Consider the following 140763-nt stretch of genomic DNA (forward strand, 5'->3'; position numbering starts at 1 on the left):
TAAAATCGTTGATGAAATCGCTGTTAATGTTGTTACTATGGGGACTGTTGCTTGTAATTAGCTTAATGATTGGTTGTACCTGTTTGCGCGCTTTAAGGTCACGTTTGTTAACTGCTTTTTCACGCAATCTGAATCTGACACCTCAAGGCTGGCTTGCTTCCCGGGGTCACCTAATCTAAAGAAAAAGGGGGAATTGTAGAGGAATGGTTAGAGAGCCGCGGACATGGCTGCCTAGCAGGCCTGCTCAATTCCAGCCTTCAGGTTTCAGTGAAAGAACAAAGGGACTGCTAACTAGGAGATAAGGAAGTAGACCAAGGTCAGAGGGAATAAAAGAGCTGTTGAACTAAAAGGATGAGCTAAACAAGTAAGGGGGGCTGTAAGGGTCTTAGTTAGATCATTGTCTACCAATTAGGAGCCTGTGTAATTACATCACTAACTGTTAGAATCATATAAATGTACTGCATGTAAGCTAATATACGAAGTCAGTTCCAGCTTCTATGAAGTTGATGTCTGGCATTCCTGACCCGCTCCAAGCTGCAACAGAAGAGCAAGGAGACGCCACCTTAGAGCTTGAGGGCTTCTTGTTGCTGAGTTTCCCTGTAGCGAGTCTCTTAGGAGCACAACAGCTACAGGATCACTTGGACTAGTGTCAGCCTCCACTCAAATGCAAAGCTTTGTTTCACACACGCGCTCACCTTCAGTCTCATCGTTCATTTAAATCGCTCACGGAGCACATTAACCACATGCCAACACAACACCGTGGACTGACCCAGGAGGGCCACTGAAGTGGCTTTTAGCAGCACTCGTAACACCTCACGTCTACTGCTGCCAGCCCTCCTGGGCCTCAAGGGCATCACGCCGCAAGATCGAAAGCAGAACTTCCCAGTGCATCTTGGTTTAATGGTCGCTGACTAGGTCCTTGTATTGGCATTCCTGTGTTTGAGTGCAATGTTTTTGCTCTACTCTTGCTGTAAAAATTACCATAATGAACTGTAAAAATTCAAGATACATTGATATTTATTTCAGGGATTCACAAAACTGTGATTTTCCTTTTTCTTTATATGTCATCCATCACCGGTATCTAAAGCCTTTTCAAAATACAAAGTATTTCACAGAGGCATAATTATAAAATATTCCTGTGTTCTCTCATATGTAAATGAAACTTAAATTCAAGGTCCTAAATTTTATGACACCACACACTGCATGGAGGGTTTCACAGCAGTCTATTTTTAAATTCATAAATGGAACTTTTAAATTAATGAAAAACGAAAGCGAGTAATAACATCAGCACAGATCCCCCTGCTGTTTACTTTGATAACAAATTCAATTTGCTTTATGGTATCTCCAAGCCTTTGCACGCATATTGGTTGCACTTAACTATATTATAGAAGCTGCAGGACAGAGCCCAAGTTGGAGATGTTGGTGGGAGCACTGGAAGATATAAGAGCTTTTAGTGCTTGGAGAGACAGTGGCAGTAAGACCACCATCAGCAAATACACATCTGTAAAAATCACCAGCTCATTTCAATGCACGCTTGCTCAAGTACTTTTGCATTCACATACACTGACCATTTGCAAAGAGAAAATTTGTTCGATATTTTTTTTTTCCAAATACAAGTTTTAAGTTTATACAACCTTGAGTGTGAAAGTCCATTTTCTGCTGTCAGTGAAGGGGAAAGCACATCCCATCTGATTAGAAGGCTCCATGGATTTAGATACACCACTGTTAAGGTCAGCTGAATGGTATGCGCATCGCCCACTTATAGGAACAGAGGTCATAATGCTACTAGTTGGCCATCGCTGTCATACTGAAAGAGTTGGGCTCTTCACTGTTGTCTGTGTTACAGGTCATGGTACATGGGAGAAAAGGGCAGCCCTGTAAATCATCTGTTACCGCGGGAGTGCCAGGAAACTCAGAAGCTTCTTATCGGTTTGAACTTGGAGAGAGATTTAAACATCGTAAACACATGCCTTTTAAGTCCTTTAGGAACAAATGCGAATACATTCACGCTTTGAAAAACATAATTAAAGCAACCTCTTAAAGTAAATATTCTTCCTCTAGCATCTGAAATCCAAATATTACCATTTTGGACAGCTGTTGAGAAAAACAAAAGCCCTGTTGTTTTACTGCAGAAAAAAAAATCAAAGAGAGAATAAATAATAATGGCATGTCTTTCTTCATTTAGGCAAAGACGTTAGCACTAAGTCAGGGTCTCTTCTGTAGTCTGACTGAAGTCAACAGTTAACATTGCCTTCAAAAGGCCCGGTGACATGACAGATAAACAGAGCTCACCCACTTTTAATTTGACTGCTACAGAATAGATGGGATTTGCTCATCGCTCTTGTGCACTGTACTCAAGAATTACCTGCTTCCCGATTTGCCCTCGTACCACTGAAGAGAGCTACGATTTCACCATTCCTCCACTCAAGGGTCTCAAACCTCTCCAGAAAGACAAGCGAGAGCAATTTAAATAGGAATTATGTAGGCAGGTGAGGTGTAAGGAGACTTTGAGCATCCTGGGCAACAGTCCCATGCTTCAGCAAGAACAGCTTGGAAAGCTGCCACCACCAGCTGTGCCGGGAGAGGCAACAGCAAGGTGAGACTGAGCTTTTTGCTGATGGACTTTTGGTATGGCAAATGTGTTTTGTTGTTGTTTTTCGTTTTATTTTGCCAAAGAGAGGGAGCAGTGCCCTGTTCAGCTATTGCCCCAGCACTTCCAGCTCGGTGCCCAGCCATATGTGCTTGGCCATGGTGCTGTAGCCATCAACTCAACTTCAGGGCAGAAGATGCAGCCCAGATAGACCCTGATACTTGGGATTAGGCTTCTTCATGGTTGTAATGCCTTTTACTACAATATATTAGAATGACAAGGCAGCAAAGGACAATACTGCCAGGGTAACTCTGAATTTCTTTGCTTCTGTGGATTTAAATCAAGCTTTAAATTATTTTTAGTAGCTTGTTATTACAGCTTTTGCAACCTGAGGACAGACTAGTGCCTTTAATTCATTAGCAATTTCGACAGTTAATCAGAAAATGTCATTACCTAGAAAGGCTGCAGCTCACAATAAAGCACGCTGGAGTTAAATTTAAATTAAAGCATGGACAGAAATGAATGCAGCCTTTGATCCCCCTTCCATCCAGACTGCACCCTGATGGGCACAGCTGGACAGGGTAGAAATCGTGCGAAGGGAGAGGTCTCGCTTGTTTAAAAGGATACTGTCAACTCATTAAGTCTTCGAGTTGAGCAAAATGAAAAAAAAAAAAAAGATCAGTGGCTTCTTTCAGAGCTCTCCTAATGTTCCCCGCAATGGCCATTTCTTGCCAGTTTTATTTTTAAAAGAGGCTGTTTTTCATACGTTTGACTGAAAAACACACCCTGAACATCTGCTTAATTTTCACAGTGTCCAAAGCCGGGTCTCAGTGAGCCGCACGGGTGCCGCGAGCCCAAGGCCCGGCGCGTGCCCCTGTCTGAAGCCCCAAGCCGTGCGGTGAGCAAAGCACCCGGCTGCCTTTGCTTGTGACACCTTCTCGCCATGGGCGAGATCCCCCATGGCAGCCGGCCCCACCAGGAAAACGGGGGGCAAAGGCCATGCTCCATCCCGGAGCGCCATGTGGAGGCCATCGGTGCCGCCCCGGCCTTGCTTGGCTGAGCGCTTCTCCTGAGGCTTCTCTGCTGGCAAAGCGAGCGGTTCCCTTCACCCTCCATCCAAAGGCCTGGATTGCTGCTCATCAGCGCCACGAGCCCACTGGCCCACCGCTGTGCGGGCAGTGGGCTTCGGCACGAGGCAGGCGCCGAGGGAGGGCAGGCGAGTGAAGGCAGGACCGACTCCGCTCTCGGAGAAAGGGCGATGTCGAAGCGCGCCCCAGCTCGCAGGAGCACAGCTGCAGCGGGTTAGCGAGGCGTCTCACATCAGCGAGTCCCTGCAGCGTCCCGCAGGGGAGCGAGCTGCTGCCGTGAGCCAGGGCAATGCGCGAGATTTTATTTGCAGGGAGTTAGGGGGATATTTTAAAACCAAAGTTGTCAAACTATTACTGGCTTCAGTGCTTTCTCTTCTTCGGGTCCTGCCTGCTGGGATGGTATCGGATTTCTGTTTCACTTGGAATTTCACCTGAAAACATGCATTTCATTGCGTGTGGTGCCACGGAGCCGGTTCCCGGGCTCCCAGCTGCGGAGCTGCCAGGATGCATTTGGGAGGGATCCATGAGAGTGCTGGGGAGCTCTCATGAGCTGAGCTGAGCCCCAGCACTTGGTAGCGAGTCCCCTTCTCTCCCAGCTCTCCTGCCCCATCCTCTGCCTTTTGGTAAGTGCTCCTGGCCACAGCCTCTGCATGCATTTTCTGCCCATCCTGGGCACGTTTTTGTGCTCAGTTAAGCACGGCTTGGGAAGTCTGGGTTTACATGGGAGAGGCTTCCAAAGGTCGCTCATTGCAACCAGTGCAGGGAAACCATGGTGTTGCTTAGCCTTCTGGCTTGAACCAGGAAATTTTACCAGAACAGCAATGCCAACAAAAGCAGGTGTGAAAGGACGCAGCTAATCGACCCCAACACCACTAGTGATGCGCCCAGACCCCTCCAGCCAACAGCACGGGGCTGGCAGCACGTGGCACTCGTGAAGCACAGTCAGACTGAAGTGAAAGCAGCAGCAACACGGGGTAACATCGTGTGACGTTTTTAAGGAGAAAACACAGAGTTCGCGCATGCTTGGAAGAGGAGGTACGGCCGGTGCCACCGGGCTGGTTTTGCCCTCTAGCGGCACGGCCAGCGCCACATGGGAGAGCCCCCGCCTGAGAAAAGAAAACCCGGCTCTAGGTCACGGCCCTTGTGGAGCAGCTCGGGAGCGAGGCTTTAACTAAACACAGGCTTCCGAGTGACCGCGGCTCCCCGCAGCTCTCCCCGCGCCTCGCCCAGGGCCCCATTCCCACACACACACACACACACACACATATACAGACGTATGTAGACACAGAGGCGGCGGGAAGAGCCTCGCCGCGGCGGGCGCCGCTCGCCGCCTCACAGGGGCCGCCGCCGCCGCCGGGGGAGGCCCGCGGGCCGCGCGCGGAGGAGGAGCCGGCGGCGGCGCCGCTGCTGCCGGGCGGGCCGGGCTCCTCCGCGGCGCGGCGGGTTCCTCCCCCCGGCCGCCGCCCGCCCCTGCCCGCCCTCCCGCGGCGGCGGCCGGGCGCGCAGCGGCGGCGGGCGGCGGGCTCGGCAGCGGCTCGGCCGCGGCGGCGCTTGCCGCGATGCCGGCGGCGGCGGGCGACGGGCTGCTGGGGGAGGTGGCGGGCGGCGGCGAGGCGCGGCGGGCGGCGGCGGCGGGCGGCGAGGGCAGCTTCGTGGCCGCCTGGCTGGGCGCGGCGGCGGCGGCGCCGCGGGAGCGGCTCCGCGACTTCCAGCACACCAAGCGCGTGGGCAGCTACCTCATCGGCAGGAAGCTGGGCGAGGGCTCCTTCGCCAAGGTGCGCGAGGGGCTGCACGTGCTCACCGGAGAGAAGGTACCGCCGCGCCCGCGCGTGCCGTGGCTCTGCCCGCGCGCGGACGGAGTTTCGCCAACTTGGCGGCGCGTTTCGGCGCGGGGCAGCGCGCGCCCGCCGGGAGCCTGGAGCCCCGCGCAGCTTCCCTGCCTCGCTGCGCTTGCCGCGACCTGCCCCCCACCCCTTCTTTTGTTTTTGTTTTTTTTTTTTTTCTTTTCTCCCTCTCCTTTTTATTCCCCCCCTTTTTTCTCCTTTCCGCCGCTTTTTTCCCTTTTATCTTTGTTCTTTCTTCTCCCTTCTTTTTTGTTCCCCCCTCTTTTTGTCAGAAGTGCGTTGCAGACCACCAGCCTTCTCTTGCTCGGGAGCAGTCCCTGTGGCTCCGTGTCGGAGATACTTGCAGGCATTCCCCGCCAGTTGCGATGACCCAGGGTGCTGGGGAGGGGTGCGAGGTGGCCGGTTTCGGCAGGCCACGTTTGGGGTTAGGAGCCCTGGCTGCTGCTTGGCGAGGGACGTGGGACCGCGTGCTGGACGCTGCTGCAGGCAGAGTGCACCGCGTTTTGTTCGGTAGCCCTTGGGAAAAGTCTCTGCTTTTTGCTGGGTGTCCGGAATCTTTTAGCGGAGCCTTCACCCATGCGTCGGGATGTGTCGCAACGCTGCGGAGAGTAGTTGGGGTTTAGCCTGGCAGCAAACAGAGCAAGGACAAGGCACTCGGGCCCCTTGATGAAGAGTTCAGCTGGTTTTGTTTGAGCTATCGGACCCGCGTTTTATCAAAGGGCTAGCGGAGGTCCGTGTGTGGCGGGACGCCTCGCTGCCGCCGAAAGCTCCTCAGAGCAGTCGGGCTAAGCGTGGAGTAATTTCCTGGGGGTTTAACGGCACTGTAAGCGCGCCGTTGTTGTGACTGCATCTTGGTAGCGCACAGTCCCGCACTACTCCTGCGATTTTTTTTTTTCCTGGTACATTTGTTTTGAAGTGAAATTTAATGTAGGACTCTGAATTTCATTATGAGAAAAATGGTAAGGCGAGTGATTATTATCATATAGGAATGCAAAGAAATTTTTTTTTTTTTTTGTTCTCTTCTGTTACCAAGCATGCGCTTCTCGGTATCTTGGTAACAGATACATCCAATGATCCTCTAGTTGATAAAAGGCACATGCACACACGTGTCCTTCCCACCTCCATTTTTTTGGGTTGCTACATTTATCCCAGCCTGCTAAGAGGAAAAAATAAAAAAAGAGTCACCACACGCCCCTGTCTCGGCTCCCAGGCCCACTAATTTTTGAATGCAGATAATTCTGACAAAATGACAAGTAGAAACACTAGGAGAGTTGCACTTGGTTGCTACCAAGCCCTGGTGTGCTTGCTCCTGGACAAGTAGGGTGGCCTCTCATCTTGTACCAGGTTTCGAAGGAAATTCTCGCTGCTGATTTTGACAGGCACCTAGTTTCTAATTTGCTAATGAAAGATCCACCCTCCCAGAAAATGCACCTATTTCATGTTAGCACCTCACGCTGAGATGTCAGAGTTGATGAGTTGGAGGCGACAGTTGTTTCACATGGGGTCCTACCAACCCAGATCCCACCTCTCCTCAGAGGTGTTCTGTATGCACGCGACCCTGCACGGGCAGCTGGGGGACATGCTGGGCTCTTTTGGGTATATTCCCTTGCGGAGCTTCACGTGTGGCCTCTAGCCAGAAGCAGTGAGACGTGCCCAAACTGGATGTGCCTCCCTGCTGCAGGCGGCGCTGCCTGCATGAAGGCCACTGCAGGCGGCTGAGTGTAATATGAGGAAGAGAAGAAAAACATCTGCTTTCCCGGGCTCCCCTCTCGCAGAGCACAAGGCTCTGCTCGAGGGGAGGCTGGGCCAGCATGGGAGGGAGGTGGTGCAGAGGTGGGGAGCGGTAGCATCAGGTCACGCGAATAGATTTGAGGGGAAGAGAAGGACTCTTTCGCACAGTGAACAGTTTATTGCCGTGGCAGAGTCCTTCCCATAGGGGCACTGTAACACAGAGAGGGCCACCATGTCCCTTGGTACAGCCGTATTGGTGCCTCCTGAGAAGTCCTGGTGAGCGTTGGGCCACATTAACAGAGCTGCTTGAGACACACGCCAGGACTTTGAGGTGACGGTTACCTTCTACCCCCTCCCTACCCACCTCCGTCCTTCAGCCTGTCCCTTGGAGAGGGAGAACCCCCCGGAGCGACACCACGGTGCTCACGCGGAGGTTAGGCAGGCCCGGCACTGGAGTGCCTGGCGCTGCAGGACCTCATGGCTCGCGCATTGTCGGGAGCCAGAAGTGTGCCGCGTCCTCTTGGGTGCCTCCGTTTGAAGAGGAGAAGTTAATCCGGGGGAGCGTGTTCCTGACGCGCTTGCAAGTGGCGTTCAGCGGAGCAGGACGTGCAAACAAAATCTTCTCCTGTGGACAGTGCGCTGGATCACCACACTCACTGCATTTTTCTAAGCTGATGTTTTATGAGCCTATTATTCTGGGATTAGTGCCTGCGTGTATTTTGGAAAAAAAAAAAAAGACATTTGATTTCTGTCTTGCCAAAGTGGTTGTTGAGCACAGGTGCCACCTACATTTCGATGAGATAGTGTAAAGTAGGGGTCTGGCCTACTGATGTCTGGTGTGTGCATTGGCACAATCCAGACCATTATGGTCATCAAAGTCTCTGCCTTCAGCGAGCACTGCCCAAAGGGGTTCTGATGTGCATCAGGCTTCAGCAACTCTGGAGGAGTTAATACGTATTATTGTTTCAGAAAACTGTGTATTTAGAAATGAAATCTGTGGATTAATGAGTCCCCAGCTAGGCGCAGATCCATTGCACTGACACAATGAGTTGTACAGAATCGAGGCACTGCAGAGCAAATGCCAAAAATCTGCCATTACCTCACCCTGAAATTGCTAGAAGCTAAAGAGATCTTCAAGAGAGCATGAGATGCTGCTATATATTAGGGGCCAAATGCTAGTTACTTTACCAGCTGCTTCAAGGGCAATTTGGTGGATTATACATTTTGAGTAAATTGTGTGGGATTTGAACCAACAGCTCTTACAAGTACCTAAGCACAAGAGGGTGAGCTAAGGAGAGATTCTGAGACTTAACTGTAAATGTCCAATCACATCTTTTACAGTACTTCTTGTGGGTTATGTTGCCATAATGCCAGGCATGTTATTACTTTCTGAGCTTGAAAGATGTTTGGTAATGCTTGATGCAATTAAATGCATTTTAGCTGAGCATAGGAGAATGTTGAGCAGATTTTTTTTTCCTCATTGCTTTTGAATAAAAATATCACAGCCTATAATCTGACATTTTGGGGTGAAAAGCTGATTTGTAAGATCAGTTCAGGCAGTTTTTATTGCTAATCCAAAGGAAACAGTTTCTGTGCAAGGAACGAGCCAATTTAGATTTAAATTGTGGCTATGAAACCCCGCTGTGTTTGCTGTATTGTTATTCAGCTAATTTTTGGAGCCTGTGCACAATATATTCTCAGGTTGTTTCAAACCTTGTGCTTAGGGCTCCGAATGGTCAATTACTGGGTAATGGAAATCTGGCAGAAGTTGACACTGCAAGATGGTGCTCTCTGTGACTCTAGACAGATGAAATTTTGTTCCTATCAGTATATTGTGGGCATGTATCATGTTCTATCTGTAGAATATATAGCGTTATTTGCTGGGAACCCGTGATGAAATGCCTGGATAACCCCATATAGGATTACAGAAAGACAGTATATTAAGGGTGGAGGATGCTCTAAGGCCAGAGTTTGCACAGACATACTTGAACTGAGGTTACATTTAAGTTCTCCTAGGGATAAGCTTTGTCACTACAAATATAGTCATGGCAAACTGAATCATTTGATTTCTCATCCACAGAGATATGTGTTTACCCATTTCTTTAGCATTATTGTCGAGCTCAGAATAGGTGCGTTTTTAGTTACAGGTGGTCGAGTGGTTTTCTATAACAATGCTAGCTATTTAGTGGAAGCAGATGCTAAAAATACGGTTTACCAGCCTCTTTTATGAAGGTAAAATGATTAACATGAGAAGTGGCTTTTTCCCCAGAAAGGCCTGCTTTCAGAGCACCTTCCTGCAAATAAGGAGGCGTGCGCGCGCCGGGAGGGAAATGAGTATTTCCGAGCCTGGGGGAAGCGCCGGGGTGGGATACGTGGGCACAGGGAGCTGGAAGTCCCTGCGACCTGCGTGGGCCCTTCTCTCCTGCAGGCGGTTTGCCAAGCTGCACGTGCCGCTCTCTCGGCTGCTTCTTCCACCAGTGGGCTCAGGCCATGGAAACTCTCCCGGTGCCCAAGGCCCGTGTGTGCTGTGGCGGGTGACGCTTTGCCTGGGCACTTGCTCTCAGTGGCCGTGCCACCCCTGCAGCATCGCCGCTGTCCTGCCGAGAAACCGGGGGCTGGTGTGGACTCCTGCGTCGGGCTTGGCCGTTGTCAACCGCGTGCGTTCAGATCTCAAGATCGAGGCTTCCCCACATAGCACTACTGGCTTAACTGTTGAAAATTCGGTATTTACTCATACGTGGTTCTTGAATCTCCACCCTTGCCTTCTGATTCTGCACTCAGAGATCACTTTCCAACTTTCTTCCCAACCATATGAGGTAGGAGCTTACTTAGTCCAGATGCCAATGGAGTCGCTGATCTTTCAGTTACTTCCCTTTTTCCCCTACCGTGTGCTATGAGGTTCCAGATACAGTAACGAAACTTGAAACCACTTCATGGCTCTCAGTGGCTCCTCGGGTAAAGCCACAGAGTTTTGCTTTGCAGATTGGTCTGTTGGTTTATGCTCCTCTGGCAGCACTACATGGGCTGGATTCCTATAGATGTGTTTGTTTGCTCACTGGAAGTATTTAGTTAGTAGTTTTCTTGTTGAGTTTTTTTTTTTCCTCAGTATATTTTTAAATTCTAGCTATACCTGGAAAAAGCTTTTGAGAAGTCCTTACTGTAAATCTGTAGAGCGACTTTCTCCCACGGTGCTGTTGATTAACACCTGGATGGTAATGCATTATTTTGCAGCTGTCAATTATATGCACTGAGGGGTGAAATTTGGTGTTTCTGCAGCCTTAATTTTGACACTGCCTTGCTTTTCTGTATTTACTTTCACTGCTTTGATGCTATTCTTTTCAGAGAAGGCTGTATTCAGGTGCTTATTTTAAAGTGAAACTACTAAACATATGCTTGTGTGAACATAAGACATTTCAGGAAACGTTTTGAAGGACGCTGCTGCGATTCCAATGACATTAGTAAGGACTTTGCGGGAAGCTGAACTGGATTTGTTGCTTCATCAGCACAAAGTTCCCTAGTACATATTATGGTGCATTTAAGCATTTAAAAATAGGGCAGAAGAGATGCCAAAAAGCTGATATGCAATCACCTGCTCAGCTTGTTGGGCTCACCTGCTAAAAGACTTTTTTGTCTGGAGAATAACCAGTCTCGCAGCAGGCACTCGCTGTAAAGCCCCACACTTCCCTCCAACCCGTGGTCGTTCTACATTGCTTGCTTGGAGTAAGCAGAACAGCCTTTAATAGCCAAGAGAGCTTTTGCTTACTGCAGTCTGTCTTCCAAGAAGATTGTTTTAATATTTTTCAGCTGTGGCTTACAACATGCTCTGCAATGAGCTGAATTGATGCACATGTGGCAGTTGCTTATCCTCTTGAGATAATCTGCTTTCAAGTTTACATTCAGCAGTTTTAAGGACATTACTAACAGTGCATGTCAGCAATGTGCTGCTTTTCATACGGACCATTAGAATTTTAGAGGCATATGCAGGGCTGAGGGAAGCCGCGTGGTTAGGTTAAATTGACACCAGGTGTAGTTCTGATGTGGCACTCACATCTGGTCCTTTGTATTTGTTCTTTCGATTTTTTTTGTATTTTTCACGTTTTTAATGAGGTGTAAAACTGCGTGCCTGTTTTTGTAGGCATGTGTTACCTATAAGTGTCATGCTAATTAAAACATGCCTCACTTTCCAATGTCTTGGAACGCACCATATCTTTTTAAACTAATGAGCAGGAGAACGCTACTACGTCTTCATGTACTTCGACAGACATAACGCGTTCAACTGCTTTGCCCCTCTGCTATAGTGAGTTATTTGTTAGCCAGTGTGCAGGAAAATGGAGGTTGTGAATGTACAGCACTCATCCTTCACGAGGACGTAATCTCTTAAGCAAAGCAGAAGTTGTGACAAACCTTCTTGCAACAGAGTGATAATAGCTGTGGCTTAAAAACTGGGCTGTCGTCTTGTATAACCTTGTATAACCAACTTGTATAATATGTTGATGGCCTGAGGGTTTGTATATTGTTTTACGCTTCAAGGCTTTGGAGGAGTATCTAGCACTAGATACTGGTCTGAAGCCAATGATCAGGTCAATATCACATGGAAGGAGATGGATGTGGATAGCTATGTTGGTGCTTACCTGGCAGCGAGGGACACTACCGAACATCCCCGTGTGTACTGGCCTTCACTCGGATTATCCCGAGTACTCTTCAGCTTGCAAAGTAGTAGACTTCACACTATTTCCATTCCAGTTGGGCTATTTTCAGAAAAGTGAAAGAACAAAAGCACCTATAGCATGCTCAGACTTTTCCTGCTATCCCTTTCCAATGCATGACCTTTGGTGGGGCTCCAGTGAATATGAACCTAGCATGCCGGTGCTGCTCAAGTGAACCAAGCAGTTTCGTCTGGTACATTTTATTGGAGTAAGAGCGAAGGCTGCAGCTGTAAGGGAAGCTTTGGGGTCTGTGCTGGAATATGTCTCTGATTTTGGTACCTAATCAGTGCATCCTGATGTGGGTTTGAGTGGGTGCCTGCAAGGAAAGGAGTCCAACCTCCTCGTGAAAGCCAGGACCTTGTGAGGAGTTAGCATGGTCCGTAGAGGAGACCACCTACCAAAATGCATAGCAGGCTGGTGGTGTTATGACCAAAGACCCCTTTTCTGCAAATGTCGTGCTCCCGTCTCGTGCTACCCAGCTCTTAGAAGAGCTTTTGATGTTAGACCTGATTGCGCTGCTCTTGGTTGTAGTGTGAGATACTACATACTAGTGCTTATGAGGGGAAAAAGAAATTGCCACAGAGAGAACTAAAAAAAGATAAGTTATACATAATAAAGTTCCTATGCTCTCTGCCTGTTGTTGAAGATTGCCATGGAAACATTTTTTTTTTATGAATAAATTTATTTTCTGTGAGTAATGTCCACAGAGCTACAGAGCTAAGAGAGAGAATATATATAAAAATTATACTTTATTGGAAGCACTCTTTTCCTGGCTCCCAATGATTGTAAACATTTTATCTTCTGTTTTTCAAATCACTATGAAAAGAGTGTGTTACCTGGTCCTCAAAAGCAGCAGCTCTTGTTGTTTTAATAGGCATATTTTATTTTACTTCATTTTTTCTTGCAAAGCTATAAAGCTATATTGGTATTAAAGCATTTTAAATAAGGGATTCATAGTCTTCCATATGCCTAGTTAGGCAATTGATCACTAAAATGTGAAACAGGGGTTGTTTAATAAGAAACATAATACGAGCCCATGATCATGAAAATGGGAAGAGGCATAAGCAAGGTCTCTCACATAAGGGTTGGTGTTGGAGGAATGTTACTTGGTATCATTTCTCTGCTTTGGTTTCCCCACAAGTAATCCGAGATCTTCATCCATCTCGCTGTGACAGAAGAAATTTTCAGCATTAAAAAGGCAAGTTATACTTTATCAGAAACAGCTGGATAGGATATGGTTCATTTGTGACCAAGGCATAAACCATGCTTGCCTGTATTTTAGCTCTCGCTGTTTCTTGTTGTTCTTTCAGCTTAGCAAGGCCACGTCTAAGTGAAGAGGACCTCTGTTTTCTAGCAGTTGCCACCCTGGCTTCAGCTTTGACAAATTGAAAGTAGCAATCAACTCTGGTCAATGTAAAGTAAGGACTTGCTTGTCCTAACAGGTTTTCCATCTACCACTGTGCCTGCCCATCAGGCTCTCATTGCATTTGTATAACAGTGCTTGGAAAATGTCTTTCCTCTTAGCAAATCATACCTTGAGCTCTGAAGAGTTTCCATATTGAATGATGGATAGTGTTATAGCATGTAGCTCTACCTCATGCATGAGGGTCAAAAAGCCTTTTTTTTATTATTAAAAAAAAAAAGATATTCGGAAAGTGATACTTGACAAATCTTTTACATTTAAACTGCTAGGCAAATTCAGCTGTTTCAAGCATTCCAGTGTATGTTTTCTTCTTGCCCTATGTGACTCAAGCCTAAAGGCTGCTTTTGACAGGCTTGTAAAGATTTCTTCTGGAAACTTTGTTGTGTCCTCATTTGTCTCTGTGCCTGGCTTTCTGCTGCCACTACCTCCATCAGTCTCTGCCTAATCTCTCTTGACTTGTGCAGATACCTGCAGAGGCCAGGGAGGTAAAAATGTGCTGCTGTCCCTTGGGGATGCGGGTGCTGCTGCTCCATTGATTAGATGACCGAGAGCACCAAAAGGTCACCGGAGCTGGTTTCTTTTTGCCAGCAGCTAGATAGATGCCATCCGTGACCTGTCCAAGGCAAGTCATGAATTGCTTCCCGTGCATGTGCCTGCAGCAGTGCAAATTCCAGCTTCCCAGGCTGTGCTGCTCCCTCCATATGCCTGACATACATATATAGTGACCCGCTGCTGCTTCGAAGCTAGAGGACCATGTGCGAGTGTAGTTCATGGCGAGTTGTAACGTTCAGAATATCTGGGAAGGGGCAGAATTACCACCCTGGCTTCCCTCAAAGCCTTCTCTGTTAAGTCTCTTTGCCATAAAGGTTTGATCATTACAGATTAGCAGATAAGAGTATCTCTTTCAGGGGTTTGAAAATGGAGTGACATAGAAGAGACACAGAAGGAAGAAGATGGTAGGCTTTATGGAAACAGCAGAGCAGGAGAGGATGTCAGAATCACGTGCAGGAGAGGGTGTCAGAAGTTTTCCATGAAGTGCAACATGAAGTCATCCATGAATATGACACAAAGCAAAAAGCATTTTGAAGAGGAATATGACAGAGAACAGCTCTCCTCCAGTGAAGCTGAGTTGCTGTATGAAAATGGGCCGCCTCAAATCAGCAATTTCCTACACTTCCTGACTTGAATACAAAGGAAGAGGAGGAAGAATTGCAAAAATACAGGCAATAGCTGTGAGGAAGCTTGGAGGCATAGGATCATAGGATCATTAAAGTTGGAAGGAACCTCTAGAGATCATCTAGCACAACCTCCTGCACACACGGGGTCACCTAGCGTGCGTGGCACAGGGCTGCATCCAAGAGGGTTTTGAAGATCTCCAGAGAAGGAGACTCTACAACCTCTCTTGGCAACCTCTGCCAGTGCTCTGTCACCCTCTCTATCAAGAAATTTTTCCTGAAGTTCCTGTGGAACTTTTGGTGCTTCAGTTTATGGCCATTTCTTCTTGTCCTATCGTTGGCTAGAACACGGCCAAAGAGAAGGCAGGGACTGTCCTTTTGATCTTGCATAGTTAACACTTTAAAGACATTTGCATGATCTACCCTTGTCCTCGTTGGCTAGGAGCAGAGGATGTCCTTACACTAGTGTCTCAACATGCTGAAAATCTTGCTTCCCATGGAAACACTCCCTTGGCTGTGCTGGGCTATCTGCATCAACATCAATATTTGAGTGACTTCTCACGGTGCTTCACATGTTTTGTGCTGGGAAGCTCCAGCAAGAGTGTTGAGGAGAGCTTTTCTAATTTACCTCCCTTGATGTAAATGCTGATCCCGGAGTCTCTTACTTAGGTCAACCCCAGTCCTCCTCCCCCTAGACCTCCGTAATGTTCCCTTAACTGACCGAAGGTGAAAAGCTGAAGTCAAACCTCAGATGGTTTGTTCCCAGGGGCCTTTTCACAACCCTTTCCAAATTTTCAATGTCACCAAAGTACTGGAACCAAAACCGGATGCAGTAATCTAAGAATAGTCCCCTAATGCAATGGACAGGAGTAATTATAATGCCTTTTATTACTTATAACTGATCCATGCTGCTTACGCTTTTGAGGATTATGCTCTTTAAGTTATCTGTGGCATCAAGAGGGTTCATCTTCATTTGCTTATCTAAAGTATTCCTGAATCCTTTTCCGGCCTGCTAGATACTGTCGTCTCTAGTGTGTAGGTAATGGAAGTTTTTCGTCTTTTATCTCTTAATGATTTGGTTCTTTTTATTCAAGCTACCTTGAATCTGAAGGATATGAGTGAGCATACCCTGAGCTACCATGTATATTCTTCTTTAGATTCTGATTTGAAGCTTTCTTGACTGCGTAGTCTGCCGCCAAAGAGAGTGGTCCCCTGCCTGCTCAGGCAGTTAAAACCATATCCGTTCTCTACAGCAGCTGCTTTTATGCATTATGAAGCCCAAGACTTTGCTCATACTGTTAGAGATGTGTACTATAAGAGAAATGGCTCCTGCTTACCTTTTTAATTGTTTTTTTTTTTTTAATTGGAATTTTCTCTGGCATTTATAAAAAGAAACAGGAAGTCTTACAAAGGGAACACAAAAATTATCAAAGGCTGAATGTGGCTGTTTATGTTAAGCAAAGTGATGGTACTTCTTATTTCATGTCAAGGATCAGTGCATCTCTAGTTGTACAGCTCTGGAGAACCCTTTCCAGGTGCGTGCCTGTGTACTTGCATGCACACATATGTTGAAGGCTGTTTCTCCACTGCCATTTTTACTAAGCATGCAAGGCAAGTACAAAAGGTGTCCGAGGCTTAAGGCTAAATGGTAATTCTTTTCTATCCTTGCTCGTATAGAATAGGCATTGCTCTTGTAGAGAAGTTGCTGCAGGTTTGGATTATTGCTGATTTCATTGAATTGAATAGCTGAGCTGTAAACAGAAGGGATAACACCTGATTATCTTGTGATACCTTTCGGGATCTTCTGCAGTTTTCTTTGAAATCAGCTTTTGGAAGGTGACTAGAGTGCTAACAGTTGTAAAGGAAATGGGATGCCAAACAGAATAGCCTAAGGGAGTTCCACCAAAAATGCCACCCTGGGAACCCCTTGAGACACTTTCTCTGAGTTGGGCGATGTGGGCTGCAAAGTAATTTGGCAAATGCCTACCTCCAAGCATGCTATTTTTTCTTCAGTTTCATCATGCTTTCTCCCTTGGTGAAAGTCAAGTTTGTGTTCCCGTGATGATGTATTTATTCATCCATGTCTGAGTGGAAGTTGTGCAGTTGTGCTGCTCTTGGACAATCCTTTCCTTAAATCATTTGTTTCTTAAGAACTTGCTGCTTAAAAGTTATTTCTTTTCTGTACTGTAAAAATTGCTAGGTTAAGAATAAGCACTACCCAGTGAATGAGGTTTACATTTTCTAATCCTTGAATTTGGTTGCGAAGAGTGACTTTTATTTTGCATGCCTGATTTATTGGGTGCCCCAATGGAGATACCCTTAAGGGGACGACTTTCAAGAAAGGCTGAAAATTGCACATACTTCAAAGCTAGCTCTGTTTAATATGATTTGAATTGACCACCCAAAATCACTGGTCAGTTGTGAAAATAAAGCTCTGTGGTTTTTTAGATTTTTTTTTTTTTTTAGTGAGAGTGACAGTAAATACAAAGCAAGCTACAAGTGATGCCCGACTGCTGTCGTCAGAAGGAAGGAAGAAAAGAAAACAAATTCATCGCATCAGTCTTGTAGGGCACCTCAAAAAACAACTTGAGCTGGGCAGTGCACCCACTAAGCTTAAAATATATATATATATATATATAGGTCTTTAAGCGGATGGATTTTTTGTTTGTTTGTTTGTTTGATCAGGCAGTAAATGTTGGTGGGTTTAGATGTTAGGAGGCTCAGGCCAGGCTGTTGCCAACCGATCTCCCTGTGTCCCATCGTCCAGGGCTCTCTCTGCACTCTGTTTGTGGGCGGTTGGGTATGTTGGGGACGGTGCTGTGACCGGCTGCTCCCACTGGCATTGGCACCATGTCCAGCAGCTCTGTCAGAAGCAATTGCTAACAAAAAAAAAAAAAAAAAAAAAAAAAGTGTATCCATGCTGCAATCCATAGTTTCTTGTCTCACATTGTGTTTAGTCCTCCAGGCCAAGCTCCACTGTGCTTTCTGGACCCTTATTCAGACCAGTTTCCTCTCCATTCAGTGGGAGCTCTCTTTGGCAGAGACCTGCAGCAACTGAATTCCTTTTAATAAAAGTTAGGAGGGAATTTGCAGTGAGGCACAAAATGGAATGATTGGATCAGTGGGGGTATTTAATAATAATTAAAAAAAGGTCCTCAAAAAGTCAGGCTCTGATTTTGCAAGGTCACGTGCAGTCTGCATTTCCTCTGTAAGGTGCAGCTTATTAGCACATTATTTTGTAGGCCAAGGCAAAATTACTGCACAGTTTTTCTTTTCGTTCCCATTGCAAGTGCCTGACATTGGTTTTGTTCAAGACCCCTTGACCTTGGCTCAGCAAGCGTGCCGTGGAGAAAAACCTGTTTTCTGGCAAACAGGAAGGCTTGCTTCCATTGAGATGCATCCTTCTGCCAAGAGACAGCCTGTGCGGAAACACAGTGTGGCAAAGGAAAAACTCAAGCCTGAATTCAGACCTGGGGGCTCCTGAGTATTAACATGCCACGTGAGCGCAGTCACCTCGTTTCTATTTGGATGCAGTGGCAGTGCATCCTCCTCGGCTCCAGACTGAGGTTCGTCAAGGTAGAGGAATAGGTATCTTCACTTGTAAAACCAGAGGCTGAATAAAACTTTGTTGCCCAGACAAAATAAAATCTCTTGCCTTTTCTTGTATGTACTAGAAAAGCAGTTCTGCATCAGCCTTGGCTTGCCTTCCCCTTCCCTCTCCCTTCTTACTCTTTTCATGTTTAGCTTCCCCTTGGTAGCCAACATTCGGTTTCCCACAGGCAGGATGTTGCAGCAGTGCCATGACTTGAACTTCCTCTTGGAGCACAACAGTGTTGAGGTGGGAAAATGCAGGATTTTTCAGAGCACGTTTTGAGCACCAAGAAGTATTTATGGAGGGCTGGGCTGAAGAAAAATCCTACCCTAAGACTGAGCCCCTCCCTGCCAAGACCATATTGCTTTTATTTTGCTGTAGAGCAGTAAGGCAGCAATCTGAATAAACCTTTGCATGTTCACTGCATAAGGAAATGTTCTTTTTCCTTCACTAACAAAAGCACTGTGTTTCTGACCCATGGTTTTTCAAGATGTCACAGTGAAGTTATAAATAACCAGCAGGAGAAGGTGGCTTTGACTTGTGCCCACTGAGCACCTGGAAGTTCCCTCGGTCCCAGCTTCCCAGGGGCTGGGCTGACAATTGGTGGGTCTGAAGGCAGGATCCATCCTTCGGATAAGTCCTTCCTCTGGAACTAGTGTTTTTTTTCCCCCACTTCTTGTCTGGGGAAAATGAAGAGGAGGGTGGAGGAGATCTGGAGAAAACAGGCATTATGTGTCCTTGCTTACAGTCCTAGGGTAACTCAGCATTTCCTCTGAGCCAGCTTCTCTGCTTTTTCGCAGTTTTGGAGTGATTCTTCCATGCAAGAACCAAGGGCAGCAAACAGCTGTTGAACTTGGTTTATGCTTATCTGCACTTTCTTGCGTTTAATGAGGTTAATTTGAGCTTGGTTTGGCCTCTTCCTGTGCATCTCCAAACCCTCCCCAGCATGCAAGCACCCATCTTTGGCTACTCCTTTGGACTCTGGCATGGAAGAAGTCAGTATATACCTATTTCCAAAGAACATGCAAAATGTGTTTTCTCTGGACACATTCACAATCTAGCAACAGAAGCCCCAGCTTCCAGCTTTTTCCAGGCAATAATTTAGACTGTCTCTTTTTGACCCTTTTCAGGGTGTTGCTGCGGCTGCTGCTTCGCTGTTTAATGCTCATCAGTTCTTTTTTTTTTTTTTTTTCTTCTATTCTTACAGATTTACAGACCCTCTCAAAACCCTAGCTGGCCCAAATCCCCTGCCCGTATGTGTGAGACATGAGCCTTTGTTTGGGTGATGCCACATGCTGGTATTTGCTGCTGTTTTGGTTGCTTTATTCTGTAGGCAATGTAACTGTTTCCTACAACTATCTTTAGTGGTGTTTACACTTCCCCCTCACCTCCGTTCCGGTATGGTTCAGCCAAACCTGAACTATTTTAGGGCTACAATCAAGAGAAGCAGCAATTGCTCATATGATGTGTCACACCATAAACTTCAGGAAAGTAATTCATTCTAACAGTGCAATTCTAGGTCTCGGGAACCAAAAATATGGCCTATTACTCATCTTTGTATCTCATAACACAGAATAACCGAAACCGCTTATTTATTTACAGAGCAAAGATTTAGCCAAAAGCAAAGTGTTGAATGTCAAGAGCCACTGTTGTTACATATTCGGAGTAATTACTGACTTTATCATTTATTTATTATTCCTCTGACAGTATTGGCTGAGAATTTCAGAGGTGAGATAGACAAGATGCAGGCAGTGCAGAGGCAAAGAGCCCCTGCTCGAAGCCTGGGAGCAAAACAGGATAATTGGCATGTCCTGAGCAATTTTGGAAACATGGGCACATTTATTTCATGCTTAGCTAACATGTACTGTATTTTGTGCAGTGAATAGTGTTTTTTTTCCTTCTGCATGGATGAGGTTTGCAGGTGCATATTCATGTGTACGTACAGCCTCCTACATGGTGTATATTAAATGCATTGAGGCACATGCTGCATTCATGTACGTCGGGGTACTTCTACATGGATTCAGAATCAACCAAGTCGCCCCTATTGTAACTGAGTGCAGGGTTTGGCCCTTAGTTTTTCTTTTATATGCTCCAAAGAAACTGTAAATCAGAAGAAAATCCAAGAAATTCAAGCCCCACTAAAGTCTCCAGATGCCAGACCTTTTGCCCAGGACTCCATTCCATTGAGGAAAGCGAGCGATCCTCGGAGAAAGCACAGGCAAAAGGAGCAGCACAAGGGAAAGGATCTTGATAGGCAGACAGGAAAATAAGTGGAAAGGATAGGAAGCCCTCCTAGGAGGCAGAACAAAAGCTGGACGAAACTATTATGGAGAGTCTCTATGTGCAGGCTGTGCTTTTTAGTCAAAGCGTTGGTAATGACTTACTCATATGGATAACAGGATTCACAGGACGCTTCAGAAAACAGATTACTGCTCCGCATGATTAATGCTCTGTATTTTCTATCCTGCAGCTGTAGCAAAAATTACCATTTTATGTTTTTTGTTTTTGTTTTGTTTTTAAAAAAAACACCTCTTGCGGAGATTGTATTGCGCTGCCAGCAAGCAAACTGGGACACCATATTTCCGTCACCTATGAATTTGTTTGTGCTCACCAGAATAACTTCTGTGTTTTGCTGTCTAAATAATCTATGCAAGCCTCTCTCCCCAGTCTTATCTCATTAGATGGAAGAATGTACTAATTTAAGACTGTTTCCTTGGTGAATCACCTGAGGCTTTCAAAAATGGTTAAGTTAAGCTCTGATTTTCCCTGTTGTCTTAGCTTACAACCAAGTGATCTTTCTTTAATGTGACTAGTGAGGAATGCAGCTTCCAGGCATTTGTGGTTCCAGTGATGTGGTGCCGTGCCCTGTCTTTCACCCAGGTAGCTGTCGCTAGCCTTGTCTTTATATCAAGGGCATTTCATGAAAATAAACATTTAGCATCACAACATAATTAAGAAGTGCACACAGCTCATAACGTATGCAGTGTTGCCAACTTCTCATTTTTATGGCAGACTATTAAGTCCAGACTCCCGTAGTTTTCTTCTCCAGCTCCTATTTTGATAAAACTTCATGTGGATTCAAGGGATTTTTGTCGAAGGTCCAGGGTCTATTTTTGTTGTCATATTTCCAGATCATACTTTGTGTGCGTGTTTGTTTTAAAGGGAAACCGAAGCATTTGCTAATCTAACCTTTCCTTTCCTTGAAGGGAAAAAAAAAATGAGGCTGGTCAAACTGGCGCTTGATGTGTGCTTGGCACTCGCTGCGGCTAGGAAGGTGGCCTGGTGTGTTTTCAATCAGCTGGTCTCCCCGCTGCCAGAGACTTGCCAGCCCGCAATACTGTGAATTACAGCAGCGCAGGGAATTTGCTGTGCCTGGCTCGTCGGCGTAGGACATGAGCTGGGGTTGGAAGGGGGGCTCTCTTCCCGTGTGTGGTTGTCTGCATAGGCTTTTGTGAAGGCTTTCTGAGGAAATGGATGCAATAGATGTCCAGCGTTAAGGGTATGGAGTGTTCGGTTAAAGGAATTGTCCCTTCGCCTCGTTACTCGTTTCCTTGCAACAACTTTTGTCCGTCATCCTACAAGGGGGTAAAGAGAGAATTTAAGCTGGAGGAGAAGCAGCTATTTCTCTGTACTGGGTAGTTGTGCCTGAAATAATATGTCAGTTGAGACTCACACCCTTTAATTTATTTTCTGTTTTTTTTGTGTGTGTGTGTGTGCAAGGTTAAAACCCTAAACCACTGGTGGGACTGATAACAACCCCCACTCTCCTCTGTTTCTCATTAGGTGGCAGTGAAAGTAATTGACAAGAAAAGAGCCAAAAAGGACACCTATGTCACCAAGAATCTGCGACGGGAAGGGCAGATCCAGCAAATGATCCGCCACCCCAATATTGCTCAGCTGCTGGATATACTGGAAACTGAGAACAGCTACTACCTTGTCATGGAGCTGTGCCCTGGTGGCAACTTGATGCACAAGATCTATGAGAAAAAAAGGCTTGAAGAGCACGAAGCACGCAAATATATCAGGCAGCTTATTCTGGCAGTAGAGCATCTCCATCGAGCGGGAGTAGTTCACAGGTAATCTTAACCTCTCTGGTAAAATTCATCTAAGAATGTCTAAGTGGCATTTATTGTTTCTGCCTTTGTTTATGTAAGAAGCAGATGTCATTGTCAAAATAAATTCCAGCCAGCTTTTTATTTCGACTAATTTATCTGATTTTGGACAATATAAGGTACCTCCCAAAAGCACTTAAATAAATGTGGGACTTCAAGTGAGCTCATGGGAGCCTTGTTGAGTCCATGGACTTAAAGATAGTCCTGTGCTTTGCAAAGGTAGGTCTCCTTTCCTTCTGGTAATACAATTTTGCTGCTTTAGAGCTTTGTACTGTCATCTACTAATGAATAAGTTCACTGTTTCTTTGAGAAGGTGAAAATACAGCAGTACAGTGGAATGAACTGATTTGCCCAAAGCCCTCCAGTCACTTAGCTGGGACAAAGCCAGAATTGGATCAGAGAAGACCACACTCTTGCTCCTCTGCTCTTCCACTAATTATATTCTCCCCCGCAGAACTTCACAGGACTGAAAAATAGCAAAAAAAAATGCAGAGTATGGAACTGCGCAGTTCATCTCTCAGTGCTTCTCCAGAGAGATGCAAAACTGCTGCAATGGGTCCTAAAGAGAAGGGAAGAAAGATGCTTTTAAACTAAGTGTGACTGGGGTGTGTATCCACTTGGAGAAGAACAATGGGGAATTAAAAGTTAACTTGGACTCAAGGGGAAACTGGACAGGTTAATCAAAGAAATCTACTGCTGAAGGTTCCTGAATAGAGTGTCTACCTCTGTCTGAGGAAGCCTAAGCAGCAAACGGTTAGAGGCTGGGAGGGGAGTACATGGGAAGTATATCACACCACCATTGCTTATGCTTTCGCTAGCAACATGCAGGAGGGTGGGCTAGAGGGGCCTTCTGTCCAACCCACTGTTCTGCCTCCTCTATTCTTAGGTGTATTTGTAGGATGCTGACTGCAGTTCCCGCCTGGGGTCCCACGGACACGGCCTGGGGCACTGAGCGAGTTGTGTAGGCCCTGTCCTCCAAGTTATTTAGGCCCGTAGCAAGGGCTGGACACCTGAGTATTTGCAGGGTACGGGATCTTCGTTCACAGGGCTGTTCTGCTGCTGCAGAGGACGGAGGGCTGCCGTGGGCGCTCGTGCCCGGGGCCGCGGTGCCGGCAGCTGGCAGGGCGCCGGGGGCAGCGCGTAGCTGCTCGCCCGCTGGGCCCAGGTGTGCGCGGGGCTGCCCGCTGCCGCACGGCGCCCCGGGCCTTGAGCTCGGCGCGCTCCCAATATGCGTTTTTGTCTCTGCTTGCTCGCGGCGATCCGTTAGGAGCAGGTACGTAGGTATACAGGTGACCACAAGCGAGGCAAGGCCTCATCTCAAGCCAAATTTGTGGTACCACTGGGATATGTCTGAGCAGTAACCAGGTCTGTTTTGCAGATTCTCTGAAAGCAGCTGAAGTACTGTCTCCTTTGAGAATTAACCCCTTAGTTTGGCGCATAAAACGGATCTCTTTAGTGCTTTAAAGTATATATATATATATATATATATATATATATATATATATATGTGTCCCATATGTACAGAGAGGGAGGAAGGAAAAAGCAGATCAAACTTTATGGGACTGGCAGAGAAAAAACCTGTCAGGGACAGATGGACATATTTAGCTTTCAACAGTGACACTGGCCATCAGCAGTTCCTCTCACCAAAAAACTTCCTTTCTGCCTAATGGCTGAAGTGCTTACAGGGAAACTGGCAGGCCTGACTTTGATGCCTCTCTCTGCCAGAGAGGATTCAAACCCACAATTTGCATGAAAATAACTCATTCACTAGGTGCGATGGACTCCACACTCCACGGGGCTGCGGTGGCGGAGAGGAGGCAGGAATTGTGGCTCTGGCTGCAATGTGCCCGCGAGGCACCTGGGCCCGTGCACCGGAGCTGCGTGCCCGGAGCAGCCCCAGCCCTTGCCCTGTCTCTTCGGAGCACGAGGGGCTTCCCAGGAGCACAGGGAAGAAGCAGCTCTGGGAATACGGATGTGCTCTGCAGTGTCCAGTGGCTGAACTCTGACCATCTGGGTAACAGCAAAGCACCATCCAGCACCGTGGCAGTAAATTAGCCCTCACGCTGCAGGAGTGAACACCACCCACTGTATTTCTCGAAGCCATTTTCCGTGGGAGTCTTCCATTGAAACAACGAGCAGGTCCAACTCTGTTTAAACTCATAAAATTTGACAGCATCACAGGCAGTGTATTTGCAAGTATTTTCTCCAAGGGCTTAGCTATTCAGTATCTTTACTTTTTTGCTACAAAAAAAACAGCCAGCAGAGCATAGAGGCAAAAGAAAACAGTAGAGGCACAGTCTGAAGTTGTTGTATTGGCTCTGTGCATGCAAGAGGGAGGAGGAATAATAGTTACCCCAGGAGTTTTTCTTGGGCTTTTGACCATGGCAGCTCTAAAAACAGACTACTCCATGAGCAGCTGAAGAAAGGGAAAAAAAAGATAGTAGTGCAGAAGTCTGATTCATTCTCACCCTGGATGAAATGACAATGTTCTGTTGTTGTTCTTGTTGTTATTTTTAAAACGGTTAAAAAATAACAGCACTTTCATCTATATGGTGATTCGTGGGTGTTCACATTCACTGCATGCGAAACAAAACGCAGCATCGTAGGCCAGGAAGTGGACAGCTGTTTGTGTCCCCTTCCAAATACTTTCGTCATTCATTCATGTTGATTTGGACAGAATGTTTAAAGGAAATTAAAGTATTTGTTGGATATTTCATTACAACAGCCACCAAAGTGTTTTTATCTGCATTGTTCAGTGAACGATGTAGATTATTTGCTCTTCTCTATAACTCAGGATGGAAAAAAAAAAGAAGCAGATTAATAAGTCATATGAAATTTGATTACTTTAGTTAATGAATATTGCCTAGCCATTTTCATGATTTATGATCAAGTCTTGGCGTGGTAGAAAAACACTCTGATCTTTGGGCAAAAAGTGGGACCCAGAACTCAAAGGGAGTGTCGTAAGAAGCACTGAGACAGGCAAACAATCTGAAATTAAAGAAAAAACACCCAACAACTTCAAGAGCCTCGTTTTACTTTAGAGATTGAAAAAAAACTCCCTATGTGTTTGACCACATAGATGTGTTTGAAATCCTATATATCTCTCTGCTACGATGGGTGAACATGGCAAGTTTCTGAGTGCAGTAGTTACGTCTTCGGGGAGGAGTGTCAAGTTTTCAGAAGTCTGTGGCTGCCTCCTGAAATAAAAAAATGCCACTGCCATAAATATAATTTTGTGTAGTCGTTTGTGCTCCATTGCTTTTATCAGAAGAGCTGGTTGGTTGCTAAAAATATACATGCAACAAGCTCAGCTGTGAATCAGGTAGGAATATTTATCTCCCTCTGACAGAAGAAAACAAACCCAAATGGCAGTATCTATCTGGTGAAGCTTTCTCTTTTCAGAGGGTGTTTACATAGGCCTTCATGCTGTCAAAAAGCAGGATGAACAATAAGCCCCTTGGGAGCGCAAGGACAACAGAGAAAATGAAGTGAAAGCCTTGGTGCTTGCAACTGCATCCCACAGGAAATTCTCAACAACCCTTTTAAAGTAATTTTAACAAAATTCAATCCCATCCAGTGCAATTACTGTCAGAATGTCAAAGGAAAGAATTTAATAATGTGTTGGTAGCAAAGATACCTTTCTGTATTCCCCCTTTTTCTGTCTTCATGGCAGTATATTCATACCTTTCCCTGCCATTTTGTAATTAAAAGCAGCTCAGGCGTTTGAAAGACGCACACAAATCGGGGGATTGGAGCGGAATTTGTGTATTTTTCCATAAGCTCCTGCCTCCCTCAGCCTAGCCAGCTGAGAGCAGCAAGGCAGTGCCGGATGAGTCAGTTGTTCAGGACGTTACGGGATTCCGGCTTTGGTACCCGTTACTTTGACATGTTAGCTTTGATAACTTCCATCCTATTAATTTTAAGTGCCAGGAGTCTGGCTGCTGATGCAATATTTATGACAGATCCTGCGCTGTGGAGCAAAGTCTCCTTTTGAAGTGCAAAGCTGGCTCGTCTTCCTCTTTCATGACAGATTTCCAGATTACCTTTGGGCATTCGCTTGCCAAATACTCCGCCGTAAACAAACCACACGAGCTGCACGTGATTTTAGTGAAGACAATGGGCTGGATTCCTCTTTTGCAGAGATAACCACATTGAAAGGAAGCAGGCTCGGTAAATATTCCTTTGAAATGGGTATCGAAGTGATGATGAACCCCAGTCTCTGCAACCTCCCCAACTCCCCTGCAGCTCCTTAAAGGGCCTGTGGGCTGGGAGCAAAGGAGGACTTTTTGTGATTAAAAAGTAAAATGTAGGAGACAACAGCCAACTGCTACCTAGATATATTCTTCGCCTTTGGCCACCTTCTTCAAGGAGCTCAGACTGGTTTCTCTTTTTTTGTTGTTTTTTTTTGCCTGATTCATAGGACTCTTGTGTCTCTAAGACTGGTTAACACGGGATATTCTTGTTAAATGGCAGCAGGTAAATGCAAATACACCCACTTGGTTCAGCGTCACACCAAAAAAAGTGCTCAGAGATTGACATGGACTTAAAAAAAAGAAGATCATTAGATCAGTTACCACTTAGTGGCAAATCTGTTGAGAATAGACATATGAGTAAACATCTTTAATTAACCAGATCTGATTGCAGTTTATAGTGAGGCTATATTAACTTCCTATTAATTATTATTTTTTCCCCAGATACTTTTAAAATTCCCTTTAATTTTTATCCTTGTCTATTTTTATTTTTTAACCTTGCTTCCTTTAAAACATTTTCTTTTCTATTTATTTTTAGCTCTTCTATCACTCATTTATTATCCTAATTGCCTCCATGTCTCTTCTGCTCAATTTTCAGCTTTCATTCATACACTCTCCTTCCTTTATTTTTAAAATCTTACCTCTTTTTATCTAACATTTAAATTCAATGCTAAAATTTGCTCAGAACTTCCAAGCACTCTCGCTCCTCACTTTGAGCCATTATACTGAGTGTCTTGGTGTATCACTTGAAACCCCATTAGGTTCTGCTGATTTATTTCTGTTTTTTTTTTTTTAAATTGTTATTTATTTGTTTCTTAATTCCATGCTGCTCTTTGGGCACCCTTTCCTGTTAAATCCCCAGCCTTGGAGTCTTCCTAGAGGCTAACCACGTTGCCCATGGCTCTGCAGAACTTTTCGTGACAGACGTGGAGCCTTGTGCTAGGAGAGGGGTCTCGCAGCAGTAAGATTTTGGTTTTCCTAAGTTAATGCACTAAGTCATTGTCAGAGGAGGTCAGGCCTTCTGCCTCTGCACTTGTATTGACTGAATTACGCCGCTTCTCCATGAAGTGAATTTGTGCCGAAGTATTTAACTGCTGAGTACACAAGACAGTCTTCTCATTAGAAAAGTCTTGTGTTAAGCTAAAGGCACAAAGAGATGCTGAATATAGCATCGAATACCTGCAACTTGCAAAACATTCTCCTTAGAGTTGTGTATTATTTCCCCTGTTTCTTTTAACATATGAGGTGAGAAAAAATCTGCCTAATTAGAGTGTTGAAACATCTGTTCAGTTCAGAGGACGTCCTTGTGGTTGTATCTGTGAAGTGGGAGACATCCTACATGCAAAGGCTCCTCTACTTCAGGTACTTATTTGAAAGACAGCCTGGATATAAAAAGACAGTTGGTCACTGCATTTTTTTTTTTCTAGATCCATTCTTGTGAAAGGCCTTTGGTTTGGTTGGTTTGGTTGTCTTACTTTAGTACGCACTGTATCTTCATCTGTAATAAAGGCTTTCCTCAAGTGCTGCCTTCTCCTTACAAAGGCAAGATAGCACAGATGTCACTGACCTCCCGTACTTACACCTGATGGCTTTATTATCCAGAATTTTCCTAAATATATCGAGTGAAGCATCATTACTTGTCTGAGCTGTTGATATCCTGGCATGCTAATTACTAGAAACAATTTATATCTGGACTCGGGGTGGGAAAAAAGGGTAAAAAAGACACAGTCAACCACCAGTAGTCACAGACAAGTTGGGTAGCAACCTAACTAATTTTCATACTATATTTAAAGCTTAGTCCGTAGGTGTTGGGTTTTTATGGGTGGAGGGAGATAAACTCTTGAATTTTTTTCTTACCTCAAACATGACTTAGGGAAGGACTACTACACTCTTAAATGGCAGAAGTAGATAAGGTGTATAAAGAAGTATAAAGTGAAGGAGGTACTCCAGTGTGTTTCAGAAGGAGACATTATTCTTATAGAAGGCAACTGCTTTCATTTTATCCTCTCTCTCCCAAAACTGGTCTTGACCCTGATCCATGAAGTGGCTCTGTCGAAGTCAAACACCGAGAAGCAGCAGAGCAGAGCAGAGCAGTACTGTCGAAAAAGCCTTAATATGAAACTTAAAATCTGTGTGGCTTCTCTTAGCTCTATCACAACCTTGGTGGATGGCACTGGGCAAATCATTCCAATTTCTGTGCCTCAGCTTTCACCTCTGCAGTATGAAATACTAGTCCTGGCTGCCTCTTGAGAAGAGGTTGGACATCTCATGCCAGAGGGGAGGCTGATCTGGTCCCCTTGCAGGCAGTGGAAGAGAACAGACGTTTGTCTCTTCAGAGCTCTGCAGAAGAGCACTTACTCTCTGTCTGCAGCCGAAAAAAAGACTGTGGTTATGAAGAGTAATTAAAAAATTACCTCCGATACCAAGAGCATGTATTTGAAATGCTTCCTGTGTCTAAGATTTCTGTGAACTTTTAACTACATACAGAATTCGAAGAGACTGACTGATTATGGGGCTTACTCACAAATGATTGGAAATTCATTTTGTGCATGGAAAAACTAGTGTGAAGTTGTACATGAAAGCTCTGGAGAGGAGGCAGTGTATGGGGGTTTTGGCTTTGAATGGGGAACCATGTATGCTGTGTTATATATGAACCTTGTAAATAAAATGAGAGTGACAGGAAGTTGCTTCATCATTTCAGAGGCTCACTCAAAATATTTTGTTTCTTTCAGAGACTTGAAGATAGAAAATCTGTTGCTAGATGAAGACAACAATATCAAGCTCATTGGTATGAAACCAGTTTGGCAATTCCAGTAATTGAAATTGGTAGTCTTATAAAGAATTTTTGAGACTTCATAATCCTCCATGTGACAACTGCTAATGTTGCTACAGAGAGGAGCTGGGAGAGTATAGATAGCAATCAAGCTGTTCCTGACAGCATCTTGCGGAAAAAATGTTCCAAATAATTCAGCTTTCACTGGGTATGGGCATAATCCTTCATCTTTTAAGCAACAGTTCTCCTATTTAAACCAGAAAATTTGTAAAGGATTAAAGAATTGACCCCACAGAAGTAATTTGTTTCGTTACTTTGGTAATTTCAGATTTAGTGAGGGATGGATTCTGCCCCCATTATGCATATGCTTCCGTTGAAGTCAGTGGGAGTTGCACACATTTATAGCAGCTGGCAAAATTTGGTCCTCTATTTATATTCGTTACATTTGCTTCCAAAATCCAAAGAGGAATTGGTGTAGAGGTTTGTTTAAAAAAAAAAAAAAAGTACAGGAGAGTCTTGATTACAGTCAGGAATCAGTTGTATGCAGTGCTCAATTCATTCAAGTTGTGCAGATATTTTAGATTAATCATCTGTGAGTATAGTCTCTTGCTGTGTTTGTGTAGCTCCTGTTAATGTTAATGTGGGCATTGAAAAGGAAATATGTCCCTCATAAGAAAAGAAGAATCTGTTTATGTTTATTTCCATGCCTACACTTTTGCCAGCAGCAGTTTCTGTGGTTGCAGACTTAAAAAGTAGACTGACTTTCTTTCCCCAAAAGGTTTCATCATCTGAAAAGTGATGAAAAACAAGAACAAAACTCAGGTCAAGTAGACAGTCACTGTAACGTATAAAGCACACACATTTCCAGACAAGTAAGAGGGGTATGGTTGATGAAATTCAAAATATTCAAAATCTGCCTAGGGAATTTAGTCTTGAGAAAAATTGCCGTAACTTTTAGTCATTTCTCAGTAATGAATCAAATGACTCTTGGAAAATAATAGCAGAACAGAATGTTGCATTACCTCAGTTCGGGGTCAAGAGGCCACATATATGAATCATTCTTCACTAATGATGGATACCACCCATTATCTTGATTTAGCAGATAAGAGAGACCAGATGGTTTTTAACAGATAAGAACATCTGATAAATGTAAAGAATTTCTATAACTTTCTCATTTGGGGTGTTTGTTACACAACAGCACATAAACTCGACGTCCAAGCCCAAATCTAATCAGATGATGCATGTGCAATTAAAACTTTTGTGCCAAAAAAAAAAATTGCAGAAGTCTTCCTACAGCCTTGTTGGCTTCAGTTACATAGAAAGGTCTCCTCACAGTGGGTGAGGAGGGAAGAAAGGAGGAGACAGTCGCTCTTCCATAGACCAGCTAATGTGGAAACAAACTGTCCTCGGGTCTGCAGCCCGACATTTTAAGCAAAGCATTTGTACACAGTATGTGTCTCGAAACAATAATCCAACTGTCTGACTGGGTATGTGATGGGAGGAGAAAGGTAGCTTTATGAGTAATAATTTGACTGGGAGTAAAAGGAGGTGGAAGAGCGGAGTTGGCTCAAACACTTGCATTTTGTCAGCAGTTGGCATAAATCCATTGTTTCAGATCCTCCTGTCCTGTAAGGAAATCCTCCGATTTAGTTTTCCAGAGAAGCCACAATGTGATGACCCAAACCCTGTGGCTCTGGCAGCTGATCATCCCAAAGGGATGGGTGGTCTTCTCCTTTCCCCACGTGCTCTCATCTGGCTGCACGTGGGGCCAGAGCTGGAGTGGGGATGGCCCAACCTGGCTTCGGCTCCCCAGGCGCCTTCCCTTGGGCAGGGTGCCACTGCTCTGCTCCCGCCTCACCGGCACGTCTTTCCTGGGAGGGAGCAAAGGAGGGGTTTGCTGCCAGCTTTCGGCTGGCGTCAGCCTTCCCAGGACAGGGGAGGTTTCCCAGCATCTGTCTCTGGCTGCTGTGGAGACCAGATAATTCGCTCCTCTTCCTCCTCCTTTTTCATCACCTTGTTCAGATCATCTAGTACTTAGGAAAATATTTTCCTAGTTTGTCTTTCTACAAATGCACTGGGTCTGTGCAGGCCATGGTCTTGCCCCGCGTGTTTTGTGGAGTTACATGCTACATTTCAAGCTTGAGAAAAGAGCTGTAAAATCAGCTACAGAAGCATCTCATCTTAATTTTTTTGGGGTGGGAGCTTTGTCACTGTGTCTCGAGCAGCAGCAAATGCACTAGTACCTAGCGAAATGATTTTTATCTTCTAACTGTAAAAAGAGAGAACCCACAGCAGAGAAAGAGAAGGCAAAGAGTAGAAATATAACATGACCTGACATTGCAAGTCCCTGCTTGCTTGTGCATTTCAGTGAGAACTAGATTCCTCGAATGCCCTTCTTGGTGCAGCTGCTCAACGCCAGCTCGCCGTTGTCGCTCCTCTAGCCAGGTGATAACATGGTTTGCACTGCGTGCTGAGATATTGCTACTGGAAACATTCCCTTTGCCGTGTTAAGTGGACTCGTTCTTAGCAGCTTGTTAAGCCACAGGTCTGAGAATATCCGAGCTGGAAGCGATGGGAACAGGTCATTTCAGCTGCCAATCTTTGATGGTAGGTGTCAGAGGATTAAATGGACACCATGGCATGGGGCATGGAAGGCTCCTGGCCTTTCCTTGAAGGACCACCAACCAACACAAAGGCATTTGGTGTATAAGTAGCTCTGCTGGCATACCCAAAGGTCAAACTGCTCCATAAGCCCATGCTTTGCGCTAAGGGTTTTGTTATTTGACAACATTTTCCTTATTCTAGCAATCACAGTTCCATAGATAGTTTCATAGATTGCCTTACATCCGTGGCTTAGTGCAGATTTCCTGGAGGCATTAAAAAGCAGTAATGTAATGCGATCCTTTGACAGTACGAACACTGGGGGCTGTGGAGTTTCCATGTCATAATATTTACTTTGGAAAACCAAAGATGGCCTTTGGTCTGAATTCTGTAGTTAGCTGAGCTAGTTAAAAAAAAAAAAAAGAAAAATCCCGAGATAGAGACAGTAATGGCAGTAACATTATCAGTGCTACCACTACCATTCTTAGCAAGATAAAGATGCATCCTTAATAAAAATCACGCTGCAACCATGATGTGCTGGCACGATGTTAAGAAAATTTCCCTTTCTTTTGCGATAAAGTCCTTGTGTTTACACTCATCTTTAGTTTCAATGAGCACTAGTAAAAAGGAAAACAGTGTAACAGCCTAGAGTAAGTGAATAAGCTAGATATAAATGAATAAACTGTTTACAGTTGAAGCAAATGAGATAGATAGTGAAAGTTTTCTCCAGAGAAATGCAATGAAGTTTTCATTGCATTAATAATGATGCAGAGATGCTGGTTTCTGCCAGCTCAGATTATAGCCATTATGTACTTTAACTGTAAAGCGTTATATTAAAATCATGTAATTTTGAGACGATATGAAAACAGAGTGAAAACCGTGTAGATTCAGGAATTTCAAAAGGTATTTTTCCATTGAGATAACACATCTCAAACCATAGCCAATAAATAACTAAATAAAACAGGTCCTCAGAGGTTTTTGAACAAGCCCCAGGGATAAGACATACCCAGCAGAGATGATTAAGCAGCGTCCTCAACAAATTGCTTTCCATCAGAGGCAAGGAAACCGTGTTTTCCAGCCAAAGCTCTTCCAGCCTCTGCGGGTGTTTGGACGGGATGCCAGGGACGCTGGCTCTGTGCTTGTCCTCCTCCTGGAGCGCCAGGCAGCCAGGCGCAGGGCGCTGTGCAGTCATTTGGGCTCTCCAATTCACACAGCCCTCCTTCTGGTTTTGTTTTGTGTAAGCGTTACTCGTCTCTAGCCTGGCTGGGTCCTAAGGGAACATTCCTGTGCGGATGCGCTGTCTGCCTGTCAGCGTGCTCCTCGTACCTTGGGAGAGGCTTGTCTGATTTCAGCTACATTTAACATAGGAGTAAATGCCAAAAGACACACAGAGGGTGCTGCGTTAGAGGCACTCGGATGCAAGACACAAGCCTGCAGGAAGCAGGATTCGGTAGTTGGCTTCTCCTAACTGCCTTACTTATGGATAAGACAAGTTCCATTTTAAGCATACATACATTCTGGGAATTTTTAGCAAGACTGAATTTTAAAAAAAAAAAAGAGAAAACAAAGATGTGGGTCTTATTAATAACAATATTGTTGTTGCAGATGTTAGCAGTAACAAGTTATTAATAAATGAGAACATCTTTGTGATCTCTCTGGATCATCTGGATGTGTCTGAGTATCACAGATTCTCGCTGCAAAACACCATCAAAGTTTCCTATCCATTTGCATAGCTCAAGCAGTTAGTTTGCTCTTGCTATCTCATGTTTGGCCAGGAACAGGTACCTCTCTGTGGCCTTGACAAATTCATTCTGCTTCTGCGATGCACCTATAAAACATTGCTGCAGAAACAGTTTTCACTGTCTCTTAGCTTTACTCATGTCATCCCTCTCTTTGCAAATTCCCCACTTGCTTCCCCATGTCCAATCCAAGGTGTCTTCACTTGCAAGACCCTCTGCCTCCTGTCCTGCTGGTGAGACCCAGCTGGAAGCCGGCTCCACCGTTGTCCTCGCCAAAGGGCTTTTCGTGCTTGCTGGTTCAATTGCAGCGATCCTTTCTTAACCCCAGCTCCCCCTGCAGCTGTGCTGGCTCTGGAGCAGACAGGGGAGGCTGTGGGAACACCCTTCCCGGCGCCAGCCACCGCTTGGTGTGGCCAAAGGCTCTTGTGAAACGGCAGCGCCTTCTTGCCTCTGCTCGCTCTCCATGCCAGGCTTTGCTGGTCCTCTGTTGCTACTGCCAGCAAAGGCTGTTGCATACACCCGGGGCTGGGAATACAATAATTCAAGACAGAAGAAGGGAGGGGAAGCCAAATCAACGCGTTCTCTTTCTTCCCCCGAGTTTGCCCTGTGTTATTTCGAGCTGCGATGCTGACTCTGCGGCCCTGTGTTGTGCATCACCACAGTAGTCCCAGGAAGCAGACAGATTCCCTACTCCTGAATTTGATGGTTAATTTACACAATTTAGTGGAAAATGGTGAAGATGTAGCGCGTAAACTTGGCCACTTGGTAACATACTGCAACAGTATAGCATCTGAGGCAGCCTGAGGCTACTCTCTGCCCCATACACAACATCTAATGTATGAGACAAGTTCAGCTGTTGTCATCCGATTCCCAGTGAAATATAGTTGCTTCACTTAGGCAATTGGTAATCGTGCATGCTCTTAAGATTTGCTTATTGCTTGCAGATATCTCTAATTACTGAGTACCTCAAAGAAACAAATTGTATAAAGATTTGCACGTGGATGATTTCTTAGGGAGTTCACTACTTTGTTTTTGAAAAACAAAAGCTTGCTCTTTTCCTTTGTGTTTTAGTGCATTTTTACAGTGTCTGTCTGTTTCCTAACTGTGTCTCTGTGTCTTTCACAGACTTTGGCTTGAGCAACTGTGCAGGCATCTTGGGTTATTCTGATCCGTTCAGCACCCAGTGTGGGAGCCCAGCATATGCAGCGCCTGAACTTCTGGCAAGGAAAAAGTATGGGCCGAAAATAGATGTTTGGTCCATGTGAGTGATTTCTTCATAATATTCATCATCTTTACCTATTGCTCGAATCAGAAACATTATTCAAATAGTTAGCTGCCACGAGCAAAACATGCTGTTGAATTAGCATGATGCTGTGAACTGTGTTGCACAGATATTTTGATTTGAAATAGAACTTCACCGGCATGTATGTAGAGCAATAGAATATGAGGAGAGATGCTGGAGAGCAGTGTCCATCGTGCACTGTGTGTCAGACTGTGAATGCAGTAGAAGACAGGGGTTTGGCATGGGAGGGCCAACAGCTTGTTTTGTGTTCCCCAAAGGAACCTTAAACTCCTGCATGGGCTCTGGGTGTTCTCCACAGTCCTCTGACAGGAAAAGTGAGATCTAATCAGGTCATCGCTTTGAAAGCATAGTAATTAAAGGGGAAGAAAAAGTGGCCAGGAAACTTGGTCAGACCTTTGTGAGCTTCTTAGCGTGCAGACAAAAGAGCGGATAAGAGTCCCTGGTGCCAGAGGTAGAGGAAGTTGCAAACATGTTTTTGAGCCAATGCATTTGAGCAGTAGCACAGTTTTAGACTGTGCGACACCCTCCTGCTAGCCAAGACCAGGTGTCAGTTATCTTTGTCTCCCCTGGAGAGGAATGAACTGAACATGCAGAGAAATTAAATGAACTGTCCTGCATTTAGGACAGGAAATGGCTGGGTAAAAGTGCAGTAAAATCAAACAAAGGAGAATCAATGTGATCTCAAAGTCTGAGTTTTAGCTTTTGCGGTAGAATTGATAGATTTTCCGTCATGAGTGAACTGGGGTAATAAAATTTATGTGTCCGTTTGGAACTGTGATAATTTATGAGTTAAAAATTTTTATAGTGCTTTGAAAATGTAAAGTACTGTATGAGTGTTACTACTGCTAAGAAGAATTGGCCATAGATTATATATGAGACAGGGAGAAATGGTAGAATGTGTTTAACAACCTCCATCAAATTCACCTCTCAGTTTGATCTGTTGGTACCTTTTTAAACTTAAAGGCTCTTCAGAACTTGCCGTATTGAAGTTTCATTTGCAGTCTGTGCGAAGGAGAGACCCAGAGCTAAATTATCATATAGCTGCTTTATTTTTCACTGCAACAGTGGGTCTTCCGTCCACATCAAGGATGAGTTTACCAGCACTGTGGGACGCAGGCACTCTTACTGGGCCTGGAATGCAGACAAACAGCACAGCCATCCTTCTAAGCCATTCAACCTTTTCCAGCAATAATATCCTGTTCTTTCTTTTTTATCTAAGAAAAAAAATGTGGTTAACTGCTACCCTTCCTTGTAGTTGAACAAATAGTTGCTATGATCATGGTTTGTAATAGTGCGCTGCTTCAGTTTACTTTCTGTTCACATAAGTTTATTCAGCAGACTGGGGAAACAAATTCCCAAAGGGAGGAATTCCACCCGATTGAATTTGAAGCCATTTTAGGAGGGAAAACGAACAAGAGTACTCAAGCCACTTATCATGGCTAGCCTTGCTGGGTGTTTATAAGCAATATTTTTCCTGCTCTGAAAAAACATAATTCATAAATTCATACCTGATGTTTTTGCTCCTTGGAGCCCCTGCAGATCAGTGAAAATCCTTGGCTGTTGAACCGGCACCTCTGTGAGCAAACTTCTGGGAATTCCTGCCCAAATTATTGAGTGCAACAGGAGGGAAGTTTTGAGGAGCTACTTCTTCAACCTTTTGTAATAGGCATCAAACCTTAAAACAGAAAAAAGTGCAGTAACTAAATACTATGTTTTGCTTTTTGTTTTTTTCTCTGTTCTCTTGCAGTGGGGTAAACATGTATGCAATGTTGACTGGAACGTTACCTTTTACTGTGGAACCTTTCAGCTTGAGAGCTTTATACCAGAAAATGGTGGACAAAGAAATGAACCCGTTTCCCACTCAGCTCTCCACAGGTAATGGAAGGAGGGGGCTCAGGTCTGTTCGCACCCAGGCAGCAGCAACCATTGCATTGAACCCCAACCCAGAATGCTCATTGTGAGAAATGTTCTTCTTCAGTTTAGTCTCCAAAAGATTTGCAAGAGTTGCTGTATAACAACTTTTGCTTTGACTTTTGAACATAAGTCGGAGAAGTGCCAAGTAACAGTGGATATGAGAGAAGAACAAATCTGTAAAATCTCTTTCATAGAAATGGTCTGTTTTAAGATCTTTTTTGTTATTTTGATCATTTATTTTAGTATTGGGTCTGGGTGTATGAACACATTATTTTAAAATAATTTTGTCATGACCAGAAGTTGAGTGATGAGCTGCTTTGAATTAACTCACATTTATTATGGAATAATCAGTTGCACACAGAAGGTTGTTGTGGGATAGTGACCTGCAAGAACCCTTGTGTGTTCAGAAAATGTGAGGTTGTTGTTTGTGTTAATATTAGTTGTATTAATTCCTGGTTGAAAGCTATGTCACTAGGCAACAGAATCATTTTTAAGCTTATAGCAAGACTGTGTCAGTATTTGGAACAAACTCTGCTTTGTACTTAGTTTTTATTTTTGTAAGTTAAATTTTATGTTCATGGAGAGGTTCTATTCTCCTTATCTGGCAGACTGTTAACCAGGGACACTCAATGAAATTAAAACATTACAAAGACAAAAAAAGAGTAAAAGAGCGTATCTTTTTACTCGGTATCCTGATGATGGCAACCATTGTCATGAGGTTTAACAAAATGCCCATGAAAGTTGTGTCTCAAGATGAATTCTCCAAGTGCAGCTTTACCTGTATACATAAAAAGAAAATAGTTAAGGATTTTCTCGCAAAGGTTGTCTGTGGATCGAGTGTGCTGTTGTTTATTCCCTCAGCATCTGCATGAAGTCCAGTCCTTCTGCCAGCAGTTCACATTGCTGGCATGCTGTGAAGCGATAGCTTTACAAGTGAGCTGGGATGCTGCAAGTCTTGCCGTGTATTTGACAAATTACTGTTTGGTAACCCATTCTGGAGAATTGCCTTCAGGATTCAGTTACACAAAATTTAATGTTAAAAATGCCTTTTTAATGTTCTAGCATGTTCTAAAGCCCCACTGAGTAAATGAAGAGTAAGATTATGTGGACTTCTTCATGCTGTACTGGCATAAGTGCCAAACCCTGAGGCAATTACAGAGGTCCTCTTGAATTTGGGGACTTCGATGTCATAGTAAAAATGTACCAAGTTTGCCAAAAAATGTACCAAATTGGCCTGTACCAGTGAGACTTTCCCAGTAGAGATGCTACAGAAGAGCCATATACTGTATTCAAACCAATGGACTGTCTCCCTGATCACTGCTTTTTTTCAACTGCAGTAGTCTTTAAGTAGGAGATTTCACTGACTTTATTGGGATAACTGATGTGAGAAAGGTTGACTCACCCATGAAAGGCCTTTAGAAGATCAAACTTTTTGTAGCAAATAAAGGTAGTCACGGCTGCCAACAGACTTCATTCTACTCTTTCATTCATTCCAGCATTTTATTAGGGAGATTGGATTTTCTCACAGTTGCATATCTGTAGAATTCATAGCTTACTAACGTTATGCTCTCCAATGAAAACAGTATTTTGTTTCTCCTGTGAGAAGTATAGCAGTTTGAACTGTCAGAGATGGAAAATTAATGGAATAGATTTGAACATGTTAACCTTTACTCACTGTGAATAAAGGTATGCATCTGTTCTTGATTGAAGTCAACAGGCTTGCACATTCACTGGCTTGACAAACTGTGATTTAAGATGACATTTGTTCTTGCTGCTGTTAGACTTTGGGTCAGTAGATAGCAACTCTACTCCTCTGCTCTGCAAATTGTTGTACTAGTTAACCCCTTAGGTATTCAGATCTTTTACTTCAGTGTATTTTTTTTTTCAATTCACATAGGGATTTGAGAAGAGATTTTTTGCAGTAGACTGTTTGTGGTCGTTCAGTATGGTATCTTTCTCCATTTAATCTTACAGTTACCAAATGCACAGTTCCATCATAAAAGCAGCCATTGCTATCACTGAACAAGAGCGTATTTTATTTGTATTAGTTTAAATTCTAGGTAACCATGAGCACCAAAAGCAACTGTGTAGCAACAGAGAAAAATTGGGGTTAGTGTTTGATTTTCCTGCTTAGGAAACCATTTTTCATTAGTTTTTAAAAAACATAGCTATCTTAATATTGATTTTGGGTGAGCAGAGTTCAGTTGTTAAAGGAAGTTGGTGTTAACCTTGCACACATTCCTTGTTTCTCAGTTTATTGCTTCTGTATGTGTATAGTTTCCCTTTTCGGAGTGAAATGAAGCAGAGACTAGAAGAATACTTTTAAAAAGGTGGTTTTATAGATCCACAGTTTCTTTGTTTTGTAGGCTTTCTGATTTTTGACTGCTTGATGTATTTTCTAATGCTAAATAATCCCATGTCTTTCACAGCAGATAGTTTGAAAGATAAAATTAACTCACATTTGTCTTCAGTCATTACAACCTTTTGATTCTCTTTTTAAAGCATATCAAGCACTACACCTACTATCATCTACAACATGTGTGAGCATGTATTTCATGCTTTTGAAGCAGAGAAAAAAAGCATTACTCTTTATGAGAGTTAAGACATTGATCATTCGAACTCCAGGAATACACGGCTCATCTGATGGCTTGTATCCCGTCTATGAAATATAGAATATTTGCTTATAGTCAGTGAAGTCTGTCTTGAGAAGTTACTGCACCTTGGCTAGAAGTTTTCATTGCCAAGATCAAAGACGCAGTGTGGTCCAGCAGAGGAATGCCTAAATTCCTGAGAAATGTTGGCAATTGTCTATCCACGCTCGTATTATTTGGAGAAAGGATTTTGTTAGTTTACTGGTGGCTGTGTGAGGTGAAATGGCCTTACATCATTTTACCTGTCCAGTTTTTATGAGCAGCAACTGTATAGCTGACCCCAACCAGGCACGCACTTGCATGGGGCATTCTCTAAACAAGACACTAAGTTTTTCTAGCTCACGGCAAGGAAGATGAAAGCTGAAGATGGCTTGTAACCCAAACTCCGAGCTCACTCTCTGCTTCTCATCCTCACTGAGTTTAATATGCAAAAGGAATTTTAAAGAGAATTTGTGTTTCTCATGAAACTGGTCTTTTAATTGTCCAAAGAGCAAACTTTGCCCCCAAATTATACCCTGGAAACAAAAATTCCATCGCGTGCAGGTCACTGGCTAATCAGATTAGCGCTGTCCTTGAGTTGGTTGCATTCACTTACATAAGCGAGCGTTGCAGGGATAGCTCACAGGATCCTTTGTTCGTGGAGCTACTTGGTTCGGCATGAAAAATGACTTTGGATATAATGGGCCCAAAAATCAATGAGTTAGCTTCGTGTTTGCTTCCTGGGGAATTAATTTTGCACAGCTAACCAAAAAATGCCTCTCTTCCTTGTGCTGTCTAGCAGTTCAGATCAGCAAAGGTGCTGTTCCCAGTCTCAGCTGTGTTGCCCGAGTCCTGGCAGCTAGCAAACCACCCTGGAGGTCTCTCATCTCTGAATTTAGTTTCTCCCAGTCTGCATCTGTTGATCTTTGTAGTGCTTCAGAAGCTTCATTTAATTAGTCTGCCTTTTGCCAAGCTGGGAAAAAAAAAGTAAGATTTTTTAAGGAGACTTTTTGCTCTGTTGGGATCTAAGAAGGAACTTGGCTTGGTGCTGGTAGAGAGGGGTTATTTTGCACTGAGAAGGCTCTCAGAAGCTGTGGGTTGTGTGCATTTGGTAACAGAGAGGCAGGGAAGTACTGGAAAGATAGGACTAAAATAAGTGGACAGTGGATTAGTTAGTTTCTGATGTGGAGGGCTCTGCTCCCAAGAAGTGTGACGTGAGGGCTTTCAGGATACTCATAGAACAGTCATAACATCAACTCGCAGGAGATTTATGGGCCTGGATGCTGTCTCCTCCTGCTGCTTCTTCAAATCGTATGAAAATACAGAAACGTTGGGAGAGATTTAAACTGAAGTATTGCACATAAATCAGTGATCTGTGAGGACAGAAGGAAGCCAGCTCATGCCTAGCTGACCTGGTAAATACATAATCGTAACTCTCTCCTTCTCTCTCCCAATTATAAACTTCTCGACAGTAGGCCTGTGCTGAAACGGATAGTCTCTCGGCATCCTTTCCAACTGATGTTTGATTTTTGCAGGATGTTGAACACAGAGGTTACACAAGCTGTGAGGACTCAGCACCTATCGAGTCTAATCCTGATTTATTGGACAATCCCTTGCTTCCCTGTGCACCCATGTGCTCTGCAGTGGTGGTGCATCCTCACGTGGGAGGTGATTCGTGTGGGCTTCCCAAGCCAAAAGTGCTCAGGGAGACAACGCACATGCACACAGAGCACCTAGTCTTGTAAATGGGAACCTTTTGAAGGCGAGGGCCCTGTGTCTCAGTTAACATTTATGCCCTTTTCCAAAGGGCACATCATGGCCTTGTGGGCAGGCACGTTGTTCCCTGTGCATTGGGCATGGGGACGAGGGCTCGCGAGGGTTTGCGCTGTTATTTTGGTGAAATGTCGCTGCTCTGCTTCAGAATAAAGGGCAGGCTGGAGTGCTGTGCAAGTGAGACCACAGGTCTATAAAGCAGACCAGTGGGAGGACCAGTTCATAATTTCATAGTTTCGTTCTTTGTATCGCAAGCATTTAGGAGGCTTGTCTGCACTTATCAAAATCATGATGTAACTGTTGGCCTGGCTCTACCACAGCTTACCCAGAAGACGCAGCTCTACCCGCCAAAAAATCTCAGTCTTTTGTAGGTAGAGCTTAAAATGCTTTCCAGTTATATGGAATTAGATAAACTAGAAAGAGCCTTTTGGCAAACTATACCGGTCCTGAGGCTTTGTCAGTGAGAGGAGCAATTTATTTCATATACCTGATCAGCAAAGAAGTTCTAGCAAAACTTTTAAATACAGGCCAAGCTTCTGTTTAATCTAAAATACATCTTAATTGAGTCCAAACACTTCAGTTAGAAGTTTAATTAAGGTAACTTGGGAAACTATCCTGTGCCATGTGCAAAACAGAGCAGTGGCCGTGTGCTGCCAGTGCCTGATTTCTGCACTGGGTTCCTGCACAGGTTTCCTTAGTAAGTAGATGAGACATGCTCAGAAGTGTCTAGGATTGTAGCTCTGCTGCAAAAAAAGGTGGAAAAAACCCTCCAAGATCGTCATCGATCTAATTTAGAGAAAATTGTGCCGCAGCCACCACTTCTGCTTGCTGTTGGCTTAATCCTGGGTTCATTTGGCATCCCACTTGATGCCATCCATCCTTCTCTTTTGAAAAATCATTCTGCTTTAGTTTCTCCTAGAATTTAGTGTATTTGCAGAGAATTGCGAGGAGGACATAGTTCTTTGCTGTTTTCCAGTTGGTAAAGTAAATCCAGCCTTGATAATTTGGCTAATAAAGGCTAGAACTAGTTAAAACAGAGTTTGTTTTCAGCTCAGATATTGACTTCGTGTGAGCATTTAAGGGAATCACTTGACTTCTTTGTTCCTAACCATATAAGAAGCACATGACTCGCTAATGTCAGAAAAGTACTTCTTAGATTTTTTTTGCAAGAACGCCCTGAGGGATGGTTGAATGTCATTGCAAGTTGAAGGTTCACTATCTGAAAACAGAACAGAGCCCATTAAATTTGCTGTACTCTTTCGGTTTGGCTAAAGCCTCCTGCAGCTGATTGCAGTTTGGATGGAAGCCAGAAGAGAATTTGTCCTTATAATGTCAATGGGAGCAGCAAACCCGATTCTCCTTTCATTCCTCCCATCTCTGCATCCCTGCCATCCTCTCTACTCACGTCCAGTCTATCAATTTCTGCTTAAAACACAGCATGAATGACTTGCTTGTGACCTTGCCCTATTGTCCCCAGACAAACAGGAATTACATATTGGCTAACCTGCCCAGAAACTTCAAACAAGCTCTGTACCAAAAGACAGTTTTTCCTCTCTCATTTACAACTCTATATATCATTGTGTATTTTACTTACTAATCCCTTGTCAGACTTTTCTTTTTCTCAAGGACAGTAAACCAAAAGGAGAAAGTTGCCTAGTATATTCCGGATTAGCTGGCCATAGTATGGAGTTGTAACTCAACTACTGTGTTAAGTCGTAAAGCATATGACATTGCTGCTGTTTTTTTTCCTTAATGTTTTCGCAGCGGCCGTAAACTTTCTACGATCTCTACTCGAGCCAGATCCGGCAAAGAGACCGAACATCCAGCAGGCGCTTGCAAACCGCTGGCTTAATGAGAATTACCCCGGGAGAGCACCACCCAACGTCACGTATCCAAACAGGTATGGGAGGAGGAAGGGGGAAAGGCTGGCAGTGCCTAAGCGTGTTTAAGCACACAGGACTCTGGTGCTGCCTGTTTCACTGCTCGTGTGACAGGATCCCACGACGTTTCTGGATGTTGCTTTGGGGAGGCAATACAAGAGGTTGCTAGAGTTGTCTGTTGAGTATGTGTTTCCTGAAATGGTCAAGAGCATTTTTTTAAATCAGAAGATGGCATGTGATGTGTTTGCAGGGTGGCCTGGGATGCAGATCATATGAGTAATTGGCTCCAGACCCTAGAAAGGGCATGTGTGACAAATAGGTAATCAGTTTTGATCTTCTCCTTCGCTGTTGATAAAGCCATGCTATTTTTCCCATGGATACAATGTCTATTTGTGATAAACATATGAGGGGCTGTGGATTAGGTAAATATTATGCAAACAGTGATTAGGAAAGTCAAGCTTAAATGATCTTGCTTTGTTGATTCTTGAGCTTGAATACCCGTGCAGTGCTGAAGTGACTAAATGCAAACAGATAGCAAGTCTCACGGTCAGTCAAACATCCATCTGGTGAAAAAGGAAGATACTTGTGGTTCACTTTGGGCAGAATTAATCTTGCTTATCTTTAAACATTTGCAGCATAGAGTACACACATGAGCCACTCAACTGGAGCTTTATAGTTGGTGTAGAGAAATAAGGGTACCTTCTGGGGAGCCATTCATCTGACCTCTTTTTGGTTCTGCAAGAGGGTGTTTCTCTCCTGTGACTGTAAATTAAGCCTCTAGCAACTCACTTAGAAATATGTCTATATTTGGGTAGGTAAAACCACTTTCTTTTATCAGGGACCTTCAGCTATATTCAGCACAAATCTAGTACTTGTTCATTGTTGGGGTTACTAGCCTGCAGGACAAGATCCAAGACACAAGACAGTGACTTAAAGCCTAACTTTGTCTATGCAAAATTTCTGTCCTGCCTCACTAAGAGGCAAGTCCTTAAGAGGAGATCCCAACTTTCCCCTTGCAGTTTACTGAAGTGCCAGAGGTCTGATGTAGCGTAGGCCTAGGGTGTGAAGACTGAACCTTAACTGAATATTTGTACCAATGTTTTCCAGTCAGGAAGGTTTTGGTAGTCACCAGTTTGGTCATCTTTTCCCAGAAGCAGCCAGTGCTGTAGCCCTGCTCTACTTGTGCTTGCAGACAGCCTCCAGCATTCATTTGAAGACAAAACTGTACTAGTAGCCAACAGTTTTACTCACTAGCCAAATGTATAAAGCACTTTTCATAGTTGTAGGTCCAAGCTCTATGGGGCTGGAAGGACCTCCAACATGATCCCCTTACTGCTGTAGTGGCTGCTCTATAGAGGCTGCTCTGTAATAGGTCTCCAGCTCTCAAAATGTAGTTGGATGGATTTTGAGCAGCCTGGGTGCCTGTTGTCCAGAGGGAGACATCTGTGGAGCCATCCATTGAAATTAGGAGGGCAAATGTGAAGCCAGCTGCATTCAATCCTCTGACCAACGTGCAGAGAATATGAAGGTGTTCGTCAGAGCCATTGTTTTGCAAGGAGTAAGGCTGCAAACAGGCAAGCCTCATTATCACAACATCGGTGCCCTGAATTTAAGGGCAATTGAGTTAATTTGCATAATATGCTTTGCAGCAAAAGGAAATTCTGAGTTTCCATGGTGCACTGGACTGTACTAAAGTATCGTACATATGAACATTTTATGGTAAAGAAAGGGAAAACAAGTGTAAACTGAATGAGTCATTAAGCTAATGAAATCGCTGTCATAATGAGTCTAATCAATCTACTAAACATGGCATCTGTTTAGTGAATGTAAGTGTAACTGAGAGCTATATGGGTAATTTAATTCTCCTGCTGCATGTGTCTAATCTACAGAAAAGAGGGGAAAAAAGGAAGCATGGCTTGAATGTAATTTCTGATTTTTTTTTTTTTTGCATTTGTAGGTACCTTTTTATATCTATTTTTAAAATTTTCATTTGCAGTTGTCAGGTGTTTGTTGGATAGTGTTGGAAGCGTCCATAGAGTTAGCGGAGCCTGCTAGCTAGGTGACTTATAGGAGAGGGTGGTCTCTATTAAATAGAATAGCTGTGCAATGCTGTTTGTTTATGGAGTGCCCCTTAATCATTTGCTCCCAAAAGCAAGCAAGTCGAAGGTAAGAACAGATGAAAACACAATGTTGAACTAAAGGCTGTGTGTTTGCTCATGTGGATATGTTTGTGTATATGTGGTGGTAATAAGCCTTTCCTATAAAAACACTTTGAAAGGAACTATCAATGGAGAATGCTACTCTTTGCTATTAAAAAAATCAGTTCCTTTTTTTTCATTGTAATGTTTTTCTCATTACTTGATATGAAAACAAGAGAAATCTAGACACTCCTTATATCAGAACCCACTTTTTGTGATGAAGTCAGTGAAGCTGTAAAGGATAAAAGCTGTGCGGATTCTTTTCTTTCATTTTTTGGATGCTTCTTTAGTTTAATTAGCTTATGCCCCAAGCTTGACCTACCTAGAATTTGTCATAGTGGAGACTGATACGGAAAACCCCCTTCAGTTTGAAATATTTGAAGCCACAGCTTGCCTCCTTTTGAGCTTGCCTCATGAGGCATCGCTCGATTTGGCTTCAGCAGTGTTTCTCCAAGCTTTTTTTAGAGTATAAATCTGGATAAATCCCTGTAGTTCTGAAAAGCTCACCACGGAATTTGTAAGGAATCATTCTGTCTCTTAATCATGCTTTTATGACACAAATGAGAAACTCTATCCTGTTCCTTAAATCCTTTTCTGTCATTTTGGGGGTACCACCCGTTGTTCCTGAGACAGGAACAAGGTACGGAAGGGGAGAGAATGGAGATAAGGTGGAAACAAACAACAAAAAAAGCATTTTCAAGGAAATATTCTCCCAAGATTTTTATAAGCTTTCTTTTATTAAAGAAATTCCCTAAAGGCAAGTAAAGATTTCTCGCTTTTCTTAGCACTTCAGGTAGAAATTACTTGAATTTCCTTTACTGTCCAGATGCTGTAAGGTCCAATGACTAAGATAAGTTTTGCTTACGAGCTTAAGGAAAAAAAAACAAAGCACACATTCCTTTAGTGAAGAGTGTTAATAAACATGCCTAAGAAAGGAAAACATGAGCTCTTTGAGATTTCCCAGGCTTTGTTTAACTGTTACCCACATCCTTCTTGTACCAGACCCAGTCTGATCTCCAGGGGTACCTAGCACTGCAGGTGTCCAAAGCAGTGGAACGGCAGAGCAGGACTGGGAAAGGTAGCAGCAGGCTGTGAAAAAAAACACATAACCTAAGCTCCACTGAGTTGTTTTAGCCAGATATTAGACTAGATGTGAAGAGCAGGGAATATCCTGAAACAAAACAAAGCCCAGTACTTCTTTGGCAATGAATGGGAGTCGATGGGTACATGTGGGAATCTGGCCAACTCATTTGGATGGCTAAATAGGAGCTGAGTTCGTTGGGAAATCTGTTTTTAACATTATGCTTCTGCTTATAACCCACGTGTGTATAGCAGCAGTGTTACCATATTCAGAGCTGCTGTAATAACCCTCCCTTCATCTCTCTGTCCTCTGGGATGAAATTCCCTTGCTCCTTAGTGTAGGAACATTGGGTGGCAGGTAAAGGCAGAAGTTGAACACCTTGGTGTTTGCTTACAAGAAAAGGGACATTTCAGAAAGCAGAACGTAGCTGCCAGGGTTGGATTTTAGCCCTTTTCCTTCAGAACCAGCCAGAGGGTCTTGAAGGACTTTACTGGTCGCATCTAGGGTGACCCGTGGCATCCTGAGCATCCTGGTGCCATCTCCCCACGTGGCCCAACAAACAAGAGGCTGCTCATCTTGCTAGCCCAGCGTCACGCAGGGCGTGTGGTTTCCATAGATGGTGCCGACAGCGTGCTCTGCCTCTCTCCCTCGTGCAGGATTCACCTGGAGGACCTCAGCCAAAGCGTGCTGCTCCATATGACCGAGAAGCTTGGCTACAAGAACAGCGATGTCATCAACACGGTGCTCTCCAACCGCGCGAGCCACACACTCGCCATCTACTTTCTGCTGAATAAGAAGCTGGAGCGCTACTTGGCCAGCCTGAGGGTAAGCTCTGCTTTGAGACCATTCTGTGGACAGCCAGGGAATGAAGGAATAAAAAAATGTGCTTTTCCTGTGTACTCATGTTTGATCTCAAGGCTTAACCTGAGATTTTCTCATTTTGTGATAATAACTGTGAAAGGAAAGTATTCCTTGCAAACTAATAATGTTTTATTTCAGAGAGGAATTCCCCAGGCTGCAGAGATAATTGCTTATAGGCTTTAAGTCTCAGGAGTCTGCATTTGCATAGAGGATGCCCCCTGGCTCAGCATCTTGGTATTCCCATATAGAAAGCAAACAGTTGCCATGCAGAGCCTGACTGGTGGTTGCAGTGTAGTGTCAATATGTCAAGATAGTTCTGCTGCTGGAGAGAGCTATAGCACAATGTGATTTGCTTCAGAAAATTAAGAGGAAGGCTAATGACTGCTAAGATTTGGGGTTTTTTAATGAAAACTTTGATGAAAGTCGTTTGTGAGAAATAATGGGAATATGGACTCTGTTGATCTCCTGTGGGTCTCCCTGGCCACAGAGTATGGCTAATGCTACTTACTCAAGTGTTGTGGTGGGCAAAGGGTAGAAGGAGGAGCAGCACTGTCTTCCCTTGGTCTTTCCACACAGCTAACTATCTATGGCCTGGGGAGAGGTATTAAATAGCCAAGATCTGTAGGCTTCTCTATGACTGTGTAGGCAGCAACGTGGGCTATATGGAATTTTCTTTTCAACATATTTGTTTCTTAGAGAAATTATCCCCCAGAGGCATTCTTTAAGCAGCTTAGTAGCTTTTCTTTTTTTTTTCTCCTCTGAGATCTTTCAGAAAGCATGTTTTAATGATGATGCCATTAATAATATTTAAAATATAATGGACTAAATTCACCCTGTCTGTAAGTTGATGCAACTGCACTGAATGCCAGCAATGGATGTGGTCCATTAAACAGTAGTTGAACATTAGTTTTTGCTGATTATCTTACATGCTTTAGTTTCTCTGCTTCTCTCTCTACAGAAGTCTGAAGGCCAGGACAATATTTGCCACAAGAACCAACTGTACCAGATAGAAAAATACAAGGCAAATAAAGACTCCTATGAGGTAAAGCTCATTAAAGCTTGTTGAAGTACTTTGAAAACAGACTAAATTTTAGCATCCCCAATATGGTGGTTAAGAAAATCGATTTTTGGATCTGTAGAGAAACCAGAAAATGTTTCAAGGCCAGAAATATTGTGAGGCTTGCTTCACAAGAAAGCAGTCGAGTTATTTGTTCCAAAACGTGCCACATTGGCTTGGGTGCCATCATTAAAAAGAATTGGGTGATGCCTTGCCCATACAGGATAAATAATTCCCGTGATTTTCTTTTGAAGAAGAGAAAGGCAAACACCTAAAGTAGAACTTTAAAGGAGACTTTTAGCTCTTATGAAGAACATAAAAATGAGTTTTAGATGCTGTTTAGCGAAATCCATACATTTCTTCAGGTGGTGGCTTAATTTCATTTTGAGGCACAAATCGATGGTATTACAAGAAGGCCACAGCTCCATTGCCCTGCCACTGAAGACCCTGGTGGGTCAGGGCGTATCAGCACAACACTCTGTCCAGGTTAATATTTTGCTTCTCAGCAGAACTAGTATGGAATTAGCTCACTGTCTTGGGAGAGACTTCCCTGAACCAGAGCGAAGATTTTGTTTTTTCTCTGGCTGTCTCCAGTTGTTCTGCCTGCAGATAAAGAAGGTAGTCTGTTTTAAAGGCACACATCAGATTATAGGCATTTTTCAATGTCTGTGTTTTTCTCCTGTTTTTGCTCTGCTGGGCACTAAAACCAGAAGGGTAGTATGTGCCTGCAGGTCTTATCTAACAGCTGCAACACAAATGACAGGATTCCTGGAAAGTTTACCTATTTCAGAAGCTCCTCCTCAGTGCTAGATTGATGATCACAACCACCAATGGTATCCTTAAAACTGACTTCTCAAACAAAAATTGCAGGGGCAGATATGTTTTATGGCTGGTTCTGTTTATTTTAAAGACCGCTTGCAAATTTAATAACCAAGCTGAATTGCAAGCCAAATGGAAGTACCAGGGCAAAGTGCTTATCATATTTTACTTACATAAATCAAAAACACCTCACTTACTTACGTACTTAAAATGCTTCAGCAGTGGGTAGACTTGATGAATATAGTGTTTCAAAAGGCAGTTGCCTTAAAGCCATTGCAGCGCAGCCTTCCCCCCGCAACGCGTGCAGGTGCCCCCGGGTTAACGGCACGCGTGGGAGTCGCACGGCGTGTCTGGATGCTCGCTAGGTCCGATCCTTCCCGCTGCGGGTGCAACGGCGCTGTGCAGGCGCTGAGGGCCACATGGCTGTGCGGAATGGCATTTTGGCACTTCTTCTGCATATGCGCCACGTGTCGGGGAGTCTGCAGCAAGGCACTTCTGCACACCTGCACAGATCTGCCTTGCTGCAGCCAAAGGAGAAGCACATGGCTCGTTTTGGTGCTCTGCCTGAAATCCCTGCACCCCTAGGAGAGAACTGCTGTCTGGCTTTTGTACGGATAATTAAAAACTAATGACAGCACCACTGTCTGACCCCTGTTTTATTTGTATGCATACATGAGGATAAAAGTTCCTTCCAAAGCCTGCTCTGCACGCAGAATTAGTCCCAGTGTAGCTATTTAGAGCTTGAGGGGGCGTCATTTTTTTCTCAAAATAGTTGCCATGATATAATCCTGGTGCAGAGACTGTGATAATACTACAGTATATTCTCTTCCTGCATGGGCATAGCTCAGTATAAAGCATGATTATATTCCTGTAGCTGTATTTACACAAGAGAACTGTACAACATTTGCTACGTGAGGACAGTTAAGGCAGCACACCTGGGTGCGCGGACACCCTGAGAGGCTGTTGCAGTTCGCAAGACGGGTACACGCTTCTCCTAAAATATCCTCACGTGGCCGGGAGCGCAGCCTCCACGCGATGCCACAGGGATCTGCAGGAGCTGCCGGGACCGAGCTCGGGCGGACTCGTGAGCTGTAGCCTGGCTCCCCTCGTCGCCCCCAGCTCCCAGGCTGGATCCGGGGAGTGCTGGTCCCTCCAGGAGCAGCGTGAGGTCCGGGGAGCTGCGCATTGCCATGGCAACGCCATGCGGCGAGCAGGCCGGGCCCGCAGGGGCGGCCGCCCGCGGTGCCGCCGTCTCGCTCCGGCGACGCGAAGCCGGCAGCGCCGGGAGCGCTGCCGTGGGCAGGGGACACGCTGGCTGCCCATCGCCACCCGTCCGGGGAGCAGCAGGGTTGCTGCCAGTGCTCAGGTTGCTTTACAGGACCGGTCAGACCCGAGCACTTTGTAGCTTTAAGAGCTTGTGTCATGCTCCTACCCCGGTACCAGACCTGGCCAACGTCAATCCTGGCTATCTCCATCCAAACCCACGGATCGCGGGGTCGAGGTCAGGGCAGGAAATAGCAGGGGTGACGTAACGGCCGCGCTGCCGGAGCGCGGCTTCCCGGGACAAGGCGGGCATTGTGCGAGAGCGTGCGGGAGCGGGCAGCGCCGCGCGCCCAAGGGTGGCCTTCTCCATCGCTCCCCCGAGGAAACCTCCCGCTCCCTCCTAAAATGTAATCCCATTTGGCACCCTGGGAGTTCAGGGTTTTGCTCGTTTCCCCGCCCGCAACTCTCTCCAAAGAGAAACAACCTTAGTAAATCTAAAAAATAATTAAAAGGCCATTTACAACGTCCGTCCAGGGTAACGTAATTCACTGCTAATACAGGATATGTGAATTTTCTTTTTCATGGCTGCTTTAATCTGTACAATATGACTGTGTTACTGCTGCTAATAAAACGTTACAGCTGTGTGAAAGCAGAGTCGGGGCATTTGGCGTGAGTCTCCAAGCAGAGCCGCCGAGAGATCTGGCTTGGCTCTTGCACCATTAGGCTAAAAATATTGCAGCACTGAAATGTGCTGCGTTCTGACAGATGCTGCAGCAACCAAAATGCAAATTCTTTCCTCGTCTATCCAAAATAGCAGAAAGCTGTTAACAGCCATTTTTTTTCCTTTGGCTCCTTTAGGCTTCATACATTCAGCACTTGGTCTCCTCCTCACAGTACCTTTAAAAAAAGACGCTTGGTAGAGCCCAACCTCTGCTGAGCTTGGCAGCAGGGTTTCTGAGCCTTGAGAGAAATAAAGTAGTACTGTGAGTTTGGAATTAAGCATACAGCTCCCACCGACTTCATCATCATCATAGCCTGTTTTGCACACAGCATTATTAGTAGTATTGCTGTTGTGGTTATATTGCTGTCATTTCTTCAGCGTTGTGATTCACTGGAGCTCTGCCTTCTGACTATGTAACTTCTGAAAATTCAAGCCCAGCAGGGCCTAGCATAGTCTATGCTAGGCACCAGGCTCTGTCTGAGCTCTGGGAATGCTTACAATCAATGCTGGCCAGTTATTTTCCTTTTATGTATCTTAATATGTTGCCAGAGCTGTTTAGTGTATAGTCCTACATGTATTCACATTACTTTGCTGTTGATAGCCGTTAATAGGTTTTCTCTTAAAAGAAAACGGTCAAAATAGCCGGCCTTCTGCCAATTCACAAGTTTTGGACAAAATACAGGCCTCAATGCATAGCTGGGGGAAGAAACTCTACCTTTTTTTTTTTAAGCCTTGCAGTTACAGTGACTTTTTGATAAGACATATAACAAAATGTGTTGCTTAATTGAGAATTGCAGTGACAAAAACAATGTCACATAGATGCCCCTCTAAGAAAAGCAGCACCAAAGCAGTCAAAACAAACCCCCCACTTCCTGGTGATTCAGCATAGCCGTGTCTAAAACCAGACCACACAGTTTTGTCCAAGAAAGGTGGGAGATTCTTGAAGTCATTGAACAGTAGCAAAATATGAGCCACACATTTGGTTCTTTAATTTTAGAACTAAAATAAGACTTTTGGCTCCCCCTGAAATCAGTGACAGATAAAGAGTGTTATGTGGTTTGGAAAATCAAGTGATTCATGTCTAAAAAAGATAGAATACATCTTCATCATAAAACAGGGCTTTAAGAATTGGATTCCCTTTAGAGACCTGAGTCCATGATATCTATTTTTTCTCTGCCACTGCTAGAGACCAAACCTTTCTTTTAGCATGTGTACATTTGCAAGCCCACCTTTATATGTCATGTCATCATCATGGCTTATGCCACACGGAGCTCACTGAAGGTCTGGCTTGTCCAGCAGTGACCTTCTATCCCTTGCATCTTGTGCAATCTTCTTGCAAAGACACCATAAAATGCTACCAGAGCTGGGTTTAATACTCAGCTTGTGTTCATTCAGGGTATACCCATAGTGTTGCAACATAACATGTATGAGGAACCAAAGCCTGTTGTTGTAGACAAGGGCTGTCATCCTCATGTAGGCAGAATATGAAAGACTCGAGAGTTTAAACTTTTCTAGAGCTTTTGCAGGTCACTTTTTTAAATGTCCAAGGAAGTGCAGTAAGCAGGAAATCAAAGACCTTTTTCTATGCCTAAATGCGAAAGCAAATTTCAGATGCAAAAGAGCACAAATCTGCATGCGGTTGCTTCAGCAAGGTCTCCTAGGACAAATGGCCTTTGAGGAGAAAACGTTTCCTTTTTAACTTTCTGAGCACAACTTGAACATTGCATGAGTTTCAGAGCAGATGGGAGCCATGAAATCATGTGACACAGATCAGAGGAAGATGTGACATGAAAGATTTAGTTATTTTGAGTAGCCAGGATAAGTTCTTTGTAAATGCATCTTTTTTAATTTGGCTTTAGTAAGTGGTGTGCTTATGTCTCTGGGGGGTTTTAGGTCATTTAAACCTCCTGAAGTAAACCAAATTGTTCTTGTTTGTTTTACAACTTAAAGGACAAAAAGCTCAAAGAACAAGAAAAGAAAGGGGAGATCCTTCACCGTCCACCCCCAAAGAAAACTGAGAAAAGTCCAGTTTCATATAGACAGCCTTCTTCCTGTCTTATCTCACAGATACAGAACACCAAGGCTCTGCTGAGGGACCGAAAAATCACCAAGGCCGGAGGTACGGAGAAAGGTTAGTAAGAGAAATCTCACTGCACCTGTCTGCCTATATCCACTTAGGTGAATGTGTTTGCACGGCTATGTGGTATTAATAAGAGTCGTTTGTGTCGTGTGTTTGTTAGTAAATAGGCATGTGATTGTGCTTACTGTCTGCTCTGGAGGTGGTATGTAAAAGAGGATAGAATAATGCAGCCAAACTTTGAACAAAATATCCTGAAGAGACCATGACAGTGCTCAGCAGTCATGAGTCCTTAGTTTTATTTCTATTTTTATTTGTCAAATGACAGAAATTCCACAGTGTTTAAAAAAAAAGCCTTATTTCCTTATTTATATGTACTTACACAAAGTCATCTGTACTTCACATTGGCACTTTAAAAGCATCAACACCCACCCCAGAGCAGTGCTGGGTTGCTTGCTGACAAACCAAAACTCATAGAGAAGCTTCTCTTTACCAGCAAATGGGTTGGGATAAGGAGGAATAACAGGACTCAAGGAAAGAGGTCGCTGAGCTGAAGGCGAGATCTGGTATCCAGAGTCTGCTGGGCAAAATAGGGGGCAGGCAGGAGGACACATGAGTGGAACCACAGGAAGTTTCAGACAGTAAAAGGAGGAGGAAAAACATCAGTAGGAAAATGAAAAGATGAGACAGCTCAAGGAGAAAAAAGCATTAAGGCAGGGTGGAATGCAGTGGTGTGTATGTGGACGGGAGATGTAGAAGAGCAAGAAGGTGGAGCCACTGGCTCTTAAATGAGGGAACTAGGTGAGGAAGGTAACCACAGATCACTATAGAGAACTATGATAACTGCAGGTGTTTATTGTGCTGTTAGGAGGCAATTTAGGCTGGTGGTTTATGGTGGCTGTCATGTACTTTCTCACAACTTGATGGTTTATCATTTGACACGTTCAACATGAAAAAATGTCAAACTCATGTTAATCTGGCAGTGTGGGCCCCTCTGCTGCAAGGCAGCAGCAGACCGTAGAGCTGGTCAGAGATGGGACATACCTGTTGAGAAAAAAATATGTATATTCAAAACATTAAAAAAAATCACATTCAGAATTTGTTATATATGGGCAGGAGAGAGCATAGGGGGAAATAACCGCATTCATTTTTTTTCTGCTTTAGGCTTCTCCCTGCTTTTTGAAATAAAACCTGAAAATAACGCAGAGCTCATTCTCTTACTGAGAGCTGATTGAAACTTCTGCTTATTGAAACAATGCTTTGACATATATCAAAGCATTTTGGTCAAATCATTTTGACCAGTTTTAGAAAGAAACAAGTCAGATGAAACTTGGACTGCTTCTCCCAAACAACTCTAAACCTATGTGATTTCATGCCATACTTCCATTTAGGGCTCAACCCCTGCCAGCCCATCCCTTTCAAGAATCCTAAAGAAATGCCTGCGAGATTTGTGGCTGTACCCTGAGGTCTGGCAGACCTAAATTATTTTGGATCCATATTAGAAGGTCTGAGACTGGAGGAACTCATGGCCAGTGATTAACTGCCAGTGCATTTTCTTTCCAGTTGGGAAGAAGATTTCCAAAGGGGGAATGTAGCAAATTAGTCTCTTTGGATTGCTTTTCATAAACACAGCAAAAACGTATTTTTTCTTGCAACTAGCTTGGCAATAGTGAGTGCCAACATTCTGCAGGAACTGAGTGGATCTTCTTCATGAGCTGTTTTGTATTACTGGGCCAAATCCTGGAAGGATTGTTCCATTTATATTCAGTCCTTGCTGGGGAAAATTCCCACTGAAGGCAATGCAGCAAATCTGTTCCAACTATAACAGCCTGAATCTGGCCAATGCAGTTACTCCATATTTACATGTGTGAAACGAAGAACAGATTTTGTTCCAAAATGCAAGTGAAGGCATTAGCAATTAACTCACTATTGCCCCTTATGTCTATAGGTATGGCAGTGAATAAATTATGCAGATCCAGTTAAAACCGTGCAAAGCTGTGATAAAAAGGGAGAACTGTCAGATTTCTCAGATGTTGCCCGAGAGCATTTAATTAATGCAAACAGCTGAAGACATCTGTGGTTTCTGTTTCACGTTCTTGTCTTACTCCTCCTGCCATTGAGGGAAGTGGCAGATAAATTACCCATGAAACTATTACGTAAGTATCAGATAAGAGCCGGGGAATCGGGTTCTTCAGCGCTGTGCCGCGCGTGTCACTAAGACCTGAGATCTGCTTTTGCTGGCGCGTTGGTCGCACTTGGTAGCGTTTGTTGAAGGTGAGCTCAGATAGTGTCTGCCATGAATCAGAGAAGTCATTTGCTCTTCTGATTCCTGATTTTCTCTTCTAGAGTCTACCAGTGGGTTAAGCCCTTTCCACGAACCCGTTGCAACCAAGACGGGCTGCGTCACTTCCAGTTCCCTGGAATATCTTGAAATCCAGCAACCGCTTCCGCGAACGCCTCGGCTCCTCAAGAGACAGGATTCCCCGCAGCAAGAACCCGCGAGGATTGGTGGCCAAGGGAAAGACTCTCCTCTGATCCTCAATATTGTTCATTCTTTCGAATCTGTTGACAGGGAGGACCAAATAGACCAAGTTTCCCCCTCTCATCAGTACCGCATTTTAGGCTCACCAATAAATTTTCCTTACAAAAGCTCAAGTGAAAGGACACTGTCCCCACTTTTCCAGCCAGGAAGTACATCCCCTGCCAGAAGCCCAGTTCATCCCACTCAGGTCTCCTTCACGTATGACGAGAAAGCGAATCCGGCGAGAGACGAGGCGGTGTCCCCCACTCAGCTGGTCCCCAGCAACCCCCTGGGCAGCCCCAACTGCGTGAAAAGCCGCGGCAGGTTCCCCATGATGGGGATTGGACAGATGCTGCGCAAGAGGAACCAGAGCATGCAGTCGGCCAGCGACAAGCCGCTGGAAGCCAGGATGCCACAGCTGCAGCAGATGAGCCCCACGCAGATCTCCTTCAACGCTGCGGAGGCCGTCAACGGCCAGTGCTGATCCGACGTGCCAGGGTTCGTGCTGCTGCTCTCTGGCACCTTCTCTGCTTTGAAGAAGAAGGGAAAGCCACAGGCACGTTGCTGTCACTACATGATAGACCTACAGTGGTCCAGCTTAGAAAATCAGTGGTCCACATGTAAGGAAGGGTTTGTCCTACGTACTAAAGTTGCTGGAAGAGGGCCCTGCTTGTGCTTTTAAGGAATATTAGCATTTGGCATTTGACTGTACAGTGAAACAAGTCTCGAAAGAGCTACAAGGATATGTATTTTCCCTGCTCTGAAGCAGTATTGCAATAAGGTTCGTTGGAAGAACAGCGAGCATTAACAGCTGGAATGAGCAGTGTGATGCACATGGTGCCATGGATGCTGGTCCCATCCAGGACCTGTGGTAAGACTGCCCTTGCCCCGTCTGTCTGTGCCGTGCGGTGGATCATACTGACACAGGCGCTCATGTGGCTCAAGAAGTGGGAGAACTCAGAATACTATTTCCAAAATCAGCTTGCTACAAGCACTTCCGAGAAGGAAAACGAAGTTTGTGTAAGCCTGAAGAGAGACACAGGTGTCCAAGACGTTCAGAGAAAGTGGGAGTTTTCAAAGTCAAAGCAGATCTTACTGTTAATTACACAAAGTAGCTAATAGCGGAATCATTTTTTTTCTTAAGGAAAATGATGATTGAATAGGTAATGTGACTCAAAGGAAATACTATTATTTAAAAACAAATTTTGTCAAATGGAAACCTGCCCCACTGAAAAACCTGTCCTTTTCATATATATTGACTTTGCAAGTGGATGCTTTAGACAGTAATCCAGATTGCAATACACTATGTTTAAATGATCCAGTCACCTCCAGTTTTTGTAGCTGTACTAGTTCCATGGCACTCTCACATGCAGGATTGTCCCAGCCCCTATTATAGCAAAACAGCATTGGATGTACTTGAAGGCTTTTCTGACAGACTGCAGTGAATTAAAAAGACTAATAAAGGACATATGAAGCAGTGCTAATGCCGTTTTATACTGCAAGGATGGTAATGCAGTGATTACCAAAAATTAAGTATTGATACGAGCTGTGAATATTGACTTTCTTAAAAAGCAACATGTTCTGCATATTGGTCTTGTTTTTCTAAGTAAATCATAGATCTGAGACTCTGGTGATATTTTTCGGTTCTGTTTTTGTGTTTAAACTGTTTCTTATAAATTAGAAGGTTTAGCCAAAGACTACGCGTTTCGTTTGTCCGTATTGTGCTTGCGTATGTGTTTGTGTACATGGGACATCTCGATGATGCTTCAACGAATCTCTTTTGCAAGTGGGTTACCCTTGGCCTCATATATTCTTCTGCAGCCCACCCACTTAGTGCCATTTCAAAAAATGAGGCAGCAGAGGTGTTGTCTTCAGGGATTGCTAATGGAATATCGGAGTTTGGCGTCAAGGTCATCTGTAGGAATCCAAGCCCCATTTTTTTTAATATTATTGAAAGTAATTTTGTGACCCCATTGCTGTGGTTTCTGTACAAATACTAAGAGTTTCTCCATTCCAAAAGCCTTCCTTGCAATTTCATGATATACAAAGATTAGGAGAGGAAGAACGCTAGCACAGGTAGGTGCAAAGTACCTAGAGCCCACAGTGGAGGGCATTTTTCCTGACTCCCGGTTTAGCAAGGGCCTTTTGCTGCAAGTTGCGAGAAATAAATTGGAGGATAATCAAAATAGTGACAGAACAGATAGCTAATTTTGACTGCAAAAAGCAGCAGAGAAGCTGGGCTGAATGCCCCACAGAGGGCCCAGCTCATCCCTGCGGCACTCAAGCTCCTAGGTGGTTCGGGTGGAGGAGTTCATGTGCTTCTTACTGTACTCTTCCACGTAGTGAGAATACCTGCTCCTGGGGCTGGTAAGCTCCCAGTGAGATTAAATACCTATAAAATCCCAATATATTAAGAAAGACAGGTCTAAAATACTTCTACTGATTTGAGGATTGAAAAATGTCATATTCTGTTTGTACAGAACACCTGTGTATCTCAAAAGTCCATTCTAGCTCTTGAACATGAAAGTGTTTCTTTTTGTTCACGCTAAGAACATGTTTGCATTGACAGGCTAGTGAGTGAGGACAACTGAAATACCGTGCATGCATCAGACTTGAATAGATGGCAGGTACTGACTTGAATTACACACTCAGGTTTATTTGAAACCCACTAAAAGGTTGGGGGAGGCAGGAAAGAGACATGTATTTTTTTGTATAAGAGTCAGAGAGAAAACAGAAATGTTAAATCTTTTATTATATTTATAGAGAATATATGGGTATTACAATGCTAAACCATAAACATGTATCCAGCTTAGACAGCAGCTATGTACAGTGAAACTGCAGTGACCATATAAGGGGCTTACTGAAATACAGTAGTGTAAATTCCAGGGGGAAGAATGTATTTGTTATCATTATTAAATATATGTACTTTTTAAATGAGATTGCCATGGAGTGCTTACTTTGTTTGCCAGGTCACTGCCTAGCAAGACATACCTAACTGTAAGAACAACCGGCCAAAGTGTGGCAAGACGTGGCGAGAGGATCCCAGCCCTTTACCTTCACCCAGCAAAAGCTGGTCCTTTGAGTCTAGCAGCTGATTGCCCATGAACCCTGTGAGAGCTAAAAGCCTGTGGTTGCTACAGGGTGGGTTTTCCCCTTGCTTAATATTGGCCCTTTGCAAGTTACATGTCACGTCTCAGCTCAGCATCCAAGCCCTCTTTGCCTCCAGTGGGGGCAGAAAGTCTCCTGCACCTCTTCCTGCCTTAAAATAGAGGTCTAAAATCGGAGTAAAGAGTTTCCCCTCAGCAGCACATAGCCATTCCCACCGATGAGGGAGGGAACAGAGTTGGCCAGCTGAGGTGAGACTGTAGATTTGAGACAGCCAAGGGAGTCCCAGCCATAGTAAGTGACACCGGCATGACAGCACTGGGCAATCAGCCGTGTCCTCTGCACCTCTACAGTTAATGACTTCAGGTTGCTGGGATTACTCCCACCTTGGCTAATTTAGCACAGCCCTGCAGACTGGTGAGCAGCCTTGCGATTCCAATTCGAGCATTTCTGTTATTGATCCGATAGTATTTTTACGTAGCGTTTCTTCCTCCTCCTACCTTTTCAAAAATCTGTTTCCTAAAGAGAGTGATCTGAAGATCTCTAAAATCGATTGAAGTTTCTTCCTGGTGTTCCCGAGAGGCTTGGCACCAAGCCCATACTGACTATCTGTTTGATAGATCCAATGGCTATGGATAGATCCGTACATTTCAGGTTGTGCACTGGGAGAAGATTGCACTGCTGTGCTTCAGGTGCAAGCTGAAGGCAGTGTGATTTCATAGAGGCTTTGAGGGATATATTTGCATACAGAATGCAGTGGCATCAGTGGGCCAGCTGTGGGTCACTTAAAGAGGCTTTTCCAAACTAAATGGTCACTAGGCAGCAGTTGAGGAACTGTGGTAAGAAACTGACTTTGTCCTGTCTCTTCTGTCTTGAAAAATAGATTTCAAATTTATTCAGCAAAACAGAGAACATGATTTAGCATCTCTTGCTGAAGGTGTTGATTTTTGTATTTGTTCTGTAAATGAGTAGGTAAAAAAAAAAAAAAGACTAGAATATTGAGATTCACAAATCCTGTAAGTAACTGGTGGTTGCTTTCATACTTTTGCACTTGATGTCACTCTCTCTTTTCCACAAAATCCCTTAATGCATAACCGCTAAAGGATGGGGTCAGGTTTTCTGGAAACTCAGAAGTCTCCAGCGTGCCAGTAAGCAGGTTTGTCAGCAATTCCCTGCGAGCAGCTAGGCACAAATATTCCCTGCACATCAAAGCAGCTGTGCCTAATATATCAAGGAGGAGAAGGGGAAGAGAGAGCAAGCTTGGTCGAAGAGCCGTGAAAGACCTTATGTTGGAAGCAGAGCCCCAGGCTGTCCCGTTAAGACACTCAGCTTTGCTCACTCTGAGGTTCCTGCTTGTAACAGGGTGTTTAGCGCATACGGATACGTAACCTCCACATCTGGTGTGCAGAACAGCCCCTGTCCAAGAGGACAATGGCCCTTGGATGGTTCACTACTGATAAAGCTTAAAACCTCATGGTTTCAATCAGCCCAAGTTGGTTGGTAAGATTGGTAAGATACCAAGCCTTGCTCATAAAGCACCAATTTCAGGGTAGCTTTTTCTGTGTGCAGAGGTTCTGAATCCCAGCGCTTGCCTCTTCCCTGCCTTTTCAGTGCTGAGTGCCCCAAAATGGTTAACTTCTGCACACCCCTCGCACGCTCACTCTGGAGCGTCATGTACCCACCGGGTGCAGCACTGAGGCCCATTTTTCCCCTTAAAACGTTATCACAGCTCCGTGGAAGGCGAGCTACAAATCACTCACTGCAGAAACACAACTGTGTGCGGCAAATGCATTAATAGGTATGACGGCTCCGGCCTTCCCATGGGCTGCCGGCCTCCTGGCTCCAAGAGCTGCTTCGGGCCAGGGTCAAGTGAGAATAATCTGGAGGAACACCAGAAGCCTGTTCAATTCCATGGCACTGCTTTCCAATGAGAGAAACACGCTCCTTCACAAGTAAATGAGCGTTTTATTTACAGCAGGTTTTCAGTCGGGGGGGCTGCTTCAGCATTCGATTCTGAAGGCATATCCATATATTTCTGAAGGCATATATTTCCTTGGACATGTTCACATTGCATGAAATTGTCTTTCCCGAAGATGACTTGCAGACATATGTAGGAAGAAGAGAGCTTAAGTCATTTAGAGTCTCTTAAATATTTGACAGCAGGAGGACCATCTAATATCAATCTTTTTAGTATGGAAGTACATGCAATTCACTGTTGTTACAAACAAAGGGTGTCAGGATAGGACGTAAAATCGAATCTGGAGTTTATTTGGGTTCCCCTGCTGTGCGGCTGCTAACACCATGGCAGCAGTGTGTCCAAGAGAGAAGTAGTAAGAGCTTTACTGATTAGAGTTGTTCAACTTACTTAAAAATGTTGGTAATTTTTAAAAGCAAGAATACTGCGTTTTTGAGGTATATATCATACAGAAATGTGTTTATTAATGTGCAAGTGAATACCACTCATCCACTTACAAATGTACAAATCCCTTCATTGTATTCCTTGAAAGCAGTAAAGTCATACTCACAATCTAAAACTAAGCAAAGGAAACCCACAAGGGTTTTTTTTTTTTTTTTTCCAAAATAGTTTAATTTTTCCTCTGTCATAGTTTGAGGTAGAAGTATTGCCTTGTACTTACTGCACAGGACTGGTTGTTGGATAAATAGGGATCGCCTTCCCTCCTATCTTTCTGCTCCCCAGATAATCAGTGTTTTTGACTTACCTATACATGAACTTGGACCCATGTTTCCTGTGCACCTGACAGTGTTTATGATCCTTAGATATCCTTATATATCCTCATATATCTCCTTCTTCACTCTGTTGGTGGACCTCATTTCAGTTCAGTCAGAATCTTTCTGCACTTCTAAGGCAGGGTCCAGGGGCTCAGAAAGGAAATGTAGACAGACGTTTGCCAGGACCGGGATCGTCCTCAGCTGAGAGGATGTTACTACCATGGTGTGGAAAACATTGACGGAAAACAATCTCGGAGGAGGGATAAAATCTGTTTGCTCAGCACAGCTTCTGAACGGAGCAGGTTCAGGTTTCTATCCCAATAGAAACTTGTTAAACCGGTGCTCAAGTCTTCCAGGCCCTGCAGAGGCCACCAATTTGTTATGGTTTATGGATTAATTAGATTTTACTTTGAACCTCAGGGCTAGGGTTAAAAACTTCAGTTTTTTTCTTTTTATTTATTTTTTTTTCTGATGGCCTTAAGGCTTACCTTCTTAAAAATCAAGCATGATGCAAACCTCATTTAGTTACTTAAGCACGCGTCGAAAGTGCAAGCTACAAAGCCAGCTCTTATTTACAAAATGGACAACGCGGTGGGTGTTGCAGCCAAAGGCTTAGTGTACACAGCTGCTTTGTCAAGTGCATTTGAGAGCGAGAGAAGGGAAAAGGAAGGAGCTTCTTTTCCGCTGCTTGATGGACAGCGATGGCAGCAGGAGTCAGTCCTGCGAAGCAGACGAGGCTGGTGCTGGCGGCCAGGGAAGCAGCTCTCTGATGAGGATGTCCTGCTCCGGTACCGCGTGGCTAAAAGTGGCCTTGGAGTAAGCAGGTCTCTTTTACGTTTTCCAGTGGAAAATATGTGGCACGTGCTTCAGACTGTGTGTTTTGTGGGAAGGAAGTGCAGCAAGAGCTCACTAAAGGCAGCAGACAAGGCTACACAGGCGCAGAGGAGCATTTCCTCCTAAGGAATGAGGAGCTGCTCCTTGCCGGAGCTTATCCATCAAGGCGAGCAGATAAATGATGCCTCAGGGGCACCGGGGGCAAACCGAGCCTGGGAAACACCGCAGGAAAAGTTAATAAGTGACACTTCCCTCGGAGACAAGTGTCCTGAAGGGAAAGGAGATGATTTCATTTACTGCCTAGCGCAAATGAGGGCAAGGTAAAATCCACTGTGCTGGATGCCAGGCTTATTAGCATGGAGCAGCCTTAGGAGTTCATCTCTGTCGTTTGGGCTTGTTTTGTGTGGTAGGTGGGAAAACCTAAATTGAGCCTTCACTTGTGCTGCAGATTGTTGTTCACAAGTGAATCCCATGTCTCTGCTTGTGGTTACCTGCTGCAAAGCACGACAGAAACCACCTTAGCAAAGACAGTCACATTCTGCTTCCTCCTGGAGTTACTGCAGTGATTATTAACTAACTAAGAAAGAAAGAAAGAAAGAAGGAAAGAAGGAAAGAAGGAAAGAGTGGCAGAGACAAGAAATTGAATAAATGAGGTGAGATTGTCCCAGAGTTTGAACAACTCAAAATCCAGGCTGCCTGTGAATTCCATACCTCCATCCCTCCCTTTCCTTTCTTGCCTCCACCCCTCAAAAAATAGCTGAGATAGCTGAAAAATAATTGTCTGATTTGCTGGGCTGGTGTTCAGCTAAATCAACTCCCTGAACCCACCTACTTTCCTGAAAAAAAAATGGAGAGGGGAATATGCAGATAGGGCACCAGGGTACCTACAACCTGGCAGTCCAGGGCCAGGCGTGTGGTCAATGCAGTGCCCTGCAGATCTGCACCCTCAGGAGGTTTCCCTCCAGGCAGGACCTTTCCGGAGAGCTAATGAGCTTCTTCTGAGCAAATCTCACCAGCCCTTCCTGTACGTGGCCCCAGAGATGGGGAAATCTCTGCAGCTCTCGCAGGAGGGAATCAGGAGCCGGTGAGCAAAGGTGCAATTCCAGGAATGGGGCCACGCGTGGTGACAACTGCGACAGGCTCCCAGCACTTCCACTGACCCAAATCTCTCACACGTGAATCTGGGTGGATTCGCTGCTACTAAAATTTCTGCAGCCCTGAGGCTCTGACAGTGGCTATGCTGCAGCTAAACTAGATGACTGGGTGCAAGACTTGTGTGATAAAATGCTGATACTTGGGCAATGAAAGCTCTTTTCTTCCTTTTTTTTCAGAATACAAAGCTGCCGAAACAATCTGTGTCCAGATGACACTCTGCAGCTAAGATAATTTCCTGTGCGGAATTAGGGCTAAATAATTATAATTTAGTCACCTTTTCCGTAATGAGCAGTACAATCCAAAAAAAAAAAAAAAGTAGAAGATGTACAGAAATGTGCAGGGGAAGAAACCTTTTTTTTTTTTTTTTTTTTTTTTTTTTTTTTGTATCACAGTGCTGATTGCAGCACTACAGAAAGTCAGCTTCTGCCTCACCAGCTGCTCTGGGCTTTTGATGACTGGACAACTTTATTTTGAAGGGCTGTGTAGCAGGGCAAACTTTCTGGGGCTACCCCAGTACCAGGGACATATGGCCCACGTGTTGAGGACATGGATTTAGATAAAATCGGAATGCATCTGCTCCTCTTCCCCAAACTGAAATCAGCTCTTACATTTCCCCTTCCTGAGCTTTGAAAATAGATGGAATGGGTGCTTTTGAAACCATGCCTCATCCTTCCCAGCAGCTGTGTTTTGGGTTTTTCTTCTGAGGCAGCAAACCTTTCTGTACTTGCTCCTTGGTGCTGGGAACATGCAGTTTTGGGGGCTGGAGGAACATCCCCAGGGTGCGCAGGGAGCGGGAATGGGGGCTCCCTGCTGGGGGGCACCGCCGGGACATGGGCTCTGCCCCAGCTCACGCAGAGCAGCTGCAGAGCTGGCTGAACTCCCACAGAGCCGCGTGGGTCCCTCAGGGCTCCTAGGGGCAGACACAAGAGGGTGGGCTCAGCAGCGTCCCTTTTAGGGAGCATTCGGTACACTCCTAGAGACAAAACTGGACTATGGGGCTGGTGTGTATTTCAGTGCATCTGACCTAACAAGAAAGCACTTGGGAGATGACGTGGTGGCAATGATTTGAGGTCTGAACGTGTTGTCTTTACTGTACAACTGTGGTAATGGTACTGTGGTGAAGCAGAGCCACAGAGGAAGGCTCGGTGTCCTGTGCATTACAAGGACAACATACTACCATGCCCCTAGAGCCCCTTCCACAGCACTTCACTTAAATATTTCATCCACGAATGCATCTGGAACTGACCCCCCTGTCCTTTTTGCAGCAGCTGGGCGAGGACGTAAACCTTTGGCTGCACGGGGAGCCCACGTGGAGCCGTGCTGACGGCTTTGCGGCGGCACCACCTGCTCACAACCGCTGCTCTTGCATTCCTGGAGTGCCTCTTGGATGCATTTATTCATCACTGCTGTTTTGCAGAGCGCCTGTCAGGTTGTGGATTCAGTTGCTCCAAGGCTGCTGAAACACAGAGAGGATTCAACTGCACAAACCTGTGCAGCATCATCCATGGCTGTCATTCCTCTTCTGGGGGTCAGATGTCACCCCGACTCACTGATGGTCCAGGGCTTTCTGAGTGGGTTCACGAAGCCGTGCTTCATGGAGCTGACTCCTGCTCTGGCAAATCACAAGGATGCTCACCATCCCTTCTGCTCAGAGCTGTGCTCTCCCTTCCAAGTAGAAAAGATGACACATCTAGGTCTGCTCTCCAGAAGTTCACTCTAAACAACTTACAGCTGATTGCAGTCCCCCAGTTAGTCTGTGCTGAGGCACAGGGAAAGGAGCCACGTGTCTATGGTTCACACTAATCCCAGCCCCAGGACATGTTTGTGCAGGACCACAGTGCTCTGTCCACAGCACTGCTCACGCTGGGAGCGATGGGCAGAGCCAGGAGATGCCCGGCCTCCTGCCTCTGAGGGAAGAGCTGGGCAGCAGATGGCCCAGGGCTGTGATTAGAGCAGGTAACGCTCTCACCAGGGCTCTAAGTGACAGCAGCTTCCCTCGTCCCCTCTCAGCTTTCCTCCTGGGCTGCATTCTTGCGTTTGGGTTTGTTTGCATGAAGACGTGCTGCTACCCAGGGGCCCAGATGCACCTTGGCTGCTGAAAGGTAGCCAAGTTAGAAAGGTAGTCAGCTTCACTCTGCACGTGCTGTGTTTCTGTGCTAATATGGCTGTTTGGGTTCTCCTCCAAACCCTGAAGGGAGCCCTGGTGTAGGAACCTGAATTCCACCTGCACTCACAGATGTGCCGTGGGACCCCTGCAGCTCCTGCTGCTTCTCTGCCTTCTGGGATGACCCCACACCGTGCAGCTCCAGATACAGGACAGAGGGCTACGTGGGGTTCAAGTCTTCTGTAGCATGGAAAGTCCAAGACCACCTGTGTGAATCCAAATTGAACCCTTCTCCCAGTGAAGGGACCAGGACTCCTCCTGCCCCCATCCAAGAGAGAGACCTGACCCACTGTGATGCAGGCTCTGCCACTTTGGGAAATCCCATCAAAGCACCTGGTCTGTATACTTAGCTTTATAGCTGACAGGGAAAACCTCTCTTTGCCTTCAGTCACTGCATACCAGCATGAAAAAAAAAAAAGCAATTCCTCTTTTCTCAGAGCCACACAGCACCTGTTGCTTAGTGCTCAGATGAAATACTAATCCCAAATTGGTGACTTTGCAGCAGTCTCCATAGTGATTAATTGTAACTCCGCAGACAGGGCATTATGACTTGGCAAAGGAAACCAGAAGCAGAAGGACTCCCTGATTATAGAAAAAAAATGGGGGCAGACACATTTCATTCAGTGGATCTGCTCTCTGTTATCCTTTCTGCATCTCGGTCTGTTCAGATCTGCGGAAGGAGTTGAGACAACAGAGCACAAGACAGGACACCGAGACGGAAAATTCCCTCCGTAACCCAAACGAATGATTTCATGCAAGATGGCACTTCAGCAGTTCTCCCTGCCTACTGCACCTGATCCAAATGCATAAGTGATGAGAAAGAACAGGCTGACAGCACACGAGGATGAAAATCCTCGTGGTATCCACTGAAGCGTGTGCTGAGTCTTCCCTCCCGAAAAAACAAGATCTGAAATCCACCTGAGGCCATTGGCTGGGATTGGAGGGGGTGAACTTCTTGCTACAATGATTTAGGGATGGTCAAGAGGAAAAAAAGATGCCCTAAAAAATGTGTCCTCCACTTTTGTCTTTGCAGGCTGCGTTTTGGGAGAGTCTAGCATCTGACTGCTCAGACAACTGTGCTTCTTTCCAAATCCTCAGCTCCTCTGAATATTTTTGGTTTCTCAAACTGTCGTTGCCAAAAATGCAGCTTTCATGGACGATGTCATCTTTACAGAGCCCTGTCTCATCTTATTCAGCTACCTGCAATCCTTTTTGAACAAAAACACCAAATCCTCAGCACACAGCCAGATTAGAAAACCGATTAGTTACCTGCGCATCCCATTTTAGAAGTGCAGGATTATATGGCAGTTAGAGAGGATCTGACTCAGTTGATTTAAGGAGATGCTGACAGCTGGAAAATAATTTTTACAAGTATTTTACACTGAACTTCCTTGCCCAAAATCCTTTCAGGCATGTAAGTGAAATTTCAAAGATGGTCCCTGAAACCCATTTCGTTTGTATTTTGTGCTCTAGTGATCAGCAGTGAGAAAGGCAAACTGCTGACAGCTGCACTTGTCATTCTGGTTCTTAAGTCCTAGGCAGCACCATGGTGACAGCTCTGCTTAAGCCTAGGTACTGACCTGGAAACGTGCTATAGCCGTGTGTGCTCCTTCACCTTTAAGAGGAAAAGTAACCAATGCTCTGGAGTTGCCGCTTTTTCTTCAGAGTTTTAAAGATCTATCAGCTGCAGAGGAGGTTTTAGGTTTAGGATCTATTAATATACCTGTGCGGTTACAATCATGTATTCATGCTTTTTTCCTATACATCACTCTTATTGTACATTAATATATGACTGTAACTTACAGGTGACAGGTGCAGTAGATAAGGAATCTGCAGGAGAGACTTTCAAGCTGCTGCCATGTGGACCAATTTGCCAGGTGGGAGGGGGCAAGCTAGCCGCATTTTTGGCCATTTTCTGCCCCTCAGGGTGCATGTCTGTCTTCTCCAGTCATTTCTGTACTGCTGGCCAAGCTCAGCTGCAGTTGGCAGGATGTCAAAAGTCTATGTGCTTTATGAAAAGATGCAGCAAGGTAGAGGAGGGAGATGCCCATGCAGAGGAAGGGCTGCTGGTTGCACTCAACTTGTAACAGCAGCCGAGAGTCTGCTCAAGACACAGGCGCTATGAGTGCAGCCATGGGAAAGCTTCAACCAAAGCCCACGCATGGCCTGCTAGACTCCAGAGGCTCTGTTAGGTTGGTCTGGGGAGACCATACTTAGTTAGTCCCTCTGCTCACCAAACTACTTCCTTTTCCTTTTCTTTCATGCAATGCCCCAAGCCCCATTTTTAAAATGCAACCAGTTTCTTTCAACTGGCAGTTAAGTTGGTCTTCTTGATCCTTCTCGAGTTCTAGGCAAGCACCATGATGACTATACAACCCAGGCTCATGCATGGATGGGAGGGATGATATATATGTACTCTTTCACCTTTCAAAGTAGCTAAATTGCTTTCAAGGGCTCTGACTGCTCTCTTAAGTACCTAAGGTTTGCCTGTTCCAGTCTCCTGATCTCTCCAAATCCCTGCCCCCTGTACTGCTAAATGCCCGTATAACTCTCATTTCCTTTTTCCAAGGACTTGGAAACTGCCTTGAAAGATGTTTTTTTGTGAGGACGTCTATTTATGAGAAAGGGGCAAGGCAGAGCTAATTAATTAAGCTCTGGGTTTTAATGGAGAGAGGAACTAAAAGCATTGGTGGGAAGCTGTGGTGTGTAGTGCTGAGGCAAAGGCCTCAGTTGGTGGGAGACTGCACAAGTCAAAATGTGTCCCTGCAGAAACCCAGTGCCCTTGGGTGAGTGAGGGGACGAAGGAGATGCAGATGCAGGGCCACGCTGTTCCTGTAGCCTCTGAAACCTACCTTCCACACTCCTTACTCTTTGCATTTTCAATAGAGGAGGGTTTAGACCTTTGGAGATTTTTCATTCCTTTTTCTTAATTTTTGCGTTCAAGTTCTTAAAATCCTTGTGACTAGCTTTCTGTATTCTCCCTAACCTATATTTATTTGTAAAAGCTATACCCTGGGGATCAAATAGCAATGGGTCTGCAAAATCCATGCTCATCAGGTGTTATTTTTTTCTGGTGAGGGGGAGCCATGCTTCTCATCATCATGGAAAGTGATAGAAGACCAAATCTGATGCCTTCTCTGTTGCTCATGTGGCCCATAGCTCAGAAGCATATTTTGATGTTGACCATCACAGGTTACCCGAGAAGCTCATAACTCCTGCATTGAAGGAGCTGAATTTAGCTCATTAAATTAAGCAGTGAAGCCTCCTTCCCCAGTCAATGGGGAGAGACAGGCTTCAGCTCTGATTCAGCTGCTGGAGGAGCACAACTGAAGTGATCTGGATTGCTCCTCTGAAGGAGCCGATCTGTCTCCGTTGACTGAGGGGGGTGGTTGAGTGCCTCCATACATATGTGCAGAGAAGTTACAGCTTTTATTGAAAACTGCTTCTTCAGCAATGTTGAGTCAAGTCGCTCCGGCTCCTATTCCACAGGCCAGTGCCGCAACTTTGCTCCCAGTATCAACTCTTGTTGCATAAACAGTCCCAAAATAGCCTATCTATCTCCTGAAGAGAAGCTCTTTCAAAGGTGGAGTGCTTGAACAGAGGACAACAGGAAGGGGTAGAGACAAGAATCTTTCCTTATCTTTCAGTAACTTTTTCTTTGCAGGAGGTGGGAGTTGTATGGCAAGAGTGCAAATAAGGATTAAGGATGAGGTCTAAACAGAAGGACAAGAACTGTGTTTCTCAAGAGAACATGTCATAGCACAACCTGGATGAGAAAGTGAGAAACCAAAAACATTATTTCTTTGCACATAGGAGATCAGATAACTTTAAAAAACAACGAACAAAACAAAACAAAAAACAGAAAAGTACTATAAAAATGTACAAACATTCCAGGAAAGCAATGATACTGGCAGGATTTTCTCTAAAATTGTATCTAAGAATGCTTAGACATGTTAGCTCTATCAGCATATGCCTGTGCTCTCCCCCACAGGCATCTTCTGTGGCAGAAAGGTTAGATTCCTCCCACAGTACTGGAGCCCCAAAACATCTGAAACCCAGAATCCCTCCGTGCCCCTTCCAGTAGAAGGTAGCTGCATATGCATTGAATGCCAGCCATCATGCTGCTTTGCAACAACTGAAGGGAACAGCATGGGATTTACAGGGCAATAAACATCCAGCTGGCACATTTTGCTCCTGTGAAGTGTCAGACTGATGACCCTGGGGGAGCACTGTTTTATGGGAGTCATTCCCAAAGAATGAATCCAAATCTACCAGGAGATCTCTTGCCCTCCAAGTGGTATTTCAATACCAGTCCCTGGGGGGTCTTGCAGCTACAAGTGGCAAGTCTCAGTGCTTTGGGCTGCAGGAACATTCTCCCTCAAATCAGAGCGATGGGCACTTGGGAAAAAAAAAAAGAGGAAAAGCAGAAAAATAAATAAAAGTATCTTAGCCTTAATCCTCATCTGAAGGATGCTGGTGATGCTTCACTGAACTCAATGGATGTAAGATAACTTACAGCTCTCCACAGCAATAAGCCAGCAGATCTGATCTCAGGTCCAAATTCTGACCCAGACTCAAACATTAGACATTTTGATTTTTTTTAACTGTTACCCCTAGAAAATAGCATAAAAATGGGTTAAATAAAAATAAGTATTAGCAATGGCTTTTTTATATAAAGAAGGACAACGCTTTTTCTATCCTTTTTGCCTCTAATCCACTGCTGATGCTAATTGTTTCAGTGGCTAGGCTGGTCTATGTACTACTTGAAGATGGAAGGATTACTCTCATCACATGTGCATGGCATCACAAGACATGCAGGAATCCTGATCGCCAGAGGCTGGTGTTGCTATTTACAATAGGTGTGGATGTTTTTCTGTCCTTAAAACAGTTGCCAAGATGACCATGAGAATGCTCGTTTCCACAGGATTTGAGGAAGTTGCCTGATTACCTTTTTTTCCTTTTTTTTCCCCCATAGTTTGTGCAAATGAGGAACATAACTTTAGATCTCAAAGTTCAAGAAGTGCTGGGATGCCTTAGCTAAGAGAAGCAAATGTTGATTGTTGTGTCAGTCAGTAGTGATACATCCCCCCTTCACTTGAATGCATGGAGGGACTTGGGGAGGAGTAAAAGGGGGACACAAAAGGAGGGAGGGGGAGGAATTTGGGCCATAGCAGCTGTGTTTGTCTGTAGCAGGCAACACTAAGAGAAGAAAAATGGTCACAGGCTGTAAAATTGCTCAAAATGAAAAGCAGACCGCTAGAAAGCAAAAATCCAAGAAAATGCTTGGACAACCAGAGCAAGGAGAGGAGAGTTACTGCTCTGTTGCTAGGTGATAGATCTGTTATCATGTTAATGACAATAAAGGATGATACTGGTACCAATAAAGCATCTTTCATCCAAGAAGTACCAAAGGTTCTCTGAACAACTAGGCAGTATTATTCCCATTTTCCAGAGGCACAGACAGAGATGAATTGATTTGCCAAAGGTCACCCAAAGCAGCGCTGATGGATTTCAGCATAAGAAAATGTCCTTATTTAGTTCCATTGGGCCAATGACTGTCATGAAAACCTCTCTTTGCAAGCAACCCCTCCTCCCTCACTTCATCAATCACTCCATGTCCCTCTTTCCTGAAGGGACACTCTCCTGTCTTGTCTTGCTTAGATTACACGATCTTTTAGGCTAGGAGCATAGTTTACCAAAGATTGTGAAGCGCAGAGCAAATGCACATTTGCTGATTTGTGACTGTGCGAACAAGTAGGGCATATATGACCTAACAGGCGTGAAATAAAAGATGAAACTGTGTTATGAACCCACAGTGGCCCAGGATGGGAGGTGGCAGGGGGTTGCTGCACATTCTCCATCAGCAGGCGCTGGTACCTGCTGCCTTGAGGTTGATATGAGCTCTCCTTGCTGATGAGTGAGGGGGTCTCTGCCAGCAGTGGGTCAGGAAGGTTACTGCCTCCTTGCCATTTTTTTCAGTGTGTTGAGCTCCCCCAAGTACATGGTTTGCTTGGGTCATAGGACGAAGAATCCTACACACTTACACATTCTCTTCTTCTTGTGCTTAGGAGGAAAAAGACTGTGATAGGCCTGGAAGTTTCACATAAGTTAATAATAACTTGCTTGCCCCCACTTGCTGTCTTACAAAAGCAAATTGTGCTAAGCACCCACTTCTCCCAAATACTCTGTCTGGGAAATGTCCAAGTAGCTTTGCACTGACAATAGCTAATGTGACTTCAGCATGAAGGGCTCCTAGGTTGTCCCTCCACTGTTAATTAGTGCTAGACAATTACCCACGCTACAGCCCATGAATTGCCAGCAGACTGTTTTAAGAATAATGCAAATATTCCTCTCCCCACAGAACAGCATCTCTCCCTGACTACTGCCGTTAGGAAGAGACACAGCTTTTCTCAATACTTGGGCTCCTTCCGCATGAATCAGTAAGGCATGAGTCAGGCACACTTTTTCTATCATTGTTTCCCTGCAGAGATCGTGAGGGAAACACAGGCGAACTGAAATTCTAGCACTTGCAAGAAAATAGCATTTCTGATTTCCATTTGAAGAACAGAATTTCCATGATGACAAAGAGCAGTCTCCAACTTCTTGATGAGCTGATGTAGTCTAGCAGGACAGCAAGGTTAGAAACACAGAGGATATGCCTACATTAGCAATTTTATTCTGAGTCATTGCTCCCTCACAGGGCTGTGCTATATATACTTTCTAGCAAGTGCTTCCTGTGGTTCTTCTGAAGGTACAAACCCCTTATAGGAATAGGCAGCACCTATATCTCTAGGCATCCTGGGCTCTCAAAGGCCTGAAAATCAGGCTTTCATTATCTTTCTTTCCCTTTTTTCATATGTAAAATGGAGACAGGTCTCATTTATCTCTCACTGTCACTGTGAAAATTTAGCTAATCCTTCTTCACTACAACAGAGATGTAAATCGCTATATGCAGTAGGTGCTAAGTGTTTTAATGACTCTTCTCTCTTGTTTTTCCAAGCTCTCAGGGTCTTGGCAAGTTTCCCCATTGTCGTAAGAATTTCAGCACAGGAGGACACAGACCCAAAGCAGCTCATGGGCAAGAGCCATACGGCAGCTTCCTGGGTTTTGCTCACATTTTGCAAAAGACCAAGACTACTGAATACCTCAAGGCATGTCTGTAAAACAGATCATACCAGTGCTCCAAATCCTCTTAATTGATGTAAGGCTGCCTCTGACTAGCCTCTGACACCAGCCCGCAGTCCAGCAAAATATTCACGTGTTATAGTCACATTTAAGGCTTGCTATGTGCTTTACTGGTTTGGGACTATTTTTTCTCTCCATGGGAAAAAGAAAAGTGAAAATGAGAACTTGTGTGTTTTTTGGATGAATGCACACTCTGGCCAGGCAGGAGTGTTAGGAGCAGGACTAGCTAAGGAAAACCCTGCTGGCAGCCACATGCCACTCACAGAATAAGTGCTGCTCATAATCTTCATGTTATGCTTGAGCCTGCCTTGCAGGGAGCCTAAAAGCCCTGCATATCATTAACTTCTTCCAAAAGATGGACATGCCAGATGGGTGGGTAATGTTAACTCTGCTCAGGGCATTCTGAAATGTCCCTGTATTTTTCCTCTCTGTGTGACAGTTAAATTCCGCAGAGAGCAGTCACAAATGGATACGGACTTTTCGGTGATCTATCTCTTCTTTTCCTAAGCTTCAAGTCTTGCTGTCCCCATGGACAGGCTGCAAGCTACAGAGGTTAAAGCAGATAGTATTTTAATTAGTGAATCTCGTGAGATGTAGCACCCGCTCTGTTCAGTCTCTTCTCCTGGCAGCCCTCCTGACTCTTGACCTCTTGGTTACCTTGACTGACAGTGCAATCACCTCCCTCGCCCTAACCCTTTAGACACGGCACCCAAACATTACGAAAAATATTCCGCAGTGAAGATCTATTTTCAGCTCACACTTCTCTGAGGCCCAGAGCAACTGCACAGCCAGGCTTTCTCCATCACGCAGTCTTAACTCTAACTCCAATGAGTGGCTTGGACAAGAACGACAGGTAAAGACCAAAGGAAAAAGTAGCTTGCAGCCTTGGTCCCCTGGTAGCACACACATCCCTTGGGCAACCCCTTTCCTGCCACATATCGATGGCACTTTCAGACTTTCACTCCCAACCCAAACTCCAGCACTAAAGGTAATTTTACATGGAGATCAGTTTTTGGACAAAGCGCCCCAGATGTAGTCTGTATGAAAAACGTCTTGCAGGCAAGCTCTTTTGGTACTGCATGCTTCTCGTGCAAAGAAGTCTCTTTCCTGAACCATGAGAACTGTACCTCCAGAATACCTCTTTGTCTCAACTCTAATCTTAACTCTTATCATATATGTAGACCAACCTTAGGACAAGGTCACCTAGACATAGCTCATAAGAAAATTACCTGACAGCCAGGTTGTCTTAGCAGCCCACACCTCCCTTGCATTGTTCCTTTCCATTTGCGTGACAATTGCATCTCTGTGATATCTCTATGCTATCTGTCAATGACAAACCTAATGAAAACTGGACCCAAACAATTCCCAGATGAAAATATCTGACAGACAAGTTCTCTTGGCATCCCGCACTTCCCTTTCCATCTGCATGCCAACTGCACCTCTAGGACATTTATCTCTCTCAGCCTCTCTAAACCCTAAATCTCATCCTAACTCTACTGCTATTTGATGACCTTTGTACAAGACATAGCCAAGATGAAAAATGTCTCACAGCCAAGCTCTCTTTGTAGCCCACTCTTCCCTTGGGCAGCTCTCTTCCAGCCTCTCACCAGCTGTACATCTAGGCTTGTTTTGTCTCTCCAGCTTTCCTACGGGCTTGATTTTCTCCTTGATCCCTTTTGTTTTCTCCCCATGGTGCATTGCAGTGATGGCTTTGAGATTTTTTTACTACGGATGTTCATGTTTTTCCACAAATACAGAGCACAATCCCACAAGAAGGTTGAGCAGTCCGTCTACATTTCTGAATCTGCATGTACCGTTTGGTGTTTTGTACTGCTGAGGCTCTGAGCAACTTGCCCCAATCCTTCCCTTCCACTCCTATATTTCCAGTATTTTAGCTGAAAGATATATCAGTCATCAGCTGGCTCTGAAGTTTTATGCTACTATTATTTTAAATGCAAAACTACATATTCTTTTTTAAGGTGTAGCCACTGAAATGAAAGGATGGGACTATCATCTCCTTTATGCAACTCTATGTCTATAAAGCTATCCTGAACCTGGCTTAGCCCACGAGGGTTCATTGTCTTCCAATCTTGTTGTTTAAGACTGCTTTGAAAACAGAGGTGGTGGAGAAATGAGACAACAGTGAAGCCTTGGACTGGATGGTTCAAAGTGTCCTATGTCTCCTTGCTCAGCTGGATTCCATGTTCCTAGTAGCACAGCCAAAGAGCAGTCCTGGTCTGAAACTGCTTCTTCTGAAATGATCTAGGCCATGGTTGTGTTTATAAACACTTGCTCCCTTGGTTCAGGTCTGTGCATCTGTAGGGGTAGGATTTTATGGAAGTGTCCACCACGCTTCTGTGACCAGTAACAGGGACGAGCAGATTTTGAGACTCTTGGCTTTTTACTTTGGGATGATTGCACAAGGTGTAGGAAAGAGTTAAAGAGCCTGAAGTGAGATTACTGTTTGTTTAAACATTTGGAAGGAAACACTGACACAGAATAAAAGTAACCAGAAAGGTGTCTGTCCTACAAGCCCTGTGAGACAGCTGCTTGCTACTTTAATATGTTATATTAGTTCCTGGATTACCTAGAGGACTTAGTCAGGGACCAGCTAGGAATTTATGCCAAGTGCTATGCAAATATGTAGTATGAAGATGGCTCTTCTTCCAAAGGTACTGCAGTGTAAGACAAACAAATGGGGAAGGACAAGGTAACAAGGAGTTAATTTTGGTTGTTGTGATGTTCTCAGCATCCAGTGTTCAGGAGCTTTGTCTAGTTTTCGCAGGCCCCACAGAAAAGGAGTATTTACTGGGCGGGTGTTGAAGGAAAAGACTAAATGAGTTTTACAGATGCTTCCAGGGAATTTCCCCTCAAGTACAATGGGCAGCACAGCAGGGGAATCAAGGCAGGGCTGGAGTGCTGATGTAACACAGCTCTTCTCCTGGGATCCTTGGAGATGGGACTTGCTCCATCGGCACCAAAGCAAGGCAGGAGGCACGGCAAGGGGCACTGGGCACCTCCCTGTGCGTGACATGGTAAAGAAGGGAGAGCTGTTCGTGGCAGGCAAGGGGAGGCACAGCCAGAGGGTGGGCTAGATAGGCCCATCTCCCCTGCCCTCCCCACGGGCTGTGTAATATTTCAGTCTGCTTTGCATCAAACAGCTGCCTGACAAGAGCCTTCCTGAGAGCACACAAAAAAGGGAAAGGGTCCTTAAAATTCAGGCACTGGCTCTTGCTTTTGTCAATTGCTCTTGTCAAAGCCCATTTGTCAAGGGCTGTGCTCTGCAAGCTGTCATGTCACACTGCTCTGCACCCAGGGTTCCTCCGCCATCCCGCAGCAAGCTTCGCGTTACAAAGGTTAGGGGAAAGACTGAGCTATTTTTCCACTCCATGTTCCTGTTTTTCTTTATATGCAAACGCTTGTTTATTAAACCAGTATTCATACAGTAAAAGCTCCTGTGATCAGATCAACGTACTGGCTTCATAAACGACCACACGGTAGCTCCAGGCCCCTCCTTGTTCAAAGGAATCTGTAGCCATATTACAGCAACAAAGGATATGCTAGAAAAATAATTTCAGTGATTGTATGGATTATAAACTGCTGCTACTTGTTTCATTAACTTGTGTTAGCCTTGCATGGCCACACACATATCACCCTGCTTTGAAGGAGAGCTTAAAGGCATTATGGGCTCAGCTTTCCTAGCAAGTGATGGCCTCTGGCAAATGTTTCTGAATCCAAATGTCTTCTGTCATCAAAGCTCTAAAAGATCCCTCCGTTGCACATCAGTGCCTGCATCTGCCTCTGGCTGATTTCAGCTACCTGTTCATTATTTCTGTTTCAGATCGTCATGTTTTCCTGAGCTTGGTAAATATAATGTAGACACAACAATATTTTCTGTTAGTTCTGCACCTAACAGAAAAATGCAAGGTTGCTCTTCATGAAGTGTTTTTCTTTTTCATGGTAGGTTTTTCCTTGGAGGAGGAAGGACGGAAATTCCAATGGACCATTATAATTCATTGTTTTATTCTTAAAGAAAAAGAAAAGTCATGGGCGGGGGTGGGGGGGGGGGGTTGTTCCAATACTGTACAGTCCTATTTTTAGCAACCTGAGTGCTTGTTATCTACAATTTTCTTGGTGGAGATCCTCTAAGCCAATGGGAGGCTTAAAATTGATGGCTTTCCTGTTTTGTCAGCAGTGGATAGTGTGAAGTCTCAATGAAGACTTGCAACGATGTTGAGCCATATGCAATGATCTGGTTAAAATCACTGGGAGACTTGGGCAAAGACTGTGGAGACTGAAACCAACTGCTTCAGCGGAGCTAGCGTGGTTGAGGTAGACTAGGAACCTGGCCCAAATGTCAGGCAGCCCTGGGATGAACCTAAGGCTCTAAGATGCCTTACCTATTGGGCATACAAGGTCTACTTTCATCCCATTTGATCCATGAGAGCGTGTGTCCCTGCAAAACCACCAGCATCTGCCCATCTGGAAGGAATTGCTAGATGTAAAGATGTGTCTGGCTGAGCTCCAGTGAGCAGACTGAGTTAATTTACCGCGTCATCTCACAGCCCTGTTTGCACAGGGGTGGCAGACTGCGTTGTGTGCCTCTCCTTGGCTGCCACATTCCCTGCAGTGGGAGGGTATGAATTGCCATCACACTAAAAGCTATAGGGAGACCTCTGAGAGCAATGGTCTTGAAGAAGGGCTAGTCACATCTCAAAAGATTTCCAAGGGAAATCATGCATGTACAGCAACTGTTGTTTTTGATGACCCAGGGTGGAATCAGGAGCTTCTTTAAGGGCTAATTTTATGGTGTTCTTCCTCTATATATCAGACGTGGGAATGGCAACTGACCACAGACGTGCACTTCGTGCTCAGCACAGGAATTTTAAAATAAAATGGATGTTCCACCATATATAGCTATGTCATGACGATTGTAGGACATATTGATATTACACATCCCACTTGACATGCCCCATGAATGTGGGCTGAGTAATTTCAGGTTGTATTTAAATAAGTGACTGTATCTTTCCTGCAAGTATAAGTCAGTTAAAAATATCCTGTGGTTACTGCTTTGAAAATGCCTTAAGACCAACCTAATCTGGTCAGAAGAAGCAGGGTGATGGTGACTGCTATATTAAAATACTCCTTTGGGGGAGCATGTTCCCCCACTGATGTCAGTTCCTGCACATCACTGGGAGCAAGGTTTTGCTGGAGGGAGAGGACTGCAGCCTCTCCTGAGCAAGCACAGATGTCTGAGAGACCCCTCTAGCTGTCACCTACTGCTTTCCAGGCTGCTGGCAAGGATCCCGCTGTTGTAGCCTCCACGGAGGCATGTTTAATGCCTCCAGAGTCTCCACACAAGATGGAAAATCTGAGCCTCCCTCAGGCTCTTTTAGCCCAGGTATGAGATTGCTGGTCCATCCTTGTCTTCTGAAAGCTGGTCCCCAGGTCCAGAAGTTCAGGACCTGGCTCCTCTGGGCTCAACATATTGGTCTCTCCTTAGAGTGAAAGCTAGTTCAGATGCTGTCTGAGGGCAGGATAAGGTCCTGCTATCCCTGCTGCCTGCCTGGGATGTGTCCCCCTGCCACAGCCAGCACTCTTCTTCAGCCTTCAGGCTGCCTTGAGGGTACCCCTTCCGCTTGCCAGCCTGGGCTTAATCACTGGTCTTCCTGGGATGGCCAAATATGAGAGGTATTTCACATTTTGGTATGGTTTGGTATGACCTTGAAAATATTGGTTTGAGTGCTGGCTTTCAGATTTGCAATTTTCCACCTCCTCTGCTCAACCTACAAATATCTTCCTACTTTTCCTTTTCTCTCTCTCTCTTTTTTTTTTCTTTTTTTTTTTTTTTACAACTTTGTCACTAAGAAGTGGGGGAGAGGTTGCCCTCCAGGTGAGGATGCCTAATGTAGTGAAAAAGCCGAGGGCTTTAGCAGTTCATCATCATCTTGCTGCCCCTGATGCAGACCAGGACATCCCCCAGGGAAAGAGTAATAAGGAGGAAATACTTAGTGCATCTGAAAGCCATTGGTCTTGCCCATGAACTGCACATAAACCACAGCGACTTCTCAAGTTGCTGCTGTATGTTCTTTCACTGCCTTATCCCCTTCTGTCAGGGCAACAGTGGGAAGCCCTCCTCTTCCACTGCGGGGAAAGGGAAAGAGCAGCCAGTGTTCCTGTTGATTTATGTTATTTTATGTTATCAAAACTATTTACTAAGCCTTAGCCTCAGAGACAACAACCCCCTACAATGTGTTTTTCCTCATTTAAGTCCACAGCGAGACTGCCAGTCCTACCTCCCTGGAAAAGCAGAGGTGGGTTTTGTTATTGTCATGATGGTCTCAGTCAAGGAACGGGATGTGGTTCCTCCTATATGTGCTGCAAGTATGGGCAGCTGTGAGATCCGCATGCAGAGCCAGGGCCGGTCCGTGCGGTGTGCGGATTGTGCTTCCGCTCACAGTAGGGAAGAGGGGTCTGTGGAAGGCTTGAACCTGGCATTTCCCGGATGTCTGGATGTGTTTGTGTGCGCTGACAGGATCCCCGTCTCCCTTGCTCCCTCCCCATATGTGAGCAGCAGCTGGTCATACGCTTTGCCTCTAGACCTGAGCTTCCCCCAGACCCCTGCATTTGGGTTGAGGATCCCGGCCCTAAGAAGAGGAGACTTCAGGCTCCTGACAGCAAGGATCAGGGGTCTGGCAGGCTTCCTCCTAGCCAAGCAGGCCGCCAGATAAAGTAATCAGGTGGAAAAGTGAGAGATGATGCAGCGCTAAGTGACTGCATTTGGCTGTGCTGGAGGGTGGGCTGGTTGGCAGCCCATGGTGAGAACAGGACTTGGCAGTGGATGATGAGGCAGAAGAGACATGGGGGGTTGGAGAGGAGAGTAGCCATGCAATGGATATGGGCCTTGCTTTGCCCTGAGGCAAGAAAAGAGAAGAAACAAGAAAGCAGCAGTTAAAAGCAGATTCAGGTCCCCTGCTAGTCTATCCATCAGGCAGCTGAGCTACATGGTCTCGGTGAGGTGAGATAGGGGCCCTCAGCTGGATATCAATCTCTTTTAACGGATTCCATTAAGAAAGGCAGATGGTTCATTTGTCCCTATGTGCCAGTGTGGAAGAACTGACAGATCTGGTTGTAGCCCCACTCCAGAGGATATCCTGTCATTGATATTCTGCAGATTGGGTTAAAGCCCTGCCAGGCTCTGAAGCCTAGTCAAGATTCAACACAAGAAGGCATCTTACAGTGAAATTCACTTTGGCATATGAATATTTTATCTCTCTCTCTCTCTCTACAGATATAAATATAGATAAGCACGCTAAGAGGAAATTAAAATATGATGCATGATGATCTTCCTAAAAAGGTGTATTAATTCACATACAAAAGTCTCCAGGCCATTTTGGCCAAGTTAGAAAACTACCTTAAAAAAAATCACCCTCAAACAAAGAGTGCCTAGCTACCCTTAAGCAATCACACAAATGGCCAAAGGGCCCCATGCATTATTATTTTCACACACAAGTTCATAATTTCACTAGACCCATTGCTTACGATTGATTGATTTCACTTCTTAGAGACACCACACATCTGGAATTATTCAGGACGTTACTATATATAATGCTATTCTAGAATAGTTACTCCGTTTATTCCCTATACTTAAACAAATCTTAGAGGAACTTAAAATTCCTTTCATAATTGCACGTGCATGTTGACCTGAATGGTTTATGCATCTGAATGACAGCATGAAAATGCCCTGGATGTAACACTAAACCAAAGGCTGCCTGTGTGTACAGAAGTCAGGGAATTTAGATTGAATACTTTTATGGCAGGGTTAGCATGCCTCAGGTATACGTATCCTTAGGATCCACACTTTGATACCCTCGTTTGTGCAGCCCAGGATTTTATGTGTGGATTCCGCTCACTGAATCAGCAGAACTGATTTAGAGTCAGGGGTTTATCCATTGCAAGTAGCACTATCACATACTCAGCCCATGACTACATGCTATGTCCTGTCCTATTTGCACACGTAAGAGGTAAAGGAAAAAACATTGATTTAATAGATAATAATGCAAAACCCAGATCATTCACAGAAGAACAGGAAGAGAAAAATACATTAAAAAAAAAAAAGCAGATGTTCTCTCCTACTGTGAGTTAGGGTTAGTTTGCTATAGATTTTGTGTGGTGGATGAGGTAGATGCGGATTCTTGTTTGATATGTGTGTTAAGGGAAGAGCAAATACTTATATCTTGCTGTTAGGATTGTCTGGATTCCCCAGTCTGTTTGCTTTTTCTGAAAGGCTCTTTAGAGGGCAGAGGAAATGGAATCCTGCCAAACTCCAGCCTTTGTTATGGAGAGAGGAAAACTGTAACTAGATAGCCTTTTTAGAAACCAATGTCCTGAACCTGACAGAAGTGAGCAAACAAGATGAAAGAAAAGGCTGTCCATGGAAAACTCATGGATGTGTTTTGTGACAGCACTGTCACTATTGCCTTATATTCCATCAGGCCTTCCACTGTCTCTCCTCTCTAAAGAGCAAAGCTCAAAACTTTTCATCTACAGAAAGCAATATCTCAGAAGTCCCTTAGGAGATGTAAATTTTTCGAGTAACTTTAGGGTTGATGAGCAGCCACACTAAGTGAGGACATGTCAAAATGTTAGAGATTTAACTGTCCCTTGCCAGCTGCAGTTTGCATTCTTGACTTTTCCAAAATTAGCCTAGTCATTCTGAAAGTTAACATGTGCCTACGGTAGAATGGATTTCCTAAAAGGCCAAAGCTCAAATAATAGCTCTAACATACTTCTAACTGGCATTTTTTTTTGCCAGCATTGCTGTTTTATACAACCATGTAATACAGAAATCTCTACTGTCATGCACACAAGAATTTAAGTAGATTTCAGGCAGTTTTAAGAAACCCTGGGTTCCACCACTGGTGTGTCATCTGTGACTGAGAAATGTGGCTGCCTTTTGTTTTCTGCATTTTTAAATTTGTAAAGACACCATATGTGCCAGAAATTGCAGTTGATTTGCCATCTGACCCAAATGCAGCAGCGAGAAACTGTGCTCACGCTTTGCTTTCACAGATCAGTCTTCGCTGTTTTTTGTAACGTTAGCCCGGGGTAGTAAAGCCTGGGCAGACTATCTGAGATATGAGCTGGCTAGACACTAGATTTAAGTGGCACAATCTTTGCAACACAACAGAAGTTATAGTCATAAACTTGTATTTTGCAGCCACAGAAAATTCACTTCTAAGACCAGATTTATTGGTAAAGGATACCTTTATGCCAGTACAAGTATATCTGCATTAGGGACCATAGCAGTACAAATATTTTTGGGAGAAGCACACTTCTCATCAAGTCTGTGTTAGCACTGAATCTTTTTCAGTCAGTTGTGCTTTCCTGATGAACTGATGAAGTACAGGAAAATAAATCCTTCATTTTCCCTTGCTCCTATTTTGAAAGGATTTGATTAGCATTTACATAAAAAGTTAAGCATTACCTTGTGCCATATATCATGCACATCTGCAACCACCTCCTATTTATGTTAGCTGACAGTTTAACCTTTTGCCTTTTTTTTTTATAGTTCTCTTGGTAACTTCCTTACCTCATTAGGCTTTTGAATTCAGAAATAAAAACTTGATGCTTGGCTTCTCTGTCCCAGGTCTGTTTTTAAAGCCTCTTTTGAGAACATTAAAACAAGATTGGAGCCAATAATATTCTGCTTTAGTAGCACAGAGTGACTATTTAAGGTGTTTGGGACCTCCATATGATCATTTATCATAACATTATTCCAGTTCGAATGCTTAATTACAGCATATTTTCAAATCTCTTTCCAGAAGCCTTATAAATACCCCAGCAAAATCTAAAGACCAATGCTGCCAATAGCTAAAATGGTCTTTTCATGCAGACTGGCCTTTGCTCTCTCCTACAGGAGATTCTGTTTACACCTGTGCTTTGCATCTGGGAACCCATAAATGAGTTGTTTTTTCAGGTGGCTTTTGCTGGGTGCCAAACACCTCACCTTGCAGCCTTGTCCATGGCTCTGTCCTGCTCTGCTGAGTAATGGCAGATTGTTGAGCCTGAAGATTTCACCGAAGCGACCGATGTTCCTCTACTTGAGCTTTGCTCTGCGCTCCTTACCAGGAAGCATAACCAGGATCTGGTTCCTACCCCGCCATCCGAGGTGCAGCTGCGTATGTGAAATGAGTCTCGTGTGCACCAGGGGAAGTCACTGTTTTTCTTGGTCACATAAGAGCAGGAGACCATTGGACAAGGATCCAACTGACTGAAATCTAACAAATGGAAATACTGTTTTGTAGACACACCCTTTTCCCGAAGAACTCAATGTTACTGAGGAGAAAGTTGGACAAAGGGTCTAAAAATGATCAGGTGTGGAAAATAACTGTGGTTATGCAGTGGGGCTTTTGTTGCCTTTTTTTTTTTCTTCTTTTTTTTAGGAATACTGAACGTTCATCCTCTTACTTACCTGCTAATTAGTGCAGCCAAGAGGGCAGATTTGGGGAGGTTGCCCCTCACCGTTGTTCCTGGTTGTGCTTTTTTGGCTGGGGACCCTTGATGCTGCCTGTCCTTGATCCCAGAAGGCCAGACACGCAGACTCACCAGGTTCAGGCTTGTGCAACTGCTGTTCCGCCCCATTGGCTGCATTGGGAAGGATTTTGGTGTTCTAAGCAGCATGACTACCAAGCATTCTCCTTCTCACCCTCCTTCCTATGCACTATAATGAAAACCTCATGCAAGGAAAGCAGAAGAAAAAGTTGTTTTTTTTTTTCCTTTTCCCTTTCCCAGAGCATTGCAGTGACGAAAGCTCACATGCCTTGTGGCCTCTAGACATTCGATCTGCATTTGGTGCCCCTTTCAGAGGCGCTCCTGAGGTTGATGGGATCCCACTTGCATCCAGTTCCAGTCTTGCTTAAAATGTGCAGCAGTTAGAGAAACTTTAAACCCAACTTCCTAGACACCAACTCAGTAGGACTTATTTGCCGTTACTGGCTATAGGACTAGTTGCTAACTTAAAAACAGATGTTTAACACATGGATGAGTGATACTTACTTATAAACCCCTCTGCTAGAGCGGGGCGGAGCTATGTATATATATTGACAAATAGTAAATCCATTGAAAAATGTGGCCTTGGTCTTTATTGAACCATGAGTGCCTTTCAAAATCTTTGGGCTGGAAATCTATTTATTTGGGGGAGCAACTCATAAAACTGCCTTGGGGGGTGGGGGATGGGAGTCAACTCTCCTCAAGCAGAGGAAAGAAAAGAACTAAATTTCCTCATATCCCAGTGAATCTTTTCAGTCCTGAAATGGTGTGAAAATGATGACATTTCTTCCTGCAATTTTTAATACCTAACTTTCCATTTTGTTTGCTGTTTTTCCACAAGCCCAGAATTTAGCATTTTGTTCAGGTTGAATAGGATATTTTTTTGCAGTACAGAACTCATTCTTCTTCTTTTGCCCTCTCAAAGGGAGGGAATTCGAAATCTTTCATAACTTAGTTCACTCTAGAGAGATTTTGAGCTGATTTGTTTTGTTTGGCTGATGTACTGAAAAAAATCACTTTTATTTTCATAGCCCTAAGCAGCATCCAGTAAGCTCTTCCAAAATGCTCTGTATCTACGTTCATCATTTAATGATGTTTTTGGAAAAGATAAAAATAAAAAAGAACATTTTTCTCTCTCAATTGTATTTACATTGCAAATCCTCTTCCCCTGACAGCTTTACATATCTATAACTACACACTCCCCTGAAAATCACAAAGACAAAATTCAACATACAGTGCAAGGCTTTCCTCCTAAGGATCATATGGAATTCAAATCATGACTACAACTAATATCAGTCTCTGTCCTAAAATCTTTATCAAATTGCATTAGCTTAGTAACAAGAAAATAGAGTGGCATCAAGTATGGAGATGAATAAAAATTTCCACCAAGCATGAACTTAAAGGAAATGCAGAGGTTTTCAAAGTTACAGCTGTTAAGAATGGAATTGGTTTTAAAATAAGTGCAAGATTAGAGATAAACATTTGCACCTTTGGTTAGTTAAACATATGCCCAGTAAAGGGAAACTCTTGCTGATTTCCAAGTCAGGGGAGGCAGAGCAAAGGAGGAAGCTTATGAGAACCTCTGTTGCCTAGCTTGATTCCATAGTTTGAAATCTTTAATATGTGTTCATAACCTAGGGCAAAACTGAGCAGTGGGAGGCGCACCTGGAGCTCCATGGCCTGGGAAAAGCCCTACAGTGCCAACACAGCAATGCAGAGCGTGTCACATCTCAGCTGGGATCAGATTTTGGCAATGGCTCAGAAGTGCTGTAAAACCAATACACACTTACCCAAGCCATATTGGAAACAAGAAGAATAAGCAGAAAAAAAAAATCCCTCTTACCCCCGGAAGGTATCCAGCTGCTCTGCCTAAAGTCTCTGCTGCAGCAAAGGGGATGATATTTAAAACCTACACCCACTTCACACTGGTCTCACAAACATTTTAGCAGGGGTTTCAAAGCTCAGGGTGTGAGCAGGCCCTACTGACATCAAGCTGCTTTATTTCATGATTTCCAGGATTCCTTTATACAGCTTTCAGAGAGCCTAACGTCAACTTTCCTCCCAGTTTCATGACTTAACAGGTGAGACTCTTTCTCTTGGGCCTGCTCTTGGTCTTTTTCTTTTACTAATTTGCTGTGATTTTTCTGGTCAACCATGTTGCACCTGGCGGGTGGAACACGTCATCTCACAAATTTTAGAAAATGAGAGCAATGTTTGTGCTGAACTGCAGAAAGAAAGAGAAGAAATAACCTTGGTTAGAACGCCAAAAACAAATGTGTTTGAGGCAAGGATGACACCATCTCCTGGCCTTATTTCGACTGGCTCTTTTCCAAGACCACCCACTTTCAATTCTTGTTCTACATGGTTGGCCAACACGCAGCAGACTTGCTTTAAAACTTTTGCCCCTTTTTGGTTCCCCAGACAAATAGCGGCCTGACAATGAGCTTTAAAGTTCCCATCAATAACTCTAAAGTTAACCATAACAGTAAATGTAGGCTCCCCATTTCACATGCATTAGAGGACCTGGAAAGAACACAGGTAATAATTCAAGCACTGTTCATTTTAGTGGTCCATGCCAACCTTGACAGACGGCCCCAAGCTTAGCCGCCTTCCAGAAATATGACCTGATAAAGAGCTGTTTTCCCAAAGGCACTACCTTGCCATGCCCACTTTGAAATCTCCCTGTGTGGCGAAGAAACTTTTGGGAGAGATGCTGCAGCAAAACAAATGACAGGAGCAGTCAAACAATGTCTGTGTCTACGGCAGAGCATTGCGGAGCCAGGCAGCCCTGTGCACACCAGGCACATCAGAGAGCCAGGAGCAAGTGGCAAAGGGGCCATGGCCACAGCTCTTGGCCTTGCTGTTTTGCTGGAGGGTAGGGTGAGACTGGGCAAGAACCTGGATTTTTTTTATTTCTGGTGCTTTCATTTAAAGTTAGAGTTTCATGTCTTATGTTTTACCTTCCTCTGAAAAAAATCCCTTGTTCCATCCCTCCATCTTTTTGTCACTGCATCAACATAAGATGAGGATCATTAGCATTCTCCTTAACATACCCTTGTGCTGCTAGGTATTTATAGTTACCTGATTGCAGTTAGAAATAATTCTTCTTTCTGCTGAAGCACATTCAGCATATGACTAGACATATACAATCAAGATCCCAAGTCTGATCATGACTTCTAATTATCTGTATGTCTTTCCTGTGTGGGATTGAGATTTGTATAGATAGAGAATCCCTGAAAATACAAACATAGACTTAAAATACTGTCAGAAATTTTTATTGATGTTCTTATAGTACTTTAATGTCACTCTATGCTCCGAGCACATATGACTTTCTTTGTAGGAAATAAACCTCTTCAAGCTGGCAGCTGAAAAGGAGATTTCTCTTTCTGCTGGCTGTTTATTGAAGGCTTTAAACTGTGGACAGAGGATATCAAAACTAAAGTTACTTAACATTTCATTAGAAAAAAAAATAAACCTTTCTACTAAACTTCTGTAAGTTCAGGGTAGTGTTATGGCAAAAAAAAAAGTTTTCTTGTCAGTCTGATTTCTCCTTCTTCAATTCTTTATTTCCCCAGTACCAGAAGAGGAAGAAGTTCGTAAATCTCATATTTTTATCCAGTGTGACTTAAAGTCTGAAGGACAAGACATCTTCTTGGTTGTACATGTAGTGCCTATATATGAGCTGTACATTTATTTTTTGTTTAGCATTAGTAGCAATTAATGCAACACTGTTTAGGAAGTTTTTCTTATTAATATCATGAGGAAAACATGAAGACACAGCTGGTTCCAAATAATAGCTTTTATTGAGTAGCTGTATAACAAATACAGCCTAACTCCATGTTCCCCATTGAGTTTCCATTGGTTTCCACAGAGGCAAGCAGAGAACTGCAGCAGGGGACCCAGAGGCTGCTCACAGAGGCCCATGCAAACCCCATGCAATGTGTGCTGCGACCCAGAGCTGCGGGCGGGCACAGCTGGCATGTGGCGCACACCAGCACCTCTTGGTCCTGGAATTTTCCAATGTTGCGAAGTTCAAGCTCAGACGAAGTAAAGTTTAAGCCTATCAATCACAGGCTTAAATTAAGAGAGGAGTTGTTTTTAAAGGAAATGCAGGACAAGTTCAGAACAAGAGCCTTTTACATACACATTTAAATAGGCAAATAGGATAGGAGTAATAGTATAGTAAAAAAAAAAAAAAAAAAAAGAGTGGAAACGCTGCTGTGAAGATGTTTTCAAGGTGCAGAGATAATAAACCATGCAGGCCTTCAGAGGTGCTCCAGCATGGGCCACCAAAAGGATACAAGCTGCCTTTTTGATAAACATTATCTGTCTACCTACCTGCCTAGAATTGGAGTGGAAAAGTTTCATAATGCTTAAAAGCTTCCACTGAGAGAAAAACAATAAAACTAGTGTGTGTTTATATACATATATTTGTGTGTGTATTTGCACACATATATAAATGCATGCATGTAAATAGAAACAGCAGGCATGCCTGTTGCATGGAAATTTGAGGCAGGGAAACTAATAACAACTCAAACCCCTGTTCCTCTCCAATTTCCTCCGTTAACACACATGAACCAGTCAGAGCGCACAATTAGGAGGCGGCTGCCTGTTTTCAATTAGGCCAAAAGAGAAGACCTGCCTCTTTCCTAAATTAATTGCAGCTTAAGCTTGCCATGCCAGTGCAGACTGGGTCGGTCACCAGTGTTACCCTGGGGAAAGCAGGAGCAAGCCAGCCCCAGGTGTGCTGAGACACTGGTGGAAAGGCAGGAGAGCATCCAGTGTTCCCATCCTTACTGGAGATGCAAACCTGTTTCGTCGTCTCTGGTCCTCTTCCATCCTTCCTTCATTGACCATGGCCAACACATTTGTATTTCACCCTAACCCTTGGGTCTGAACGGCTGCAGAGGAGAAGGTGGTGTCTCGCGAAATCCTTGTCAAGAAAGAGGAGGCACCAGAGTTACCTAAGAGCACGTTACCTCTATTGAGAAAATTTCTACAAATAACATTTTTGGTTAATTGCACTGTAATTGATTTGGCATGTTAATACAGACTTCAAGGGAGTCTTTTTGCTTTTTTATCCATTGCAAAAGGATTTTGAAATACTGACTGATTTGCTTTCAAAATAGAAACAAAGCAAATAATAATTCAGAGAAATTGAATTATTTTTCTAAACTCCCTCAGGCCCAGTCAATACCAGTTACAGCTAAAAAGCCAGTTACTCCCACATGAAGAGCACTCAGCAAAGCTTTCAGAAAGCAGATAACCAGGGAGACTGGACAGTGATTGCTCAGCCTTAATGGCAAACTGGGCTTTCCTATAGCACTATGATACAGATTTTTTTCTCCTTTTAGTAGCCTAAAACCCTTGGTTCACTACGATTTTTTTTCACAATCATTTTTAATGAGGAAGAAAATAAATGTGCATTCATATAAGAAAAAAAATCTCATTTTAGGTCTACATTAAGGAGGATTTATAAAGGGGGAAGCTCTCCCTTCTTTCTCTGCATGTTTCAGAAGTGAGGCCAACTGATGCTACAAACTAATACTGGGAAAGGGCTTCCTTCTCTTAGAGGATATTCAAAAATTGTCCAGTCCGTATTTTGCAGCATCTGGTATCAGTCACATCTTGGAGTCAAGATATAAAAGATGAATTTGAACATAAAGGAATGGGGAAAAATCTGTGCTTACATGAGAACCTATTAACCTCTTTTTTTTTCCATAAAATGTTCTCTGCAGTACAGAAGAAGTTTCATCCAACTACTTCTAGGTGGTGAACTTAAACTCTGCAGAAGAACATGACAAATACGCAACATGACACAAAGGACATCTTATCTGAAGTATGAAAGACTGAGGTTATACTTACATTATGAGACATTAAAATACGATACCTGAAAACTGTATTAAATTCCAACATCCCTGATGAAGGTCTGTGATTTTAATGTGCTACAGCTTCAAATCTGATGCAATATGCTGATTTAGCCGTCTCCTTAATTGCCTCTGAGGGCATCATCTCCCAAATGCTGTTATGCTGTAGACACTTCAGTTACAGTTCCCGAGTAAATGCCTCCCAGCGTAGTCTCAAAGGGAATGGTGCATTTAACCAAACCTATGATATGCAAAAAAAAAAAAAGTATTTCTTTGTATTTCTTACCCCAAGTGAAACAGAGCCAGCAGTCCCGAGCCCTTTACAGTCCACGGCACATCTTCACCCTGCTCCTGGAGGGCCATGATTTAATGAGCCAACTGGACATGATACTATGGTGGGAAGATGTATCACACTGCAAGTATTTCTGAAAGCCTGAACAGACAGCATGAAATTTCACATGAGTAGTCTCTAAAAATGGTCTGTGCAAGGAAAGGAAATAAATGAAGCCCGGGCCTTTGGTCTAAATTCATGCATAGCAACTAAGCACTGCTTCTGTGCTTAGCACTGGTACCAAGACTCTGTAAAAATGCATTCAAAATGTATTTTGATTGCCTTAAAGGTACACTTTAAGGCCTTTCGTAGATCCCCCGCATGGGCTTAGTGTCATGATCCTCTGCTTTTCCCCTAGGAAAATAGTAACAGGACAAGTTGCTCGAAAGACTGTGGCGTTGTTATTACAGGGGATGTATGGTGCAGGATGATGTGTGTATCCACTGATAGCAGTGAAAAAACTTCCACTGAATAAAATGGGCTATAAGCCAGGCCCACAGTGAAGCCTTGTCTATTGTTGTTACTGTGATGGTGGATTCTGTAACAACTGTATCATAAAACACTTTGCAAAAGAGTCATGAACCCTGGGAAAGAGTAAGGCTTATATATTCTGTTTAAACAGAGGAAGTCGCTCAGTGACTTGGCAGCAAAGCGTGACCCCCCACTTATGGGTAACTGAAGCCAGGATCACAGAAACTGTATAAGCAGATAGTTAATACCAAGGCTCACATCTCTCCTGCCTGTTACTGATTTTTAAGAGTATGTCTGAGTTGGACGTAGGCACGGATAAATAAAGGTGACCTGTGACAAGGGTGACAGCCTCCTGCCAGCAGACAGCCCAGGACCAGCTTTTTGCCATCTGTCAGGTTACTGTATGAAATTGCACTTCCATTGAAATCAATAGCTAAATTCCTCTTGACGTCAGTGGGGCCAGGGCTCCCCATTTTTGGCTAATAAAATATCAGAGGGTGAAGTGAAGTAGCTATTACAGAAAGAAAAAAATGCAAATATAAGTAGAAGGGGGACAAATTAATAGCTAACAAATACTCCCTCCGAGTCATAAGGAGATCTGGAAGAAAAACACAGTGTGAGGAATAAGCTAATCCCCAGGTTTCTGGTTTTGGATGATAAATAAATGTCTGAATAAAAGGAGTGAGAGGAAATGAGAGGCAGGAACACATACCTTTTCACTCAGAAGGGTCTGGATCTTGGCTAGGGGAGGGATATAGCTTAAAATCATTTTATTTTATTCTCAGGCCAAGGCTTGATCAAGTGGGAGCTTTAGTGGCAAAGCTGCCTTAAGTAGGTGTCTTGCCTGGCCTTTTGCTTGCAGGGCTGAGCACCACCACACTATCCCTAGCTGCACTGATGCAACAGTTTTGGAGCCATGTTGTAAATGGGCTCAAAAACCATCAAATTAAAACAAAGAAAAACAGAAAAAACTCTGCAGGCGTGTAAGGAAGTTTTCTCAGAAGTTGCCAGTGTCATCAGGCCGATACATGGGGCACTGATACATGAGGATGCTCAGTCTGTCCAGGTGTTTTCTCATCAGCCAGGGAAAGGCTTGGTCATCACCCTCTACCAACCACGAGAATCAAGCACAGGACTCCTTGCCAGGTACCCACCAACCTACCTCAGTTCCAGGAGTCATATAGCTTACTCTGCCTTTTCCCATTTCATGACCCTCATTTTTGCCATGATCCTCCCTTGCTCCACCCTCATCTTCTCCCAGACAAACCCATCTCTAGTTACTTTTTCTCTGTTGAGCCCAGTTATGCTACATCCATACCGTATTTGGTGTTTCTGACACTGACACCTAGGCAATATTTGCTATTTATAGTATTCCCAGATAGGGTTATGTAGGTATTTTTGGCTTTGCAAGATCCTATTCCTCAGAAGATCCTCTGAGCCATTTCCCTGAAGTCTGGCCATTTCTCATGCAACCGTGAAAACCAGCTATTCCTCATGGCTCTATCTCTACCTTTTGTCAGCTTCTCACACTGTCATCTGGAAACTTCTCGTGTCGTGTTTTTCTCACATCCTTCTCAGTTAGCTTAACTTCAGATCAGAGCTTTTGTCATCTGCCTGCAGCCCTAACATGGAGGAAGGGAGAGCAAGATAGCAAGACAGTATTTTTCTGTTGTTTGCTATCAGCCTGTGAGAATACATTCAGCTGAGTTCCCAGAGGTTCTCTCCTGGACCCAGTACTACTCAATATTTTCATTAATGGTTGATGAAATAGATAGGACGCTTAACAAGCATGCAGATAAGACGCTGCCTGGGACTGTAAGCCAACTCTAGGACCGGCACAGAATTCAGAATAACCTTGTGCAATCAAGACCCGAGCTGGAAAACATTATTTGCAATTCAATACAGACAAGCGCACTGTTCTGTGTGCTGGGAAGGGGCCACCCGCACAAACGCAGGATGGAACAACTGGCTGCAGAGCAGTTCTGCAGAAGGTTGGGAGGATTACTGATCACTGGCTGAACTTGGATCAGCAGGGACAAACTGCAGAGAAGGCAGCACTCGGGGTGGGATGCATGGATGGATGGAAAAGCCTGTGCAAGACAAGCAAAAATCATCCTTGCGCTCTGTTGGACTGTGCTGTTAAGATACCAGTTGGACTGCTCTGTCTGGTTTTAGAGATTGTTCTCCAAGAAGGGTGTGAGCTGGAGAATGTTTCAAAAGAGAGCAATGAGAACCATGAGAAATCTAGGAAATGAGATTCTCTGTGAGGAAATGTCAAAGGAAAAGGAAAATTTTAGGCTGGAAAATAAAGGGGGGAAACATAAGGAAACATGCCAGCAGTCTTCAAACACATAAAAAGTAGCTGCAAACAGGAAAAAAAAAAACCCTGCTCTTCACATGCCTAGGACACAGGGGAAGAATTAATGGCCTTATAGGCAGATTTAAGTTAATCGTGAGGAAAGCTTTCTAAAGACAGACAAAACAAAGCTCTAGACTAGCTTGCCTGTGGAAACTGGGGGAGCTCCAGCAGAAAAACCTTTTCAGAGCAAGCTGCAGCACTGTCCTTTAGGTGGGATGAAATAGGACTCACGCTGCACCAACACGGTGAGATTGACCCCTTGGCTCTCGTGGCCCCTTGCAGTCCCCTTCCCACACCAGGATTGAATTTGTTCCATGCGTTGTTAGCCCTGTTGAGCCTGCTGTAACCTGAACAGTCAGACACCATCAGGCTCCCCCCTGGCTGTTCCTGCAAGAAGCTGATAAAGAATTTGGGATCTTTAATAGAAACCTGTGGGCAAAATCCTGCCCCCCTGCACACAGTCAAAATCCTGAATTGGAGGTCAACTTCTCTGGTCACCATTTTCAGGCTCCTTTCAACCAACTCTCAGATTTCTTTCAATCTAGTCTTCTAATAGTCGGAAGTGAGGAGGCTTACTCACATATGCACATTGAGAAAGATCTAATTCAAATCAAGCCAATATTATGAATGACTAAAAAGTCCCTGCAAACTGGCAACATTTGCAGGCGACATAAAATGATTTAGTGTTAGTCATGATTTTGAGTGATGATTTAGAGGAAACGATTGTGAAGAGCAGCCTAACAGACCTGGGTGAATGAGAAATATGGTGTTTAGTCTGATGCCGGCAAATGCTGGAGTGCGCACACTTGAAATTATGCAGGTGAACTTTTCTTAGATTGAAATAAAAAAGAATAAAAATAGTCAGCTGCAAAACAGTTAGTGTTAGGTGACAAATGTGCTATTTCTGTTTAACAAGTTCTTCCTTTTTTTTTTTTTTTTTTTCCTAAAGAGCAGTGTCTCTTTTCTCACGTTAATGGGGTGACTTTTCTAAGATTAGACTCCTTTAAGTTAAGCAGTCAGGAGTAAAACATATTTGTCATTTTGCTTCATTATTTTAAACGGAAAAGCAATTACTTCACCAATGTTCCCCCGTGCATAAGCATCGACGCGAGCTGCTCGCTGGAGCTCCAGCAAGCCCTGTGGCACGCAGGGCTGAGTTGTTTTTAATTGCTTGTCAGATTAGCCAGATTTCAACTGCCATTCTAGTCATAACTTAGCTACAAGCTGCAATGAGAAACAGGGAAAAGCTGTGGGTTTCGACAGGAGCCCAAGAAGTGCCTTTCTCCTCCTAAAAGGAATTTCCAGGGTGAATTGGGATTGTTCTGCAGCAAGAAAACTGGGGATGCACCATGCATTCATCTGAATCAATTCCTCAAGTTCTCCCAGGTAGAGGGAGAACGAGGTTAGGCTGGTTTTGGCTTAGTTTTTACCCATCAAAGACAATAGATTATCTCAGCATTATTCCAGCTGCTATGAACAAGCAGGTTGGACTCATGATGATGGTTTTGTCTGAAATCCTTTAATGGCTGAAAAGCTGAGCTTGAGTGGGGTTTTCAAATGGATGGGTTTTCTTGAGTTAGCTGAGGAGCTTGTTTTGGATGTTGAGAAATCTGCTCTGACCCCTGCTGTCAGTTTGGGGAAAAATTAATGCTTTTGACAGCGACAGCAGCGCAAACCTGGAAGCTGATCTGGAGAAGAAACATCATAGCTGCAAGACATCGAGAAGCTGAAAGCCAAGTGCTTGAGGCTCAGTTGAGTTTTGCTGTTTGTTCCTGAGCTCCCAGCAAAGTCCCCAGCAAAAAGTCACGTCTCAGCTCCACAGGCCCTGGCTGCAGCTCGCACACTGCCTCTTGCAACGGGGGCTTGAAGTCCCCCCTCCTGCTCTGAGGTCTGACTAGGCTTCTGCAGCAGCAAGGCAGGCCAGCCGCTCCCACTGCTGTATGACCAGAAATAACCAGAACTGGGTATTTTGCCTCAATCTCTTGTTTTTCATCTGCTCTTTGTTTGCGACAGTCTGAATCTTGAAGCGTTCAAGTATCTTAACCCATTACAGCCCTGGAAACAATTTCCTACCCCTGTCCCGCAGTGCCCCCATCCACAGCGCTGTGTCTGTGTGTTGGCAGTGCTACTGAGTTGTGATACCAGCGATGCGCTGTCATCTCCACAGGCACGTAATGACATGCTTTTGTGTAGTCCTGGTGTGAAAATGTACCCTTTGCACAGCTAGATGTCTAGCTACATAGCAGTGAGGAAGGAAAAACGGTATTCACTGTTGGCTTGAAGAATGGAATTGCTTCTGGCAGCCTGGATGGCTTTGGAAATTTCAAACACCAGGACAGCTGGACCCCCAAAGCACCCCACACCATGCTTCAGAGGCCTATAAAACAGAGCTAAGCCAAGTCAAAGCAAAGCCAAGCTTCACACTGAAGATACCACTTAATGTTTTGCAACTCTGTGTCTTTTGTTCTCTCTTATTATTTGCTAAATTCATCCAGCCTGATGCCATTTGGAGCAGCTGGGACATTTAAGTCCTGTGGTGACCCTGGCCTTCCTAAAATCAGAGCTTTCAGCGCTATGCTGATCCCGGGCACTCACAGGACTTCTGTCTCCTTCTCTTTGGCAAGAGGGCTACGTAGCTGCCACCCACCAAGATCATCAGCACTCAGAGCCTCTCCAGTTGTCACATCCCTGTGTCAGCTCCCCACTGCCCCTTTGCTTTCCTTTCCAGTGCTGTGGGCAAGACAAGGACATGCTCTTGTTCCCGCGCTAGCGCCCCATGTTCTCTTATTATTTTTGCACTTAGAGTGTTGTTTGTGGTGGATTCCTGGGAGCTTATGGTGAATTCTCAGCCACAAGCACACAGCATGTCCTGCTTCATGTCGCTTTGTCCCTAAGGGCACAGGGCCATGCAGCCAGGCAGCAGCCTGGCAGGTCAGCACCCATTTAAACGGCCAGGAAACCTGCGATTACACCTCATTCGCTGATTGCAAGAAGTGAAGCTCAGAAAGGGAGCCAGAGGAGAGTGTGCAGGAAGAGTGCAGGTGCCGTGTAGGTAGCCTGCACATCAATGTCAGAAACAGCCCGTGGCAGCGAGCATTACGAACTGAAGGTAGGACAACCGTAATCAAGTGCTGAGCTGAACACGGTGCAGAGGAAGCCAAGAAAATCATGGTCTCCATGTACTACCATGCCTGTAGAGTGGGTTCCTCCAGGCTCTGTGAGGCTGTGTGAGTCCAGGCAGCACATATATGCCATTGTTCTTTTATTTGAATAAATAAAATGCAATCTGAACTGGCATTTTTTCTTTTTTTGGTATGGTTCAAATACCAGTCTGAGGATATCACCCAGAGGAAAGCTCTGTGTTTTGCTAAGCTGTCTGGAAACCAAAGTGTTAAACTTGAGACACAGCCATGCTGGAAGACCCTGCCAATGCACAAAACGCCATCTTTAGATGTTCTGTGCAAAGCTTTGGCCTCTTATTTCACTGTTCCGTGGCAAGTTACCACACCTGAGTATGGTAACACGATATGTTTTTCTGTGCCCACTGACACGACCATGGTAGGCAGAAATGACAGCACTCCAACACATCCAGGTCATAAGTTCTGCTTTTCGCCTGATTAAAAGCCCATAGCCATTGCTGGAAAGACTCCTGTTGACTCCTGTTGATTCCAAAGCCAATCCAAGGACAGCATAAATCCCTCAAGGTAGACTCCAGCTGCACGTCAGGCAGCACTCGAAGTGGGGATGAAATCCAGCTCCGTTCTCAGCACAGGGGATCACTGCTACATGCAGACACAGGAGAAGGAGAGTGTACAGCATCAACCAGGTGTAGATTTAGTGAGCAGGAGAGCCTGACTGTCCCATGCCATGAGCTGTGCGTGGTGCCACATTAACACTCTCAAGTCTGTGACGTGGAGGCCAAGTCCATGCTTAGCACCCTTTGCTTGCTGTCCATACCACAGCTGCGTGCAGCCTATACAGGAATGCCCCCGCGGACGTCATTTGAAGCCTGTCCCAGCTGTGACCTCGCAAAGTCTCATTCAGCAAGGCTCTTTTAATGTGAAAAAAAGGACCATTGTAAAATTCCTGACTCCTTCTTAGCTATGTCTTTCCTGCAGGAAGTTTTTGACATGGCTTTGATCCAGCTAGCTCTCTGAGGAAAGGAGAGTCTTTTCACAAATCTGTTGAACATATAAACTTGCTCTGCACTTTATAATATTTTTAAAACATTAGTAAAATTAAACATATAAATTGTCAGCTGGTTTGATGAAAGTAAGGAGAGGAAAGAGGTGGTTTTAGACATGTGAGACCTTTTGTTCTTAAAACAAATCAGAAAGTTAAATCCTACCAGTGCTGCATATGGTCCCAAAAGAGGGTTATTTTAAGAATTCAGTAAGTAATCAAGTTCCTGTTTAGGCTGAGCTGATCACAAGCAAATGAATAGCTCATTCGATAGTTTCAAAGGAAATAAATCTCACAGCACATAGCATTGAAAAGTCACTGTCCTTTAATGACCAGAATTTAGCCTTTCACATGGTTTGCATCATCTCTCTAAGAATTAGTTAAAGGATAAAGGGAATAAAAGAGGAAGAAAATCACCTTGTTGATGGCACATTTGTCTGATCTGCTATAGAAATCCTCGGCCTACAGAGAGGAAAAAGAGGTGATCTTCACTGGCACAGCAAGGCCTTTCCACTGGTGCTCTAATAAAAAGGAAGAAGCCTTCCCCAAATCAGTGCTGATCATCTCAGCCTGGCAAAGCTTTCAAACACCTTTATGAGGAATGTGGAATGTTGAGGTGTCTTTGAAAAAGGCTGATAGGGCCACGTCTCAAAGACAAATGACTCCTCAGGTTTTCTTATGGTCTTAGAAATACTCCTTTTGGCCCAACACAAAATCCAAAATCCTTATGTAGTGACACAAAAAGAGATATGACTGTGAGTGCAGCAGGTGTACCTGCGTTGACACCAAGGGACTTTTAGTGGCAGGATTTACTGGGATGTGGACATCAGAAATAGGAAGTGCCAGCTTCAGCCTCACCATAAGTGGCACAAGCCCTAGCCAGCAATGGCTCCATTTGTTTTTATTGCTCTCCATAGCAAAGCTTGGCCTTCTTCTGATGAGTGTCCATACTTCTCTATTGCAATATGCATGCACAAGTCCCTGCTGGGTCTCACCTGCTCCCCTGGGAGCACAGTCGCGCGCTCCAGCGCTGAGCTGGTTGCAGTGCAGTCTATGTACAGGGAGCTGAGGATCATTCATCAGGGGAACCGAGCTCAGAAAGGGCATTGCAGCACCAGCAGCATGACGTGGGCTTGCCTCTGTCAGCATGAGGACACCCACAAAGACAAGGACACCGTCCTGTCACCCACAAAGCAGGTTCCTGAGCTGGAGAAAATCTGTGTCTAAACAGAAACTCATCCAAGCGCTGGCCTCTCATCCAAGATGAGTGAGCAAAGTCAAGCTGCAAGTTTGACTGAGACTTCTGTACCCGGGCAGAAAGGGTAATTACATCATAATTCATTTAAATCCCTGTTAAAGATGTGTTCCTAGAGTAAATGCAATTGTTTAGACATGTAACAAGAATCCAGGATGAGCATGACATAGAAATTAGCTATGCTGAGTGGTCTGCCAGGAGGACACGCTGAATGTTTTGTAGCTAGACACTGATGCCAAAAGTGTCCAATCTAGTGACGTATTCCAATATCTTCCCAAGCTGAGGGTTGCCCTAAAGAATTTGCTGGTCTGATCATCTACATGGCAAACAGAGCCAAACCAACAAAAATGTGCAGTGAGCACACTGAAAGGAATTTGTGGGAAAGCTAAATCATAATATCTTTTAGTTTAGTTTTTCTGTTTTAGTTTTGTTTGGCTGCTCTAACAGTCATGTGGGTGAGTTGGTGGAAGCTGGTAAACCATTCTGCATGTGTCTATGTGTGCATATACATATATGCCTACAGGTACTATCTATGAAATTTGTCCAGACCCTGATGCTCCTCAGCTTTGGCTATCCATAAGGCTTGAGGGTAAGTAAGATTTCTGTTGAATAAATGAATAATCACAGGTCAACAGTAGACTGGGCACTCTGCTCTCCTTCCCTTCTACTGATGCAATGCAGTATCACATTGAAAAAATATATATGCATCAAAAATGTGGTATAACCTTAAATGTCACAAGGAGAAGAAAAACACTTTTGCCTAGAGACTTCTTTTGTTCTTTAAACTTCGCATGTAAAATCTTGGACTTACAGAAGCTAGAGGCAAGACTCCCTCTCATTACATGAGGCCAAGATTTCAATCTGCTTTGTGTATTCTCTGTGTGTATAACTTGATCCCTTCTAAAGAGATTTACAGCAGACAGAAGAAACTACAACACTATAAAATGTTGGTGTGTACATACAAAGTGAATTAATAGACAGAAAAGATTTTGGCACTTAAAGCAGTGTTTGAAAATGTAGCCCTTTATCGGCTTGAGCAAATGCATGTAGTAAATCCTGGTAATTCCCATAGAACTGCTTGCACATTTTTGAGAATGTGGTTTCTGTGTATTATAGTTTTTGCTTGCCTAGAGCCAGGACCTGCAATCAGCAGCAGTTTTTCCTGAATAAGGACTTAAGACTGAGTCCCTGTAATGCGTTACAGAATATTCTGTTCCCTCTGTATTATCTCAACAGACAGTGAGTATAGATGTTAAATCTGGAAACTTTCTGTAGAGAATTTAATTGATTTTCCATATCCAAAAATCTTGCCTATACTTTGCAACAAATGAGCTCTCATATGCAGAAAAAAACACCTACCTAGACACAATGCAGAGTTTTCAAATATTATGACATGAATTTTTTCATCAGGAAGAATCCAAAAAAAAAAAAAACCCATAGAAATCAAACCGTGATATTCTAAAGAAACAGCCCAGAGTCAGAGGAATACAACTGAGAATCCTACTGATGATAGAAAGCAGAAATCATGTTGGCAATGTTACTTAGATGGATATAAAATTAATCTTGAAAAAAATAAACAAGCTGTATCTATGGTGGTTATCAAATTTTAACTTGAATAGAAAAGGAATAAAAATTCCTTTTTTATACTTCAGATTTTTGTGTGACAGGGAAAAGACATTTGACAGAAAGGATAGTGCAAAATTGGTTCTACATTCACTTTCATAGCAGGCCAGGTTCCTTGACAGCGGTATATGTGAGGCATACATCTGCTCCCTGGCCTTTGGTCCATGAGTTCAACAACTGGAAAATGACACTCGCTCAGTGGAGGCATTTCCAGGCGTTGTCAGTGTGGCAAGTCACTCTCTGCTCAATCCCCCAGTCCTTTTCTGCCATCCTGACAGGGGATGTGGAAACATTTCATTAGGCAAACAAACAAATAGGTCACGAATCCAGGCAGTTCTGCTGCCCCTATAGATGAAGCCAAAATAAGTACGTTGTTTTGCGGCAGGAGATTCGGTTGTGCGTACCTGGAGCCAACGCTGCAAGGAGACCAGCCATGGACCGAGCTGGCTTTGGGACCCCAGCGTAACAGAGCTGAGACCTGCTCAGCTCTTCACAAGCGCAGGAAGGACAGTGGTGGTAGCGGCAGCAAAGATCCTGGCAAAGCAGACCCAGTTTGACATCTTTCCCTGAGATGGCAACGGCACCATACAGAGAAACCACTAATTGCAGATGAGATCAGAGGCACCACAAAACAGCACGTGAGATGTGTGGCCATATGGACCCCTCAATTTTCTATCACGGTTGCTGAATCAAGGCATCTTTTGGCTCCCAAACTTCCCTAGCTGTATTTTTCTTTTCCACAGTGTATCATCTGCCCTGTGCTTCCATCTCTGAAGCAAGGGATGCAGAGGCAAACAGGGCAAGCACCGTGTGCCAAGCAGCACTCAGAGCCTCCAGCATTAAGATCTGTTTTACTGAGGGAATAAATAGAGATCAGAATGGTGAGTTTGTCCTGGCTTCGCCAAAAACCTGCCATGAGCTCTTTAAATATGCTTTGGCCAGCAACCAGAGAAACTTCCATGGAAGACACTCTTCCCTCTCTTCCAGCAATAGTGCTTTTCAGAAGAAGAATATTCAGGCTGATAATAAAGGTATTAATTTGAAATACTGCTTATTCATTTACCTAAGTGCCCGTAAACTGTCATGCTGTAAAAGAAAAATGTTTTATTTAATGCCAAAATAGACTTGCATAACCTTAACTCTCCAGCTTGGTGAAAGGAAAACATCACGAGTCTAAAATATACTGTCCAAAATCCAAAGGCAGTATAGTTTCAGCCTCAGGCTTTTTCACAACTGTTGTGCTTGAGGCTACAATTAAACTTTTCAACTTTGAAAAGAAATATTTTAAAGAGAACAAACCTCCAAATTATTCTGACACAAGCTAGAGTGGTTGGTTTGCATAAATCAGAAATTCTGTATTGATTGAAGATTTTTAAACAGGATTCAAGGTCCTGCATGGCATTTCCCACCTACAATATCAAGGCTCAGGCAGGGGGGGGCGTGTTTCAGTGGCAGGCAGAGGTACGTGATGGAATTAGTAAGGCAAAAGATTTGTTTTCTTCTGCCTGTAGAAAACAGATTTTCTAAGATTCTTAAAGCTACTGAAATAGAGTTCCTAACACTTTAACAATCTAGGTGGTGAATTATGTACACAATATATCCTTGCATATTTTACAAAGGACTAAAATGATTATTAGATTTTATAAGAAGCTGTTGACATGAACAGCATGTGCTTCAGATAGTTATAAACACATCAGAAACAGCTTGAGTCTAAAGATGCCGTTGACCAATGTTCCTTCCTTCCTTCCTTCCTTCCTTCCTTCCTTCCTTCCTTCCTTCCTTCCTTCCTTCCTTCCTTTTCCTTCCTTCCTTCCTTTTTTCCTTCCTTCCTTCCTTTTCCTTCCTTCCTTCCTTCTCCTTCCTTTAGCACAGATCTATACATGTCAAATTTGGTCTGCTCATTCCTCAGATGAATCCACCTTCCCAGGATACTCTCCTAGTTTTAACTGGTTGAGCTATTTCCATTCTAGATGAGTTTAGAGCAATAATTTCTCTCTGGCACTCAACTCTCCACCTTGGCCCTGCCTCATGACCGGGGCAAATTATGATATCCAGTACACGGGATGATTTTCTTCATTTTTTTATTCCTTATATCTACAAAAATGAACCACAAACATGTGCTCCAATAGGCCTCACCCACTCGAGGTACATGTGATCCCTCTCCTTGGTGGAAGTGCAGCTGGAAATTTGGCCTCATACAACTGATTAATTCATACACCAAGCAAGGCTAATTGTGAAGCCAGTTGGAACTGTTTGGCCTTTTGGAAGCAGTATTTACTTCTGCTTTTGCCAGGCAAGAGGAGAATTATGCTCCCATTTATTTGACATTTTTAAAAGAAGTCGTTTCAAAGCAAGTGATAGCATGAGTTTAGAAGGATCCCATACTATCTCAGAACAATGTATGTCATTTTCTGAAGTATTCGGTTTATTGGAAAAAAACAAGTTTCTTGTTTATTCTAAGCCATCCAACAGAAAAATCATTTCTGATTGATCTGATCTCATGCTTTCTTTGGGCTCCATCTGCTTTCCACTGGCTTGTCTCATACTCAGCTTGCAAATTCTCCAGGACAAGTAGAATATTCTAATCCTCTGGTCACAAAGTCCCCAGTACAATTAGGTCCCAGCCAAGGTTGGTGGGCACGGGGATCACAGCAATAGTTGCAAATATCAGACTTACAGAGGAGCCCCCACGGCCCCTTTGAAGTCGTGCTGTTCCGCTTCCCTCAACTTCGCAGCCTGATTTGCAAACCACATTTGCACTGGGGAGCTTCTGACAGAAACTTGGCTTTTAGCAAGGCCTCAAGGCCACAAATTGTTGCTTTTGGACTGGGTTGAAATACCTTCTTGAGCGGGAATGTGGACTGAAGTCCGCTCGCACATATTTTGCCGTAGGTGGTCATCAAAGCCCACTTCCAGGGAAGACTTGTTGCCTCGCCGACTGCTCGCCAGCCCCTTAGGAGTCAGAGTTTCTCCGGGCATCATCCCACTGCAGACAGAGCATGAGGCCATGCAGGATGAACCACCCCCCTGCCCAGACCTTGAATGGCAGATACTGTACTTTGCATTATTCATGGAAAAGAAGAGCCTTCCCTCAGGATGCCTTCGCCAAGATCAGTAGCCAACGGGAAGCATTAACTGCATCTGCGACACGTCTTGCGGGACTTATTGCTAGTATGCATTATAATAGGAAAGCTGCTCTGTATTCCTGGGAAACAGAAAGGGTTTAAGCATCTCCCTTCCAGGGAAGGCAGGTGATTCATCGTCCTTCCTGGGAGGACGGACTGGCATATGCTGAGCATGTTGTATGCCCTCCTAGGAGGTTATAGAGCTGCCTCTATAGGCAACGCTTATGCCGAGGAAAGTGCCTCCTCACTTGCTTCCCCAAAATGGAAACTATTTGATCTTTCCCCACACTATAAACAGAGCTGGCTGTGTGCAACTGAGAAGAGCTCTTGGAAGATGTGAGATGTACAGCTCAAGTCAACCACAGAGAGCACGAGTGGCACACGAATTGCCTACGCGTAATTAAAGTCATTCCCTTGCTTGGGCTGGGGACCCAGACAATCTAAAAATACCTTAGCTCTTATTTCTCCTCTGATTTTAGGTATGTCCTCTATGTTCATTTCTTTTTGGTGATAGGGAAATGGTACCTAAGGCTTTCTCTTTTTTGTTTCATTTTGTTCTGTTTTGTTTAACATGGACTTTTCACAAATCCTTTTCTGAAAGCTGAAGCGTAGATTTTGCAACAACATCCGGGGAATGGCAAATGTTCTACACATTGCTAAGGTGTGTTATACACCATAAGCATTTGTTTTTTTTTTTTAAAAAAGAGAGGTGTGTGATTTACATTTGTTTTTCAGACAACAAGCTAGGTAAATAGCTGCAGCAAAATTCATAGCTTTATTTTTTCCATTTCGTCACTCAAGTCTGAGGCCAGCATTTCCTCAGCTCCTGTGACATTATCCTGAAGGCGCTTGCACACTAATTTTGTCTCCTTTCAGCAGAAGGACGAATTTAACAAAAGAAGGGACATTGCCTTGCACCTTGTTGACAATGTGCAACACTAAGAGATGGTTCGACCTTTTTTTTTCTGGCTTATTTTGAAAGAAGTCAAGAGAAATCCTTCAGCTGCCTCTAAATTATTTTCTTTTGAAGGCCGGATCATATAACATATTGAAGATAATGGAAACCAAAGGATGCAAGCTGAAAAGTTTTCAGCAAAAATTAGTGCTTTGTCACCATGAAGAACACAGAAGCAAAGGGATCTTTCTAGTGTTTAGGTCTTTGATTACTTCATCTGATTCTATTAATTGTTGAGAAAGAGCAAAATGACTAGGCAATCAAAATCTCCAATAGAAGAAAGTCACTTTGGCAAAGAAATCTAATCAAAAAAATGTACTTTTTTTTGAGAAACATATTCATGCAAATGTTGTCATCTTTTTTTTAACCAAATTTTGATGTGCTAACCAAAATGATGTGTTGATTTCAAATTCAAAACCTTTATAGCTAACTCAGCATAAGATCATATATTTTTAATATTTTCAGGTGGTAATGTTGTTTGAAATTTAATATCTTGACATAAATCACAAAATTGGATGAGTTTTGCCTGCTATGTAAAACACAACAGCTCAGTTTTAGCACATAAAGGAAAACACTACATTTTATTTCTGCAGTTACAAAATTACACAAATAATCACACTTACATTGAGAACATAGGCATAGATGTGGAAAGACTTGCATTAAAATATGATTAAGACCTTCAGCATTGCCAAAGCTGAGCAGTGGTAAGCAGATGTTTCTTCAGGGTGTTTGGTACTGCAATATCAGGGCAGGAGGGAGTTACAGGAGGGAGAATCTTAAAAGCTCCTCTTTTTTTTGGTTCAGTCCTATGTCCCTGAGAGTCTTTTTTTTCTCTCTCTCTTTTGCAGCTCACCTGAATAGTGTAGGTATCACAAAATGTAGACACGTAATATGACTTCCCCAATCCCACAGGTCAACAGCACAGAGCAGAAAAAAGCCAAAAAGCCTCTTGGCATTTGGGCTGACCTTTGCATGACTCCACATCGGACAAAACACAGAGGTTTACCCCAGTCGGTACCGTCAACCCGTTTTGCTTCCAGCCCAAGTCAGCCTAACTTTTAGACTGATTTGCCGCTCTGGAGGCAGAAACTGTCTTTTCAACAAATATGTAATTTCTTTCCAGACAGACGTTACAGGTTGAAATATTTCTCTTTTGGGTGTTCTCTTTGCTCCCTCTCTCTGATACAGGAAAGGAATGACTGCAACAACTTTCTCCCTGTGCTTTCCCTGGTCCCGGGTAGGGGGTGAGCAGCTGGCTGTGATTCTGTCTAGTTAGTCACAGCAAGTGAAGACTTAAGCTTTAAGTATTTGAGAAGGGACCACCTGTAGAAGGTATAAGGCTTGGATTTATGGTCAAGCTACAACAGAAACCTTGTGCCACTTTCATCTCACTGTTTTTGCGTGTTGCTGCTGTAATGGAATCATGCTGCAGAAGAGTCAAAAGACTTGCAGAATAACTACAAGAAAGGGAAAAACAATTGAATTTGTAAAGTATAAATAACTTTAGAAAACAAAACAGAAGATTCCAATTAGACCCAATGTTGGGTCAATGGAAAATTGAAAGCATTGAGGTAAATGTCAAACATTCTCCCCCAAAAGTTACATCATTTAGGGCAAGTGATTATTTTTTCAAGCAATAAATGTATAAAAATGTAGTTCTAGGTTTAACCAAAGCTATTCACAACTTCAGGTCAAAGCATCATATCTTGTTTCAGCAAAATATCTTTTAAAATATATTCAGAGAATTGCAAATGTTTCAGCTTCTCTTTTCATGATGACATTTTCATTTCAAACTGACCTTAGAAGAGGTTTTCCAAAAAGACATAAAAACATTTACATCGTCCTGAGGCAATTCCCTCCTCCAGCCTCACCTTTCTTACTGCTAAAGGAGCCAAACTAAAACCCCAAACTGTTATTTCCTTAGCTGCATTGTTTTTGAAGGAGAAAGAATTCCTCCCAGAAATGGAAATCATGCCCAGCAGCCACTTAATTTTTTTTCCTTAGTTATAAAAGTGGCCAGTTTAGTAACAGATCCCTTGAGATTGCAGACAAATGTACTAAGTGCTGAACTAATTTTCTCCAAATACCAGGGGTGCCCTCATTAATATTCCACCAAGGTTTCAGGATCAACAGCAGCATGCAAAATAGTGTTTAATTGGCAGCAGGGCTTATTATCAGAACGATTTGGCCTCATCTGGCCTCCTTTGGCAAAATGATATGCATAATAAGGCATGTTAATGTTAGGCTCTTTGGCAGGTCTTAGGAGATGAGACAGTACAGCTGGCAAGATGAAATGAGAGCAGCTGGAAGAGGAAGACTTGGTTTCTACATATTAAAACATTTGACATTTGGTATCTGAAGGGAACAGTGTTTGTTTAGTGCTAATAAATAACTTGCCAATGATGACAACTTGTAATGACAGCTTCTATTACGGTCTGGTTAATCCTCAAATTCAGCTTTGTCCTTTCAGACCATCTGCCGCCAATTTTTTTTGTTAAGTGTCATGCACTTGAAAAGTTGTAGTCATGCAAATACAGAACGTATGTCATGGAGTCATCGTTTCCAAATGAGGCAGGACTAGACGCCGGCTCAACGGGGAAGATGCAGAATTGACTTCCCAGAATACCCAGGTGGGCAAGGGAGGTTTTACTGCAGTATTTTGCACCTACGTATGTCTAGTACTTCCCCAGAATGAGAGCCAACTGAGGCTGTCCTTTGCACAGGTCTGGTTGAATGCACTTTTCTTCAAGAATTCAAATTTTCTAGGCATGGGAAAATGTCACTGTTTTCCTACTGAATGAATGTGACCTATTTCTGCTAGGGAAATTATAAGCCTCTCCCTGCACAAACATCAAATAAACAGATGTCAGCACCAATGATTTCCTCCAACCCTGAGGTAAAAACCAGGCAATGCCCTACACATTCCTTGCAGACACAGCTGGTTGGTGTGGATGTGGTTTTGCTGTTTCTGTCACAGTCTTCATGATGTCGAATGTCACTCATTTCTGGGATATAATTAGACCTTGGCCTGTGAGAGCAGCATTTTCAGTGCAGTCAATTGCTTTACCTCTTTCACAGATAGCCTGCCAAGCTGACAGATTTTGGGGAAACCCAGACAGAATGCCATATATGTGATGAGAAAGACTACAGCTCACAGTGCAGAACATGTACTAAATACGAGAAAAAGCAACTCCATGACAAAGAGAAAATTTAGCTATCTGTAACAAAAAAGAAAAATGATCTGGAGGGGATGACCCCTACAGCATGTCAGGAGGTGTTTGTCACTCCTTGTCCTTGTTTTTTTTAAGAAGATGTCTTGTTTTGCAATATCTCAGAAGTCAAAAATGGAAAATCAAAAAAGGAAGACTTCAGGTCCTACTTTAAAACTGTAGTTTGCAGAAGGAGCTATTTTTGCACAGAACTACATAGACCATGATTCTGCGTTCAAAATCTCAGCTCTGTTTTCTCTCAGAAACAGGGCTGTCCTGTTTCTCCTACGCCTTGAATTCACCTGTTTTCACCTCACGGAGAAGGTCCACTCTGTGGACACCTCCAAGACCAATGTGGCACTCATTGCCACCTTAGGCAATGCAGCCTCAGGGCTGATTGTGCTGGAAGGGGCTATTGTCCCTTTCCTCCAGGCTCTGCAGTTTGCACAAAGGTGGCCATTTTCTGGCCTCCAGAGGCCTTAAAACAGCCCAGGGAGAGCCCCTGAGCATACCTTCACCAACCTATGGCTCCTCGGACACCTTGACATCTGTCATATATATATTTGGTCCTTTAAACTTCCATGTCCTTTGCTGAAACTCTGCTTTGGAAACCAGTGTTTGGCTCCCACCTCTTTGATAGACTCCCTGCATGACCTTGAGTGCGGTAGTGCCCCACAGGGTCCCAGCCTGTAAAATGGAAAGAAACCTGCCCCATCCGAGGGTTAACTGTCCTCCTAACTGCCTACCTGCCGGGCATTTAGCATGTAGGATACACTATGGAAACAAGTGCTTTAAGCCAAAGAAAAGATATTTATAACACTGGAGGTAGTATTATGCTAGAAAGGGCTAGAAATGCCCTTTACCTTCTCTTGAGAAAGAAATTAAGGGAACAATTCTATATGAATGGTTCAGCCTTCACCGGGGTGGGTTTTCTTTTGTTGTTTAAGATCCCAAGGAAGAACTGACTGCCCTTTTCAGGTGGCATTTCATGTACAAGAGGGGTTTTCCACCTATGAATTGATTTCCCTCATTTTACTCACATTGTGAGGTACACATCACAGCAGCCTTCCCCAACTATTAAGTACAATGTATAAAAGCAGGTCTCTCTACTGAGCATACATTTAATAATGCTTAAATAGTGAATAACATACTATGAAACTCACTGTGTTTTTCTTCTGTGAAGTTTCCTTTGAGATACAGAAAATGAAATGAATCAAACAGAGTATTTTAAAACATTGCTGCTTTATGTGTAACCTACAATGACTGGGAATGCTAAACCAATTCAGAAACAGGCCGTAATTGGACTGCTTGTATTAACCAGGCAAAATCAATGTTTACATGAAAAGCTTTCAAGTGAATGCAACTGAGTGAAAAATATTATCTCTTTTCCACGAGGGCAGATGAGACTGGGAGGCCTGCCAGGTTATCTCCTGCATGTATTTCCATCAGTGCTGAGAAGCTGCAGACCCACCACAGCTTGGCTACGTCCGACCACATCACCAACACTCAGCCCAAGACCAGGCAACCGGCAAAGGGACAGCTCTGTGCCGGGAGGCACTTCCATCGTCTCACACGGGTTTTTCTGAGAGCACTCCCTAGTCAAGCACACACAGTAAAGCGTGTGAGGAAAAGAATGAACAAATTATTCCTACCCTGCACCACTCCATTTTGAGACAGCTAATCACTTTCCTGGGGAGCTGGTCTCAGAGTGCAGCCTGGATCTGCTTTAATAAACACAGAAATAACAGAGAGAAATAGTCCATTTGGTGGTCTTCTCCTTTGTTCTCTCTCCAGTGGTGGCTGGTCATGTCCTGCAGGGCTTTCCTGGACACATTAAACCATTAACACAGGTTGAAGGGGGGAAGTTGCCAAGAGGATGGATACAACCAGCCCTTCGCATATGTTTTAAGTAGGGAGGATAGGGAAAATGCCTTTGCACGCAGAAAGATCCAGCAACCACTGCCTTTCCCCAGTACTATGTGTGAGTATGCTCACACACCTTTTACAGACTTTTTAAGATAGCCTGTTAGATGCCCTGGAAAGCCTTAACATTAGGCTTATGACACAAGGCCCTGAAAGTTGTGAGGTCAGGACAGATGGTTCAGATTTTCGTTAGAGAAAAGCAGCTTCTGGTTCTTTGCTTTTTGGTCATCCAACTTATATTACAACAAGGGGCTAGCAACAACCCCTTTGGAAATCAATTTTCTCAGTCAGGACAAGCAAAACTTGAAGCATCCTAAACGGCTTCCAGAAAATATGGCCACATCATATCATGGGTAAGAGGAGTCAGCCCTGTCCCGCCTCTGCTCTGGCTTGAAGAGTTCCTGGTGTAAGGGTTGGTTTGTGGCAAAGACCTTGGCCTATGTTCATGAGATTGGTGTTCTGTTTTATTTGGAATACTGGGCAACTACCTGCAGCTTTTCCTTTGGATATCTCAACTGAGGTGTAAGACTTCCTTGCGTCCAAAGGTGGTTTAAATTCAGTAAAATGTGTGAGGTCCTGAGCCAGAAGAATAAAGGGAGCTTTTGTAACTGAGAGACAGAAGTGCATCAGCCGTGAGGTCTAGTACTTAATATAATGTAAAAACCTGTTCCCGCATTATGCTTTAACCCGAGGAGCCCCAGTTCTGCAGGTGTGGCCATGCAAGCAGATTGCAATTGCTGCCAGGGATGCTGGGCACTCACTCTGCACTCACGTTCTTTGAAGTTTGTCTGAGTATTTCTTTATATCAGCCGTTGCATCCTAGCCAGCTATATGGTCTTATCCAGATATCATCACTCTGGGACAGTGTCAAAGCTCAACACTGATGGCAGCAGCAGCCCTTGGCTTGCTGGTACTTTCTGAGGTTGTCTCTAAAATGCATCCTTAAAAAATGCCTATAGTGATGGTTAATTTATGAGAAAGGTTAATAGAAATTAAGGACACCAAGAAGTTTTTCATACTATCCTGGACATGGTCATTAGAGAAACTTGCATCAGGAAAATCTCATGCCACATATTTTTTGCTTTTACACATCAAGATGAGCCATGTATGTCCTTTACAGACTAAGTTTTAAAATATGTGTAAATGGCTGTTGCTGTGTGGGTGCTTTTTTAAACTGTCTCACTGCTGTTTTTCAGTGGGACTTTGGTTTGTCTTAATAGAAAAATCAGTGAAAAACTTTAATTAAAATTTTGCTGCTCCCTGGACATCTGTTCTTAAGTGTTATATAAAATATTACACATCATTATAAAAATACATTCATATTTTATTTTAAACACATTAGTAATCAGGATTCTATAGGGCCATAGTGATTTATTAAGTACAGGATTGCAACAATAAAGGGATATATGCACACACACATGTAAACATTTCTTTAGGCATGTCGACATATATATATATATATGTATAATATTTTGTGATGTCAACAAAATTCAGGGAAAACTTTTTGGCAAAGGAGCAGCCAAAATCCGACTTGAACATTGGTTGTATATGCTTTGCTTCTGATGTTCATGCTAGACTCACCACTGCTCTTGCCACTGCAAAAATGGCTCAAATGTCCTATAAAAGAGGGCATTCAGGGACAGTAATAACCCGCAGCACCTCTTTGGTGCTCTATAAATGCTTATTTGCTACAAGGCATGCTGATTTATAGAAAGCATTTCCCAAGGATGCATTTGTAACCCCTACTCAGTCAAGATCATCCATGGACAGCTTTACAGTCAATGCTCCTACACTCATAAATGTTGCAAAGAAAGCTATGAAAGCTTGTTAGCCATTTGTTCACCTACTCTAGCTTATGAGCCATACATACTAGTTAACTACCACATCCCCAATCCATTTCTAGACAAAATCTAAAGAGTCTAAGACTTTCTGAAGATTCACTCTAACCAGCGCATTTCATTTAAAAGACACATTTGCTGATTAACAGTATTGGAAATGACTCCAAGTCCAGACTAACCCCATTTAATCTTCCGCTGGCAAGATCAAGGAGCAGAGGTCCTTCAGCAAGCTGTCTCCCTTGTACTGCTGAATTTCCCAGGCTGCGTAAAGTCCTGCTTTTTGCAGCAAAGGAGACAAAAGACCTGTGGCTGGTTTCCCTTCTTATCCACTGAGCTCTGCAGTGCAAAAGCTGAAGGTTAGGAATTGGCCAAAATAGCACTAGCAGAGGAAAAATCTCAGCATCTCTTCTAATGCCATGTCAGATTACATGGAGGAGCACACGCAGCAAGCAAGCTGCTGGGCAGGATTCTGGTGGATTAGTTGCATGTTTGGCTTGAGAATTTTCCTGAATTCCTATCCCTCTTTGTTTTCTTCCTTCTTTTCTGTCTATGCCATCTCCTAGGTTGTCTGTCCTTTTGTCCTCTCCCAACTGCTACAGATGTACCAAGCTTTGCAGCTCAACTGCGCCAGCTCTAAAGGGAAACATTGTGATGTTGCCAGCTCACTGAATAAGGAACATTTTGTCCAAAACAAGCACATTGAGTGAGGTTATTATCCGGTCCAGCATCCCAAACACACGGAAGAGCCTGTTTTAGACTCAAGGCAGATTGCCTTAGAGCTGGAGAACTGCTGGGCTGGTGGCCCGGAAGGTCACAGTTGCTACTGGAAAGATCATAACCCCTTTGGTGTGGCATGGACCCCAGCCTCTGGGGCTCAGCTCAGCCACTTGTTCTCAGGCGCTCGCGGGAGAAGACCTGGTGTCCAAAGGCACCATCTCATAGGACTGTGAGCTGCTGGACAGACTTGCTGTGGCATATACTGTGTGTTTGGGGCAATTTGATCAGCTTTGAGTCAAAGCCAAAAGAAAAAAAAAATCCAAAGTTTAGAGATCTTGCTTTCTAGACAGTAGAAACTGGTGATAACCTTTTACTTGCTGTTTCAGCATGGAACAGATTCCTTTTTGCAATTATTGTATCCTACCAACCAGAAAAACATCAAAGGGCCAAGATTAAGATTTCAGTTGGAATATCTGCTTGGGAGCATCTACTCAAGGCAGTGTCTTACCAGATCATAGCCACCATGCTGCCCTCGACCACAAACCTGATGTATGAAGCTCATTGACCAGGCACTTGAGTATTGCACAGCTAAGGGGGGTTATGTCCCAGCCTGAACTACATGATTTGGGTAGTTCCCAAAGCAGGAACAGGGATTCACAACCTAGAGAGCCATTTCTAGCTGTCCATGGTCCATCTTGCATGACCTCTGGGGCAGTCTCAAGTAAGAGCTTGACAAGGATCCATAAAGGTCCATAAGCTAGCAGATGGTCTGCAGGAGACACAAGTCTATGGTACGTAAATCTAGCACCATGTTAATCTCCAGTAGAGCAAAGCATCACAAAATATCGGCTTCTTGGTGGTTAACGGGGGACGGGCTGAGTCAGCATCAGTTTCAGGGAATCCAGGAACACATGCCACTGCTTTCTAGTTTAATTTGTGCGCCACAACAACCAGGAAACACCACGGCTGCTCTCATCCAGGCGCTGTCACCGCCAAGGTGCCTTGGCCTCAGCAGGGAGCGCATCAGAGCTGCGCTCACGATGTGAGTGCCCAGCCGCGAGGGAGGAAAACAGCTTGTTTCATGCAGAAGCAGGATGCAGCAAGAGTGACCTAAATTCTGGGGAGCTCCAGCGCGGCAGACCGGAAAGTCCGTGGTGGCTCCAGACGGACTGAAAATGGGGCAGGCTTTTGTTGGGCTAGGGAAATGATTAAAGCAAAACACGATGCTGTGTCCTACTTAATTGTGTTAATTGAATGTTCCTACGTCACTCTCCGTATTCAAAGTGCTGTTGAGTATCGTGGGGAAAGCACAAAACCACGGGGAGGGAAGCTGAATGTTTGGGCAGCTGGAGGGAGGGAACCAGGGTTTTTTGACTATGAAGGAATAAGACTGCACTTGGAATGAATCTCTGCCTAAGATGTTTCCATTAAGATGTTCAGCAAGTAAATAGTTAGAATTGTCAATACATACAATTTCATCACTTGGTTTCAGAGTTAACCCCCAAGTTGAGATGCAAGGTTTAGGCTCTAGGGCTCATCAAGGGGCTCTTTGCAGACTGAGAGAAGCTTCACTGACAAATTTTAAAGCACCTTTTTGTGAGTCAAAATCCTTTCAGGATTTTCTTTATGAATGTAATTGCTAAAAAATAGAGCTGTTAAAAATGGATCATTTGCACATTCACACACAAATGTTCTAAACCTTCTACTCTCCTCCATTTGTAAGACTCACAGGGTAAGTTTTTTGAGAAGGATATTTGTGATGCTGACATTACTAAAGGCATTTGAACTGAATTAGCCAGTACTGTTGGAGGCTATCCTGTCTATTCTATGTGCATCAGTTTCTTTATGAATATGATCATCAGATTTGCAAGTAGGCAAATGTTATCAGTCTTCCATCAAGTGCTGCATAGACAAATGCACACTCATTTACAAGGGAAAAATCATTTTTTCTTGATGAGGACAATGAGTAGCTACTTCAGTGCAAGTTATTTGGTGTCTGACTAGAAGGTCAAGTCAACAAGTTCAAGCCAGTGTGACTGCTCTCATCAATCCACAGTGCTCCATGGTATGATTTTCTAAATGACCCTATAATTATTTTAAATGGCTGGATCTGAAAGGCAGTTCTACTCCCATATCTTTAACTCAGAAATTGCTAGGCTGATACTAGGATATAATTTTTAGGGCAGCTATCACAGGAAAATGACGACCCTTGGGCATCACTGTCTATTTTTATGAATTGATGGGGGTTAATGAGCACATAGGAAAGTTGCCAATGGTACAGAGGTGATTAGAGGGCATCTGGAGCTGTGGGGAAGGAAAAGCTGGAACAGCCCAGGGATCTAGGGTCAAAAGCCAGGTGCTATGTAGCAAAAGGGTAATACTGCTACAGCATGCCTGCTGCTGTGATGCTTACTACCCCCCAGAACCAGATACATGGACCCAGCCAGGGGTGTTAGGACAGATCTCAGAGCAGTTCAACCAAATGAAATATTAAAGGAGCACAAGGGAACTGGATACTGGCCAAACTAGAGAGTGTTCAACTGGCACAGAGCTGGGAACACTGGCTGTCGTGCCAGTTGCCTTTTTCCTTTGGCACAGGGACTGTACTGAGAAAGGGGGCAATTTTCCAGGCAGGCCAATCCTACACATTCAGGCTACTGCACTGAACATCCTAAACTGCCTTGGGACCAGTGCATACAAGTCACCAAACCAAGGGATTGCAGCTAGCTTGAGCTGGCTAACTGTCATTCCCATTTTTGCAAGCCCTGAGGTGCTTCTGTGGGAGGAGGAGGTGCTTCCACCAGAGGCCATGGCAGGCTGTTAGACTTTTACATCTTCAGGCCCATGCTTTGACTAGCTTTCTCCTCACCTGTTCAAGACTGAGAGTCCATGAGAAGATGACATGACCATTCTGGCACTGACTACACTAAAGCATTGCTGTTTCCTCCTGCAATTGTTTGAATGGAAATGTTCTCACCATTAGAGATGTTTCAAGGAAGATCTTTTGTATTAGCTCCTCATTTTAAAAACTGCAATCCTTTTCCATGTCATTCATGAGGAAGATAATAGTTCATTTGCAGAAATGTTTTCTTAGGTTGTGAGTTTCACTTCCTGTATTTTTTTCTCATTTTCTTTAAAAAGAGCAAAACACTGTGGCCCTCTGCTCAGACCACCTGCAAGATGCCACTTAGCTCTGCTTGGTCTGTTGACTCTTCTTGTTTGGATGCTGTGTTTGGTCATAAAATGGTCTCTTCCAGGGAAGGTTCAACCAGAACCTCACCCAATGGAGACTCCACCATCATGCTTCCCACAAGAAGCTATGTGAAAGATTTAAGGCCCCCAGCAGGTGTGTTGCTGTTGAAAGACCTTCTTATGTCATGTAGTAGCATTTGGCATGGTGTGCATACGAAGAAGCCAATGTTAGGAAACACACAATCATATCCTGTGATCACCAATCAGTGGAGTTTTTGACTCCTTTTGACTTGACTCCTTTTGACTTCTCCGGCTCCTGGTCCTTCCTGGAGAAAAGCCTCCTCACTCTAGGGCAGGGGGGTGGAGACTAGCTGCTCTGCCACTAAGCTTTCAAAAGGATGAGCAAACTGGAAGCCTGAAAACATCAACAAAATGCGTGGGAATGTCTCCTCCTTGTCCACAGAAAAGACATTTGGGTCTCAGAGCAGGCTCACTTTTCTCTCTCTGCTGTGTCTGAGGTGGGAGAGGGGCTGAAGCACAGCCCCAGAGAGCTCCTCAACTGGGGAAGACCTCAGCAATTCTTTCACAGCTGGATCACTGTGCATCATCCCTTGCGCCACTTCCAAGCACCGCATAGATGCAGATCCTGAGCCTCTGGGCCCTTTTTATTTATTTTATTGTTTCTTGCTTGTTTATTCCTGTTACAGCTAGGGCTGCAAGAGAAACAAAGCTCTCGAGAACGTGAGAAATCTGGGGGTGCCTCTGTGAAGCCTGTGCCATTTCCAGTGAAGCTCTTGCTGGCAGATGATGACTTCCCCTGCTGCTGCGTGCTGTGCCGAGGACAGAGAGGTTTCCCTCTAGAAAACCAGAAATGAAGTGTTGCTGCGAGGGCCTCTTTCGGATTGTCTCCAAAGAGAAGTGGAATCTTTTCCTTCTGGTGAACCACAAGAAAATTTCTCTACATCCTGTTTCTTTGCACGAGGAATAAATAGACGGAGGAAATGAATGACTAGTTAACTGTTTGACCCTAGTATAGGGAAAAAAAAATGCAAGAAACCTCAAGAACTCACCCCATTAAGCATACAGGAAAATGTCACAGATCTGACACCTTAATTATATGCTAATGGCATACTACTAGGAAGAAAGGCCTCGGATGTCTGGAAGAAAAATATTTGACTAAAAAGAGTTATAGATAGTCACAGAGCACTTTGCAATGATTATGGCTTCTTTCTTTTTTTATAGCACTTGAGAAACAAACAAACAAAAAAAGCAAACCAAAGAACTGCATGAACCTTTGACATTTGTGTTTGATTTTCAGCCCTTAGGCATGAACTGAAAACAAAACAGATCCTCCTGAAGAGAGGTTTGTCAAGTGGACAGCCTTTCAATGACCCTTCTGTCAACAGTATTTTTCTGATTCATTTCTTGTAGCTGAGATTGCAAAGGGCTTTTACCCATCACTTCCTGGTGAAGTTGTCTGCAAAGTACTTACTTATTATTTTTCTATAGATTTATTTGCTCCACATGAAAACAAAACAAAACAAACAAAAAACACCAGCTGATTGATAGAAATATGTATCAAAGTTAATAAAGTCATGCCCAGATGTGTAGTCAGAAGGTCTGGTAATATTTTTGTTAACTTAATGATTTAAGTTATAATTTCTCAAGGACCTTCACATTACAACTGAATACTACAGACTCCTCTGCTGATAGTAGAAGACGAGAAGAAGATAGTGTAGCCAGCAGGACCAGGGAAGTGATCATTCCCCTGTACTCTGTGCTGGTGAGGCCGCACCTCAAATACTATGTCCAATTTTGGACCCTTCACTACAAGAAGGACATGTTGGTGCTGGAGTGTGTCCAAAGGAGGGCAGCGAAGCTGGTGAAGAGTTTGAAGCACAGACCTTATGAGGAGTGGCTGAGGGAGCTGGGATTATTTAGTCTGAAGAAGAGGAGGTTCAGGGGAGAACTTATTGCTCTCTACCACTACCTGAAAGGAGGCTGTAGTGAGGTGAGGGTCCATCTCTTCTCCGAAATGGCCTCATGTTGCATCAGGGGAGATTCAGGTTAGATATTAGGAAAAATTTCTACACAGAGTGGTGAAGCATTGGAACAGGCTGCCCAGGGAAGTGGTGGACTCACGGTTCCTGACAGCGTTCAAGAAATGTGTAGATGAGGCACTTAGGGACATGGTTTAGCAGATATGGTGGTGATGGGTTTATGGTTGGACTTGATGATCTTAAAGGTCTTTTCCAACCATAACAATTCTATGATCTATGATCAGCTTGCTGGCCGCACTCACAAAGCCTGTATCACCTGAGGTTTCCATAGAAACATCTGTATCCATCTGAGGTCTCAGACTCAGACTCAGAGAATGGTTGAGGTTGGAAGGGATCTCTAGAGGTCATCTAGTCCAACCCCCCTGCTCCAGCAGGGACACCCAGAGCACGTGGCACAGGGTGGCATCCAGGCGGGTTTGGAAATCTCCAGAGAAGGAGACTCCACAACCTCTCTGGGCAGCCTGTTCCAGGGCACTGTCACCCTCAACTGTAAACCATCAGAAAAGAAGAAATCTAACCCCTTTTCTCCTTAATTATATACACTATATCATCTTTCAGATAATGTTTCCCATGGAAATATCCCTAAGAGTAGTAAAGGTGATAACTCTACAAATATTAGTTTTAGTTAGATATTATGTGAGATTTCCTGTTGATCTGAGTATTTTTTGTCTGAATGATTTGTTCTCCTCCACTCATTCAGTTGGAAAACACCTCCTCATTTATACTGATACTGCTGAGTGTTATTTTGTGCAGGGCTTTCTTAGAAATCAAAATCATCATGAATAACATCTGCATTTAGTTTCTTGTCTCTAAGTGACTTTTCTTTGAAAAGATGATCTCTAGATCATCTTTTGGAATACAAAATTAAAAAAATAAATTCTTGCAATTCACAACATTTAATTTTTAATTTACCTTTTTGTCGTCGTTGTTCTTTGAAATGGTTTAGCAGGCAGCTTTGAATATGGTTTCTAAATTGGTCTGATGTATGTATTATAAAAATCCCATTTTATCACCTCTATGAACTCATTGGTTTATCTGACGTTGAATAACTTTTACAGTCATATGAGAAAAATTAAGATACCAGGATTTAACAGAAATCCAAATGTCCGAGATTGCCTGTTATTAGCTGCTATTTCCAACTTATCTGAAAGCAAATCTTGTCTTAACAGCCAGTCTGTTGTAGACTTGGGTTTGGGTGCATAAGCTTTTTTATACATAAGTTTTCTTGTTGTAGATTTGAAAATCTACACTCTTTACACAGATTATGCTGGAGATATGGAAAATCTGATGACAAGGGCTAAGTTTTTCTTTTGCAGCTTCATCTAGTTAACTCTTTTTTTTTCCTTCAGGTATTTCACCCTTTCACAGCACGTGTTACAGTTACAGTTACTGTGACAGTAGTTTTATTTCATTCCTGAGTTTCATTTGTGTTAATTATGTGTGTAAGTTTTCATTAGTTGTGATACATGTTTACATCCTTTCACATTTCCCCCTGCTTTACCCCTATTCATTTATTCATTCAAAGACCATCTTAAAGTATTTTTATGCGTTCTGAATAAAATTTATTTTTCTCTCCTCTCCTCTCCTCTCCTCTCCTCTCCTCTCCTCTCCTCTCCTCTCCTCTCCTCTCCTCTCCTCTCCTCTCCTCTCTCCCTTCTCTCCCCTCCCTTCCCTTTCTTTTCCTCCTTTCCCTTCCCTCTTCCCTCCCCCTCCCCTCCCCTCCCCTCCCCTTCCCTTCCCTTCCCTCCTCTCCTCTCCTCTCCCCTCCCCTTCCTTTCCCTTTCTTTGCCTCCTCTTTGCCTTTTGCCTTCCCCTTCCCTTTCCCCTTTCCCTTCCCCTTCCTCTTCCCCTCCCTTCCCTTCTCTTCCCTTCCCTCCCCTCCCCTTCCCCTTCCCCTTCCCCTTCCCCTTCCCCTTCCCCTTCCCTTTCCCTTCCCTCCCCTTTCCCTATCCCTTTACCCTTTCCCTTTCCCCTTCCCTTCCCTTCCCTTCCCTTCCCTTCCCTTCCCTTCCCTTCCCTTCCTTCTTCTCTCTTCTCTCTTCTTTGTATCATTTCTTCCCTTCTTCTTTCCATTCTTCCTTTTTCTTGATTTCTTTACTTTCTTCCTTTTTCCCTTTTATTATTTTTTATTTTGTCTTCTTTCATCTTTATATTATCTTCTTTTTCTCTTTCCTTTTTATTTTATTTTTATATTTTTCTTCGTGATTTTTTTCTTTCCTTTTCTTTATCTTCTTCTTCTTCATCATCTTTTAAACTTTGTGTTCTTTTTCTTCCTGTTCATATTTTTCTTTCTTCATCTTCACTTTTCTTTTTCTCCTTTTTTTCTTTTTCTAACTTCATTTTTTTCTTTTATGTTTTTATTTCCTTTTCTCTCTTAGGTCTCTTACCTTTTTTTCTTTTTTCTTTTATTTCTTCTTTTATCTTCATTTTCTTACTTTTTTCCTTTTTTATTTTTCTCTTTCCTCATTTCTTCTTTTCCCCTCTTTCTTGCTTATCCCTTTTTAAGATTTCATCTTCATATTCTTTCTTCATCTTCATATTTCTTTTTCATTCTTTTTTCTTTTTCTCTCCTTTAACTTCATTTTCTTTCTTTTCTTTTTCTTATTTCCAATTTTGTTATTTCTATTCCTTTTCCTCTCTTTTTCTGTTTCCTTCTTCATTTTTCCCTTTATCATTGCTTCCTTTTTTCTTTACTTTTTTCTCATTTTCTTTTTTATTTCTTTTCCCCTCCTTCTTTCTCTTCTTGTTTCTTACCCTTCTATTTCTCCCCACCTTAGTTTTTCCCCTGCTTCTCCCTTACATCCTTGTTTTGCTCAGCCTTCTTTTAAACCTTTTTTTTCTTTTTTACTTTTTCTTCCCTTGCTCTATTCCCCCTTTTATTGCATATTTATTCCTTTATTTCTTGCCTATTTTTCTTTTTTATTATTTCTTTATTAATTTCTTATTTTCCTCTCTTTCTTCCTTTATCCCTTTATTTCTTGCCTTTTTTCTTTTTTATTTCTCTTTTCTATTTTTTCCCTTCTTTCTTGCATTTTTATCCCTTTATTTCTTGCCTATTTTTATTTCCTTTTTAAAATTTCTCTTTTCTAAATTCTTCTTTTCCCCTCTTTCTTGCTTTGTTTATTCCTTTATTTCTTGCTTATTTTTATTTTTTATTTCTCTTTCCTCATTTCTTCTTTTCCCCTCTTTCTTGCTTTATCCCTTTATTTCTTGCTTATTTTTCTTTTTTTTTTCTCCTAATTTCTTCTTTTCACCTCTTGTTTTTATTTTGGTATTTCCTGCCTTTTTTTTCTTTCTTTTTTCTTTCTTTTCTAATTTATTTCTCTCTCTTTCTTGGTTTGTTTATTCCTTTATTTCTTGCCCTTTTTTCTTTCTTTTTCATTTCTCTCTTTCCTAATTTCTTTCCTCATTTTCATTTCACTCCTCTGTTATTTTTCGCCCCTTCATCTCTTCCCCTTTTTTACTTTCCTTATTAGCTTTCCTACTTTCTCTGCTTCTTTTTCTTTTCCCTTTTGTTGCCTTCCTTGTTTTGACCTTCTTTGCTTTTGTGTTTTTCATTTCCTTATGTCCTTCCATGTTTTCTCCCTTTTTTCATCAGTTTCCTTCCTTCTTTCTTTCTTTTCCCTTTTTCTTTTTCTTGTATTTTCTATCCTTTTTATTTCTTTTTTTTCTTGATTCTCATGTCTCTTTTCTGCTTTCTCCTTTCATTTCCTTTTTCTTTCATTCATTTATTTTTTCCTTTTTTCTTTCATTCCTTTTTTTTTCATTTCCTTCTTTACTTTTCTTTTCCCCTCTCTGTTTGTCCCTTCCTTTCCCTGTTATCTTTTTTCCCCCTTTTTTCTTTTTTTTAATTCCTTGTTTTTTTTACTTACTTTCTTTTTCCTTCTTTCTCTACATGTTTTTTTCTTTTCTTGATATTGCATTCCTTCTTTTGACTTTTTTCCTTTCCATCCTTCTTTCCTTGTTTCTTTCTGCCTTGCCTTGTTGTTTCTTTCTTCAATTTTTCCTCTTTTCTTTCCTTCTATTCCCATGATGCCCACATCAAAAATTCCTCTCCTGCCCAGCTGTGGGCACTGCCATTCGCAACCAGACGGATAGGAAAGCACATGCTGCTTTGCCTGTGCATCCCCACGAGTTAAGATGAGCCAGCCCCTGTCCGCTGTGGGCCAGGTGCTGTGCAGGCAGCCCATGGAGGAGCTCTGGCGAGGTGCAGTGCCCTGGGTTAGTGGCAGAGGCAGAGAAGGGTGACTGTGGTTGCTGGTCTTACTTGAAGCTGGCGATGGCATCAGGGTAGAGAAGGAGGTGCCTTTCCCTCATCTGCTGGTGCTGCATCACCTGCACATGGTCGCTGAGCAGGAACTGGGGGCTCCTGTGTGACATGGAGGGGCTCAAGAGCCCAAGGCTGATACCAAAAGTCATGCAGCCAGGAGTCCCAGGCCATGGCTGAGAGCCAGGAGTGGGCCCTGGGCACAGCAGCAGTTGGCCTGTCCCATGGCACTGTGGCTGGGCAAATGGCTGTGGTGTGGCCGTGCCCCAAACTGAGCAGTGCCAAGTGTCGGACAGGTCTAAGCAGAGCTGGGAACGGTGTCCCTGTGCTGGTCAGTGCTGCTGGGCTGGGAGCCTGTGTCTCCCTGCTGCCCCATGTCAGCACAGCGCTGCACTGGGACACGGGTGAGCGCTGGTAGCCTTGGACACTCAAGGTTCCACTGTGACACCTTGTGATGCATCAGTCAAGCCATGAGGTCACACTGGGGGGTGAGGGCTGAGGGCCCAAAGAGGAGCCTGCCTGGCCACCCAGCAGCTGCTGTGAAGTTGCTGCACCTGTGCTGTGGGGGGGTCAGAGCAATGCTGCTGGCTTCTGTGGTGTCCCCTTTGCCTTCCACGTCTGAGCCCCACATGCCCCATCCCAGCTCCTGCCATGGGGAGGGTATAAGGCACATGCTCAGAGACAAGGAGGTACTTCTCCGTGTCCCGGTGGTGACTGGAGGGAGGTAAACCATGACATTGGGGAAGGTTATGAAGCAGACCATCTTGAGGGCAATCACACAGTATGTGTGGGACAACCAGGGGATCAGGCCCAGCCAACAAGGGTTCATGAAAGGCAGGTCCTGCCTCACCAACCTGATCTCCTTCTATGACCAGGCTACCTGCCTAGTGGATGAAGGAAAGGCTGTGAACGTGGTCCACTTAGACCTCAGTAAGGCCTTTGACACAGTCTCCCACTGCCTTCTCCTGGAGAAGCTGGCAGCTCATGTCTTAGACGGGTGTACTCTTCACTGGATGAAAAAATGGCTGGATGGTTAGGCCCAGAGAGTGTTAGTGAATGGAGTTAAATCCAGCTGTCCACTGGTCATGAACAGTGTTCCCCAAGGGTCAGTGTTGGGACGGATCCTCTTTAATATCTTTATCAGCGATCTGGATGAGGGAATTGAGTGTACCCTCAGCAAGTTTGCACATGACACCAAGCTGGTAAGAGTTGATCTACTTGAAGGTAGGAAGGCTCTGCAGAGGGATCTGGACAGGCTGGATAAATGGGCTGAAGCCAACTGTGTGAGGTTCAACATGGCCAAGTGGTGGGTCCTGCACTTCGATCACAACAACCCCATTCAACGCTACAGACTTGGGGCAGAGTGGCTGGAGAGATGTGCTGCAGAAATGGATCTGGGGGTGTTGGTTGACAGCCAGCTAAACATGAGCCAGCAGTGTGCCCAGATGGCCCTGGCTTGCATCAGGAACAGTGTAGCCAGCAGGACCAGGGAAGAGATCGTTCCCATGTACTCAGCCCTGGTGAGTCTGCACCTCGAATACTGTGTTCAGTTTTGGGCCTCTCACTACAAAAAGGACACGGAGGTGTAGGAGCATGTCCAAAGGAGGGCAGCGAAGCTGGTGAAGGGGCTGGAGCACAGACCTTATGAGGAGCAGCTGAGGGACCTGGGATTTTTCAGTCTGGAGAAGGGGAGGCTCAGGAGAGACCTCATCTCTCTCCATAACTACCTGAAAGGAGGTTGTAGTGAGGTGAGGATAGGTCCCTTCTCCAGTAACTATCAATGGGACAAGAGGAAATGGCCTCAAGTTGTGCCAGGTTCAGCTTAGATATTAGGAAGAATTTCTACACGGAAAGAGTGGTGAGGCATTGGAGCAGGCTGCCCAGGGAAGTGATGGACTCACCATCCTTGGCAGAGTTCAGGAAATGTGTAGATGAGGCACTTGGGGATGTGGTTTAGCAGGTATAGAAGTGATGGGTTTATGGTTGGACTCAATGATGGTCTTGTCCAACCATAATAATTTTCTGATTCTGTGACGATGATATTTAATTGAGCAGTTTTTCTGCCTTGTATTTATATCCATTTAAATACATTCGTCAGCACTAAAATTATAATGCATTCGACCATTAAATGTTATTTTGCAAAACTTTGGGCTCAGGATCATTTTTCCCACAACTCCTCAAGTCTTTGCTTGCTTGGTACTTGAAACCAGGCCTAAACCTACTGTCAAGGAAATCAGTGACTTATTTCTTGTATCCTGAAGAGGTAGGAGGAAGCCCAATTTGCACAAGTCTTTTCCTCCAGAAATTTTTGCAACTTGGAGATGTTTTGTGGCCTACAAAAATGGTACTGCACAAGCCTGAGATGTGAGGGGAGCCAAAGTTGTGTGCACGCTTAACAAGTACCAAACTGTAAATCAAAAAGTACCTTTAAAAGATACGTGGAAATAATTAGAAAGGGGAAAAAATCAAGATGGACTGCTGAACATTTGTGGATTAAAAAAAAAAAAAAGCAATAGGCTCCATCACTATGAAAGTGACCCCAAAAGAATTGAATAAAATTTGCTCTGCCCTTTTTTTGTGTTAAAAGTTCTTGATCCCTGGACACCAGCCCCACTCTTCACTAGCACACGACTCACAGAGCCAGGGACTGGCATGGCTGAATGGAGCAACTGACACAAACAGCCGTGGCAGAACAGATACTACTGTAAAAGAATTAACACATTTATTCAATAACTGGGTCCCTGCCCAAAGAGGTTATTCCAGGACTGCTAATATGGGAAACCCAATGCTACAATAGCCATTCCAGTTATTCCCCTCAGGCGGAGAGGTCTTTGTTTTCAAGTCTAGTCCCACCAGTTTCCTGGGAAAGCTCATACATGGCAGGGCTGCAGACCTCATCTCTATCTTGTTTGTTGGAGAAACATGGAACTATTTGGCTTTTGCTCCCAACTCATTTCTCCTCAGCCCTATGGGATAGCTAATTTGTCTTTCATTAAGGGGGGGTCTATGCTTCTTGGCCAAGACTATATGATAATCCCTTTAGGTTTTATTTAATATTCAGGAAATAGCTTTGTTACTTGTACAATAAATTGGGTTTTGTTTCCTCCTGGAGGAAATAAATTGAATTATTTAGGTTTAAGTTATCAAATGAATAAAAACGAGAAAGGTCTTTTGTTTAAATTATACTAAAAATATTGCCCTGTGTGTGTCACAAGAAGTAGCAGTCACAAGACTCAGCAGCATAGTTTCAGGAGACATAGAAAGGAGACAGCTGAAACTAACTTTTTTTTTTTTTTTGCCAAAAGATGTGCTTTTTAATTTATTGTAATTGGACCATATGGATCAGCCAAAGAGAAACAGAGGTGTGTTAGTTTAATTCGAGATAGACTCACCAAGAGTAGCCTTATCCTCCCACCATTAGGGTCAAATTGTATAAGTTTATTTCAGGATTAAACAGATGGACTAGGTTTTTCTTTCATACCACCCAGGGTTTGCCCATCCAGAAAGATTCCCTTTTCATATGTTCTCCTTTTTGTGCTTAACACACGCCAGGCTGGAAGCGCATTAGTCCAGTGCCTGAGTATAGTTTCATCACAAGGCATGAGCAACCTCAGCAGCTCCCCTCCACCAAAAGGAGCGGGTCCCACCGAGGTGCCATCCCTCCTTGCCTTTCCTGTCCCATCCGTAGCATGGCTGTCTCCAGTCAGGGCTAACCAACATCCTTTCTTTTCCAGCATGGGCTAAGGGTATATTGAGTTGTGATTGTATGGAGTTATTGTTAATGCTAGGGAAGGAAGAGCATCTGCAGGTGTCTGTGAGTGCCCGTTTGTGGATGTGTGTGACTGGGTCCATGCAAGCGTGTTTGCACACAAGGGTTCAAGGATGCACGTACAAACTGCAGACTGTATGCTTCAAGCAGCTGGAGTCCTCAGGAACACATACAAAAAACAGGAGCTTCCATTTGATCAAAGCAGACAAATGGGGTCAGGGAAGTTCTCCCAAGCTCTCTACTGAACTCCATTTGCACAGCAGCACTAGTCTCATCTCTCCACTCCCATCACCTTGATGGAGCTTCTGAATCTCTCCAGGTGCCTATTGCTTATTGACTAAACTAACTGCTGCAGCTAGCAGGAACTCCACTTTTTCCAGAAAGACAGATAAGAAATTTTAAAACTGGTGACCCCTTCCAAAGGGTCACCCCCTTTCAAGAGGATATTAACTGCTCTTTGTGAGGAGGGATGGCTTGCATTGCACAAGGTTGAGCAGCTACAGAATCAAGGGTCCAGAAGAAGAAATGAGAGCAAGTTATGCTCCAAGAACTATTTCCTAACTCTATTACTTACTTTCTTTAGTACAAAACCCAAGATGGCATCCAAAAATACAGTCCCTAAACCAGCTTGTTTTATAAAAATCCTTAGACTGCCTTGCCAGGCAGGTGAGTGATGTGTTGCAGTGGACAAAAGACTTTGGGGGGAAGATGGGGGAAGTTAGGAGCATAACGGAATTTATTTTTAGGCGTTGCAGCACTGCTTTCTTTGGGAAAGCTGCTGCTAATGACGGTAATAAATTTGCCTTGTGGAAATTCCTAGAGGGTTCATCACCGGAGCATCTTGTGAGCGCTCAAGAGCTACAATCCAGTTCTCTCACGAAGTAAAGCAGTATCCCTGCTTCCCAAGCAGGAACGAAGAAGTGATTTGGACAAGTCAACGCTGCAACTTGGCAATAAATCAGGAAATAGATCACAGCTCAACTCCTCCTTTGGTTTCTTAGGAATAGAGCCATTTTTTTTTCTCATTTCTAGCCATGTCTATGGCCATCATCTTTTTAAATAGGAGGTAACAGGGTTTCTTGGTTTGAGGAAGTTGTTGATATATCTGTGCACTTGGACCAGTCAAGGTTCATGCAAAACTATGATGGTCTGTTTTTTTACTGAAATCAGAGGCTGCTCATTCCATTAGCTGGCACTTCGAGGGAGATGATGAGGCAATAAGCATTGCCCAGCTTCGTCCTTGCCTGATCTGCCTCACCACTGCATGCAGCCCAGATTGCAATCTCATCGCCATCTCATCAATCAAGGACTGTGGCCTGACACTGTCACTATAAAGTTTTCCTTGATTTAAACTGGATGATCAGAGACTCCAGCTCACTCAGTCTCCTTTTCCCTTCTGTTTAGGTCTGGTCTTACAGCATTTCTCTGGCATGTGCATCAAAGTCTTTGGTTTCCAGTCTTTGAAGGCCCCCACTTACCTTTGCAACATAGTAGAAAACCTTTGGAGGGCAGAGGGGCAAAGGAATGACTATTACTGTCCCCTAAACCTGACTAACTGCTCTGGAGCCATAAAGCTGCACAAGTACCTCTAACAAAAATATCCTTCTTCTGAAAGATCCTCTTCTGAAAGGAGAAGCTGGGCAGAATAAAACTGAACTGCCAGAGACAACAAGTTCTTATTACATCCCCTCTGCAGCGGAATAAGGGGTACATCTATTCAACATAACCAGTTAGATTTTAGGACTCTGCTCACAAAACCAAACATACAGTCTGAAAGCTAGAGGATTTCTTATGAAGTGATACCCATTCTGCCTTTGCCAAAATCGTGATAACTCTAGCTTCCAGTCCCTGTCGCATCCTTATCAGATAAGGGTGGTCACATGCTGCGGTTCTTCCAAAGAGTTATGAGTGTACAATGTGTAATCGTTTATTTCTGCCTACTTTTCTCTCAATAGGAAAAATATTGCATATTGATTTCTCAACCCACTGCTGAATTTCACATTTTATAGCCCATGATTACCTTGACGACTGTAATTCTTTTGTCAAACTTGACCAAAGTATCCATCAAAGAAGATACTACAGGGACAGATTGTCAGATGGACAGACAAGCCCGTATCCACAAGATCAAATAAAAAATCAACCACAAGAACTGGCACAATGCATGCGCAACACACTCAAGTGCGAACATGTGTTTGATGCAAACCAATGCGACTGGACACTTGAACCCCATCCTTCCCTCATTACACTTCCAAAGGGAGCTACTTGGATCGTGACAGACAAGCTTGGGTAGAACAGCTTGGGAGGAAATTGCCTTCTTGTTCCATCCTGATAAGGAACTAACCTCCGAGAACATCTGACTGAAAGCTATATGTTTTCAATGTGTTCCCTTCTGCTAAGAAAACATCCAAGGCAGGCCATCTTTTGTGCAGCTTGGAGAAATTCCAACAGCTTGATAAAACATGACAGCTGTGACATAAAAAATCCCAGAGGAAAAGATAACTTGGAGTCCTCTCCCTGCTGACTGACACATGGCAGTGAGCACTGCACATTTCTTTGGGTTCCTAGGTATTAAAGAAGAACTATTGTAAGATTTATTATCACACAAAGCAGAGTACAAATTCACTATTATTTTTCTGTGAGATGCTAGCTTATTTGCAAAATATATCCAATTCAAACTGTAATTGTCCTCATTTCTTTCTTTTTCTCTGGGAAGGAAGGAAGGAAGGGAGTTACTGCTGTGCTGGCAGCCACTGGTGATAAATGGGCAAATTAGGAAGCATCTTCAAGTTCACTTCAGTAACAGATTCAGTGTTTGATCCTCCTTCCCTTGCTATCACAGGCAATAGCCCCTAGCTTCAAAACAGCACTGTCCTAAGCTCTCAGACTAAATAAAAGTCACAATGAGTCTGAATGGAAAGCAAGACTTCTTCATACAGGTTAAAGTGGGCAAAACACACTTTTAGCTACATACAGCAAAGCAGAGAAAAGTTATTGAATGCACTGCATTATTCAATGCTTTTGAAAATCCGTTTTGGCAATAGCACCCTCCCCACCCACAAGAGACAACGCAGGTGAAAGCAGAATGCCAAGAGGTACTGCTCTCATCCTGTGCTTCGTGACTAGAAGCGAGACCTGGTACTTTTTCATTTAGAAATACAATATGAATAAAGCAAAGAAGGCCTGAGGGGCTAGCTCTTCTCCACCCCCACAGTAAAACTCCCTCTTCAGCCTCTCAAAGTCACTTCTCCAATAGAGCATCCTGAGGCTCAAAGCAGCCTCACAACAGGTTGGGCTTTCACAACTCAACCCTCTTCCTGCTAAAACAAGGCGAGAAGATGTCAAAATAAGGGGGGAAGTTATCCATGTGCCATATTGGAGCAGGTCTTGCGGCCTGCACAAACCAGCACCGTTCCTCTATGGGCAGGACAATGCTGTTGGAGTGCAGCTCACTAGGATCAGGGTGCGTTAGGGACAGCAGGTGACAGGCATAATTATTAAAGGTCATACTGCTGAGGCAAATAAAGGCAGGCAGCATCTCCGCTGGAGGGCATGCAAGTTTCCAGCCTTCCAAGAAGAGCTTCTGAACATCCTGTGATTTTTAATGACTCTTTCAACGCTTTAGTGATTTTGCCCTTCAGTCACAATTCGACAGCTTTAACCATGCAGGAAGCCTGTTTCTCAGGTCTGTACTAAATAAAAATTTAGGTCATCTTTATTTTTTTCTCCATCAAGCATAATTTTTGCAAGACAGAAATCCAGAAGGAAGATAATGGCTTCACCAGAGTCCCTGTGAGGTTTGAAGCATTTTTGCAACTCCCATGTGGAAAACTTCTTTTCAAGCAGTCACTCTGCCTGAGTGTGTATTTTGTTCAGTATGAATATCATAATCGGTGGTAAAGTAGCCTCAGGACCCCAGCCGGGGTCAGGGTTTCATTCGCCCGAGTGGTGTATGGCCTAGGGTGACAGTCAGCTGGAAGGGAATAGCAAAAGAAAGGAAGGTAAGGGACAGAAAAGACTGGGAAAAGATTGTATGATTTCAGAGGAAACGGTACGCATAAGATGGGGGAAAAAAAAAAAAAAAGACTTTCTGAAAAGTATAGTGATTTCATACCAATACACAAACGCAGTAGCCACCAGCATCCCCCAGTGGCTTTTTGTTATTTGTACATTCATGTACATGAGGAAGGAAGCACAAGAAGAAACACATATAAGCTGTGGTATAACCTCCTTAAACTGCAGGGTGCAGTGGTATGTGGCTCTGCGATCAATCTCCAGAGATTAGATACTTCTCGGAAAATTACAGCTTCCCTTCTCCCTCCAGATACAGCAGCCAGCTATGGGGTCCAAGCCCTCAGAATATGGGAAAGCCATTTACTGACAGCCTTACCATTGTATTGTCTCTGTTTTGAAAGACAACATTCACTTCCTCCAAGCAAAGCAGGAAAAAAAAAACAATATTGAAGGTGAAGAATTTGAACCACCCTCCCCTCTCCTGGCCAAAAGAAAACGTCTTGTAGCACCACACCACAACTCTTAAGAGAAAAACAAGTGGCGACTTACAAGAATTACTAAGGCCCCTACTAAAACTATTCTGAAATATATTTGAGAAGCAGAAGAAGCACCAGAAACCAGGAGATACCTTCTGGACCAGCAGTGAATAAAATCTTGCCAGCAGGAAACATCTTGTGCAGGCCTGAGGCAGTGACAGCTTCACACCAATGCACGGTGAGGTGCTGAAGCCAGAGCACTGGCCCCACACAAGCCTACAGGTGTTCAGTGCCTCACTGATTCCAGCAGATGCAATATTTCCTCTCTTGCATGCCCCTGTAGAGATGCTTTTCCCTCATACTGTGTCCTCAGATACTATGGGGTCAATTTGGGCAGTTTTCTCCCTGTTTCAAACTACTCCTTTGTAGGAGAGTGGCTTCTTGAAGGGTAGAAGTTTCAGTTGGGCTTCAAAGATGCCACCACTGCGACCCTCACAACCACTGTCATCCCCTGATGACCAGACCTCTTTAAGTTTAAGAGAAGACTCAGGGAAACTCCCCACTCTCTACCACCCTACCAAGTAGCAAGTGTTTCCCAGTAGATATGCATGAGGTTTGGACCAGTGCATGATCAAAGCAAATGCTCCAAGTCTAGGTGCAAGGAAATGAACACCCACAGAAGTGACAGTGGAGCAAAACAAGAGTGGTGTCCCCACAAAGCAGAGCTGTCTCAAACCACATCCATCTCCCCACATATGGTGAGGGCCTTACGCCAGGGAAAGAGACAGCCCCACCAAGAGTGATGCTAGTGACAAGGCCTGAGGAGCCACAGCTCTTGGCAGATGGGATGTCTTTGCTCACCCATCTGAGGGTGAGGGTCCACAAAACATGAGGAGAGGCCAGGCCAAATCTAATATCCCTAGACACGGAGCAAGGTAAGTGCAAATGGAGGCAACCTTTGTAAGAGGTTTGTAAGTGCACGGACTAAGTGCACTTCCAGTGAACTTTACTGATCCTAAACACGAGGCAACACAGTGCCCTAGTTTTGAGTGAAAATCAATAGTAATAAATCAGTAAATGGTAAAAATCCCTTCAAGAAAAGACTCTGATTGTAGTTTTTTATAAGGAACACAAGGACCACACACACTGTGCCAGTTTTATATCTCACAGGTTCCTGCTGTAGCCGTGATAGAGAACAAAAATGTGCAATGAGGGCATATGAGAAGAGAAAATAAAAATAATAGTTTGGGAAAAAATCTTTTCTACCAAGTCATGAATTCCAGACCGAAGTTTGCAGTTTCAGAGGTGATTTTCCATGTATATAATGACATTGTATTGTACCCTCCCTCTTGGGTTAGGAAGAAAAGATGGCTCCTGCCTATTACCAAGGCAGTAAGGGCTATCGGCAATGGAGCTGTCTTGGTCTGAGGGGAAAACAGAGTTTCACGTATGGCTCGGCCAAGCCAACCCTCTGATTTGTCAGAGGTGGAAGGAGGCGCTTTCCGCAAAGATTCCTACTGACGGCACACAAGCGGGAAGAGATTGCGTATTTGCAAACTGCTCCCCAGCCTTGCTAATTCCCGCTCAAGCCTGCAGCTTTGTAGGCTTAACCCTCCTTTCTCATCAGCTGCTTTCAGGAAAGCCCTGCTGGCTTGGTATAACACAGGTCTTTGCTCCGTGCAAGGGCAGCCATTAAAAAAACAGCAATTGCTTTTCAGGGGTTCGGTTTAAATCCAGCGCTCTGCTATGGATACGTGGTACTCAGAGCTAAAACCAGAGGCAGAAATTGGTGCTTTGAAAGATGCAGAAGACAACTGAAGAGAGAGCAATAAGACCTTGTCGTTACTCCTACGGGAGTCACCACATGGAGTCACAGTGTCCCAAGGCATTTTTAAATACGTGATCAGTGGGTACAAGTTTTGGTTCTTTTAGGAACTAAATATTCTGAGGGCTGCTTGAGATTTGCCAGCAATGTTAATTAGCTAGAGGTTAGCAGTGTGTATTTTGTCATTCAAAACTTAGGCTGTGGCTCCTTTCCTAGATTATCAGGGTGCCAATAAATACTAGGTTTTGGCCCATTTGTAAAATCCCTACCTAAGCAAGTTTTCGTGCTCTCTGCCTCACCTTAATTGTCTTTGTAAAAATAAGCTATATGGTTTTGGTTTCCGTCAGTTTATGGCAATATCCTCTTCAGTATGGATTAAGTGCATACTTGAAAAATTTTATTACTTCTGTACTGCCTTGTATATCGGAAACGAAAGACAGATGTGAGCCCCAACTTAGTCCCAAGATTAGATTTTTATTTTTATTTTTTTTTAGCAAAAGCTTCGCAGGAATAATAGCACATCCTCCCTAAGGAGCCCCCAGGGAAGGAACAGACCTGCAGACTCCTTTTTGCCTCAGCCATAATAGTTTTGAGTCTAAATGGTGTTTATTCAACAAACCTGCGCCTCCTACATCCAAGTGACAAAGCAGGGCAGCTGGCAGCCTCTAGCTAGGCTGCAAATTCATCCTGGAGAGCAAATGAAGAAGAAAGAAAGGAAAAAAAAAAAACGCAGTGTGTAGCAAAAAGCAAAGTCCTGAGTGAGCAGAATGATGTGGAGAGCGCAAAATCCTAATTGTGGCTGCTTAGCGGGAGGGAAATCTCTTATGGAGATGTGCCCTCTCCCGGCCTTGCTGGGGAAACGTGGCGGGCCGGCGGGCGCAGGGGGCACAGGCGCCGCGGGAGGTTTGGCAGCCAGGATCTCTCTCTACTCTAATGCTATTAAGCGACTAAATGGGATGGATATCAACCCAGCCATCATGTGCTAACAAGTGAGGCCCTTTGGGTCAAGATCTAAATAAATGGGGGGTTGCCAAAAGCTCCGCTCCCCAATGGCTATTTAAGCATGGCTATTTAAGCACCGATTTTTTTTTTTTTTTTTAACAAGTGCTGGTGCACCTGAGCCTACACCGGGCTGAAATCCCTTCGGTTTCACTTGAATGGTTGCCAGTGCCTTGAAAGGCCCCCTTGCTATTTAGATGCCTGAGGATGGTTATCTGAAGCCGCCTTTCAGTCCCTGTTTTGTTGTTGCTGCTTTTGTTGTCTGTGATTTGTAATCGGGGCCAGGAGGGAAAGGGCCGAGGATGCCCTCATGAACAGATTTCTGCTCCTTGGGAACGCATGGACAGACAGCACAGAAACTTGTGTTTCCTGCCTAAGATAAAGAGTTTAATGCTGAAAATCTTTACTGAAATAAAGCATGCTTTTCTGCCCTTCAAACATTCTCACAGCCCTTTCAGCATCATCAGCCCTCCAGAACTGCAGATCTCAAGCAGGAACAGGGGTTTCCAGCAGCATTTCTTACTATATCTGGCACTGGGGCAGCTTCCCTGTCCTTCCTCCTTACTTTAAACTGGGGTCAGTAGTTCATTAAAGTAAATACATCTTCCTTGCCTAGCCTAGTCTAACATCCACCTGTACAATCTGCATATAACCACGGACACTTTAGCCCATTGGGCTACCAGAGCTGTTGCTGACATGTATTCATACTGGGTGCACAACAGTTGCTGGTTTGCTGTCATATGCCAGTAGCCCGTGGATCAAGACCAATCTTCATTTAGGAGCTTCTGAGATGTCCTGTACTGAGCAAATGTTTCCATCCTCCTTCTCTGTGAATAGAGCATGGCCCTCTTGAACTGTTCCCCTTAATCTTGGCAGGCCCTTAAGGTGTCCCTCCCACGACAGAGCAATGGGGAGCCAGCCTTAGAGTTAGCATATGGGATTTAATTTTTCCAGCTTAAACATCATGAGAAATCTTTGTGTATCTAATCCTCTCATAACATGTTCTTATCAGAGAACTGCATAGAAAATGTTTTGAAATGTTTAGTGTGAGGTGGCTCTACTAACAGAGGGATGTTGCAGAGTAATAAAAATGTCATTTTGGCAGTTTGGCACAGTTAAAAGTAAGTCAAGAAAGCCAAATGAACTTCTGTTTTATAATTATGTTACGGTGCTGGGAGACCTGGGATGAGTTTCCTCTCAGTTTACAAAAGGTGTGCAACAAATCTTCTCTGTTATGCTACTATATGAACCAGCCCCTGGGGCTAAAGGGGGAAATGTCATTCTTACAACTTCAGAGACTGAAAACAATGGGATCTTTCCTGATTTATGTCCTCCATGCTTTCATCCCAGCTGTAAGCACCAAGCCCTGTACTATAAAGTTGCATAGGTCTGGTCTCCTGGGTGACTTGGCTGAGCTCGGCGTTCTAGTTAATTTTAAAAAAAAAGGAAGAAAGAAAAGATGGTGTTTCTGTGCTTGCTCTCAAACTGATGACTGCGCTCCATTTCTCCGGCCACATGCCACGAAGCCATGTGAGACATGCAAAGAACTGCCCACATGATTCCGTGCTGCTTGGCTTTGGGGAAATGAACCCCACTTCTGTCGGCACCCTGTAGCCACAGTCGGTGTGGCATCACCATTGCAATTAGCCAGCTGTAGGCCATGTATTCACACAGCAATACAGAGCGCCAGGGCTTCTCTGGTCTGAATTTCCTTAGCGTGCTTGTAGCAGCAACAGCACATCACCAATGATCAGATGCCGGCAGTAACTAAGTTTTAGCTCTAATGGCAGAATTGTCCAAAAGGCGGCCAACCAATGTCAAAGCGGGTTTTAGTTTTAGCTTAGTTTTGCGGAACTGCGTGGTCATTACCTCAAAATATTTTACCACTGGCCTCAGCACATCAGCTGCTGAAGAAGCTGGGACACTGGCAAATCCCTGCAATAGCCTCACCTGTGGAAAAGGGACCTTTGCCCTTGGATCGTGGGTGCTCGGATGAGCAGTACAGCAGAGAAGAGACGGAGATGATAGAAAGTCTATGGAGAATGGTTTTCATTGCATTATTAGTGGAAATAATTGGATAATAAGAACAGAAAGAGTTAATATCCTTGTAACTGAGCTAAGAGTGGCTGCTTGCTAGATTGTTAAAACATTAATTATACCAGCAACCAATTCTAATTATTGACTCCATATAAAAGGAGCCAAATGTTCCTTTTGAGGGCAATACTGCCAGTTCTCACAGTTTACATATATGGCTATCAAATAAAAAACAACTAGTATTTATCTCTTTTGGTTGCTTTCCTTATTTTAACTTCTTCGCTGATAACTTTTATTGATTTATGTTTCTCATTTCTTTTCAGGTATGGAGTATATTTTCTTGTGATGCTTTCCCACCCTCAAGCCCTGTGAGAAGAATTTTCTAAGGAGCTGTTGCCACAGTCCATGTTCCAGACTCTTTTCCTGTCCTTGGGAAATTACCTTGGCAGCACTGAAATCCCAAAGCACGGTAGCTAGATAGGTGTTATTTGTAACAAAGATAAATGTACTTGGAAAGGGCACCAGATACCAAAACTCAGGTTGGAGTCTGTCAGTCATCTCTGTTGGCTACTTCACTTCTGCAGGAAGGAAAGGCTGTTCTCATATTTGCTCCTTCCTCCCTAGGCCTTCACCAAGAATTGCAGCTGTGCTGTTGAATGGCTTCGCAGGCCACCCAGCAGCAGCTCAACAGGGTTCTGTCACGCAACAACTGTCCCAAGAGCTGGAGAAGGTCAAGTGTCTTGGTGGGCTGCACTTCGCCGACGTGGATAACACACACATTGCTTGTATTTTTGTTCCCAGAACACGGCATTGACACGGTTATCATCAAAGCTGACACACGCTGCTCTTTTACAAGATACTTATCATTGACAGAGGCTTTTGATCAATATCTTTAAAGACACATACAAAGGTGATGATAGCGCTACCTGGGACTAAATAGATGTTTTTGCTTTTTCCTTTAAGTAGTCAAAAGTTGTATCTAGCACTTCAAACACTGACACTTCAGCAAGAAGGGCTCCACAGGCAGAATGACAGGACCAACTAACAAGCAAGCATATTTATTACAAACTGCCATTAGGATGAACTCAGAAAGAGAAACCTTTCAAGGTCTGCTCTCATTAGGCATAAGCTACTTACTAAAATACAGCCTACCTGGCTATTCCTTAATTCTCTTCATCCAAAACTTTCAAAACTTCCATCTAACCTTTTCAGTCAATTCCTAGTTGTTGCCTATCATACATCTACAAAGATCTTTTAAGCATACCTGTAATAGCTTTTGTGTTTGTCACTTTGCTTCAGTTGACAATTCTGTTTTTATTAAACAGCTGCAAAGAACGTGTGCTACCGAATGCATTATTCATCTTCCCCCTTCTCTTCCCTTTCTACCAGGGGATTTCATACACATGAAACTTTGCTTGCTATCCTTATCAGTATTTTGAGGTGTTTTGTAATAGGAAAAGAATATTAAACTTGAGTTAAGGGATATTGAACTCAATTTTTAATCATCAGATGACACTTATTTTATATGATTGTTCATCTCTATAAATACACAGTGAGCTACAAAGCACTGTTGTACTTAAAACTAAATCCCTGCCATATTGAAACACAAAGTTTTCAAAAGCTCACCAAAATAAATGATATGCTTTTCCTCACACTGCATTATGCAATGTCCCTCAGACAAATATAAGAAATTCCCATAGAACATACAAATTCCCCAAAGCAGCGTTCAGTTTTCTATTTATCCTGGATTCAAGGATAAAAACTGAGAAAACGTGCAAAGGAACTGTCACCCATGACTGTGCACCATGCTACTGTACTAAGCATTCTGAGAGAGGGCTTGATTGGTTTTGGTTAAGGCACAACTACAGTATTCCTTGAGGTTTGAAAAATGCTCAAATGGACTACAGCATACACTTCTGCATTTAAACAAACAAACAAAAAAAGTTACTTTTGACTTCATTAAGTACATGATACAACAGCTCCCTACTGAATTTCTCAGTGAAAGATTTTATTTCAGTTTCTTGGAACACTGTGAATTCACAAGCACACACATTTCCCCTCTGCAGAGATATCTATCTACCCATATGAGATTAATCCTAAATTTAGACTGTTTGCTGCACACCTTAGCAAAGCAGCAGCTGGCAGCGCCGAGCAGTGTGGAAAAGCTCCTTTAGGAGAGTCAGGCTGTGTTAATGTGCTAAAGCTCCCACCTACAATATGCTAGAAGACATTGTCTAAATATACAGTGATGGCAAATGGAGATATTCAACAGACAGGCCCATAACACACTAAAGCAAGGAGAGCAATAGCTACTTAACATGCACTTTCAAGACATGTTACCCATGTGTATTTTGTTGCAGGAACACATGCTCCTTCTGCCTGCAAGGCCAAGTGCATGCCAGGAGGATTAGAGCTTTCAAACTCCTTAATCAGTAGGCATTTTCCTCATCTCCTGCAGCTAGAAGAGGTGTCTAGTTACGGATTCTGCATGCTTAAAACGACCCTGGTCCTTCTACCCCCTGCTTTTTTATTGCTTGCTTATACATAAATTCCACTTTTGATGATACACAGTGGCAACACATAGGACCAACATACATCAAAACTTTAGCATAGCTAGAGAAGGGGTTATGACTGCAGAGGTAAGCCTGTGAAGCCACCAGCTACCAGCATTTCCAAGGAGAATGCAATTCAAGTTTCTCATGGAAAGCATCACTCACTTCCATTAACTCTTTCCTGACGTTTAATTAATCTTGCGTGTGTGCATTTAGAATGAAGTCCCTGTCACAGAGCAGCATTCTGAAGTAGAGGCAAACTTACCAAGAAGAAACTGCCTCCAGAAGTCAGTGTCTGGTTTAATGGGAAATAGTGCGGTGTTTTAATTATTTGTCAGACTAAGACTACGAAAACCATCAACACAGGCCAAAATGAATGCTATTCCACGCCAAGAGAGTAACCAGGGAAAAGGAGCAGACAAATAGGAGAACTGAGAATTTTTTCCTCTCTTTCCTCCTTAAGAAGGACCTACCAACAGGGGTAAGAACAGCTGTTAAATTTTGGACAAAACAATGCATAGTGGTAAATTGAGTAGTACTGGGTGATAGAAGAAACCCTTTCTGAAATGATTCTCCTCTTAAGACCATTACCATTTCCCTTGTTTTATTGAAAAAAAAATCATTTGGAAGACACATTTAGAAAACTCTCATAGTTAAACAAATACAGATTAGAATACCCAAGTCAAATAAATGAGATATCTCCACCAAAACAAAATGCTCTGAGAGCTCTCCAAACGTAAACCAAGAAGACAACTTAAACATACACTAAGCTTTGCTTAAAAGTGTGCAGACAGCAGTCTTGCTTATATACATAACAGATCTTCAAGAGGAAGAAAATATTTTTTTACAATCATGCTTTTAACTTTGAGCTGGCAGGAAACAGTTATCATCTTGCTCCTGTCTAGAGGCACAAGTGAAGCAATGTCTGAAGAAGAGATGGCAGGAGGAGAAACTTCTGAAGAGGTCACAGCAGAGCAGTTTTCATTTGTTTCTTTTTTCACTACTTCATGTAGACTTTTTGTTTATATACAAATACTTACATTTTCATATGTGAAAGTTAAAAGAAAAATAGTTTGTGATTTTTTTTTTCCTGGAGAATTCTTTCACCCGAGGAAAAGTACTTCTTGTCTGTGTTGGAAGACTTCCAACCAGCATCGCCCTATTGCAGCATGAACCACACGAATCTCGGTTCCTCACACGGCTTTCATAATGTCCCTGTAAATTCCAGAGGATTACAGGTGCAAGATTCACATACAACATTCTCCAACAGTTGAATTTACATGCAGAATTTTTTCAGACATTATTACGCAGAGAAGCGAAACTTGATTCAACAGCAGCCAATCTTGCCTCCAGTGCCTCCAATACGGTGTCTGCCTATAAAGTAAAGGGGAAACCTTCTTCTGGTAAGAAACAGAACTTTGCAAAACAAAGCAAAGATGTCAGTAAGTACTAGAAGTAAATCAGGTGTTATCAATCCTATTTGATTCTCTTCCCACTACCTTCACTGTCTAGAAGTTTAATCGATTCCAATATGATCTCTCAGCATTCTCTAGAATCCATGCCAGTCACCCTCACACTTTATGAGGGGTCAATGCCAGGCATTCAGCTTCTGTTATACAAGTGTCAGCTTTCAGATCTGGTAACCTGGTTACCAGGTGTGCTCCCAACTCTTCCCAGTTTTACAGAAGAGAGCATCCACTCACATTTATTAGACTATTAAACAATGCTTCAATTTATATACATATACATATATATAAAGTCAATTTGCATGCAAGATAAGCTTCTACAAAAAGAAACTTCATTAAAATAGAGTTAAAAAAATGGAGAAGTAAAACAAAGCTACAGGAGGCAACCCATCTTTCTGACTACAGACAGAAACAGATGGGAACCAAGCTGTATTTGATAAACAGAAAAAAAAAAAAAAAGATTACAATTATAAACAAAGTTGTTGAAAATCTTAGCTAATGCACAATACTAACAGCATGAAGTACCACAACGCACGGTAAAAAAATGCACAGAGCCTGACAAACTATAGCTTGCTTCGAAGAAACTATTTACAGATAGGAAGACTTCAGATCTCATGCACACAGTGAGCAAAGCTAGATGAAGTTGTACCCTTTCTATTGCCTCCTCCAAAGCAGCTCGACTCTCAAGCGTTATGGGCTCCTCATCAGTACGGGCTTCCTTTTCTGAGGATCCTAGAACGTAACTGATATGCTACAATTTAGATTGTACACTTTTTACTCTGAAGGCAAATAAAGAGATGCAATAATCATAAGCAGGAACATGACTAAGCAACAAAAATCCATATTTAGTGACCTCACAAACAAACTATAAGATGAAATGAGAGTAATTTTAAGCTCAAAACTACTAAGACTCTATCACTGTATAATAGTTGCTCTCCAACAACAGTCATGAATTCTGATGCTACAGGATGAAGTGAAAAGTTATTCCAACACAGAAAACTGTTGCATTAGCTGGAAGAAATATTTATCATCATTACTGCTCATATGATATAAAAATAGAAATATCTTTAACTTTAGCACTATGATGCTAGCAGCAGTAACACAAAAAATTGTTCTGGAAAAAGGGATGAACACTTCTGGATATTCCAGAAATACCAATAGTAGTGTCCATCTAAACAATACCGACAGAAGCCAGTCTAAAGCAAAACAAAGGCCACACACACCACACAGCTACCTTTACCTTTCTACAGATTCAATACTGAAGCAGAACATATCCCTCTTGTAGTCAAGATGCTTTGGCGTGCATCTGTAGATGCTGCCCAGTACCATGGAGCAGCCAGCACAAGTCAGAGTTTCAACCATGCTGTAAGAAAGACACATGAGATTTATTTGGGAGTAGGGAAAGAAGTGGAAGGAGGGGTTCTCCCATCACCTTATTCAAAAATAGGAAAATGAGTCACTTGGGATTTTTAAGGGTTTACTCTCAAATTCCCCAACGTGCTTACGAACAATTATGCCCTAGCCTGAGCTGGGCAAGGCCAGGTCTTCAGGGAGATGACATTGCCCTGGCCAGCAGGTAAACCCAGCGCCCCGGCAGGGCTGGCCCCGGCCTCTCGCAGAGCCGCTCGCGGGGTCCCCCCGGCCGCCCCCGCAGGCCCCCATGGCCTCACCATCCGTACTCGCCGGGCCGCTGGGAGAGCTTCTGCTCCTTGCCCACCGTGACGCTGGAGGAGACACCTGCGCGGGGAGAGGAGTCAGCGACAGGGTCCCCGCGGCGGCCCCCGGCGGGAGGCGGCGCGCGGGGGCACTCACTGCGCAGCAGGATGCAGCCGCCCTCCTCGTCGTTGGTCTCCCAGCTGAACGTGTCGCCCACGGGCCGCTTGCAGCCGACGCACAGGAACACCATGGGCAGCAGCTCCTCGTCCGAGTCGGGGCCCGGACCATCGCACGCCGCCGCTGCCGCCTCTTCCTCTTCTTCTTTTTCTTCCTCCTCCTCCTCCTGCGCGCCCTCCACCTCCAGCGGCGACAAACCGGACCCAGCCGCGACACGCCCCGACACGAAGCGCGCGCCCGCCATGGCGCCTTCAAGCGGCGCGCGCCGGAAGCGGCAGTGACGCCGGCCCGCTGAGCGCCCGGCCCGCCCCGTGGCCGTTGGCGTCGCCAACGGTCGCGGCGCCACCGCTGCCGCCATTGTTCGTGGCGGGGCTGGTTGGGGTTCCCGCTCTTGGTCTCAGCGCACGTCGAGAGGCGCGTGGGGAAACACTCGGAAGCCCTCGTGAGGGGGCAGGGGGCGGCGGAAAGTAAAAGCTCGACTCGAGCTTTAGAGGCACCTGGTTTTAACCAGCCTTTGGTGTTGCTCTTGATGTCCCAGCGTGCCCCCTTCCCCCCCGCCCAGTGCAAGGCTTGGCCGGGATGAGCAGCAGAGATACGTTTTAGCCCCGGAAAAATACCTTGTAGGTTTTAGGGCTGCAATAAAAAGAATCCACTTCTCTTTAAAAAAGTGAGAAATTCTATGTGCCTTTGCTGAGGCACTTGCTGTGCTGCTAGATGAAGGCACTGGGTAGCTCAACTGCCCGCACGTTCACTCTGCCTGTTTTTCCATCCATTGCTTTGGAGAGAAGGAGCCAAATGAAAAAAAGTACAAGGCAAAAATCTGTGCTTACTTCAATATGAGCTTTATTTCTGAGGTATCCTATCAGTTCTTGTCCATTTTCTTTTTATCAGCGGAAACTCAGAATACAGCCCATACAGCCCAGCTGCTTTGTGCAGGTCCCGAGTGTGCTTCACTGCTGTTAGTTTCTCAGAGGCTGG

At 43.9% G+C, this 140763-nt stretch overlaps 2 protein-coding genes across 4 annotated transcripts; one reads left to right on the forward strand and one right to left on the reverse strand.

Moving 5' to 3' along the window:
- Window positions 1–5237: 5237 nt before the first annotated feature.
- On the forward strand, window positions 5238–57419 carry HUNK (hormonally up-regulated Neu-associated kinase). 3 transcript variants are annotated; one of them, XM_088528949.1, is made up of 10 exons: window positions 5238–5489; window positions 21933–22225; window positions 29244–29299; window positions 34750–34885; window positions 36675–36802; window positions 43009–43144; window positions 47060–47228; window positions 48223–48306; window positions 53075–53255; window positions 55548–57419. In XM_088528949.1, the coding sequence occupies exons 1-10, from the start codon at window positions 5238–5240 to the stop codon at window positions 56204–56206; spliced, it is 2094 nt and encodes a 697-aa protein (XP_088385075.1). In that variant the 3' UTR covers window positions 56207–57419. The 3 variants fall into 3 exon arrangements, with proteins under 3 accessions (XP_088385075.1, XP_088385076.1, XP_088385077.1); XM_088528950.1 differs by having other exon boundaries at window positions 53192–53255; XM_088528951.1 differs by lacking the exon at window positions 5238–5489 and adding an exon at window positions 16416–16524.
- Window positions 57420–137760: 80341 nt separating this feature from the next.
- On the reverse strand, window positions 137761–140143 carry MIS18A (MIS18 kinetochore protein A). The gene is made up of 5 exons (XM_088529008.1): window positions 139765–140143; window positions 139623–139689; window positions 139193–139315; window positions 138602–138695; window positions 137761–137860 (listed from the first exon to the last, which is right to left on the reverse strand). Exons 1-5 carry the CDS (start codon window positions 140141–140143, stop codon window positions 137780–137782), a joined length of 744 nt encoding a protein of 247 aa, XP_088385134.1. The 3' UTR covers window positions 137761–137779.
- Between the last annotated feature and the right edge of the window lie 620 nt (window positions 140144–140763).

Source organism: Tinamus guttatus, unplaced genomic scaffold (genome assembly GCF_059628265.1).
Source record: "Tinamus guttatus ecotype Peru unplaced genomic scaffold, ASM5962826v1 Tinamus_guttatus_pri_ptg000318l, whole genome shotgun sequence".
Taxonomy (NCBI): domain Eukaryota; kingdom Metazoa; phylum Chordata; class Aves; order Tinamiformes; family Tinamidae; genus Tinamus; species Tinamus guttatus.

What these genes read in the sequence shown, in the direction of transcription:
- HUNK (XM_088528949.1), top strand. Translation starts at nt 5,238, where the DNA reads ATGCCGGCGGCGGCGGGCGACGGGCTGCTGGGGGAGGTGGCGGGCGGC. An exon ending in ACGTGCTCACCGGAGAGAAG is followed by an intron (nt 5,490 to 21,932) that starts GTACCGCCGCGC and finishes GTTTCTCATTAG; the next exon opens with GTGGCAGTGAAAGTAATTGA. An exon ending in CGAGCGGGAGTAGTTCACAG is followed by an intron (nt 22,226 to 29,243) that starts GTAATCTTAACC and finishes TGTTTCTTTCAG; the next exon opens with AGACTTGAAGATAGAAAATC.
- MIS18A (XM_088529008.1), bottom strand. Translation starts at nt 140,143, where the DNA reads ATGGCGGCAGCGGTGGCGCCGCGACCGTTGGCGACGCCAACGGCCACG. An exon ending in CGGCTGCATCCTGCTGCGCA is followed by an intron (nt 139,690 to 139,764) that starts GTGAGTGCCCCC and finishes CTCCCCGCGCAG; the next exon opens with GTGTCTCCTCCAGCGTCACG. An exon ending in TGGAGGAGGCAATAGAAAGG is followed by an intron (nt 137,861 to 138,601) that starts GTACAACTTCAT and finishes TTTACTTTATAG; the next exon opens with GCAGACACCGTATTGGAGGC.